The sequence below is a fragment of the Sturnus vulgaris genome, chromosome 10 (genome assembly GCF_052056855.1).
Source record: "Sturnus vulgaris isolate bStuVul1 chromosome 10, bStuVul1.hap1, whole genome shotgun sequence".
Lineage (NCBI taxonomy): Eukaryota > Metazoa > Chordata > Aves > Passeriformes > Sturnidae > Sturnus > Sturnus vulgaris.
Window position 1 is genome coordinate 5,301,412 of NC_142252.1, and position 142,789 is coordinate 5,444,200.

The window sequence follows — 142,789 nt, forward strand, 5'->3', positions numbered from 1 at the left end:
CTGGAAAGGCTGACCTGGAGCAGAGACCAGACAGAGCAAAAGGAATAAAATAGGAATTTATTGAAAGGATTCACCTTGGGCAGTGCAAGAGCCTGGCTGGGGCTGCACCCAGATCTAATCCAAGGAGGATCCTGGTCACGAGTCTTTACACTTTTATAAGTTTTGGTTCATCTTGGGGTCAATTATCCAAGCACAGCCCCAGGCTATGAAGTCTCAGCCCCTGCCTTGCCCCCTTTCCCTCACTGTTGTTTCTGGCTTTTGGGTACCAGTTGTCCTTGATTCTCTGGCTAGAAAGGGATCATTGTGTCCAACTCCCCTGTGAAGAGACCTTACTAACACCTAAGATGAAGTTTCAGAGTTACACACTAAGCAGCAGAGATTCTGAAAAATAGAAAACCTAAAACCCAAGGCATCAGGCCTAGCAAATCGCCTTTCCCTGGAACAAAGCCTGTTTTTCAGCCAGACTTTGCTGTGGAAACAGGTTTTCAACAAGGAAAAGCAGAAGATATTCCAGCAGGTCAGGAGCAAGAAAGGGAATGCTTTGCCTATGGCAGAGTTATATTTAATTTTTTCCAGTTTATTAATACAGCTGCTATTCCAGGCATATGGACAGGCCTTGGACCATTCACACAGACCTGCTCCAACCCTGCATGGGCAAATTTTCCATCCTGGCTTTCAGGGAGTTCTGGAGAACCCCTAAAAACATTTCTTCCAAGCTCAAGTGAGTGTAACCAGGCTCCCAGCTGACGTTTGTGATGCTTTTCATGCTCCATCACACCTAAATCCCCATGGCAGCACTTGGGGCAGATTTTCCTTGGATTTAGCCCTGTTTTTCTTTGGGAATGAGTTTTCTGGGAGGAAGCTCACCCCCCTGTGCCTGGCTATGTGACCCCAGCACAGACTGCAAACCCATCAGTGGGCAACTGGGTGGCTTGGACCCAGCTGGACCACCCTGGGCTACCTCTGGGCTAAACTGGGCTTTAAGCCTTGTCAGCAGATTTGGCAGGCAGAGCCCTCCTTCTCCCTTTCCCCAGCTCTCTGACATGGCTAATGGATTGCAGACCTGCTCTCCCCACACTGCTCTTTGCATCAGGAGGAGATTTTTTAGGGAGCACAGAAAGGTAATTTCCCCCTGTACAGTGGGTTCATGCTAAAGGAAGGGGGCAGAAGAACCAAATGCTCTCATTTTTCTTGTAAAAAGTGGTGGAAATTATTCCATGGCAGCAAATCTGTCCCTGTGGGTATCCTCTTTGATGTGCAAAGGATAGGAGTGTTTTAGCTGATCTCAATATTTTTAATTCTCTTGCTGATTTCAAAGCCCTCTTTAGCATGAGCTACCAAAGGCTTGGAGATTACCCTGCAAAAGCAATTTTGTTATTGTCTCTCTTAACCCCAGCTCGCCTGCAATTTCCTGCCATCATTTTTATTATGTCTTCTTTCAGCTGGGAATGAGCAAGCAGCTTTATTAGGAGAAAAGGGGAGAAATACAGGAGGAAAAGCCCCTCTGGATGAGGCCAGAGGCAGAGCCTGGCTGGGTCCAGGATGCTCTGTGAACACAGCACTGGGATCCACTGGTGCTCTCCCATCTGGAAGGAGCTGCAGGGTCTCTCCACCAGCACAGCTTTTATAGAATCATAGAATTGGGTTGAAAGGAACCTTAAAAATCATCCCTTTCCAGCCCCTGCCATGGGCAGGGACACCTTCCACTATCCCAGCCTGCTCCAAGCCCTGTCCAACCTGGCCTTGGACACTTCCAGGGATGGGGCAGCCACAGCTTCTCTGGGTGATTATCTAATGCATCAGATCTGATCAAAAGTGCTTTTTTTTGGCCTCTCCCATTAGGATGGAATATATTTGTTCATGAGAAACACAAGAAACTGGAAAGGGAAGGTGTCCAAGGCCAGGCTGGGCAGGGCTTGGAGCAGCCTGGGATAGTGGAAGGTGTCCCTGTCCATGGCAGGGGGGAGTGGAATGAGATGAGCTCTAAGTTCCATTTCAACCCAAATCATTCCACAATCTTATGATAAATTCTATCAAATTTCCTGTTAAATGACCCCCCTACTCCTTTATTCCCAAATTTTCCAGAAATATAATGAAATCTCTTTTACTAAGAATAAACTCAGGTTCTTAAAGCCTCCTCTTACTCCTCCCCAATTGTTAAACTCTGTTGTGCTGCTTCTGCATTTCCCACACAAAGCTCCAACATTATATTTCTGACACAAGGACCAGGCAAATGTCTCTCTGCAGTTTCAGAACACTAAAGATTTGATTTTTAAGTGGAAATAGTTAGCAAGGTTTACAATTAAGCAACCAAATTTCAGCACACATTTGCTCCTGACATTCAATATATTGTTCACATGCCGATTTTATGGAGTAAAGTAAAGAATCTTTATTCCTCTCATTCAAGGTTTCCCTGGCTTTCCTCTGCAAGGCTAAGCCTTTATTTGCACCAGGCTTGACTCTTGCTGATGCAGCCTGCTTACCCCGTGGATGGCTGTTCAGATAATTGTTCTGTTGCCATTAACACAAGTTCAAACATTGTTTAATTGTGGGAATATGCAGAATTGTTGCCTATCAGGGTCATTCGGGAGCTGAGCTGAATACTGATTGCAGGGGCTGTAAAGGCAGCACAGAGCCTCGCTTTTTCTCTTCACATTTGATTTTTTCATATCATTTGAAGAGCTTAAAATAGTCCCTGTCTAGGTAGGCTGAGCTTTGCAGAGGAAGATCGACTGGCAGATATCACCCCGTGCAAAGCCTCCGCTGTAACCAAGCAGAGGTTTGCAGGTAATAATAAAAGGGAAAACTACCGAGTCTCAAGATAAAGGATGTTCTCTGGGCTGTGGGTGTTCAAACAGAACACAACAACATTTCTATTCAGCACTCTTTAATTCTCAGTTAAAAGAGATGCTGGATAATTGTAGCTTAATCCTGCTTGAAAATGACAATTTTCATTTCAACCCCGAGTTTTATCGGAGAAATGTTTTCACTTGCCGAGCTGCTCCTCTTCAACATTTGGTTTGCTAAAATCAGCCAGCAACAATAACAAAAAAAAAAGAAACAAAAAACCACCTCTCAACCGCTGTAAAATGCATCTGGAATCTGACAAACAGGCTGGGGGTTGAGTGGAGAAGAAATCAGCAGCTTCCACCAGGTTTTTGTTTGCTCGAGGGCTTTGGCGGGAGGTGGCAGGTTTAATACAACAATTCCGAGCTGCTGTTTGCAGGGATTGCTTTTCCAACATGTAAGTCAACACGGTCTCCTGAGATCTGGAGCAAAGACAAAATAAATCTACTTTCATTTAAATTTTCAGCAGGATAACATTGCCTTTCCCTGCCTGTTTCCCCTCTGGATGCATGGGCTGGTTGCACCTGAAGGAAACCACCCCCCAATACAGCACAATCACAACCAGATTGGCTTCCAACACCAAGAAAGCATCCATGGCATTTTCCTGGCCTGGTTCATAACGGGAGGGCTCCGTGGAGATGATTTGGTTTCTCCTTTCATTTATCTTCTCCTGCTTTTGAGTTTCTCACCCAAACTCCTGGAGAGGCCCTTTTAGCTGTGGAGGAATATCCCAAACAAAAGCAGGAAGGTGCTGTCATCTCCTAGATTAATCTCAAGGGTGTGTAGAGTTACCATGAGGTGAAATGAAAACTCTTTTGGGACAGAGTCCAAAAAATCTGTATCTCATTTCCTAGGTTTGATCTGCCAACCTAAACTAGGGCTAGCATCAGACTGGAAACCTCTAAGCCATTGTGGAAATAAACTGGATTGGATATTAGGAAAAATTCCTTCATGGAAAGAGTGGTCAGGCATTGGAAAGGGCAGGGCAGTGGTGGAGTCCCTGTCCCTGGAGGAAGGGATTGAAAAGCCACGTGGATGTGGCACTTGGGGATGGGACTTAATGGTGGCCTTGGCAGTGCTGGGTGAATAGTTGTATTTCATGGTCATGGAGGTTTTTTCCAAGCTCAGTGATTGTCTGGCTCCAGCCCAGCTCAGATGGCATTTGTTCAGCTGGTGAAGAATTTGCTCCATGAAACTCCCAGAAGTTTTTCCCCGTTGGGAAAAATCCAGTTGGGGTTAGGGCCAAACCCATGTGCTTACAACTGAGCCTGGCCATGTTGGGAAGTTTGCATCTGGGTCCAGCATCTCTTTAAAGGTCTGGAGGAAGGAAGGAAGGGGGTGCCTGTCCCTGAGCAGGCTGTATTTGCATGGCCCAGCTGTGTCACTGCTCTGCCATGGGGGGACTGGCCTTGTCCCCTTGTGAGCGGCCCAGGACCACCTTTCTTCCCTTACTTCCATATCCTGAAGCCCTCAGGGAAAACGCTGCTTCATTCCTCCTGCAAATGCAGATTACCATCTTCAGAGCATAAAGAGCCTGCTTTGCAGGCTGCCACTTCCCTGGAATTGCCTCTCCTCCCTCCGTGCTGCACAAGGACATCAGCAGCTCTGTAATTGTTCAGCTCCCGCACCACCACATCTCTGCGGAGATGAAGGGCTTTGGAAGGAGCCATCCACCCCAATAACCCTTCCTGCACGGGAAGCCTGGTGCAGCACAGCCCCAAATCCCTGATCCCGACAGACTGGGCTCCCTCCTGTGCTCTTTGCCAGCCTTTTGGACTTCTGTGGCTCGCAGGGCTGTGGGAGGACCAGGAGCCACAGCAGCAGGGCCAGCACAGCCCTGGGCTCTGATCAATACCCATTCCCAGATCTCCCCACACTCACTGGCCCATGGCTGTGCAATGATTTGGAGACTGTAACTGGCTGAATGCTTGGCTTACCCCCTCACTATCCCTAAATGGCACAACAGCAGCTGCTTTCCAAAAACAGCACACGGAAAACTGCTGGAGTTGTCGCTGTGCTCTGCCCGTGGGGCTGTTCCCCATCTACACGGAGACTTGGAGCTGCACCTTTAGGCATCCCATTGTCTATTCTGACTGAAGAAAAACTCCACCTCACTTTCCACATCCCTGAAAGGTCCTTGGGATATGTTGGTGCTTCACCAGCAGAAGCATTGGGGTGATGTGAGGCAGCTTGGCACCTTCTTGCTCAGCTGGGATATCTTCCCACATTTGTGCCCAGCAGCTGAGCTGGGACAAGCCAAAGGACAAGAGGAAAGAGCCTCAAGTTGTGCCTAAAGGGAAGATTCAGGCTGGATGTTGGGAAAATTTCTTCATTGTTGTTAAGCCCTGGCACAGCTGCCCAAGGCAGGAGTGGAGTCGCCATTCCCAGAGGGATTTAAAAGCTGTGTGCATGTGGCACTTGGGGACATGGCTTAATGGTGGCCTTGGCAGTGCTGGGAGATAAATTTGACTTAACAACCTTAAAAGGGCTTTTCCCAGCTAAAGGATTCTGTGACTGCTGCTGTGCCTGGGGATGGTGTCACCACCGTGGTGCCAGCACCATGGGGCTGCCAGCAGCAGTTCGTGCTGGTCTTGGAATTCCAAGTGCTGGTAAAAAAACTGCTGGTCCTGGCTGGGGGAAGAGGGAATCTGTCAGCTCCTGCCATAGGGGAAGGTAAACAAACTGGAACCCCAGTGGATTGGGGAGTGCTGATTGGGTTTATCTGCACGAGGAAGGCAGGAACTTATTTCACAGTGCTAAGTGATACAGGTAATATTTCCAAAACAAAATCTCCCATTTGAAATCCAATTAGGGTTGCTAAGAAACAACATAGTTAACCAGCCAATATTTGCTAAATCCAGATTTTGCAAGCTAGGAAACAGCTTCGCCAAATTGCACTAACAATACATAAATACATTCATATTAAACCAAACAACTGCAATCCTGTTAACACCGGCTGTGAGGATTTTCCTTGTTATCTGGGGGATTTCAGGAGCTGCTGTAGTGCTTCCCACTTCCCTGGCCAGAGGGTCTGTCCAGAAACTGCAGTGTTGGTGGGACGGGGAAGGAATCTGTGTGTTTACTTTATTGATGAACATACATCTTATGTGCCTGAGTGGAGGGTCTGGAAAGTAATTTGGGTGAAAAATAGTTGCTGGAGAATGCTCTTTAATTGTCAACTGCTCCAGTATAACTGATTTCTCCCCAAAAGTTCCTGCAAGTTTTACTAAAGCAGGTTGTTTTTCACGCCTGTTCTCGGCAGACAGAATCATTGATCTCCAAATTCCCTGTTTGGCTCTGCTCAGAACAGCTCCCTGAGCCTCCTCTCCAAGGAGCTTCAAGGACTGTCCTCCCTGCCCATCCCCCTGCAGCACCAGGCATTCCAGGCTTGTCTGGGACATCTGTACATTGCAGCAGGGGCTTCCCCAGTGGGACCAGTGCTCCTGCTCCAGCACCACGGGTGGAGCTGCAGCATTGAACCCCAAGCCACCACCTCATGTCTCTGTGGCTGCACTGGCACAAGGCACAAGCCTGGGCTGAGCATGTGGGGTTTCATTTGGGCTCTAATTTCACATTTTAATCACTTTGTGGTCTTCCCTGCTTGGCAGGACTCCAGGCTGACCCAAAGGTTTAGGCGGGGTTTCTCAAAGGCTCTTCTCAGTTTCTGTCCTGATGAAAAACTGGATTTCTCCACAGCTGATCCAGAGCAGAGACCCATCTACAATGAGGAGCCTTTCTTGTCTCCCCCAGAGGGTTTAGGGCTTCAACTCTGGTCTCTTCTCAGTGTTGGGGGGAAATTCTGCACCAGGGGCTGCACCACTCCTCCACACCCTTTTAGGTGACTCAGCCAGGTGTCGAGTGCAGCCATCCCACATCCCATGCCCATGAAAGGGAAATGCTGAGTGTGATGGGCAGCTCAGCTCTCCCAGAACTGCTGCAGGGAGAGCAGAGTTTTCCTGGGATAAGCTTTCCATGCATGGCTTGTGTGGATACTTCAATGCCTGAGCCACACATAACAGCAGTCAAAGATCCTTGTCCAAGCTCTCCTTGCTCCGTGCTTCCCTCCTTCCTGGCTGCTGCTTTGCCCTGACTCCATAGACTCACAATCCTTGTGCCTTTCCGAGTCTCCTCTGGCTCCCCACAGGAGTGGGAATCCAAGGCAGTGGCCTTTGGCTGATGTGGAGGGCATGATAATGTGCCTGCTCCTTCAGTTCTGTGAAGGTTCATCCCAGCAAATTGCTCTGTCTCTGCTCAAGGATCCTTGTAAATATATGGACTAGAAGTGGCAGGAGTTGCAGACTACCAGGGTTTTTTCTCCCAAGGAAAGATTAGATTTCAAAACTTCCTCTTTTGTATTGAAGGAGAGCAGAAAATCTTTCTTACATCAACCTGTCTGGAAGTCGAGGTCCAACTCCGTTACCAGTTCCCTCCTGATTTGTGCAGTGCTGTGTGTTTGTTCTCTCCAGCAGCTTCCCAGCTGGAGGCAGGGCTTCTTAATTCCCTTTTGGAAAGGAATTTCCAGCTCCAGCACTAACTCACTGGAAAATGACCCCTTGGATAAGCAGAGCCCCAGACTGTGCTGCACCTCCAAGAGGAGGCTCCTGGTTTGGTTTGTCCCACTGCAGTGATTACTTTGTGGTGCTGAGCAGACCAGGAACTGCCTGCCCAAGATTTATTCCCAGGAAAAGGGCTAGGGAAAAATGGGAGAAGGTGCTTAAATGCATGGAGAGAAGCTGCTGAAAAATGCCTCAATTTCCAGCTCTCTCTCAGCTTTTATGGGGAGTGTTGGGAAGAGAGCCCCAACTTTATGACAGGAGCAAAGCATCACAAAATCCCAGAATGGTTTGGGTTGGAAAGGACAGTCTTGTTCTACCCACATGCCAGAGGCAGGGACACTTTCCAGGTTTTTCCAAGCACTGTCCATCCTGGCCTTGGCCACTTCCAGGGAGGTGGCAGCCACAGCTTCTCTGGGTAGAAGACATTGCTCCTGATCCAAGTAGCTCCTCTCAAGTTTTCCAGTCACTTTGGGAAGCTGGGCAGACAAGCCACTGGAATAGCTCTGAGCCAGGACTCCAGGCCAACCAGGGTACTCCAGCTTCTCTAGCTCATTCCTGTAGCCAGAGGATGCTTTCCAGAATATGAAACCTCTGCCCTTGGACTACTTACAGGTTCTATAAGGTTCTACTTCTAGGTACTACGGTCATGGTTTTATAAAATTCCAGAAGCTGAACTGACTCCTGGAAACTTCTCTGGTGGCAAACTCACTGTCCACATCCCACTGGCTCCACCCTTCAGTGAATTAAACCATTTCCATGCCAGAGAATGGGCATGGGTGGAACATCCCCGAGTGTGCCCAGTCCCAGCAGCACGAGTGTGGTCAGCTGTGATGGAGGATCCATGTCCTCCCTGGGAGGACATCCCTGGGATTTGCACAGGCAAAAGGCAGTGCCTGGGTGTCAGTGCTGTGACAGTGCCGGAGCTGGGACCCCAGGGATGGAGCACCAGGCTCTGGCCTGAGCCAGCAGCACTCCAGAGCTCGGAGCCAGCCAGCAGAGCCTGGATGTGATGGAAGTAATGAAGAGCAGAGCTCCAAATTAAAATGAAGCTAATGCAAAGGGCAGGGACCTCACCTGTCACTCTGCCGCGGCTCCGCAGAGCTGCTCGGACTCTGCTGAGCTCACAACTCTGGGTTCCCTGACCCTGGGGGGCCGAGCCTGCTGTGCCATTCTAATGATGCTCCCAAGGGGAGCAGGGTGAAGGGCTCGAGGAAGGAGGGCTCGAGGGCAGCCACCTTTATTTAATGCACCATGACAGTGCATAACTAACGCTCTTTATCTGCCCGCATTTTGCTGAGAGGTGGCAGTTCCAGCGCGGGGCTGATGAAGTCTGTCCCAATCTTCCCGATGACAATGCTTAACTTTTGTCTCCTTCCTGACTCTTCCTCGTGGCTACTTCTGTTTGGAGGTGAGTGTTTTGTCCTTAAACAAGAGAGTAAGCTGTGAGACATTGCTAATACTGGTCCTTTCCTCCTCCTTGACAAGGACAAGGAAATTTCTCCCACCTCTGAGGTATCCTGTCCTTCCACATATCACCTCTTCAAAAGTTAGGAGATTTTCATTATGGGAGAAGGAACGCAAATAGAAACTTCCTTTTGCTTCCCTTGGAGGTCTTCTCCAAGCAGAGCAGGAAAGTGGGGCAGGAGGCCAGTCCTACATCCAGGTCACCTTTTATAGCTGCAGCTTTGATTTGAAAATGCACTTGGAAAGCTGGGGAAGGAGTGTTTGTCAGGAGAGTGCTTTGGAGGAGGAGAGCTTTGTGTCTTGGAAGCCATAAAACCACTTCTGGGAGCTTTGTCTCACTCCTTGAGAGGTTTTGTGCCTAATTGAGGATTCAGTGAAGGCTCTTGCAGGTTGAGAAAACAGCTTGGACTAACTGAGTGTGCAGGGGGTGACGGAGGGGGAAGAAATCCTTTAAGGACCCCAAGTGTGAAAACTGTTGGGTTGTGACCCCAGGTATTTTCCTCCTCAGGAATGCCTGCCACGGTGCTGTGTCCTCTCCAAAGAGAAGAGGGAAAGTGTTAATTGTCCTTGCTGTTTGTTCAGATGGCAGTAATCCCTGTTAGGTTCTCCAGGCAGTCACTGGTGGGGAGCTCACTGGGCACATTTCCCCTTCCAGAGTGGAGGAAGGATGCAGCAAAGATGAGCTCACGTCACTGAAATGCTTCACCTTGAGCCTCCCTCTTGGCACGGAGATGTAGGAAGATTTAACTCCAGTGCCTGCATTTCCCACATGCATATCCCACTGCATGTGGCGTGGGGACACAATGCTGAGGGTGGAATCACTGCAGGGCTGGAGTGGGACTTGCTGGGGGAGCTGTGGGGTAGAGGGGCAGAGCTCCTGCCCCAGCTCAAAATGGGAATCCACTCAGAGCAGGAGGGCAGGTGCTATGGTGCCAAGGAATGCAGAGTTCAGGAATGCTGTCCTGACACCCCTTCCAGCCCTTCTCTCAGCCCAGCAGCTCTTGCAGGGCTCAGGTGTCCCTGTCCCTCGCTGTTCCTCTGGGCTTCACCCTCCCCTTCCCACATCTTTCCGAGGCAGGAGGGGAATTGGAACTCAGGGACCTGGCAAGTGGCACCTCGGAGGGCTCGGCATCAATCGATCCGTCAGGAACCTGAGCACAGGGCATCTGCTGACTGGGGGAAACAGCCCTGTGATAAATTGGATCAGAAAAACCACGGAATATTGGCACTTGGGGATGCAGGAGAGCAGGGACTGTGCTAAGGGAGAAGGGCTATAATAAATGGCTCCTTCTCCGAGGTGTGGAATGCTGGCTCTGCAGTTCGTGCTGTCCAGGCTGGACAGGGAGATGGGAAGGGTCTCTGGCCTGAGGTTTGGGCTGTGGCCTCTGGCTGGGCTCTGCAGGATGCCTGAACCTGGTGGCCCTTCCAGGGATGCTGCTGGTAAATGGGGCTGGCTCCTGCAGAGGACAAGGTGTAGAGTGGCATGATTGATAGGGGATTGGGAAATCTCAGGAAAATGAGCTGTCAGATGATTGCTCCCCCTTGCCTGGAGGAAGAGGGGAAAGAGAAAGCTTCTGAAACCATAGAATTTCTTCCATGGAATCATAGAATATGCTGAGCTGGAAGGGACCTACAGGATCATCCAGTCCAACTCCTGGCCCTGCCCAGGACACCCCAACAATCCCACCCTGTGCATCCATGGGAGCATTGTCCAAACACTCCTGGAGCTCTGGCAGCCTTGGGGCTGTGCCCATTCCCTGGGGAGCCTGGGCAGTGCCCAGCACCCTCTGGAGAAAGAACCTTGCCCTGATACCCAATCTAAACCTCACTGACACAGCTCCAGCTGTTCCCTGCTCCTAAGTCTGTGATCTTTGCCTCAGAGGACCTGCAATGCTGCAGGACCCAGTGAGGGACCTTGCTAGAGGTCAGGGCCAGGCTCAGGCTTTTCCTCCTAGAGGGGAGAGCTGAGAGGGAGGATCGAGTCATGCAACAGCGCCTAAGCTGCTTCCCAAATCCTTAAAGCACAGCTTAAGGCAGTGAAGCGATCCCAGCAGCACGGGGAGCAATCAGTGGCAAACAGGGAGGATCCAGGAGCTGGGGGAATGGCAAGGGGAGCACCTGGAGCCAGGTGGGCTCAATTTGCTGCTGCCTGAAAAAGAAGGATAGGGATGTGAGTGGGTGGGGAAGTCAGAAAGGATTAATGCATGTCCTGCTGTGGGAATGAGCCACACACACATTGCTGCCTCCACACAGTGATCCAGAGGAGCTGAGGATGGGATGTTCATCAGGAGACTCAATGGAGCTTAAATACCTCCTACACACTCAGGGGCTGCAGGAACTCTCAGCATCTGCCACTCTCTGCCAGAAAGGGATTTCCATGCCAGGTCCTGCTCCTCTGGAGACCCTGTCATTCCCTTCCAGTGTGGGAGAGGGCAGGGGAAGAGCTGCTGTTGGGACTCGTGTGCCACTGGGATGTGCTTGCAGAGGAGGATGGAGACAAATGGCATCACTAACAGCTTGTGTGACAGAGCAGCCAGAAAACCCAGGAGCAGCTGGTGCTGCAGAATGCCTTTGGAAGGCCTGGATCTATGGAGCTGTGTGGAAATAAACTACCAAGCTGTCAACAGTTCTCCCACCCTTCCCAAAGCATGGGAGAGGGGGAAATGGGTTCAACTCCTGTTCCTCCCAGAGGTGGGAAAAGGATTCTGAACTGGGGCTGGGGACGGTGGCTCCTGCAGCACTGATCACTTGGAACGTCTCAATTGTCACGGCTGCTTTGAAAGGAAATCTGGGACTGGAGGAGTACAGAGAACACCGAGACCAGGTTGGAACCATGAAATGCCTGGGGAGATCTGAAGGGAACAGCATGGCATTTAAATGTGTAACTCTATCCGGGAGAGTTGATTAAAATGTCACCAATTCCTAGGAAAAACCAGGCCTTTCTGCTGGCCCCTGATGGTAGGAACTGATTTGGGAAGGTGGGGCTTGCAAACAGGCACCTCGTGGAGAAACTCGGTGAGTAACTGGGTCATGAACTGGCTGGAAGGAGACTCCAAGGAGCAATAACTGCATCTCTGAGAAGCAGAGGGCTGGGGGGACAGTCAGGCTGGCTCCTGGCTGTCCCCACACACTGAGGATACGTGCTCAGGCCTCTCCCCATCTCCTGGGACCGCCCAAACCCCATTGCTGAGCTCCAAGAAGCCTTTCCTGCAGCACTGCTCTAACCATGCACAGGCTTTGTGGGTTCTCTGTGCCTTGAGTGTTGGAGCTTCCCACCAGCTTGGACTAACTTGGAACTGTATCCACGGAGCAAATTCCTCCCTGGCTGCTCAGCGTGCGAGTTGAGGGTCAGGAAAAAACTTGGTTGCAGCTTGAGGTTTGTGGTATAAAACTCTCTTTGGCAAAGGTTCAAAGCAAAGGTCGTTAAGATGCAAGACAACTTCCCCTGGAGAATGAGTTTGCTAATTAAAAATGCATTAATAAATCCAACGTTCCAGGCACAGACATGGTGAAGGAGCAGTCAGGAGTTATTAAGCAGAGTGAGGAGGCAGGACAAGATGAGTCCAAGTCCTGAGCCCTTGGCACAGGAAGTCACTGAGGTGGATTGTGCTGGTGGATGGGGAAGGGAGGAGATCACACACAGGCAGGGTTCTGTTTGTCCCCAGCCCTGTGGGCAGCCATGGCTAGGGATGTGAGCTGGGAAAGGTCCTGATGTGCCCCACAGCTGGAACCTGTGCCTGTCACCCTTGCTGGTGCCAGAATGACCAACCAGCCCTGAGTAACTGTGGGTTACCAGGTTATAACCAAAGGCTGTTCAGGTGGAGCTGCTCAGAGGTTCTCCTCAGCATGGCTGAGGCACCAAACCGTGGTACCAAACCTCGTTCCTCCTTCCCCCGTGTGGATTTTGGCATCCCAGCCTCGCCTTGTCCCTGGCAGGGCTCTGAGTACCCAGACACATCAGGCAGCGGGGGCAGGTTAATGGTGCTGCTGTCTCCTGGGTTAATGATGTCCCAGATGATGCCAGCAGAACATTATTTACTGAGGACACGGAGCAGACAATCACTCTCCAGGAGCAGGTGATAAATCTTGTTACATCCCAGCGATCCCATCACTGCTCCTCACAGCGGGAGCAGCGCCTGCTCCAGGGGCACAGGGATGGATTTTGCTGTCCTGAAAGCAGAAGGACACGTTGGCAAACCAAACACTGGGTTTTACTGGATCCTTTCAGGACTAAACCTCAGGGAGACTGACCATGGGGTGCTGGTGTCATCAATGGGGGGCTTCAGCCAGACCAGCTGGGTGGTCACCTCCTGGAGGTGTGGACAGACTTCCAAGGGAAACCTCAGTCCCACAAGGACACAGTTCCTCAGCTCACAGCCACATTTTCTGCCTGCACTGGTAGCTCTTTTCCTGGAAAGTCTGCAGGCTCTGGCTGGTCAGGAGACTCCCCCAGTTTCTTGCCCACTCCCAGTGATCCAGGTGTTCTTTGCATCCATGAATTATCAGTCAATCTCTCCTCAGTGTAAGAGTTGTTCTAAAAAGGCATTTTTCAGGTCCTATTGCTATCAGAGAGATTTGCCAGCAATTAATGCTTTTAAAATTGCCACATGCCAGGAGCAGAGAGGGACTTATTTATGGCAGTGGGCTGCCCTGCACCCTCTGCCCTGCATGGAGCACTGCTGGGGAGCTACATGGAATCATTAGGTTGGAAAAGCCCTCCAAGGTCATGGAGCCCATCCATTAACCCACACCCCCAAGCATCACATCTCTGCAGATGTGAGGGGATCATTCCCATGCTGGAATGTCACAGAGGGATGTGTTGAGGCTCCTTGAACTTAGTGACAGGAGCATTCACAGAGCAGAGGCCAAGGGTAAGGGGAAGTACAGGCTACATGACCCAAAGTTGTGCCAAAAAGTCACAATTGGTGTTCTGGGGCTGCTCTGTTCTTTTTGAAAATGTTGAAACTCTTCCCTCAGTCTGTCCCCATCTTCGTCTTTTGCAGGAAGATGTGACCTTGTCCTTCTTGGGAAGAGTCTTTGTGGCTGGTCAGGGAAGATATGTTCCTGTCTTGTCAACCTCCTCAAGCACTTCAGAGTGGGAATGGCCATCGATAAATGGATTTTTCTTGGCTCTCACCCTGCCTGGTTTAATTCTTGGATAATTTACTGTGCCATTTCCTGACATGCTGCTAAAATGTACAGCAGGGAACTGGCAAGAGAGGAGCCAGAGCTCCTCTGAGGAGATGGGGGTCAGGTCCTGGTGGAGGAGGGGATGTCCCAGAGTGTCACCGAGTGCCACCGACGTGGTGTCCAGAGAGGGTTGCTGTTAATTGAATTGAAGAAGACAAATGGCCCTTAGCTCCGTCTCCAAAGGACAATAACTGCACTGATAATGAAGCTGAACTCCCTAATCCTGATCTGGGGATCTGTGAAGTTATGTAACTGATGGGATATCATTAAGAAATAGGAAAATGTCCAAATACAGGTGGGGGGGGGGAGGGGGGAAGTTTACAGAATTTGCTGAGATGTGATGCTTACAGCCAAACTTCAGAGCCAGCTTTTCTGAAGCGTGGAGACCTTTGAGTCACATTTTTCATCCTCCTTCCCTGTTTTTTTTAAAGGCAAAATTACATTCCAGGCAATGATTGCAGTGACATTACGCTCAAGTGATCAAAACCTGTTTTGCTGCACCAATGTCAGCTGTTAAAGGGACAAGTGCCTGTGATGAATGTTTGATATCTGCCCATCTTCCCAGAGATGTATCCCAGGAGGAAGACAGGACACAATCGGATCAGCTCAGTGTTCCCCTGGCATTTCTGTGGCCTCTGGAGCCTCATTTCTCAAAGAGCTGCAGGCCAGCTTTGCAGGGGGGGATCACACCTGATGCTGCTTTGATAAGCAGCCTTTGGCTGTGGGGTGGAGGAGCTTTCCTGAGAGAAAACACCAATTTGTCATCACTGAACCTTTTTGCAGGTGCTGAACAGCCTCAGCTGGGGAAAAAGGCTCTGTTATCCAGGCTGGAACTAAAACTCTAAGCAAATCATGGTGGCATCCCATGCAGTGCCCTTTGGCCAGCAGTCCCAGATCCCCCCAGACCAAGGAGGGGGAACCAGGGGCATCTGGGAGCTGCAGAATGTTGATAAATTGAGAACCTGATAAATTGCTGGGTGTTGATGACACAGAATAATGTCATAGAATCCCTGGATGGTTTGGGGTGGAAGGGGGCTTTCACATCACCTCGTTCCAACCCCTGCCATGGGCAGGAACACCTTCCACTAGGCCAAGTTGCTCCAAGCCCCATCCAGCCTGACCTGGAATGCTTCCACCCTTCCACATTCCCTCTGCTCCTTCACCACCCAGTGTGGATCCTTGGGAGCATCTTCTGGAGCTCAGAGCTGCAGCAGGGAGCACAGGTTGGCCCAAGGAAAAGCATTCCTCCCCCTGCAGAGGATGCAGGCAGTGGGTGGAAGGCACAGGTAAATCTGCATCCCTGGAAGCAGGACCATGGCTGCTATTCCAGAAACCTTGTGCACAGTTTTCCATAACAACCCTGGCCTCATAACTGTGTGCTCCCCTCTAACACCACCTAAGTGATTTCCCCCTAGGCAGTAAGGTTAAGTCATAGGAAATAATTTCTATTTTTAATAACATTTTTGCTAAATATCCTGTCCCTGACTTTCCCCAGAGGCTCCGAATCCATCTGCAATAAGGGGGCTTTCAAAGGGCTTTAATAATAAATATAATACCACCATTCTTTTATGCTTGTAACTATTCATGCTTGACTGAATTCCCTGATCTTTTTATGGGGCTGTTGAAATATATTGTGTAAGTCAAGGGCAGGCCTGGTTTTAAGCTTCTTGTGCTCCCCTGCTTTAATTCCTTTTATCTCCAGGTAACAGTCTGGATAATGCTGTCCTGGAGATCCATGTTATCCATGCACAATAGGAACCACGTCCATATTCAACCCTGCTGTCCTCAGGGTGGGGAGAACCCTGTTTTCCATGAAAAATGCAAAATTCTGAATATCTTCTCAGCTCAGCTCCATTTATGTCTTGCTAATGTTCCCTCTACATTCTTTTTATTTACTCCCAGATACCACACCTCTTAGAGATCCTTTGCCTTTCCTCTCTGACACTGCTTTGGAGACCCCTCAGGAAGCAAAGCTCTCCCCTCCAAAGGGATGAGATGCCCTCACCTGGGACCCCCCCCCACATCCACCCATCCTCCACCCAGTGCCCCAGCAGCTCCAGTTAATTGCGTCTGAGCTGTGCTCAAGGAGTTCCTCCTCTCCCATCTGCTCTTCCAGGACCTCTGTAGCACCTTTCCTTGAACTTTTTTTCCTCTCGGAGCTGTTGGTTTCTCTCTGTCTGACCCCTTTCACCTCGGAGCTTTCTCCTGCTGCCCAGCCAGGCTTGTGCTGTGCCCTGGCTGTGTCTTTGCTCAGCTTTTCCTCACATCTGAGTGTTCCAGAGCCAGGGAAGCTCTTGGCTTGGCAGCAGAGCAGAGGGAGTTTGCCCCTGAGCATGACAAATAGAATGATGGGAACTTCTGAGTTAATTTGCTGTAAACAATGATCCATAATAGATCACTTGTCTCTTCAGCAACTCAGCAATTAAATCCATTAGAGCCACGGATGTAACTGGACTGCTGGCAATTAGCACAGGAGGAGCCAGAGGGCCTTTCCAGTGATTTCCATCCCACTGTTTTGGGGGTGTTTTGGTCTTTGGGCTGAGCTGTTTGAGCCCAGGATTCCCTGTGCCAAACCCAAGTGTCTTAGGTTGCAATGCAGGATGTGACCAGGGCTGTGTATTCTGTCACCAGCTGTTAAAACAGGTGTTGCAGTGTTCTTTATCTTTTCCCCAACCCATCCTTCCTCCAGGAGATCTCTCCTGTTAATGGCCATGGAGTCCCAGAGCATGGCTGATAAAATTCCATCATCCCATTGGGAGATGCTCCACCCAGGGGGAGGAGCCAAGCATTCCCTACCCAGATCAAAGCTGAGATTTGGAACATCAGAGCAGCCTTTTCCCACTGGATCCCAGAGGAAAACCAGACCCTTCTACATCATCACTGGAGCTTTGGAGGAAAACTGCACCTTCTCCAGGAGCACTGCTCCAACTGAACCACATCTGTCACTGCAGGAGGATGCAGCCACCATGGAATGGGACTGCACCAACACCCTGAGTGACTGATGGGGTGTCAGGTTGGATTCTGACTCTGTCAGTGCTTTGGGCTTGTTCTCTGTAATATTGTATTTCTATTTTAATTTTCCTAGCAAAGAACTGTTATTCCTATTCCCATATCTTTGCCTGAGAGCCCTTTAATTTCAAAATTATAATAATTTGGAGGGAGGGGATTTACATTCTCCATTTAAAAAAAAAACAAAAAAGGCTTCTGCCTTTCTTAGCAGACACCTCTGAAGGCCCCTAGGTGCAGAGAAGGCTCAGGGTGCCCTCCTGCTGGAGAATGTTCCTGCAGAAAGGGTGAGCCAGGGCTGACTCCCACTAATCCCTGGGGTCTGTCTGCTATGTTAAAGCAAAGCAGAGTGGGAATCTGCTTTGTCCTCCTAGCAGGGAAGAGCAGGTTTTTCTTGCCTTATTTCTTATGGAATAAGTAGACTTTCTTCCAGTAAAAGAGAAAGGAGAAACTTCTTGCAAAAAAAAAAAAAATCCCTCAGATTCCCAAAAGCTGGAACTAAGCAGCAAAAGAAGGTCTTGAATGAGACTGCTGCTGATCCTGGGTCAGGAAGCATGAAGGAGCTCTTGGATTTCAAACTGCAGAGCAGAAACTTTGCCAAGATCAGCCTTTGCCTGCAGAGTTTGGATCAGGGCCAGCCCTGGAGTCCTGCTGCCTCCTGGCTCAGGAGGCCTCCAGGGACAGATTGGGAGGATTTCAGGAGTGGCTGGTGATAACAGAGGGTCTGAGACAGCTCAAATCAGTCACCTTGAAAATCAGGGACTTTCATGTCATTTCCAGTTGGACCATTAAGTATCAAAGCCCATAAAACCATTCACCCTCTTCTACTGTGGCTTCCTCATCCAGCCTCCCCCTCTCTGTCAGGATAAACTGCTCCATCCCACAAGGATTGCCTCAGGTACCCTGGATTTCAGCCACATATATTATTTTTATCTCTCACACTATTTTGCTTGGCTTTTGAACATCCAGGATCACTCCTCTATCTGTAATTTTAACAGTGAGGACATGAAATAGGGTTTTTTTTTTTTTTCACTTGTGTGTCTCCATTCGCTGCTGGGAATTAAACCAGGCCTTGCTGGAGCACAACAATGGGAGTTCTTTGAATTCCCTGTTGAAATGTAGTAATCCCTTCACCTGTAGAACACTTCTGCAGCATTATCACAAGAATTCCCTAGCATCCCTTCCCTATCCCCGTTAATTATTTGGTGCTGCTGTTTCTATTCACCCCAGAAGGGTTGTTTTGCTGCAGACATTATTTTAGGAGAAAAGTTGATGTTATTAAGTTGAACAAACAATATTTTAAAGGATCAACCCACCCCAATCTGGCTTTCCATAGAAAGGTGATGTCAGCATGAGAGGAGCTGCCAGGACTTAAGCAGAGAAGCACAAAATTTCCTTTATCATTGAAAATCTTACATTCAGGGTAGCAAAAGTGTTTGCCATCAGTGGTGGACTGGTTTAAGGCCCTGTCTTTTCCCAACTCTCCTACCAAAATGAGCTCTACTGGAAAACAGATGAAAATGGAGAAATTCCAGGAATAGAAAATGCTGTGGTTTCAAATGAGGAAAACACTTTGGAGGTGCCTTGAATTTCTGATGGGAAATAAAGGCTTGGGTTTTTTTTTGAGGGGTGCAGGTGGAATGTCACATAGACATGGATTGGTGCAGGGCAAGCCTGAGCTTCCATCAGGACAGGAATTCAGCTCCTGGGCACTTCCAGCACTGTTCCAGGTGCAGGGTGGGATGGGGAGCAGCCAGGGACTCTGCAAGCCCTAAGGTGTGGGAAAAACCTCTTCCCCATCCCCCTGGAGCTCCTCTTCATCCTGGCTCTCCAGACACATGCCCAAAGGAGATGTAGGGACTATGGGATGTTTCTTCCAAGGCTGGCAGGGAATCCCAATGCCTGGATGAAGCTGGGGAAGAGAGATGTAGAGAGCAGAAATCAGAGACACTGATGTCAGCTCGTGATGAGACAGATAAAGACATAAGCTTGGAGCAATCCCAATTGCCCACGGGGGAAAAAAAAAAGGAATTTTGCAGCCCTTGCTCCATCCCATAAGGGAAGTTTCCAAAGGAACAAGGCAGGTGAGGAAGGAGCTCCCACTGTGTGGAAATTGGGCTGAGCAGAGGAGGCATCACAGCAGTGCCTTATGAAGCTGTCTGGCATGTGGTCATTAAAGGTGACTGCTGTCCCCTGGTGTCACCAGGACTGATGGAGCAGTGGAGCAGGAAGGCCCCAGGGTTTCCTGGCAGCCCTTCAAAGCATTGGCTCTGAGCTGTGCCCTCAGGCAGCCCTGGCAGGGGACAGGGACAGCAGATAAAGGAGCTGCTCTAATGCAGATCTGCACATCCTGCCTGGAATGAGGGCAGTGCAAGGAGCTGGGGGTGCACTCAGGTGATCCTGGATCCTTCTGCTGCTCCCTGGCCTGGTTGGAGCAGTTTCTGCCGTGGCCCTGCCTCCTGGGCATCCTTAACATCCCCTGTCCCCATCAGGAGCTGCTGCTGCTGCTTTAATCTGCTGGCACCACCATGGTCCTGAGCTCACTCCTGTAAGGAGCCTGGGAGCCATGAAATCACAGACTGGTTGGGGTTGGAAGGGACCTTAAAGGTCATCTTTCCTTGGCCAGGGACACTTTTCACTATCCCAGGGTGCTCCAAGCCCCATCCAGCCTGGCCTTGGACATTCCAGGGATCCAGGGGCAGCCACAGCTGCTCTGGGCACCCTGTGCCAGGCCTGTCCACCCTCTTTTGGGACTTCCTTCCCAAAATCCCATCTAACCCTGCCCTCGGGCTGTGGGAAGCCATTTCCTGTGTCCTGTCCCTCCATCCCTTGTCTCAAGTCCCTCTCCATCTCTCCTGGAGCCCCTTGAGGCACTGGAAGGGGCTCTGAGATCCACCTGGAGCTTTCTCTTCTACAGGCTGAGCACCCCCAGCTCTCCCAGCTTCTCCAGAGCAGAGGGGCTCCAGCCCTCAGAGCATCTTTGTGACTTGTTTGAGCAGGTCCAAGTCCTTCTTTTCCATGATGTCCTTTCATACTCAATCACTGCTGATAATTTTAAAAATAAGAAAAAATTATCTACACTTGTCCAACTACACCAGAGACAAAGTGTAAAGCAGAGAAGGGGTGGGGATGTCTGGGGTTGCAGCTTCCCTGCTGGAACCAGGGTGGTTTTTCCTGGGCTGCTGGTGGCCCTGGGTTTCCAGGATGATGTGATTGAAGGATTTGCTCCAGGTTGTCATGTGGGTCAGTCCATCCTGCTGGCAGCATTCTCCCACCCTTTCATCCACATCACCTTTGTACAAGCTAAGGAGGGGATGCTTTAAAAGCAAAGGAGTGGGATCAGTGTAGGGAGGAAATGTGGGAAATGCACAATTCCAACTGCAGCCTTGATCCCAGACTGGACTGGGAGGCTGGCAGTAAAACAGGGGCTGAGATCACCCAGTCATCCTTAAAAACCAGCTCAGGCAGCCCCTGCTTGGCACTGATGAGTATCAGAGTGAGCTGCAAAACTTGAAATGCAGCAGAAGGAAAAGAAATCTACAGGTGGGGGGGAAATTCTTTTCTCTGAAAAATAAAAACAAGCCAAAAAAAAAAATAAAAAAAGAGTGGCTGTTCTTTTTTTAGTCTATCTCTAGCCCAAGGTCTTGCCGAGGGGATGGAAAACCATTTCAAAAGGTGGAAGAAAAAGTATTCCTTTCATCAAGGATGGTAACAGAGCAGGCTGCAAACTCAGAGCATGTGTTTTATTTGATATTAAAGCACTTTTGGGGCAAAAGGGACTTTCCTGAGAGAATATGGAGCACTTTAATGAAGGAATGTTTGCCCCAGCAGGGAGGAGGTTCTCCCAGAGCTGCAGGATGTGGGCACTGGGACCTCCAGGGATGGGGCAGCCACAGCTTCTCTGGGCAGCCTGGGCCAAGGCCTTACCACCCTCCTAGAGAGGAATTTCTTCCCAATAACCCATCTAAACTGAGCCTCTTTCATCTCTTTTTAATTTAGTGTGTGGACTTAGAAAGCATCACCAAAATGGCACCAAAAAATCCCAAAGCAAAGAAGGGGACTAGTGCAGCACGCGATGATTATCTTTATTTATTTTTTCCTTTATTATTTTTTTTCTCAGCTTCTCTCCTTGATTTTCTGATTTGACTGGAGATATCTGAACTCTTGGGAGCAGCACTGTAATTTTTTTCCCCCTCTCTTTTTTCCCCTGAGGTGTTGCTTGTCTGTTTGCCCTGTGATGTTAATGGATTGCTCTCCACCCTTTGGATGCAGTGTGGAAGCTGTAGGAGCTCTTTGCAGGGATAATTTATTTCAAGGATAGCCCTGAACCCCAGAATGAGAAAATCTGAGCTCCAAAGTGATGGCCTGAGTAAAATTGCAGCTGTAATGCTGAGCTTGCTCTTCTCCCCACCCTCTCCACCCTGATAGATGTGCTGGGTCAATGGAATATTATCCCTTAAAAGATTCAGGCATTTCATGTGGCACCATTTTGAAATCTTTGGGGGGAAGGAATCAGGACACTCATTAGATTTGGCTCACCCTGGCCAAAATTACCGGGTAGCTGCTCTGGTATTTTAGAAAATCTTACCGTGGATGCTGGAAGAGGAGCCCATTGTCAAACAAGGCACGAGGCCTCTGCCATGGAGAATCTCTGCTCTCAACTAAGGCACAGAACTCCAGAATAAAAAGGAGCCATTAATATTAAAGTCAAGTGTCACCTGATGCTGTGGTCCCCACTGAATTCTAATGCTCTTGGAAAGCAGAAAATTAAGATGGATACTTATGGCAGCTAAAACAAGGAATGGCCCAGCTGGAGCAGGGATGAAACTGGAGAGAAAATGTCCTGGTGGTGCTGTCCCAAAGCCCATCCATCACAAACTGTGGCTTTGGAAAGAAACAAAGATACCAAAGGCATTTTGGTAATAATAGAATCATTCTCTATGAAAGAGAAGCCCTTTTTTGGGGGTAAGAAAAAAATCTCCAAATCTCAGCAGAGAAAATCTCAAAAAATGATTGAATGGCACTTTTCATGGCTCTCAGATTTGTTCCCAAGGAATCACAGAACCATTCAAGTTGGAAAAGCCCTCTAAGACCATCAAGTCCACGCACTGAACCATGTCCCCAAGTGCCCCATCCACAGGGCTGTTCAATCCCTCGAGGAGTGAGGACTCCACCAGTGCTGCCAGTGCCTGCCCACCCTTTCCAGGAAGAAATTTCCCCCAGTATCTGATCTAAACCTCCCCTGGCATCACTTGAGGCCGTTTCCTCCTGTCCTAGATCTGTCCTAAATCTCAGCCTTTCACCTCCAGGGCTGTTCCCAGCCCTGTCCTGCTGGCAATGCCAAGTTTTCCTTACTTCTGCTTCAGTTTCCCCACGAGAAAACTCCAAGCCATGGATCCCAGTTTAATCAGATGGAAGCCTCAGAGGTGGCAGCCACAGTGCTTTTTTGGCAGCTTCAACCTTACCAAGTGTCTGTTCTTGTGCTAATCTGCATAGAGGGGAAAGGTCACTCCAACTGTGTTATTTTTAGGCACGAGGATTATTATTGCAGTGGAAATGGAAAATAACCTGAAAAGTGGAGTTGAAAACACAACACAAATATTACCTGGATTTCAAGGAAAACATGGAATTGCTCAAGTCTTGACAGCATCCTTCCTTCCTCCTCCAAGGATGGATTTGATCCCAGGGTATTGTTAACAGTCACATCAAGGGATGACTCTGAGGAGGGTCTGCTGAGCAGAGCCTGCCTGGGATGCTGCTGGGTCACTTTGATTTCTGGTGGGTCAAGCTTTTAGATCAGTTTGGGATTTTCCACCTTTTCCTTCTCAAGAAGGATGTTGGAAATGTTTTCACAGCCAGGCCTAATGGGTATCAGCACAAACACTGCAGTGAGAGCCTTGTCCATGGAAACAAACTTATTTTTCCTTTTCTCAACTGGCTGTAGAATCATGGAATGGTTTGGTGGGAAGGGACCTTAAAGCACATCCAGTTTCACCCCTTGCCATGGGCAAGGACACCTTCCAGTATTCCAGGTTGCTCCAAATCCTGTCCAGCCTGGCCTTGGACACTTCCAGGGATCCAGGGGCAGCCACAGCTTCTCTGGGCATCCTGTGCCAGGGCCTCACCTCCCTCACAGGGAACAATTTCTTCCCCATAGCTAATGTAAAGCCATCTCACTGGAGACAAGTTTCATGTGATCTGGGAGGGTTTTGCTGTAGAACCACAAGTTGCTGATCTCCCCTGTGGACTCAAACCCAAGAAGGCAGGTACCACATCCACATCCTGAGGTGCTTCTGCCTTTTGGGGAGATGTTCTGAATTGAGCTTTCTGGAGACATTTCAATTTTAAATTGAACAGACATCTCGTATTTTGATTTTCTTGGGATAAACAAGATATTTTTTGGAAGGAGCCCGCTCTTGCCCATTCATGTCCTGGGAACAAAGAATGATGGAATCTGTTGGAAGGGACCCACAAGGATCATCCAGTCCAACCCCTGGCCCTGCACAGACACCCCAACAATCCCACCCTGTGCATCCCTGAGGGTGTTATCCAAACACTCCTGGAGCTCTGGCAGCCTTGGGGCTGTGCCCATTCCCTGGGGAGCCTGGGCAGTGCCCTGCCCCTGATATCCAACCTAAACCTCACTGACACAGCTCCAGCCTGTCCTGGGTCCTGTCCCAGGTCACAGAGAGCAGAGACCAGAGCTGCCCCCCTTGGGAGGAAACTGTGGGTTGGGATGAGCTCTGCCCTCAGTCTCTCCTTCTCCAGACTAAATCCCTTCAGCTGCTCCTTGTCTGGCCCTTCCACACCTCCCCCATCTCCGTGTCCCTCCTTTGGACACTCTCCAATGGCTTTAGATCCTTCTCACATTGTGCCACCCAAAACTGCCCCCACTGGATGGGCAGGAATGACCCTGACGGTGCCAGATCCAGGCTCTGAGTCCTGGATCCCTCCATTCCCTAAACCATAACTTTGCCAAAGGGAGTAATCCCACACTTCCTATGCCAGGCTGTTTATATGGAAGTGCTGCTGTCCAGACCTTCCCACCCCACTCTGGACATGGCAGAGGCACAAACTACTGAAGACACAGAGACACCTGGGGCTGGAATTAAATTTGTGGGAGTTTTGGAGATGTGGTTTTGCATCTCAAGTAATTTTTGATGCCAGTTATGCCATTCTGCTGCAGAATAGCTCCTCTCTGTGCCCAGGGAGCCTTGCACTTCCATGGATGAGTGTAAACCCTCCCCTGACTGGGAACGTATCTGGAGCTGTTCCTGGATTTCCTGCTGGAGGAAACCCCGCTGCCTACTGATGTGATTAATGGTGCTAAGTCCTGAATTTGAGGAACAGCTGTTGCCACGATCAGGCCTCCAAATGAGGTGCCAAAGAGCAACGAAGCAGGGAAGCCCCCAAATCCGGGGAGGACTGCAAACAGGGAGCAGTTCCTGTTGTGCTGCCCCAGGGTGTAAACCCAGAAAATCTCTGCATGAGAACAGCACAGGCCAGGAGTGGGGATTTTCCTGGTGAATGACCAGGACCCATCAGTGCCACAGCAGCTGTAGTTCCAAATTCCTCCCTGGCACAGCATTTCCTGGGAAGCTGTGCACAACCAAAGGTGTTTAGCAGAAAAACCCAGCTGCTGTTTCTGCTGCTGGATGGGAATGCTGTGAGCTGTCATCTTGGCTTTCTCTCTTTTATTATTTAAAAGACAGAGAACAAATAAGAGAAAATGAACTGCAAATAATGACTAACAGCACTTCCAGCCCAAATATTTGCTCGCATAATCATGCGAAAACTTTGAAGTCTTGCGGAGGATTCCGGCGCTGTTCCTGATCCAGCTCTGGCCCAAAGACAGTCAGGATGTTCCTCTCCCAATGTCATTGCTGGACACTGAGAGCTGTACTCAGGACTTCCCATCTCCTCCTGGTCCTCAGAGAGCTGGGGTGACAGAAAAGCAGTGGAAAGCCAAGATGTTGTAGTGGATCTCCTGTCTGGGATCTTCCAGCAGCCCCAGGAAGTTCTGTCCCTCTTGGACATATTTCCAGCATCTCTGCTGTCAAGCAGGGCTGCTTGGGTGTGGTTTTGGGCTTCAAGTCCGAGATTAAACCAACATTACCCAACCTATTCTTTCTTTTTTTTTTTTAAATTTTTTCCTTCCTAGTTTGAACCCTGGAAGCTGAACCCGGTTTTCTCCCAGCCATGCAGGATTGAGCAGAAACATTCTGGTCACTCGGCTTCTCCAGCAAAATAGCACAAAATCTCTGATGTCCTTGCAGGGTCCGGGTTCCAGAGCCCCCTGGAAGCAGAGGAGCTGTAGCCCATGGTGAGGGGAGGTCTCCAATCCAGATCCATAACCTAAGTCTGAGCTTTCCAACTGTTTGACCTTGGATTTCAGGAGACCAGAGAAGCCACCCAAGGTGTGGACTTTGACCTGGTGTTTTAAGCACTATAGAATTACAGAATATCCCAAGCTGGCCCCACAAGGACCATCAAATCCAACTCCTGACCCTGCACAGACATCCCACCAATCCCACCCTGTGGCTGAGAGCATTGTCCAAATATTCCTGCTCCAGTGCCCAACATCCTCCCAGGGTTCATTCTGAACTTCCAAGAGGGCCAAGCCTGAAGCAGAAGGGTTTGTGTCCCTTTCCACTGAATATAATTAATGATTTCACTCCTTGCAATTAAGGAAGGGCAATTAAGAGTGATACAAGAAGCAAACCAGCATTTGGCATTTCCAGAAAAACATAAACCTGCGATTTAGGCTTTAATTCCAGCAGTGGCCAGACCTTTTGTGGCCATTAAAATATCAGGAGATCCTGTCGAGTGCTGGGTGCTGGTGATTTATGATCAAATCTAACACGCAGGTAGCAGGTGGCATTTCCACACTTCCTGCAGGGAATATATCCCAAAACGTCAAATTAGATTATCCTTCTCCTTCCACTGGAGAAAAATGTGTGAGAAAAGCACTGGCGGAAGAGGAGGAAGGAGGGGGAGAATGTTTGCTCTATTTTAAAATTATTATTTCAGATTACAAATGTTGAGGTGGCTGCAAAAATTCAGAGGTGTTAAAATCCAGAGTAACAGGGAAATGTCACTTTCTCCTTGTTGGCACCATTTTCTCTCTGTCTCCCAGGTTTTGCCCATTGGAGAACACCCTTTGTAGACAAAATCCTTGAAACCTGTAAAACATTAGGAAGAATTTTTTTGTTTCTTTTTTTGTCCAAAATGTGGTTTCAGAATGAGAAAAATCCTGATACATTATTCCAAATTATTGCTTACAAAGGCTGAAATGCATCATGGTTGTGATTTTTTTTTCCCACTGATATTTCTCCTCGAAAGACATGAAGCCATTACCTGTCCTGACTTTACAGGTGTGGAAACCTCTCCTTCAGCTTTATTGCCAAATCCACTTGGAAACTGATGGGATGCAGAGTAAACCCAGCTATTCCCACTCCCCAAAAGGATAAACCCTGCTAGCTGGGATCCTAATGATGATGACTGATTGATTGATTGATTGATTGTTATTTATTATTATTGCACTGGTGCTGGTGGTACCCTTAAGTTGAGGAAAGCTTTTTCTTTTATTCCCCCATCAGTCCTAATAAATTATTTTCATTGCTGTGGGGTCATCCCAACATAGCAGTGCTGACATGCCATTGTCCTGGCCTTTGTCCAGCATTCCCAGGAGCCTTGTTGGTGTTTATATCTTCCTTAGCACCTCTGTTCCGTGGAGCAGAGGATGGTTTATCTCCTGTTTTAAAGGGTTTTGCCATATTCCAGCCCTTCCCTAAATCTCTAGTGCCTGTTGATGAGATTTCTTCTGTATTGCAGCTGAGCTGACAGGTGGGCAAGGACAGTGTCCTGGAGTTTGGGATAAGTGGAGTGGGGGAATAATTCTTGTGGGACTGTTTCTGATTGGTGAGCATTTTCAGAGCATCTCTAGAAGTGCCAGCCTCTTTTTCCTCTTGTTTTCCCCTTGTAAATCCTGCCTGAAGAGGGATTTCAGCTCAAACTCTCAGCTTCTTTTAACCTGAGTAGCTTGGGGCAAACCTGGGATCAAATCTGGGAAGTGAAAGGGGTTTATTACCTAGATAAATTTAATTGAGAGACAATACTTGGTGACAATAACCAAGTACTCTGCAAAGTGATTGTGCTGGAAAGCAGAGTGGCCCCAGCTGAATGTTTTGGTGATAAACCTGAGAAATATGGCTGGGTTTGACCACCAGGTCCCTCTCAGCTTGTGCCAGAGGTGGAACTGATCCACCCAGACTAGAAAATGCCAGAAAAAAAAAAATCAGCAAAGCAGCTCTGAGCTGTGCATCTCCCTTAAGGAGGGAGGGAGGTTTCCAAAGACTTCCCAAACTATTCCAGGTGAAGCCTCCCATCTTCAGACACTATTGAATCCTGTGACATCCAGAGGTGGTTTGGCTTCCAAGTCACCTTTGCCTTTGGTCACCCTGGCCCCAGAGGAGTTGTTTTCCTGAACTGCCCAGCACCATCCAGTTTAGTTTGGGTTTTGACAGCTGCCACTTGTCTGATTTAATCCAGCTCCCTGCTCTGCCATGCCTTGAGGATCATGGTGGGCTGTGAGTGGTGTGTCAGCTGGGACACATTCTATTTCCTAGGGACATCCCAGGAATGGGCTCATCCTGGCAAAAAGAGCAAGTAACCAAACCATCAGGAGCCTCATGACCAGTGGGGCTACACCTCAGGAGCCTGGGCATGAGTCAGGTGATCCCTCCCTTCTCCTCTTCCATCTTCCCATCTTCTCCTTTCCTCCCACCCCACGTCTCTTTATTCATCCCTTCCCCTCCATAGCTAATTCACACTTTTGCAGGGCCTTTTCATCACTGCCACTTTTTCTGCTCACCCCTGCTCCGTGTGAAGGAACGAGGATGTCACTTGTTGGGGACCCCGGTGGCAGATGGCAGCAGGGCTGAGCTGGGGCTCATCCATCACTGGGATAGCAGAGCAGGGCAGCTGCTGCCACTTCCCCAAGGATCGGCATTCCAAGGGTGAGCCCAGCCAGGTAATTGCTGGAGAACAGAAGGCATTTTTCATTTTTCACCACTGACACGGAGGAGGGGGACAGGGCTGGGCTGTGCTAATGCCACAGTGAAGGATGAATTCATCATGGGTTCTCCTTTTTTCCTTTTTTTTTAATCCATCCTGCTTTGATCAACTCTGAATTATTCCCAAATGCCAAGCATCTGGTGAGTCTACAGCAGAAACCTTTCCAGCAGCTGAGGCGCCGGAGAGCAGCCAGGCTGTGCCAAGATCCTGCTGCTCTTGTCATTGCCATCCTCATCACTGAAGTCAAAGAGTCACAAAATTCCCACCCTGCCTTCCAAGGGATCGTGGTTTGGGTTGTGGTGCTGCAGGGACATTCCCTTGTCCGAGATCCATCAGGTGCAAACAGAGATGTGGGAAGTGAGGAGCCCATTTCCCACTTTCCAATCCCTGCTTCCAGCAGGAGCAGACACCTGTGCCAGATCCCAGTGAAGAAGCCCCCCGAGGCTTTGTGGTTCAGGGACCTCATGTAGGTGACAATCCCACAGGATGGAATTGCAGTGACATCTCTCCCAGCTTGCTCCGAGGTTTTTTTGGTGCTCACACTGCTCTGGCTTACTCCAGTTTGTTGTGGTTGTGCTTGGATGCCACCCAGGGCTGTCACTTAGACAAAAATAAACCCAAAAATGTTTACCAGGCACAGGCTTGTGGGCTCGGTGTAAACTTAGAGGGGACCCCAATGTGAGGAGAGAGAAAAAGAGAGAAATTAATCAGGGAGGGCAAAAAAAAATCATCTGTTCCCCTCTATTTTTAGTTTTAGACATTTGCAGAATCCAGCCAGTTCTGAAGCTGATTTCTAAATTTATTCTGTCCCTTTTTAGAGAACTTTCTGCATTTTCTCCCCCTAATTTAAGTCTCTTTTCAAGTATTTTTAAAAGTGGCAGTCGAGGCCAGCTTTGCCTATTGAAGTTATCTCACATTTGTCTTTAGGAAAGAACGAGTAAATCAAGGCATTGTCATGGGAATTGGCAGGACTATCCAAATCTTTATGCAGCAAAATTCAGTCCTAGGTTTCAGCTGTGATTTGCAAACAAATCCTAAATGCTGCCATCCTCCCCAGAATGCATCCTCTGTTGGGAAACAATTCTTGGATGGTGTCGAGCAGGAATTAAAATACTTTAATTGCTCATATTCCCCTGGTCTGCCACAAGTCATTCCTAAAACATAGAGCCATTGAAAGGTTTAGAAGGGACCTTAAAGATCATCTTTTCCCAGCCCTGTTCCACAGTCATTCCTCTAATTTCAGCCATTCCAAAGGACTAAATTCACTAAAGTCAGTGGCTCCCTTGTATTGCAGAGGGACAGTGGCACCAGCAGCACTGGTTTCTGCTCCCACTTCGGTCAGGATGCTCCATTTCCTCACGACCACGTTTAGGGACACGCATGCCCTCAGTATTCATTCTCCCTCCTCATGTTTTCCAAGCAATCTCCTCTGTTTTCCTTTGCTCCCTGCCCCTGCAGTTCTCAGTTTACTCTGCCTGAATCCATTCTGGCCAAGGCAGGAGGAGCTATTCCCTTCTGTCAACACTGACGGAGCAGAACTGATTCCACTTGCTCCATTCCCACTCCTGCTTCTCCCAGGGTGTAAGTTATTCATTCACAGGGTAGAGAGACAACTGTATTCCTTCCTCTTCCTACTTATGGAATATTTTGACATTTCCCCATGTCTGTTTTGATTCAGTCCCATCTTTAAATAAATACCTGCCTTTCACATGGGAAGAATTCCAGGAGCATTCCCGGGATGCATCGTTCCAGCTGAGTTGTCTCTGTCAGGATATTGAGGAAACAGGGAGAGTTTTGGGAGGGATTTTTTGGGGGTTTAGGCAGGACCACACCAAGGCAGCATTCCAGAGGTTTGCACTCCCCATCCTCTGTGTTTGGTTATCTTCTCACCAAAGACTTTCAGTGTTCAAGCCAAAAAAGGAACAGTACAATTTTCCAAAGTGGGGACAGGGAGGAATTCCTGGGTTTAATGGAATACTCTGCTAGGAAACAACAATGGGAGGATTTTTCCAGCCACGAACAAAAAAGCAATTCCCGGATTTGGGGAAAGTGAGTTTTTCTGGCTGTCCTTCTCAGCAATGTGGTTTTGGAATTTGGGAATTTCTGGATATTGCTCATGAGGAGTTTGGATTCTACTGAGCAGGAGAGGGCTCTGCTTTTCCTTGAGCCCAGGTTTGGGCATCTCCTGGATACCTGGAGGGATTTCCAAGGTTTAAAGTACAGAGAGCAGACATGGGTCACTTAAAATCCATGGTCTCATCCAGGAGGTCCTGTAAAGCCAACCCAGCTGCCAGGTGGGAACCTGCTGGTGCTGTCTTCCCTTCCCATATTTCCAGGCCAGGTATCCTGCAGAGACCCAGAGCACCAACAGTGACAATTTGTGACAGGCTGTGATTTGTTGTAAAAAAAAAGCCAAATAAATGCCTCAAAAGGCTGGAACCCAGACGTCCTGTGGGATGTGGCCCTGTGGCAAGTGGGGCTCTCTGCTACTGGTGGTTACTGGTACAGGGCAAAGTCCAAGGGGGAGGTTAGGAATACCCAAAATTCCAGGTCTCAAGGGACATCCAGCTCCAGGTGGCACCTGCAGAGCCCAGTGGGATGTTCCCTCCCTCTCATTTATTCATTTCCCTGTCCTTGGCCACATGGGAAGTGCTGGTGCTGCCCTGCCGTGACAATTCCCACCTCCCCAGGAGCTGCTCTCACCTTCTCCTCACCTCATCAGCCAAGCCACGGGTGTGCTCCCCTCCCTGCAGGCCTGGGGGATGGATTCCCACTTCCCACGGGAAGGCTGGATCTGTGCTTTAAACCTGACTTAGACTGGTCTCAGCAGAGCCATAGGTCTGTGCCCCATCTGGGGAGCTTCCCAGAGTTCCAAATCCTTAAGAAAATGAAATTATCATTGAAATTATCTTTGCAGCACGTTATGGTCAGCAGCCCTGATGTGTATTTTGGATTGTCTATTAAATACCTGAATTTTAGCTAAAATTTCTACTTTAATTATGGTGAGGTTATCTCCCTGCTGTAAAGGTATTTGAGCTTTCCCTGAAGCATCTGGCTGGGACTGGGTGGAGTTTTCCAGGCTCTTTCCAACACCCATAGGGAGCACAGAGCAGAAAACAAATTGTTTTATGCATATTGACAAACAACCCTGTTATAAATTCATCTTGGTACTTCCTAGGTGTCAGCACTCCTTATATTAGAAGAAAAAGAGAAGAAAAAAAGAAGAAAAAAAGACATCCTTTCCCTCATTTTAATGTTATTTTAGCCCTATTTTCTTGCAAATTTTTATTTAAAGAAGGGTTGGATGGGTTTGAGGGAGCACATCTGGTTTGGGGTATCCACTCTGCTGAAGGATGCTCTTGGAGAAGTTTGGAGTAAGTTCACAAACCCAAAACCAAACCTTAGGATGGGTTAGTCCATGGCATTCCCAAGCCATTCCCAGCCCACACAGCTCATGGCTGCTTGCCCAAGCTGTGCAGGAGGACACAGGGGCCAGCTCATGCCTTTTCCTCCCCTTCCCTTGCTGGAAGGAGCAGATCTCCTGTGGAGAGGAAGGTCTGGACAAGGGGATGGGCACCTCTGCAGTGTGGAGGGTGTGAGATGCACTCAACCCCCTCTACCCAACCAGCAGTACCTTGGTACAGGCTCCAAATGGGGCCAAGAATTCCTTTAGGAAGCCCCCAAAGAGGGAGGAAGACCCAGAGAATATTGGTGCTTAAGAGCTTGGATCCCCAGTGCTGTGATAACACAGGAACAGCGGTGGCTTCTCCAAGATTCAGTTCTCAAGGAGCAAAGGACCCTGTGGGTTCAAGGAGTCTCATGCACACCCTTCCCACTGTGTCCCATCTGGCCACCAGCCAAACACTTCATCCCACAGTTTTGGCCATCTAGGTGAGCCCTCCTGGGCTCTGCTGGGCAGCATGGCCGGGATCTGCCCTGGACATGGGACATTCCTGTTTGCTCCTTGGGGCTGAGAGACATCTCTGCCAGTGACAGATCTTTGGGTGAGCCTAACTCCAGTCCTCTCCACTTTGCAGCTGACTCTCCCCTGGAGCTGGGATATCCCCCAAAGTTTGAGATTCTCTGCCTGGACTGAGAAATCCTTCCTTACCCCAGGCAGAGAGATTCTGTGCTCCCAGATCCGTGCTAAGCTGCTCATTGCAGGTGACTCAATACCACAGAAATCCACTGAGTTAATTCCTGTAGACCTAAACTGTTGCTGTCCAAGTCTGGAGCTAAGGTTGGGCTTAGCCATGTTTTAGCTCCATCAGGAGTTTAGAAAGCGAGAGGATGTTCTCTGAACCCCATGGCTCAGTGGGAGGATCTCTTTACCCTTTTGCATCTTCAGACTCCATGTGAATCATTTTGGCTCCATTCTACATCAGTTTTCCCTTGTATCCATGGAGCAGCTTTGTCATTGCACTTTGTTGTATTTTTATAAATTCATCTTAAAAGTATTTTTGCTAATGATGGCGATTCTTTGAGCAATCCTAAATCCCTCATTCACAACAGGGGGGGGGCTGGTCCCTCCCACTCCCACCCAAATAACCCAACCCAAACCAGCAGGAAGGAACAGCTTTAATTGGAAACATCCCCAGCTCTGCTGTGCTCAGCAGTGCCAGGGTCGCTAATTCCAGGGGAGCTTGTGCAGCAAATAACAGGTTCCTTCTTTTTTTTTTTCCTTTTTATCTGGAAACTTAGGAGCAACAGGTCGGTGTTTCTCCTCACATATGCCTCCCATCGTTGCCTTTTGTTGTTTTGGCTGCAGCTTTCCTCGCAGGGCCCCGCGAGCTCACCGAGCAGCAGATGGCCTCCTCCTTGCTTCATTTCCAGCCCTCACTTTTTCCCACACTAAACCAGACTTTTTCAGGCACTACTAATCCCCTGTGCCTGTCACTGCTGGAGAAAAGCATTAATAACTCCAGTTATCCTGGAAATATCTGTCACCCACATTTGTTTTGCGTTTCCCTTTGGGTAATCATGCTCCAGATCTAATTACTGCCGAAATTTCTTTTGCTCCGACGAGCAGCATTTTGGGTTCCCTCCCCAGAAGTTGAACTCTGCCGGTGGGGGGAGATCCGTGTTGATTTACACTGAAGAGCCCCTGCTCCACATCTTCATTCCGTGTGTGGTTTGGGGCTCTGGAGATGCTGGTGATGGATGGCTCCAAAAACCACGGGAGTTGTGCTCCTGCACAGCAGGCAAGTCCAGGAAAAGTAGGGACAGACTTCAGTTGGGATGGGTGAATTTAGGATGAGTTGCTGGGAGAGCAAAGAGAAAGGAAAAATTGTTTTCATCCTCTCCTGCAGGTGCAGAGAGCCGCCCCACCCCTGTGACAGCAGTGACACGGTGACACGGGCCGGGGGTGTCTCCCACTGTCACACACATCAGCGAGGGTGGCATTTGGGAGCCACCGTGACAAGGACAGAGCCAGAGCTGGCTGGGTTTTCCTCCTCCTCCTCCTCGGCTGAGTCACATCAGGGCTGAGCTTTGGGAATGCGCGGAGGAGCAGATGGCGAATCCCGAATCCCTGGGGGAAGGAGCGCCAGCTGCCCGGCGGCTCTCCCGCCTTCCCACAGGTTTCCATTCTGCTTTCATGGATCAGCAATGACCCAGCTCCTCCCACACCTGCCACCAACAGCCAGGGAGCATCCCGGTACCCACAGCACTGGGGGAACTGGTCAGACTGGGAGGATGAAACCTCCCACTAAACCTCTGCATGAAGGGTGGAAAGGGATCTCCTAGGATGGGGGTCACTGGGGCTGGGATAAGGGGAGCAGGGGGATCGAGCAGGGAAGGAGGGAGCAGGGCTGGGAAGGTGGCAGGGCAGGGTGGCTCTGGTTTAACCAAAATTCACTCACACGGCTGGGACCAGGAGCAGACCAAACAGGACTATTGGGAATGGCCATGGAAAAGCCCATGGCACCAGGTTATGGTTTCTAACAGAGGGAAGTGGGGCAAAGAGCATACACAAGAGCAAAAGCCCCCATTTATCCCACGGGGAGCAGGACTGGTGACATCGTGTGATCCTCAAAGGGACAGGACACCAACACTGGGGCTGTTCCAGCAACCTTAAATCAATGGATTTGGGATCTTCCCTGGCTTAGCTTTAGCAGCTGAGCCCATGGAAGAGAATTGATGTCCTGAACAAAGCTCAACCAACCACTCCACCTACAGAGAGGCAGAAAAAATTGATATGTTAACCACAAGAAGAAAGAGGGAAGGATTGGGTTTTGCTTGGTTTGTTCCTCAGCAGTATCCAGGACATGAATGGAGAGAAAGGGGCTGTTAAAAAATGCAAGGAATGGGGAAACAAAGGAGAGACAAGATGTCTTTTCTTTTTTTCCTTAATTAATCTTGGGAGGTGATGACAGCAGAGCATGAGGAATGGGAAGTAAATGCTCTGCTAACAGCCTTTCATAGAGATCCCAGCGTTTGACAAATGAGCTCAAAGCCACAGGCCTGGAACCAGAGCTCTGCCAGCACATCAGGGAGAATGCAGTGGTCAGAGGCTTGGAGCAAAGGCTTGGGAGGGAAAACCACTCAGATCCCTGCCTGCTTGGGACTCGCTCAAATATTTGCTTTGCTGGTGTTTTTGCTGCATGTTTGAGGGCCACCTCTGCTCCATCTGCCCCTCCTGTGCCACAGGAGGTGCCTTTAATTGGAATTTTAGCAGCTAGGGCCCATGGATCTGACCCAAAGTTCATTACTCCGCCACTAGTGCTGGATCCAGGATCTATCTTGCACCTTCCAGGTTTTTGTTTTATTGCTCTCAAAAATTTTCTTGATTTTTTTTGTACTTTTAGAGGCACAAAATTCCAGCCCACATCAGAGACAGATCCCAGGCTACATCAGAGAAATCTCATGAGAATAAACACAGTAAAGGCTGGGAATATGTTAAAGGTGGACAGCAGCAATTGCAACATTTTGTGGGACAAAATAAGAATGAAGAAATAGAAGAAGCAAGCAGAAGAATGAGAATAAAATCGAACAGAATGGAAGAAAAAAGAATTGAACAGAACAGAATAGAACAGGATATAAAATGAATAGAATAAGAATAGAATAAGAATAAGAATAAGAATAGAATAGAATAGAATAGAATAGAATAGAATAGAATAGAATAGAATAGAATAGAATAGAATAGAATAGAATAATTAGAGTAGAGTAAGAATAATTTTAAGGCTTTTTTAAACACAATAATCCTACATTTGGGAGGGATTGTATTTTAATTTGGTCATCGTTGTATTTCTGGCATTTTGATTTCAAGACCTGAACAGAATTTTGGGGGTTTTTTTGCTTGGATTCTGATTATTCCTCAGCAAATTTGGGCTGGGGCTGGCAGTGATCACCTGCAAGCAGCTGGAGACACGGAGCTGTCATTCCCTCGGGACAATCCCAGCTATAAACTTTATTGCCCTATAAAGAGGAACCTGCAACATCAGAGGCTTTTCAGGGATCAATAAAATCAACGTTAACTAAATTGTCAGCAGTCACTCTCCCCTCCCCCAGCCTGCTGGGCTGTTCTGTTCCAATTAGGCTAAACTGGGACTCTGGATTTTGGGTGGAAGCCAAACTGTCAATCCCATAATCGGTTATGAACAATGTAAGCAATGTCTGTCTAATCTGTAAACGACCAACTCGTCTGAGAGGCTCCTGTAATGATGCTAAAACAACCATTGGCTTGGGAATTATTCATGTCTGGAAAGAGGTGGGGGGGGAAAAATTCCCCTTTGGGAACTGTTGATTGTAAAATCTCAGCATGATTTGGGTTAGAAGAGACCTTAAATATTGTCTTGTTTCACCTCCTGCCGTGGCACCTTCCAGTGTGCCAGGTTGGTTCAAGCCCATCCAACCTGGTTCAGGCAGTTTAAGGGGCTTCAAAACCCACTGCAACCTCTTCCCTCAAGGGTAAATAGGAAGAAAATGTGGAGGGGGAAAGGGGGGAATTCAAGGTGGGATGAATTTCAGATATTTTTAGGGACTTAGGTTGGTGCCTTGTACTCTGTAAATGGGGTGGGGGCAGAGCTGGGGCACCCAGGGGCTGCTTGGCATCAGGTGTGGATGAAGAACTTGGGATAAATTCTTCATTCCTCACGAGGAATGTGTCGGCCACTCCAAACACCGGAATATTCAAGTAGAGGCAGCCAAAAATTCCCTGCAGGGAAGGAACTGCCGGATACACACAAATCAACCACAACCATCACTTACCAGGGGTGAGAAGAGGCTGTGAAATGCAAACATCTCCGAGGAATGAGAGCTCTGCTGGCAGGGGCAGAGGGAAACCAAGGAAATCCCACTGACCCCGAGGTGTCTCCATGGCAAGGCCGTGTGTCTGCAAACTGAGCAGCAAAACTGAGCCTGGTGGAAATCACAGGAGCTGCCTGGCACGAGGGCAGGGCCAGAAGCACAATTTTGGGGCATTTAAGAGGAAATCCCACAATGTGAGAGAGCTGAGCATCCACAGAGTCACTGGGAATGGGAGGGTGAGTTTTTGGGAAGAACACCCGATTTTTCCCTCACCCACTGCATGTGAAATTCCAGAAGGATTTCCCAAATCTTAAATCCATCATTTCCCCTGGAACACAGCTCAAAGGCTCTGGCTGCTCTAATGCCTTTCTTCATCTCCAGCAGCACAGGTAAGAATAGCAACGATAAAAAATTAAAAGCTACAATAAACATTATTGATGCCATCCCTAACGAGGCAGAGGGAGAGAAGGAAGAGGAGAGGATGCTGAGGTGATAAATATGGTGTGTCAGCCATAAATTACAGCCGTCATTAGGCTCCTACAGTGGGGCCTGACAAATTGTTTTGGGGAAGTACAAGCTGAGCTGCACCTTCCAGTCTCAGCTATTCCGAGGCTGCACCTTAAAAAAAAAAAAAAATCAATCCAATCGATTCTATATCAATCTGAGATACAGCTGGAATTGTGCTGGTATTGCTCCTGACCTGCTGGACTCCTTGGGAAGGATGAGGGCTGTTTGCAGTGGCACTTGGTTGGATTTGATGGAGTAAGGAAAGGGAAAAGCTGCAGGGCTCACTGCAGGTCCCCAGCTGGGTTTGCAGGCTGCCATCACCCTGCTCACTTCTGCCAGTTCTGGGATTTGTGCTTTTTTTTTTCCCCATCCTGTGGTTGGATGGGGACGATGCCCAGCTGAGCCCTTTCAGGAGAGTCTCAGCACCCAATCTCAGGGGTAGGAGCTGTCTCAGGTGGTGCTGTGGTGATGAAGGTGCAGCAGCTGGTCCTAGAATTCCCAATTCCAATGGCTGGATGTCTGTCTGGGACCCCCTGGTCCCCCAGCCATGGTGCAGGATGTGCACCCACCTCCTCCAGAGTTTTTGTGATTCCAGAGGATGCCAATCCCTTCTTCCCAACCTGATCCTGTCCCTGGCCTACAGCTGAACTCATGGTTAATAAAGAGGGGTTTGATGCCCACAGGGTGATCCCACCTCTCCCTGTGTACACAGATCACTGTGGATTTTCAGCTTCCAGCTCTCCATGCTCTCCTACCCCAGCTCGGAGTTTCATCCAGCCCCAACCCTTCCCACCCCTGCAGCTTCCAGGTGTTTTGTGTGGAGCAACCAAAAGCACCCCAGGATTGCCTCCACACCTCATAGACCTCAACTTGCAGGACAGCAGAGAAAAGGGGGGAAATCGGTGTGCTGGTGTGGTCTTTCCAAAAGCCATTCATCCCAGGGCTCTTCCCAACAGGCCCCGAATGAGATTCCTGCAGTGGATGATTTGTTTTGTCCTTCTCCTGCTGGCTCAGATTAATCTCTGCTCCTGAAGTAGTGGTGTCATTTCCCAGAGACGTATGGTGGCAGGAATCACGGAGCCCCATAAATTGGGGACAATTCCGGATCCATCCATCTTCCTTCCCACTCTCTGTCCCCACCTCTCTCCTCAGGGCAAGGGCAGGCCCTGCAGGCACTGGAGCAGCAGCTGCTTTGTGGACTAATAAATATTGAAAAAAAAAAAAAAAAAGGATGAGAGAGGTTGGAACAGAGGGATTCTGGTGCTCCAGAGTAATTTGCTTTCTGCTGCTTTCCTTCCTTGTGCTTGGCCTTAGGAGCAGGATCCTGATCCTTGGTAAAATGCCACATTCCTATTTTTTTTCTTTGTGGCAGGCTTTTTTGGGGAAAAAAAAACCAAACAAACAAATAAAACAAACCAGTTTTGAGTATCTTCTCATTGCAACAGCTGGACTGAAGGGCTGGGGCCTTGGAGAAGGAAGCAAATACAGGGTGATGGGATTTAATTGGGATGTGGGTGTGGATGTAGGGATGGAATGGGAGCAGAGGAGCTGGGATGCACTTGGTGCAAAACCACCCTGCACAAAGGTCTCAGACCTGTCCCCTCTGAGCCCATATATTGGTAATATAAACCTGAAATATCATATAATGAATGAGGCACGATAAATGAAACAGCATAAAATAATTAAGCTTGGAAAGGACCTCCAAGATCATCGAGCTTCAAATCTGTGTATATGTATATCCATGTCTGTCTTTATAGACACACACAAAATGTACATACAGAAATAGATAGACAGGCAGATATATTGCCCCTGGAAACAAAATGAAAGCTTGGAGGAGCCAGGAACACCACAATTTATTATTTATGGAGCCCAGGATGTGACAAGCCATGCACAGGCCTGGCAGCAACAGCAGCTTCTCCCTTCAGGACTTCAGGAGCTTGAGCTCAGGCACTGACAAAGTGGAGGGAGAGCCCAGAGGGCTGCAGGGAGCCACTTAAGGCTGGCTGGAGGAAGGGGATGAGGCTTTGGCACTCCCAAAAATCCAGCTGTTCCCTAAGTGCCCTGTCTGCACTCATCAGTGTAAGGCAGCATCACCCGTGGTGCCGCTCCATCATTCCCAGAGCTGCCAGATGCTGCTGTCACGGGACACCAGGAGGGTGACAGGACTCAGAGGAGGACATGTCCCCTGTGGAAAGCTGTCACCTGCATGTCCCCTCACTCAGACCAGGCAGCCACCCCCAAAAGGATAGCAAAGGGCACCATTTCTCTGGTATTAATTTTGAAAGCTGCCTGGGCTCAGCTCAGCGCCTGCCTGTCTCTGTCTGTTTGCCTCTGCTGAGAAGATTCATTACTTTGATGGATTTGTGTAATTTTTTTCAAGTGCTTCGGGTGACAAACAATAAAACACACTTCATGCTCAGCTGTGAGGGGCTGGGGGAGCGGGGGACACTGCAGAGGGGATTTCTCCCAGGAAAAGCTCATTCATCCCACAGTTTGGGCAGAACAACTCTCCAGGTGCCAGCAGGGAAAGCCCTGCAGGGCCATGGGAATTTGGGGGCTTTCCTGATGGGATGGAAAAGGCAAGGCCATGGGTGTGAGCAGAGCTGCTGAGCCTCCAAAATTCAGTCCAGCCCTCCATTTCTTGAGCAGAGCAAACAGATGTGGTGTTGGGATAAAGGGTTAGGATTGGGGTAAGGGCATGGCAGGGAAGGAGGAACATGGGAATGTAGGTATAGGGTGATGCTGGTGGCTTAGGGACACTGCTGAGTGTTTCCAAGAGGGAAGGATTTCATCCTGAGCATGGCTCCTGAGCAGATGATCTTCTCTGCCTGGATTTCCTGGGCTCAGGAATAAATTATTCCAGATAGAGCCAGACAAGCTCAATCACTCTTGGTGACAGAGGTCTAGGATTTATGGCCACAAGGATCACGGACAAGGGAGGGCAGAACAGCTTTGGAAACCTCTTATCTGTGAAGATACTGGACTCAGACCACAGAAACAGCCCAGTGCCATGGCACCTGTGCCAGGTGAGTGGAGTGGGGACAGGGAAAAGGTTGGTAGCCAAGACTGTCCATGATTGTGAAACCAAGACAAGGTGAAATTAAGCCAAGAGTTAAATCATGGGGCTCTGGCTGAGGTCACTTAAAAGACATTTTTGGGTCTTAAATGCTTCATGGTGCCCTGGAGAGGTGGAGGGGAAGGGGCTGGGAAGTGGCTTCCTGCAGCAGAGCCAAGAGCAAGCACATTCCTTGTGCTCCAGCCATGCCTCAATTCCAGCTGGGATCTTTGGCTGGGTTTCCAGCTCCTGGGGTTGGTGTGGTGAAAACAGGCTGGGATATTTGTCCAGCTTTGGCTTGCACCTTCCCAATTCCCCAGGCCTGGAATTAAACTTGCTATACAATGAACCTTGTGCCTAAGCAGCACATCTACATATCCATGTGCATTCCAAGACAAGATGGAGAGGTCAATATCTCCCAAAATCAGCCCAAGGGAAGCAGAAGATTAATGCAGCAGGAGACTGAAGGAGAAGATACTCCTAAAAGTTCTGCTGGGTGGGGAGTCACCACCACCTTCATGAGAAAGGAGTCTCCATCTCCACCTGAGCTGTAGGGTGTGCTCTGAATTCCCAGGGATTATTCAGCCTTTCCTGTGCCAGCTGCCTGGGCATTTGTATCCAGATCCTGGCACACAGAGGAACATCCAGGCACCAAAGCTGCTCAGGTACACAGCATCAGCCACAAGTTTGGGCAGTGCCTGTAAGCAGACAAGGACAAAGTCTGGAGAAGTGTTTGCTTGGGTCTCACCCTCATGAAATAAAATGCAATAACTAAGGAGAGTGGGAAGAAAAGGCACTAACAGCCTGGATTTATCCAGCTTTGGGAGAAAAATCTCTGCTGCTGACCTGTGGATGAAAGTGCAGATAACTGTTTTAGTTTTCACTGGGGAGAGCCTCAATTCTTGCCTGAAAAAACCCATTTCTGCTCTTTGGGGAATGAGCTGGGCCTTGATCTATAGCTCTGGCTCCCGAAGAGCAAATGAAACACTTTCTCTTTTCATCCACATCCCTAAAGGACTCACCACCATGAAAAATGGGAGCAACTCCCTCGGAGGGAGATTACCAGCACAATTTGCCATCAAATCACGGATTCTGGTCAGTGCTGCTGGCACAGACATGGTGCCTAAAGCTGCTCCTGCCTCCGAGAGCCTTCTCCATCAGGGTGGGGTGGGAATGGAGAGGCTGGGAAGGGCAAGGGGAGGAACAGACCCAGGGGGATGCAGGGAAGCAGAAAAGAAGGAGAAGGGGAAGGGAAAAAAGGGGAATGAGGAAAGAGGAAAGTGGAAAGGGGTAAAGAGAAAAGGGAAAGTGGTAAAGGGGTACAGGGAAAGTGGAAACGGGGAAACAGGAAATGGGAAACAGGAAAGGGGAAAGGGAGAAAGGGGAAGGGCACTGGGAAGAAGTAAAGGGGTAGGAGAAAAGGAGAAGGAGAAGGAGAAGGAGAAGGAGAAGGAGAAGGAGAAGGAGAAGGAGAAGGAGAAGGAGAAGGAGAAGGAGAAGGAGAAGGAGAAGGAGAAGGAGAAGGAGAAGGAGAAGGAGAAGGAGAAGGAGAAGGAGAAGGAGAAGGAGAAGGAGAAGGAGAAGGAGAAGGAGAAGGAGGGATGCCTTGGCACTTGCAAAAATCTCCCTTGTGCTCCTGAGAGCCCCCGACTCTTCCAGCAGTAACTGGGAAGTTGAGGAAAGGTGTTGGGAAACTTTCCACAGTGGCTTTGGGGTTTTGGTCCTTGAAACTGCAGCTGAAGAGTTTCCCTTTCCTCTGGGACATAGGGAGTCCTGCTCCAGGCTGGCCAAAACAAACAACTTTTTGGAGCTTTCCTCTTTGGATGGAAGAAACAGAGTTAACTGTTTGAGACAAATACCAAAATTAGCAGCAGCACCCACTCCAAACTCTTAAACCCCACCCTCTTTTGACCCCAGGATCCTCCAGCAGCACTGGTGCAGATTTCCAGGTTTTTCCCTCTGCCCTACACCACAATTTGCTGGGCTGGAACGCCTCAGTGGAAGATTGGTTTCACATCCCTTTATTCCCAGAAGTCAAGAAAAGCAATGACTGCACTGTTCCCAGTCCCCTTATTTTGAACTGCGTGAGTCTGAGGGATCAACTCCTAAAATTCCCAATTTATTGGTGCAGTTACAGGGCATGGCTTTGGCAGGAACTGAGCCCAGGCACGTGGAGGTTGCTCAGGAACAGGACATTGTCTTGAGCTGGGGCCAACACGTTTCGCTCTGGAAGATTTCTGGGAAAGGCATAATGGATTTGCTAATTATTGATATTATTTAAGCGACAAGAGTGAAAATTGAAGCGAAAACCTGCTTCCCAGCCCCAACAATAGCAGATATTTGTCATGGCTGTCAGCCATTCAGACCTGTGCAATTTCATAGGTTTCATAAGCCCTCGTTAATTTTCTTGTTTGGGAGGATTTGCTGTTTTAATGAAACCTATTTACACCAGCGACTGCTGAAAAATCATTCATTAGCGGACAAGAACTATTGATTATTTTCCTCCAGCTACTCAGCCATGTTCTAGCCAATTACTGTAACCAATAAATAAAGAAATATCAACCTTGCATTCCTGCCAGTCTCTCCAGCAGAACTTTATTCCCTTGGATAAGTCGTGGCGTGTCAGCCTCGGGGAATGCTGTGCTGGAGAAACCTCTTTTAACATTTATGTCACATTGCCATCCTCTGCAAGGGGGGAGAGGGAAAGCTTCCAGTCAGGCTTTCATGTATTTACTAAAGAAAATATTTACTGGGCACACAGCAAGATTTAGTGATGGAATAACGTGAAGCTTGAAGAAACTCCAGACCTTCAACTCAGAGTTTTTAATGCAAATATTTGGCCTGATTGGCACAAGTCCTAAACTCTGGAGAGGGGGATTCAGCTCACCTCAACACATAAGAAACCCAGGTTGTTCAGGGCCCCAAAACCACCCCAGCACTTCAGGCAGCCATGCAAATCTCAGCTTTAAGCTCAACACCTCATTTTATAAAAGCAAACCTTAAGCTTGGATTTGTCTGAGAGTTTTGCCTTGTGGCTTTGCTGGTTCTTAGCTTATTGGGGAAATGTTTTATTTAAATATTATATTACAAGAGGAGCCGTGGCTTTCAAACCTTGGCCATTCACACACGTTTTAATGGGCTTGGGGGGAAAAAAGAGAAATCTGTCTGCAGGTTTTTTGACAGAGTTGTAATTAAAGAGGGTTTTTCATCGAGAACATCTGTTTCTCTTGACAGATATATTCTTGTTGGGAGGAAAAGAAGTGCCTAAAAAAATAGTTTGTCAGTCTGCGCTTTTTATAGGTTTTCATCCAAGAATATTTATCTTGAGGGTTTTTTTGAGGGGGAATAAAAAAAAAAAGAGTTTCTATTTCCTGGAAAGAGAAGAATTCTGGTCCAGGCCAGGATTCCAGAAATGTTGCCAGAGTGGTGGCAAACCCAAGGCCTTTGCTGAGCTGCCTCTGCCTTTCCAGAGCTCCTGGATGTGGGAGAAGGGAAGCTCCTACCCTTCCCAGGCACCATGGAAACAAATCAAATAATTCATAAAAATCATTAAAATCAAATCAGAGAGACAAAGATGAACGACTGGGTGAAGGGGTCACACCCTCACATCCATATGCATGCAAATATCTCTATATCTGTATCTATATTCCTATATAAAGGGGGGTTTTTTTTATTTCTTTCCAAGCTGGGAGCACTGAAAATTTCTCCTCAATAATTTCCCTGTAGTCCTCGTTAATTCCTTAAGATTTTCCCCATCTCTTTTCAAAGCCTGAAGTTCAAAGACACAGGAAGGAGCTGCCTCAGCACTTTCTTTTCCTCTCCTTTGAAACTTTTTCAGCAAAGTCCAATCAGGCCAATTAACTCCTTCTTTCATTTTTTTCCCCCATTCCTTGAAGGGAAAATGGGATGTGGGGCTCAGCCAAGGCTGCCAGATGCAAACACCTGGGGAATTTGCTTGCTGCAGGAGATGCTCACCTCCTTGGCAGCCGTGTCCACACGGACATGTTGAACATCCCTAAATCCTGTCCCTGCTCCTGGAGTGGGGCTGACAGCCAGGAGGAGCAGGACAAGCCCAGGACAGGTCCCTGTGCAGCAGGATGAGCTCCCAGTGCTCTCCTGGGCGAGGCAGCACTAGGAGAAGACCTGTGGGTAAACACTCACATTCTCTTCCTCGTGCCTGCTGTTCTCCTTGATTTTTCCCTCGTGGAATTGCAAGAATCAAGCTGAAGACCCTTCCCTGCTGACACAGCAGGCTGTGCACAGCTCGGTGGTCCCATGGTGGCTTTTCCATCAGCTGTGGGCGCTGAGAGCTCGGGAAAGTCTCAGTCTCCCCACACAAGGCACAGCAATAAATCACAGGATGGGGAGGAATGATTCCCCATGGAAATTCCCCTCAGGATGGGGATCTCTTGGTGTCTGAACACTTCTTCCCTCCATCACCCCAGGCGTTAATGCAAAGTGCAGGCAGTAATTACAGCAGGCATTAAAGTTCAGTAATTATAGGGACCGTGTGTGTTTATAATGCAACAACACTCCAGGAGCCCTTGTGGGGTTTTTGTGTGTGTGGCTGGGAAAAGGCCCAGGGAATCCCCATAAAACATAAAATAAAATCTAAATACATAAAGGTCAGGGTAGTAAATATAAAAATAAGCATCACATCCTTTTAAATATTTATCATTAGTGACGTTTTCATTACAGGAGGGCTGGGATTTACTGACTCTGTAGCAATTGTGGGCATGGCAAGCCCAGAGTCTTGGCTCAAGGCCATGCAGGAAACGAAAAAAGGCTTGGAAATGAGATGGAAATACATTTAAAACGGGGATATGTGTGCTATAGGCATTGTTCTGGTGTTTTTGAAGCAGCTTTGGCTTAGAGGGGGTTCACTGAAGGTGCTCCCCACTGCCCAGGGTAACTCCTGGGGTGGCCAAGGGCTCTAAGGTATCCCAAAGGAAAAGGGATTTGGGGTCAGGGAATCCCTTCTCCTGTCCCTCGCTGGTCACTGCTCCCTTCACACAGTGGGACCTGACCTGAAAAATGAAATCAGAATCTGAAGAGTTTTGCAATGGTCAGAACAAAGCCACAACACTGACAAGGAAAGAAATGGGACTCAAAAACAAGATTAAAAGTGGCTAATGTGCAATTCCATTTGAATACCCCATGCACACTAAAAACCCCTCCTTATATGTGAAAGGAAAAGAGAAAGCCCCATCCTGGGAATGTCACCACCAAGAAAACCCCATTCCTATGGCAAACACCACTGTGTGAGGGACCCTGAGCTCCAGGGAAGGAAAAGCACTGGTCCCAGTGGTATTCTCTGAGAATACCCCCAGAGAAGGGACCCTCCCTTTTAGGGTGGCTCTTGAGAAGAGTTTATTATTTCTGAGCCCCTGTCTAAGTGCCAATTCATCAATGCACTTCATCTGCTGCTCCTGTCCGTGCCTTAATTAGCACATTTTCCTTGTAATGAGGTGCAGCAGGGAGATGGGAAGGTGATTGTGACAGTGCTTGATGGAGAGTTTCCTTTGCAGTTTTCAGACCAACCATGACACCAGATGTGGGTGATTCCCCTTCAGCAAATGCTGTCTCCCCCAGAGGAATAACTCATTCCACAGTCAAGGTGGGTCTCTGTGTGCACCAATCCCGTGGGGAAGAGCATCACTGGATGCTGGGAAGAGCAGGCTGTGGGGCAGGCAGCCCCCAGGGCTGCAGAGCAAGGGCAGCTGAGTGTACATAGATGCACACATCCCTAGATATTCCCCAGGCTTCCCTCTGGCACCACTCGTGGCTTCCCCGGGATAAACCCCAGCTCCTCTGGCAAGGGACCTGTATTTTGTTGCTCTTTTTTCTGGACAAATCTCAAGTATTGATCGGATTCACACTCCCGGGTCTCCTGTAAGAGGGAGGAGTGATGGAGGCAGAAATGTGCTTGCACAGGGCTCATTTCCAAACCAGCTCTTCGTGTTCTCCTGCAGCACAGCCTTGGCCTCTCCATCCCTTGTCCCACTCATCCCACCCTTTGCTTTGGGGGCTGGGAGCCAGGGAACCATCCAACCCTTCAACAGTCCTCAGAGGGAAATCCCAGTAAGCCCAGAGGCTCCCTTGGCTGCAGAACCTGCATTTCCACTCCCCTCTCCTCCTCTGTGTCCTTCTGGACTCTGACACCTCTGTCCTTTCACTGTCCTCTCTGGGGCCTCTGTGGAGGAGTCACAGACTGATTATGTCTGAGTGTGCAGAGCCCTCCCCCTCAGCACAAGTTATTAACCTCAATTCCTGCATTGTCCATGGCCCAGGGGGGTCCTGACCTTGGGCAGCACCCACAGAGATGTTCATCACCACAGCCAGGCACTGCTGTGTCCCAAAACACCATCCCACAGGGAAAAGAAAAGGGCAGCTTTGCCACATCACTGAATTTGAGGGCATCTGGAGCCAGCACATCCATGTGACAAGAAAGGGAGACCTGGTGGGACATTCCCACCCACCACAGGCAGAGCTGGATGGTGGCCAAGGCTGGAGGAGTCTGAGATGTGCCCAAAATCCTTGATTTTTCTGGTGGAAGGCATGGAGGGAAGGAATGAACAAGGGATCTGAATGGAAGAGGCTCACTGGCCTGCATGTCATCAGTCCCCCCCCTTCATCTTCAACAGAGCTGGGGAAGGGGCTGGAGCACCAGGAGAGGCTGAGGGAGCTGGGAAAGGGGCTGAGCCTGGAGAAAAGGAGGCTCAGGGGGAACCTTCTGGCTCTGCACAACTCCCTGACAGGAGGGGACAGCTGGGGCAGGAGGGGGATGTCTGCCTCTGCTCCCATGGGACAGGGAAAGGATGAAACAGCCTCAAGAGGTTTAGATTGGAAATTACAGAAAATTTCTTCATTGAAGGGGTTGTCAAGGACTGCAATGGGCTTGTCATGGGGCAGTGTTGGAGTCACCATCCCTGGCAGTGTCCAAGGCTGGGTTGGATGGGGCTTGGAGCAACCTGGGATGGTGGAAGGTGTCCCTGACCACGGCAGGGGGAGGGACTGGGTAGATTTGAAGGTCTCTTCCAACCCAAACCAGTCTGAGTTCCTATGAAAGAGCTGGGAACTGCCTGATGCCTCTACAGATGTTGCTGCAGGAAGTTTTCCTATTCCTGTGGCCCTGCACTGGTAGTGGTAAGGAAAGGGTTAACTCTACCTTGGGGAGAGCTAGGACACACGAGTCCAGGATCCCTTTCAGCCCTAATTTTTCCCAATTCATCTGATCACCTATGCAGCATCACTTTAGGATGGTCTAAGCCATCTCCTCCTTCTCTACCCATCACCTGGTGAGCCGAGGTAGGCAGGCCTGGAAATCCCCCTCACACTTTTTAGGAAGCTCATTCCTCAAAAAAAAAATAAAAGTGAAACCAATCTGGCCTAGAAACTTCAGCTGTGATTTAGTACCTTGCCCATAGCAAAGAGCTCTGCCCCCAGAGAGATTGGGGATCTTCCATTATTAACAGCAGGATGTGCCCGTGCCGGGAATCTGCGTGGCAGCAGCAGCAGGCACAGCTCAGGGCTGGCTCTGGAATTGCAATAATTGTGCTGGGGCCCTGAGAGCAGTGTTTGGTCTCCCTGTGTCCCCTCGCTGAGGTGACATCTGTAGCAGTGACCTCGGGATGTGACACAACTGGAATTGCTGAAGGAACGGGGGAAGTGTGCTGGGGGAGCTGCTGTGGGCACGGCTGGGCAGGCTTTGTCTGGAAAAGGGATGAGAAGCCAAAACAGCAGAATGCTGCAACAAATGATAAAGTCAGAAACTCGAGGAAAATGTGTTTGAGGTTTCAGCAGACACCAGGGTCTGCTGGAGAGGTGGCCATGGGCAGAGACATCATTGCCCAGAGAGGTTTTGGACTCTTCATCCTTGGAACTGTCCAAGGCCAGGCTGGATGGGGCTTGGAGCAACCGGGGATAGTGGAAGGTGTCCCTGCCCATGGCAGGGGTGGGACTGGATGATCTTTAAGGTCCCTTCCAGCCCAAACCAGTCTGGGATTCTACAATTCTGTGATTTTGTGGTTCAATGCCGTAGCAAAGATTTCAGGCCTCCCTGGGAGAGGCATTGTCCCAGCTTCAGCTGGGCTCTGGGACAAGCACTGAGCTCATCACAACCCATGGCAAAGGCTTCAGGAAGGCATGACACCAGGACACCAGGACATCAGGATATCAGGACACCAGGATACCAGGACACCAGGACATCAGGACATTTTTGCCCAGAGGTGCACGGCCCTCCCTTCCTCACACCTTTGTGCAACCTCCCTGTAAAGCTGCTGGTGACAGTGACACCACGTCCTCCCTGGGCTGTCTTAGATCCTGAAGGTCAGAGAAACTTCCCAAACCCTGCAGGATGAGCCCTGATCCCTTTCCCTGGATGCCTTTCCTGGTGAGCTGCTCTTCCTCGATGGACTTTTCCCCAGCAGCCGTATCAATGGTGGGCCAGCCCTCTCCCAGTCCAGCCCTGCTTTCCTGCTCTCCTGCTCCCCAAGCTCCCAGTGTCCTCTCCAGTTGGCTTTCCTTTCACCTCCTGCAAGACACCAGTACTCAGAGCACAGCACCATCCCTGCCTTCCTTTTCTCCCCTCCCCATCCCAATGCTGCGTTCCCTCCGTCCCCTTCTCTCCACAATTTCACTCCCAGCGTTATTTGGAGCTCTGCCTTCTCCTCCCTCCCTCTCAGTAAAATGTCTTAACAAGCTCAAGCCTTGCTTTGTATTAAATCAAAGCCTGAGCAGCGTGCGAGGGCTCAGCCAAACCCGATTTCAATGGTGCCGTGCCCATTCACATCAGACTGAGCCTATGGAGGTAATTTACTGCAGATAGGAACAGGGAGCAGAGGGCAGCTCATTAGTGGCTGGCATTATTATTATTATTATTGGACTAAAACAGAGCATCTCTTTCATTTATTTCTATTCCTGGCGAATGCAAATGGGAGATCCAAATCAGAAATCCCGCCCATACCAGTCCTTGTGGGTCACCATGGATTTCAGGAGGGAGGGAGAACTGCGGAACAGGAACACGCCACGAGCCTGAAACCCCACAGAGGCAACAATTTAAAGGATTTCAAAGGCTGTTTCCATAAGCCTTTGGGGACTCCAATGGAGCATATTGATTAAACTTCGGAAGCAGCTAAAAGCGGCTCCACCATGGCTAATTAATACAGCGATGCCCCGATGCCCCTGCTCTTGTTTTACCAAGCTGCAGCCTGTCAAATCAATTAATATTCACCACCCTGATGAAAGCAAAACCCTGCTCATCATTTGCTAAACGGATCGATACACTGACTCCCTCAATATCATGAAGTGCCCTGTCCTGTGGGGTTCAAAGGGGTGCTGCAGATGCTTTTGGGGTGACACCAGACAAGCAAACCCATCAAGCCCCTTGTTTTGGCTCTCCAATCCAAAGAAGGTTTCTGACTGATGTTTCCTGTGTAGCTGGTTCTCTGTGTATTCTTGGACAATGACAATTCAAGGTGATTATTCCCTGTTTCAATGGACCTGCCTGTGCTTATAGGATGGTATTTAGGATGTGGGATTGTTGGGGCACCTTGTGCAGGGCCAGGAGTCAGACTCAATCCTGATGGATCCCTTCCAGCTCAGGAAATTCTGAGATTTTATTATTCTACACCCACCGCATTTCCTACCCTGCACCAGGAGAATTATTTTTCACTTTTCCACCTTTTCCACCAGCTCGTGGCTGGTGCTGTCTGTCACTGGACACCACTTCAGAACTGGTTGAATGCTGCCAATGTGGGGACAGCAAAATAATCTAAAATGGGGTTTTTGGCATCCCAAGTCACCTTAAACTGAAGATCAAACCTGGTTTGATGACATCTTCTAAAGTTGCCCTCTTGAACCCACCCTGGAGAAGTCTCCACGAGACCATCTGGGGGTCTTTAGGCAGCCCTATATTTATGCACAGCTTCTTTTAGGGCTAAGGAGCCAGATTTGACCCTTCTGGCTCATCAGAGAAGGGAGATTCTTGGGAAAGGAGTGGCGGGACCATGCAGAGTGCAGATCACCTGGATGCTGTGCCAGGCAGGGTGACACCAGGAGCCTGTCCTTGCTGTGCCACCACGCACTATGGGGATTCTTTGGTAGCTCCCAGGATAATTTCTGGCTTCCAAAGGGATGTGCTTTGCTTTGCACGAGGCATCAACTTTGATTTCGAGCAAGTTTTTTGGCACCCCTCAATAAAGTGCCATGATCTGTTTACTGAATTTTAATTCAATGTGCCTCGGACAAAAAAAAAAAAAAAAAAAAAAAAAAAAAGAAAAAGGGGGAAACAGTCGAACAAAATAATTTCTGCACATCTGCAGCCTTTCTGGGATATTTCACCAAAGGCCTAGGGAGATCAAATATTTTCCTCTAATTAGAGCACTTTCCTTGGAGCAGCTCCCCTGGATACAAAAACATCTCCACACCCCCCTGGCTGCCCAGAGATCCTCCTGGGACCCTCTGCAGCACAGACAAACACCCAGCTCTCCTTTGGGGTATCCTCAGAGCAAATACACAGGGAAAAACTATTCCTCCCTTCATCACACCATGATTTCTCACTTTCCACCTGGTTTTAGAATCATGGAAAAATTGAGGTTGGAAAACCTTCAAGTCCAACCATCACCCCAGCACTGCCAAGGCCACCACTGACATGTGTCCCCTAGAGTCACATCCACATGGCTTTTAAACACTTCCAGGAATGGCAATGCCACCACTGCCCTGGGCAGCTGTGCCAGGACTGGACAACCCTTTCAGTGAAGAAATTTCCCCAATATCCAACCTGAACCTCCCCTGGCACAACTTGAGGTCTTGTCCTGCCCCTTGTTCCCTGTCATGTGTCTAACACGACACCAACCAAATTAGTTCATTGTTAGCATTAATTTTGTTATTAGCATTATTATAAAGCCTATAAGGACCAAAAAAACCCAAGAAGTTGACAGCTTTGGCCCAAAAATTGGGTGGTTATGTCAAGGAATGCTCCCAGGTGGAGCTGGGCATGTTTCATGCTGGAAAAGCAATGGGAAAAGTTCTTTGGGAATCTGCCATGTGTCCTGGCAGCTCTGCAAGTGTCCTTAGAGAGCAGGAATGCTGCAAATCCCAGCCCTTGGCTGCTGCTGAAGAGGGCTCCCACCACAGGCTGTGCTGCTGGGGGAAATAAGCTGGGGACATGGACCTGTGAGGGGCCTCAGAACCCTGCTGGGAAGATCTGTGGGATGGGCAGAACATCACAGGAAACCACCCCATTCCCTGTACCCCAATATGTGATGGGGCAAGCTTTACCTGGGAAGGGATTGGATTCTCCTCTCCACTTCCATCCCTTGTTTTTCCCATAACAAACCTCTTGGGAGGGAAAACACTAAAAACGATTTATTGTGTTGTATCAGAGAAAAAACCCCAAACCAACAGCATTTAGCTTTTGTGAAATCAATGCATTGCAGGAGGGAGGAATCACTCCTTCTTTAGCCTCTGGGTTAAGGCAACTAATTCAGATCTGATCCACATGGAAATCTGCAGCCCATTCCCATGGCCAGGGAAGGCAGGGAAGAGCTCTGAAATGATCCCAGTAGTGTGGGGATGATTTATGAGGCAGGTTGGAAAGAGCAAAGGAAGCCTGGGTTGTTAGTTCTGATATTTAGGGATGATAAACAGCAGGAAAGAGAGATTTTTTTTTTTCCTTTAATGTCTCTCCACAGATGTAGAAGAAGCACTGTGGGCCTGAGTTATGTGGGATATTGGGAAGAAAATCTGTACTCAGAGGGTGGAGAGGCCCTGGCACAGGGTGCCCAGAGAAGCTGTGGCTGTCCCTGGATCCCTGGCAGTGTCCAAAGCCAGGCTGGACAGGGCTTGGAGCACCCTGGGACAATGGAAGGTGTCCCTGCCATAGCAGGGGTGGGGCTTTAAGGTCCCACCCAACCCAACCCATTCTATGAAACTAAGAATAGAAAAATTTTGGCTTAATAATAGGGAAAACCTTCCTGGCAGAGACATCAGTTATTCTGATATCAGTCCCATCCAGGGCAAACACAAACTGCCTAATTACTGCTCCTGCTGCTAATTGCTGCTAACCAACATCTTCCTGTGATCTGCTTTGGAATTGGGGTGATGACAACAAGCTGGGAGGATGGATCCAAGGAGGATTATTTGCTTCCCCCACATTCTCCAGGAATCTTTAAGTACCACATCTGCAAAGGTAAAGTGTGTCCCTCCTTAGGGACCAATGTCTCCATGGGAGTGTGGAGATCCAAGGGAAGGGGGAGGTGTACCGTGGAGGGGATGGAAAACACATCCACATCCACATCCACATCCACATCCACATCCACATCCACATCCACATCCACATCCACATCCACAAGGATGTCCCCAGCCCAGCAGGTGGCTGGACAGGTTTACTGGGGGCCCAGAGGGTGGCTGGGGAAGCCAGAGGGCATCAGAGGTGACAATTCAGAGAGAAAAATGTAGGTTGAGGTGACAAAAAGCCTTTGCCAGAAGACTTGGTAAAAAATGCTGCTTCTCCCTGGGCACTTTAAAAGTCACCATCGACACTGGCATCGCCTGGAGAAAAAGTCACTCTTTAAAAAACGAGTGTGGCAGGAAGGGAGATATTTCAAAATACAGCTGGGAATTATTCCCACTGAAGATGGAGTAATAATTTTGGAAAAAAAAAATTAACAAACCCCAGAAAATAATTTCTCCTTTTGCACTTGAAACTGTTTTCATGGAAATGGTTTCCCTTTGCCAGATCCTGTCTGAACAGAGAAGCCCACAGCAACTCCTTGGAACTGCTGGACCTTTCCTGGTGCTGCCGTTGCTCCACTTCCTCTCCATCCCTTGAGGAAAGCCCTGTTTAAAGGAAGGAAGATGTATTTCCCAGCAGCACAACACAGGGAAGGAGCTGCATGCAACAGGATCTGGATAACCTCACCCTCAAGCTGTGGGATGCAGGTACTTAAGATCCCTTCTTCCCCACTTTTTTCCTATGATCCTCTAAATATTCAAGTTCTCAGCCCCTGACAATTTACTGATACTCTGTGAAGAGCAGAAGCAGGAATGCAGCTCCTTTTCCACCCCAAAATCCAGCCAAGGTGGGAGGAAGATGCTGGTACCTCTCACCAGGCAGGGAGGGGCTCTCCATGCCCTAAGGGTTTATATGAGGACCGTTTCCTAATTAATATGCACAGCTTTTGATTATTTTCTCACCTGCTGTTTCTTGCACATCCCATCCATAAAAAATTCCCCCAGTTTCCAAATAAATCCAAGGCCCACTTTTGAGCTCGAAGCTGTACATTAGTCAGACTCATTTGCCTGGGAACATGAAAGTCCCTTCCTATTTATCTCCTCATTTGAACTACATAAATAGCTCCCAGCACAAACTCCTCATCTTTCCAACATTATCCCAGCAAATAGCAGCCTTTGAAAAAGAAAAATTAGTGGTGGGTAATTATTTTTGCGGCAGATACCAAAATGATAATTTCTTAAACAATTACTTTGAAATATTAACAATTGTTCTCTAAATTCCAATTTAATTCCTGATATGAATTATAGTTTGTCAGATCTGGGCTTCGGAAACATTTGTTCTTTGCACAGAACATAAAAAATGCCAGTGTAACCTTTCGCCTCCACAGCCTCCGAGCAGAGCCAAATGCCTCCGCTCTTGTTTTATCAACACAAATAATTAAAACACAGGAGAATGTTTGGGATTTATACAGTTGTTTTTGGCATCTTATTCATATTTATTTGATCTGTAAGATATCATTTTAATTAAAAGCTCGCTCTCTCTTCCTCCCTTCTCTGCCCAGAGAATAAATTATTTATAATAGCCCTGCTGCCTCAGACACTGCTTGGAGTGTGGGATGCTGTGCTGGGATCCCACTGGAGTGCCAGGCACTGCCCTGGGCACAGCCCTGCCTGTCTCAGCGAGGGCAAAACTCCTGCAGTGGTGCCTGCACCCACCCAGGAACACGGGGGAGCCTTTGGCACTGTTTCCCCCTAGAAATAAAAAGGTGTTTTCTCCTGTGTGAGGGTTAAATTGGTTGAAAAGCCTCTCCCTGCTGCGGTGGTTTGGGGCAGGGGTTGGGATTATCCCCACGCCCCTGTGAGCAGAGGCAGCCCAGGAGGATCTGTGGGATCACACAAGACCCCAGCCAGCAGCTGGGAAGTCTCCTGCAGAAGCACATTTACTACAAAGACCTTTTCATCTCATTTTTCTCTTGCCTGCCTTTGCTCCCCACAGTCCAACCTTTACTCACTCCTTTTCTCTTCAGTCGGCTTCAGATGCAGCTCAGAGCAGTGGGTTAAAATTTTTAAAAATGGGATTTTTTTTTTTTTTTTCTCATTGCTTTTGAAGTCTGAGGGTTAAATCTAGAGAAGGAGCTTTCCCACTGAACACAACACTTATCAAAGGCATCCTGAAGCCTCTGGAGTTTAGCTGGAGCTTCCCAGGCATGCCTGGATAAAGAGCCAGGATCCTCTTTGCAAGCCAATATTTGGAGGTAACAGGGTCCTGCAGAGCCTTCAGCACATCCCAAGGGCCACAGGCCACAGCTTTCCTGGGCAGCATCACCCTGCTGCTAAATGGGCTTCCCTGGGATGTCTGCTGGTGAAAACGCAGCTCCCACTGGTTGTATTTAAGTTCAATTATCCTTGATTAGTGCTCGGATTGATGAGGAGCTGCAGTTTGGGCTGGGTCCCATCCCTTCCTTCTCCATGGCTGCTCCCACAGCAGCTCCATGGGCACTGCATGCCCTGGGCTCCCTCCAGAAGGAGTCTGATTTCCATAAATGAGGCCAAAATTCCTCACTGGTATAGGTCATCTAATTAAATCCCAGCACCTCGAATTATTTATGATCCTTTACAGCTATGCAAATTGAGCACTTGGAGAATTTTCAGGAGGATTTCTGAGTAACCAGGGGACCCCAACTTGGTTTTATCTAAAATTAGTCCCCGCCCATTGCTCCTGGGGCTTTTTGCCAAGCTGACCTTGCACTTTGGGAGATTTTTCAGGATGGATTTCTTTTTTCAGCACCAGGAGCTGGAGGTGGAATGGCCCTGGTTTAATGTAGCTACAGGATTAGCTGGACATGGACATGTTGTTGGTTTGGAGGCTATGGGAACCACGAGGGGATATTATGGTCATGGGTTTGGGGAGCTTTGCTCACCCCTCAAAGGCAGCATCAGCTGGGGCAGAGCTGGTCCTTGGGTTTGGATCCTTCCTGGTGTTCCCTCTGTGGTGCAGCCACCTCCTTCCAGAGGATGATCCCAGTGCAGAGGATAATGGGAGAGCAGGGTGCTCAAGGAAAAAAAAGAAAAATACCCCAGCAGGGTTAAATGAATGGGATGCTGCATTTCAAACCCTGAGCAGTGGGAGTGTGCAATGGCAGGGAGGGATTGGAATGCCCAGTGTCCAGAAGGCTGAGGAGGGATTCATATGAGTCCATGAGTTTCTGCCACTTCCCAGCCAGAATGAAACCCTACTAAATAAAGAAATAAAGAGGGAAAAAACAAACTAAATCCCTCTTGTAGTGGGTCTGAGGGAACTCCTTCAGGAGATGCAACTTGGGGAGTCACACTGATGTTGCCTCTGCTCCCTACAAGCTCTGGAGAAGTAGAGACCTCCCAGCACCTTCCAGGAGCTGAGCTGGCTACAGGGAGGACAGAGAGGGACTCTTTATCAGGATCTGTAGGGATTGGACAAGAAGCAATGGCTTCAAATAGAAACAGGGAAAATTTAAGTTAAATATATGGAAGGAATCTTTCCCTGTGAGGGTGGTGAGGCCCTGGCACAGCTGCCCAGAGGAGCTGTGGCTGCTCCATCCCTGGAAGTGTCCGAGGCCAGGTTGGACAGAGGGAACATTTCTCCTAGACAGGGAATTTCATCACAGCACCAAACCCACGTGGGTATTTCTCCAGATCAGTTTACATTTATTCTGTTAATTTCTTCAGTTCCCCAGCTCCTTTTTCCCTTTCTCACTAGCCTCAGTCTCCAGATATCTCCAAATTTTCTCAAGGAAAGAAGCTGCTTTCAAGCAGGACTAAAATAAACAAGGTCATTGGAAAAGATAAAAAATAATGAGTTCCTTTCTGTAGTACTCCTTGCTCTCCTCTCCCTCCCCTTCCCCCCTTTCATCTCACTCCAGAAAAAAGGAAAATAAATCTTTTCTAATCCCCTCAGAACCCTGCCTCCAGATCCGCCTGCGATGCTCGTCGGAGCCACGCTGGAAACGGCTGCATGGCCCCAGAATACATGAAAATCAATTTATTGCCCATTCCCCAAACCTCCCTCTTCCCCCCATGGCAGGAACATCCCATCCCACCCCTCCAGTCAGGCTCATTCCAGTCAGTGGCCTCCCTCTGTGCTCCTTTTCCTGATCTATTTGATTTTTTTCACAAAGTCTGAGAGATTTGGAAATTGATGGGAAGTCTCGGAGCTGGGTTTTAAATAGTTGATTAAAGAGCAGTCAGCAGAGTCGGAGAAAGTAGGAGAGAACTCTTGGGAATGAAAATGATTTTGGCCAACCTGTGCATCCAGCAAAATCAGCCCCACTGGGGTTTGGTCATATCCCTTCTCCAGGGGCTTAAAATCCCACTGGGTGGTCACCAAACATTCAAAAATCCCATATTCTTTTGCCATCAGAAAACACATTTGTTCCTACACCCATGCAGGGAAGAAAAGAAAGGTCTTAAAAGTTGAACTTCTTTGCTCTGGCACTTTTTAAAAAGGAATATTATTCCAGCTAATGTTCTGAAATGACATTTCATTCTGCAATTGAATAAAACATTTCATGGGATCTAAAATTAATCAGGGTGGGAAGGAGAAGGGTTTATTTTGGGTGGAGAAAAAAAAAATCAAAGGGTCTGTACTTTGCACTGATCCAAACCATTCCTTATTTGAATTTTTGGTGGAAGACTGGGCAGTGAGCTGAGAAGGTTTTCATTTGCCCAGCTCTAATTGGAAGCCCTGAACCGGTGAGGGCTTTACATTTGCAAAATGCAAAGTGTGGAGAATCCCAGTGGGAAGACTTTGGCCCTGCTCCTGCCTTCACTCTGTTGGTTTGATTGATGATTTTAGGCATGAGATGTTGGACATGTGGGGTGGGAGGGGGTGAACACATCAAAGAAAGGACTTGGTGACATCTTTTCCTCCTCAACATGCTGTAGAGGCTCCTCCTTCTCATCAGATTTCCTAAAAAATCTAAATATTCCCTGTAATTGTTAATGCCACATTGTGTCTTACCTGAATCATTATTAGTGCTAGCAACAGAGTTGGGAAACCCCTCTGGAATGGCTGGTCTGTGGTTTTGGGGATATCTTCCAGATTTGTTGATCCCCTGGGAAGAGGAGGTGGCTGGAGATCCCCAGCTCTGGATTAAAACTCTCAGTGTTGGTCCCAGGAAATAGGTTTTAAGTAAAATCGTGGAATCATGGAATGGCTTTGGTTGCATGGGACCTTAAAGCTCATCCCATCCCACCCCCTGCCATGGGCAGGGACACCTTCCACTAGCCCAGGATGCTCCAAGCCCTGTTCAACCTTTCCTTGGACACTTCCAGGGATCCAGGGGCAGCCACAGCTTCTCTGTGCCAGGGCCTGCCCACCCCCACAGGGAACAATTCCTTCCCAATATCCCATCTAAACAGGGTAAAAGAGTCCCTGGTAGCAGATCTCAGGCCTCAGCAGCTCAGCCTCGATGGGGCAGCCACGGTGGCCACTGTGCCAGGGCCATCCTGTGCCAAGGCAGCCTCTGTGCTCTGCCAACCCTGCCATGTGGGACACCCATCCAGCCAACAGCAACTGGCCCCAGGTTGGGTGGACCAGCTGAGCTGGGACTATTTTGGGCTCTGTTTTGATGGCTGGCCGTCTCCAAAGGACACCCCTGCCCTGCAGGCCATGTGTCACATCTCCAGCTGGACCCCAAGACAATCTCCTCCACCAGCTCTGGGCTGGAGCCCATCTAAGCCAGGTCTGACTGCACTGGACCTTTAGATCCTCCTCGTCCTCCCTGGTGCTCCCAGTCCCCACCACAGCGTGGGCTCGGCAGCCCCAGCCTGCTCTGGGCTGGGTGAGGCAGGCTGTCCCCTCGTGTGACCAGCTCCTGCCAGCCCAGGGGCTGCTGTGCCCTCCCTCCCGGCTGGCCTGCACTCAAAACCACAGATGGAGGCCAGAAACCAGGAAACCCAAGAAGCTTTACACAAAAATCACTCTGAAAAGCACTGCAGAGAGGAGGGGGAGGCAGGGGAGGGGGAGCAGAGAGCAGCTCCACAGCTGTTGTCTTTCATGTCCTTTAAAGCTCCTGTTATGTCGTTTTTTTAATTAAAATGTTTTTTAAGAGGCTGCTGGGATTTACTGCTCCTTGTCCTTGGTGGAGGTGAGCGGTGCCAGGCGGGTGCAGGGATGGGGAGGCAGAGCCCCCAGCCACGAGTCCAGGGCACAGACCCTGCCTGCTCCAACCTCACATCACAGGGAAGGGGAGATCCAGAAAAAAAAAAAAAAACAGGATGCTGCTCCAGACCCTCAGACAGGGCAGGAATAACTCCAAATCCCCGTGTCTGTGCTGTGCTCGGGCTCAGTTTTGATGGTTGTTGCTCTCCACCAACCTCGTGGCTCAGGCTGTGGCTGGGGGGTGAGCAGTGAGCTTGGGAAGGCGTAGATTCATGGAAAACAAATCCTTTCTCCCAGTAAAACATGCCCTGAAAGCCTTGCCTACAAAGGAAGGCTGAGCTTTAATCCCAGCCAGCCAGAATTTTCTGTGTATTTGTGAAATAAATGATCTCTCTGTGCTTAGCCAAAGCAGTTATTAATGTTTTCACACTAGAGGAGACACGCACTGCAATTGCAGGACCTGCGAGTGATGAATAATGAACACCTAAAAAAACCAGAGAAAACATCAGCATTTGTTTGTGGGCCATCAGCAATGAGAAGGCAGGGTTTGGCTCAACACTTCAGACCACTGTTTGACCCCAAGAAAGCTTCTCAGGGAGAAGGAGCCGCGGTCCCAGTCCCCTGTGACATGGTCTGGTGATAAGTGGGTAAATGATAGCAGGAGATAAGCTCGGCTCTGCTCCACGCCAGGCTTTGCACAATATCACGGTTCATTATCGAGGAACGCAGACACCCCGGCAGAATCCTAACCTAATGAAAGTCTTATTTTCCAGAGTAACAGTTCATTACTGGACTTGCTGTGCCGCCTAAACCCCTAAGGTGGAAAAAAAAAAAAAAAAAAAAAAAGCCCTGTGCAAGTCTGCTGAGCACGCAGTGAAATCCTGGTGGGCTGGGCATTTGCAATTCTGCTGCAGCTCTCTTTGAGGAGGGGAGATGCTGCTTGCTCTGAGTCAAAAGGGGTTTTGAGACTCTGTGGGGTTTTTAGGACTCTGTGGGAGGTTTTGGATATGGATCAGGTCCCCATGCTGTGCCAGCAGAGCTGCCCAGCCTGGTACTCGCCCAAGGCCAGCAGCCTCTCCCTGCTGGCACAAAAAGAGGCATCCAGAGGTGACAGATCTGACTGGCAGCTTGGAAGTCTGAATTCAAACACATTTACAAATGAGACAAGATGAGCTGGGAGAGCTGCTGAGCCCCAAATTCCTGACCTGCATCTCCTTATAGGAGGCTGTCCTGAGGGCAATGTTTGGGAGCAGGATGAGGGCATGGATTAGAATCATGGAATCATGGAATGATTTGGGCTGGGGGGACCTTAAAGCTCATCCAGTCCCACCCCTGCCATGGACAGGGACACCTTCCACTAGCCCAGGTTGCTCCAAGCCCTGTCCAGCCTGGCCTTGGACACTTCCAGGGATCCAGGGGCAGCCACAGCTGCTCTGAGCAGCTCTGTGCCATGGCCTGCCCACCCTCACAAGGAAGGATTTCTCCCCAGTATCCCACCTAATCCTTCCCTCTTTAGCTTAAAGACATTCCCCCTTGTCCTACCAAGGAACCCCTTGCTCCTTTACAGAGGAGACTTTCCAAATCCATGTTTGAAAGCAAGGGGAGGATGAGCTTTCCCTCCTCCTGTAGAGTCAGAGCCCTCCCAGTCCCCAGGAGCCCCATCACGGACTGTGGTCCATGGACAACCTGCCAGGAGCCTGCAGAGATGTGCCTGCTCAAACAAAACCACTCATCCTCACTTCCATCAGTAAAAGATAGCAAAATATTGCCATCTGAGCTTTTTCCCTGCTCATCTGTTCCCAAATAGAAAGGGAAAATAGCAAGACAGCCAACCGAGAGCCTCAGCAAGCACCTGCTGAAATCCCCAACCTGGAGAAGAGGCACCTCCCAGTAAGGGCTGCTTGCATCCCAGTGTGGTGGGAGCAGAGCCTGGGGCCAGCCCAAACCTGTGGCTGCTTCCACATCCAGCCCAGCTCCAGGCTCTGCAAGCTGCTCTTAATCCAGGGGCCTCAGGAGCTCATGTACAACACATTCACACTCTCCTCTGAATAAAAAGAAGGGGAAAAATAGGACAGGTAGCTGTGCAAAGCTGCAGTCAGGGATCAGGCAGATGGACAGGGAAAGGCTTCCCTAAAATCTGTTCCAGGAGAATCTGCCCTCCGTGTTTTCAGCCCACCCATGTTTGGCTCATGAATCTGTTTGCCTATATTATTTGAGGGCGTAGCAGAGAAAATCCCAGCGGTTTTTGGTAAGACTAAAGCTTTTCCATGGAAAATGTAAAGGTCTGCAATGCAGGACAGTGCAATTCCAGAGGTCTGGACCTTGCCTCTGGAGCCAAGGAGGGCCAGCAAGATGCAATGCTGCTGTCAGGCAGCCAGCAGCAGCTCCCTGCTGTTTCCTCACTCCACTTTCCAAGCACCACCCATCTCCTCCCAGAGCAGCAGCTCTTTCTGCCAGCTAGGGCTGTTGAAAAAAAATGAAGGCTCACTGTCAGAAATTTGGGGAAATTACAGTGATTTGTACTTTTTCCAGGCAGGAAGAGGGCTGGTCTCTGTTAACAGCCCAAACGAAAAATCAGGTATTTAGTCTCAAAGCTGCCTGTGTTTTCTCTTTTGTCACCAGGATGGCAAAATCTCTCCAGGACTCCTGATCCCATCCCTCATGGACACCCTTTGGGACAGGAAAAATGGTGAGAGGAATCCCAGCCCAAATGTTTGAACACATCAGTTTTTCCTTCTTGACATCCTTCCAATTATGAACATCCAAGTTCCTTCCTTCCTTCCTTCCTTCCTTCCTTCCTTCCTTCCTTCCTTCCTTCCTTCCTTCCTTCCTTCCTTCCTTCCAGAAGGAAGGAAGGAAGGAAGGAAGGAAGGAAGGAAGGGATCCTGTGTGAACCAGCAGAGCCTCTGAGCCCTCCCTCAGCAGTGTTTGGTCTCTTTTACACTTTTCTCCCCAAAATCTATCTCTGGAGAGCCAAAACGAAGGGCAGTGATCTTCTCCAGCCTCTGGAGGTGACAAGGACATCCATGCACACTTATTTCCTGATGTTCCCATTAAGCCAGCCCATCCTTCCCAGTTCTATCCAGCTCTAACTGGGATCTTTCTCCATCATGGATGGCAACACTCCCAGAAGAGCTCAAAAGGGCAAGGAAACGAGAATGAAACCACTCCTGGCTTTCAGAGGGCAGGCTGAGGATCAGCCTGGTGGTGATGGAAGAGAGGGATGGTTCACTCTTTTAAAAGAGAGCTCTGGTCTCCAGCTGAGGCTGGTGGGACCATTTGCTGTCACATCCAACAGCTGCACAGGAGGGACATGCTCTGACGTGGGCAAAGTCCTGCTGGGAATGAGGGCCATCCCCATCCTGGAATATTTCCCAAGTGCCAAGGTCCACACAAAGTCCAGAGAGAAATAAAACACTCAGGATCCAGTAGGGAATACCTACAGGAGCTGTCTGCAGGGGGATGGAAACGCTGCTCCACACACAGAGCTCAGGGTGGTGCCTGCTGGGCTCTGACTGCCCAAAGTCCAAATCAAACCCTATAAGAATAAAACCTCGATGTTCTCATCTCCAGCCCAGGCACAGACCTGAGGGATGATTCAAGTGATTGGCTTCTGCCTCAGTTTCTTCTTGTACAGACTGGAATTAACTACATGAAAACACCTCCACAAATCACATCAGGTTCTTTGAAGAACAGGGAACCTAAAATTGGTGGGTCTATTTATAAGAGTTGCAGGTAATGGAATGCTAATCCCATTCATTAACACTCAGACTCTGCTCATTAGTGTCGTTTTACTCTTCCTTTGCAAGGCCCAGGTTTCTATTTTGCACATAATCTGTTTTATTAAGCAGTTTCTTCGTAGCAAAAAAGTTTTCTCTTCCATGCATGTTTTTTTTATAAGTCCCCTCGAATTTAATTAGTCCCCAAAAGGTTCAAGGAAGTTTGGGTTTGTATCGAAACTTCAGGAAACTCACTTGGAACTTCACCTCCAAAGCTTTTAAGTTTTACTGATCATTGCTCTGTGTTCCACATTCTTCCTCCCTGTCACTCCATAATTATTCTGTTTTTCAAGCTTAGAGCTCTCCTGGGGAAGAAAAGAGCTTTTTTCATATCAAACATCTCCCAGTGGGTGAAACCCTGGCATCAGCCTGGGCAAGGTGCTCTGCCCACCCTTGGGAAATGTCCATTTCCCATCCCTTGGAAAGGGAGAGCAACTCAGCAGGGCTTCTAAAATCCTTCCCAGATTCTTTTCTGCACACAATTATTAAATCTCCTGAGTGATGGATTCTCCCCATGGGCTCAGTTCTCCTCATGGGATGCTGAGGTTGAACCCCAGGACTTCACCAGCAGCTGAGCTCTACTCCAGCCAGGAAAAAAAAGCACTGGAGAAAGGAAAGCACAGCCTGTTATTTGTGCATCCTGCTTGGCATTCCATATCATCTCCAAGCCATCAGTGGAAAACTCAGCCTGGGAGCAGCCTCACAGCAGACCCCACACCCTCACAGAATCATTTAGGATCAAGGAACTCTCTCAGACCATCGAGTCCAACTGTTCCCCACCACTGACCCATGTGCCCCAATGCCACATCCACACAGCTCTTAAATCCCTCCAGGGATGTTGTCACCACTCTGGGCAGCTGTGCCAGAGCTGGGCGACCCTTCCACTGAAGAAATTTTCCTAATATCCACCCTGGTGCAACCCAAGCCCATTTCTGACCATCACCTGATCCTGGATCACATCCCAGCCCCAGACTTTGTGTGGCAATTTTTTTGCCAGCAGCGTTTCTGAGAGAAACCATCCCAGGGAGGAGCAGAGATCCAGCTGCAAAGCTTCCAGATGTGTCCCTGCCAGCCAGAACACACCCCCAGCCCAGGATCTGGATCTTCACTGGTGTTCCCAGTGCTCTTTCCACCCTCGAGCTCCCTGACCCTGCAGAGGCACCACAGCAGGGGCAGCACCCCTTTGGAATCTGAGTGCTCATGGAGCTCATGGAGCCCTCGCAGTGTCTGGGATCTGACCCTGCCCTGCAGCCTCTTTTCCTGCAGCCAGCAGGGTTTGCATTCCCTGCTGCCTCCCCATCCACTCCCCTTCCTGCTGCTGAAACCCCCCCCCGCTCCCCACCACCAGGTAGAGGATTTTGGGAGCTGCCATTCCTCCTCATTAGCATAACCCAGTTAGCTCCATATTGCTCCAATTTAGGCACAAATTGCAATTTCAGCTGGAGCTTTAAACAAATGGGGAAATGTTCTAAACCACGGGCTGTTATTGAATTAAATATTAACATAAATACAGAGCTGAATGGAGCACTGGATTATTAATTTTAATATTTAATCCAATGAGAAACCTTATGGCTGTTTTTGGGTGGTTTATTTTTTTTAATCCAATTTCCCATCAGCACTAAAATTAAGTTTTCTTAATGAAGGAAGGTGATCAGCAAAGTGTCCTCTCGTGGTGCAGGATTCCAGAGCTGGTGGCTGCGAGCATCCAGACAATAAAAAGAGGAAGCAGCAGCAGTAATGATCCCTCTGTGCTGGCATGGGCAGGAATAAAAGGAACATAATTAATATGATGTGCAGCTCAGATGAATACGAGCCAGAGGAGATTAAAGAATGCAGGTGACCCTTAAGTGTTTATCACTCCCAGAGAAAACAGCACAGATGGCTGACTTTGAGGAGACAGCTTTAAACACCAGCTCACCCAAGAGAGAGTTTTGGGGTGCTGCCTCCAGCCCAGGTCTGTGCCCTGTCCCCAGGTCACTGTCACACCCAAGGCATGGGTGGGGACAGCAGGGGAGCTCTGCAGAGCCAGCCCTTGGATGATGGGCTCCTTCCAGCTCCATCTGGCACATCCATCAGCCTGTGAGGGATGCCGGGTGAGTGCTCTGGAGGAGGGGAATGGGGGGGCTGGCAAGGAGGACAGGTCAGCCTCATCCCTGGGAGGGCAGCACTGGCTCTGAATTGACTCCAGCTCTGATTTTCCTCAGCCCCTCTGCTGCTCCCCAGACGGGCTGCAAGGGACAAAGTGGGGCAGGACACATGGATTTTAGTGATGGCATTCGGAATTGGAGGAAGACAGGAAAAGAAAACCAATCCCATCAGGAAAAAAAATTTGGAAAAAGCTTTTTTCAGCAGCTGCAGCTTGTGTAAACCAGTCTGGTGCTTCTTTATTTACACCAGCTGGGGATTTGCTCCAGGAGCCTGGGAGGAGTCTCCCTCCTTCCAATGGGGCAGCATCCTTTCCTCTGCTTGTATTTCCATCCAGATTTCAGGCATGGTCAGCTCTCTGCCCTGATAACACAGTAAGGGGGCAGTTGTGTTTCCATAGGTTGTGGTGGGCAGGAAAAGCCCCTTTCCTGACTCCTGAGCTGTCTTTTGGCCTTCCCCTGGCTTCTTGCACCACTGATGCTTCCCACAGTGACTCTGAGGAGAGGGAGAGGTGGTCAAAGTTGGAGGAGACCAGCTAAGAGGGACCAAGCTGGAGGTGATGGATTGCAAGGCTTCACTGGGATCGGGGAGCATCCAAGTGAAAGAGCAGAGAGCCCTGATCACCAACACTGAACAGCAACAAAGCTTTCCTGGGCAAACCTGCAATTATTTTTCAGGCAGGTCCATCCAGCTGGAACCAGGCTGGGGATGGCAGTGCCTGGGTGGCTCCTCATGCACACACATTTCACCCTGCCCGTGATGCCCCCAACAACTCTGAACGTGCCCTGCAAGAGCAACTTCCCAAAATGCCTTGGGCACCCCAACAAAGACACAGATGGCAGCAGGGCAGAGGGAGAAGGCACAGAAAGGGCTGCTGGACAGATTGGATCAGTGGGTTTAGGATTGCACAACCCCACTGGAATCACAGAATCATCACAGAATGTCCTAAAACCTTAAAGATCATCCACTCCCACCCCTTGCTGTGGGCAGGGACACCTTCCACTACCCCAAGCTGCTCCAAGCCCTGTCCAGCCTGGCCTTGGACACTGCCAGGGATCCAGGGACAGCCACAGCTTCTCTGGGCACCCTGTGCCAGGGCCTGCCCATTCTCATAGGGAAGAATTCCGTCCCAATATCCCCTCTAACCCTGTCCTCTGGCAGTGGGAAGCCATTCCCCCTTGTCCTGTCACTCCAGGCTCTTGTCTGAAGTCCCTCACCAGCTTTCCCAAAGCTCTTCCCACTTGTTCCACCTCCCACAAAGCATTGAAATGCCTGGAAAGGCTGCTCAGCTTGTGGTAGCCAGACACAGGTGTTTTTCTGCCCAGGTTGATGCCAAGCAGAGCTGCAGACAGGAGAGGAGACAGCCCAGCCCCGCCAGCACATCCTTATGTTTCATTGTTTAAGCTCTTAAGCTCCTATTTGAATTTGAGCTGTAAAACATTGAACTCATTAAAAAAAAAAAAAAAAAAAAAAAAAAAAAAAAAAAAAAAAAAGCCTTCCTTAATCCGGAGAGCAGGGCTGGAGGAATGTTTCACACAGCTGTGACTTTGCTGAATGGAGGCAGCTTTTCGTATTTCCCAGGGCACAGGGATGGAGACCTGTCCCTTTCCCACAGCAGGAAAGCCAAAGCAGGGTCCTGCCAGGTCCCATGAGTCTCCTGCCTGGTGCCAGTGCTGGCAGAGGCAGGAAAGGCAGCAGGAAATATTTCTGTGCTGCTGTTTTTGGCTAGAGTGGCCTGCAGTGCAGTCCCTGGCTGATATTGGAGATTTCAGGTATTCCCTGTGACCACAGAGCCACAAAAGTCCCCTGACCTCCAGCACCTGCCTGTTGGGGGCTGGAGAGGAAAGGAGGCCAGTACAGAGCCAGCAAAGCCTGTCTTGGGAACAGTGACATGGTGATTGCTGATAATCACCATAATGATGGCCCAGGAGAGCTCTGTGGCCACAGGGGATCCAGTGATTGCCAGCCCCTCCTGGTCTGCCAGAAAGCAGTAAAGAGAAATGTCCTGAAATTCTGATTGTGTCCATCCCTTGGTCACAAACTGGACATCAGTGATGGCATCTCTTGGCCCACTGCTGGATCTCACCTTGTGCAGGAAAATAACCCAGACAGGGGCTGCTGAGGCTTTCTTTGGCAAGAGTTCAATTCATTTCCAGAGAATCGTGGAATGGTTTGGGTTGGGAGGGACCTTAAAACTCATCCCATTCCACCCCTTGCCATGGGCAGGGACACCTCCCACTGTCCCAAGCTGCTCCAAGCCCTGTCCAACCTGGCCTTGGACACTTCCAGGGATCCAGAGGCAGCCACAGCTGCTCTGTGCCAGGGCCTCACCTCCCTCATAGGCAGGAGTTTTTCCCAATATCCCATCTAAACCTACTCTCTGTCAATGGAAAACCATTCCTCCCCTGTCCTGACACTCCAGACCTTTGGAAATATTCTCTCTACATCTTTTCTTGTCAGAATCTTCAAAGACTGGAAGGCCACGATTAGATCACCCCAAAGCTTCTCCAGGCTGAACAATCCCAGCTCTCCCAGCCTTTCCTCCCAGCAGAGCTGCTCCATCCTCTGCTCATCCTGGTGCCTGCTCTGGACTCTCTCCAGCAGCTCCAGCTCCTTCCTGTGCAGGGCCCCAGGGCTGGGGCAGCTCTGCAGGTGGGGTCTCACCTCAGTGGGGCAGAGGGGCAGAATCCCAATCTTTTTGCTGGCACCCACTCTGGGGATCAGCCCAGGGCACAGAGGATTTCTGGAATGTCCAACTCCCCAGCCTGGCCCAGCCCCTGTGGTTCTGTGCCCTCCTGGCAGAAAGAGGTGTGATAAATATGGCAATCAGGTGGGAAATGGGATCTGTGAAGGGATGTGACTTCGGGGAGGGCAGCTGGAGGGATGAGAGCCAGCACTGCAGCTGCTCACAGCTGGAGAAAGCATGGGAAGAAAAAGGGATCCGTGGCAAAATGGGCTGGATCTGTGCTGGGCTCTGTGGAAAGGGTTCCCAAAGAAAGATGGGAGCATCAAAGCCAGGAAGAGTCAGGGCTGTGCCTGGGAAGGAATAGAGCCAGGACAATTAAACCTGCCTGATTCCTGAGCCAGGTTACCCCAGATCCCTGCAGATGCAGCCTCTCTGCAGCTGGGCTGGCAGAGCCACACGGGGCTGAGCTGAATCCCAGTGATTCCCAAAGGAATCTGCTGCCTCCCCACCACTCCTCCTGTTCAGCTGGGGCACTCCAGAGGGATGGATCCGTGCCTGACTGTGTCTGGCACCTTGGCAGACACCGGGCAACTTCGTGGAGCAGAAGGAAGCTGCAAAACAAAAGGATGCTCGAGCAGGTGAGGGATGGTCAGAGGTGCCTTTGCTTTCCAATGATGATTTATTTGCTTTGTACCTGGTGACAAACACGAATAAAACACGATTTCAGCAGTGCTTTTCACTCCTCTTTTTCTGCCAGGCAGAAGAAGAAAAAAAAATTGTGACAAAAATCCTCCACTTCAGGCGAGATTTTTCTCTGGGACAGATTTACTGCAGAACATCCCCAGGAGGGGCTTGCAGGGGCCCTTGGGATGCAGCAGAGGGATGAATCCTGTGCCATTCCCAGGAAAAACTGTGGCTGCTCCCCTCCAGTGTGTGCTGTGGACAAAAATCATCACTGTGGCTGTGTCACACGGGATCTGCAGGAGTTGTGGTGTGACACAGCACGGGAGGGAACAGGGGCTGGAATCACAGGCAGGATGGATGGAGAGCAGCCTGCTCTCCTCAGATATTCGAATGTTTCTTATCCTCCTCATTTATAGTCACAGAATCATTAAATTGTTTGGGCTGGAAGGGATCTTAAAACCCATCCAGTGCCACCCCCTGCCATGGGCAGGGACACCTTCTACTGTCCCAGTTTGCTCCAAGCCCTGTCCAACCTGGCCTTGGACACTTCCAGGGATGGAGCAGCCACAGCTTCTCGGGGCAACCTCTCCCAGTGCTGAACTCCTCTCTGAGTAAAGAACAATCCCCTCATTTACATCTAATTTACATTCAGATAAACCTTGAGTCAGGAATTCCTGCTGGGCACGTCTTCTCCTATTTTCTGATGGACTCTCTGCCTGTTGTCCCTGCCTGCGTCTGTTTCTTTGTCCTGCTCCAGCTTTTCCCTGTCTCGTTTTGCACAGACCGGTGCAGCACTGGGAGCCACATCCCTGGAAGGGCCTGGAAAATGCTGTGTGGGTGGGAGAGGGCTCAGCCCCACGGAGGCAGCAGGATGAGCCCTGCAAGTCTCTCCAGAGGGAGCAGATCCCAAAATCCAGGTCTCCTTTGGTAGCAGGGCTGGGAAGAATCCACGCAGCCAGCACAGCTCCCTGCTCTGGAAAGCTGGGACCAACCATCCCCTTCCCCGTGTCTCATTTTCCTCCTGTTTCCAGGGATGGGCTTGGAAAACTGAGTGTGGCCAGTGGCCCCCAGCTGCTCCCTTAGGGATGTGCACAGCAAGCCCGGGGGGTTTCTCTCGCGGAATCAGAGATGTTTTTGAACACAATCCCCGAATTCAGAAACTCCAGCCAAAGAGGTTTTCCCCTAAAATGCCCACCCTCTTCCAAGGTACCCCTTTCCCCTTCTTTTATTTTTTTTTCCCAGCTCTGAGGCTGCAAAGATGCCACAGACCACGAGAGGACACCCTCCTACCTCCGACTTCCCCGGCGCACCGCGGCTGGGGAAAAATATCCGTAATAATATTACAGGGAGCGACTGGAACACACACGTCGGAGAGGAGAGCGAGCGAGAAACAATATGTTTATCCTCCTGCTGTATCCAGCCATTTATTTAGGCAGCAAGCAGCCCTTTAAATATACAAATCCCAGGCAGATGAGGCTGGAATAGGCAGAGCAGGGATGCGGGGCTGCATTCCCGGTGCCTGCGTGTGCGAGGGGAGGGCTCCTGCGTGCCTCCCTATGTGTGTGTGTGTGTGTTGGGTGACTTTAAAATGGAATAAACCACATTTAGCAGCTAGGTAGCTATGGAAACATCACCAAAATTGTTCTCCCACCTTTCTGCCGCACTGCTTTCCGCAGCCCTGCAAATGCTGTCAGGGGAGGGCTGAACATTGTTTCTTATAAATAATAGAATGTAAAGAGCTACAGGAAGAATCATCGCGTTAGGATCTTGGAATGGGGATAGTTCAGGGGGAAAATCGTCCAGCACCTCTAATATTAGCTTCTGGTGATTTATCAATGATAAGGGACTTAATTTTCATTTTTTGACTGTGTTTTTTGCAGTATATGGAAGGTTGCAGGCTGAAGAGATGCATCGTGGTGTGAGTACCCATGGGGAGGTGTGTGTGTCTATGTACATAAATATACGTGCAAAACATCTTCCAAAAGGGTAAGCACAAACAGGAATATCACAACAGCAATTTTGGGGTTCAAAAGAGAAGGATTTCACCTGCTTCCCAGCTTTTCCTGCATGCCACAGCCACAAGCAGAGGCAATCCCAGCTCTGCTCTGCCCCAGCCGGGCTCCCCAGTTTCTCTCCTGACCTATGGATTTGCAGGTAATCCTGCCCATGGCCCTGCTGGAGCGCTGCCAATCTTGTTGAGGTATTTAGAGGCTGAGAAGACTGGTTATATATCACAGCTGATTTTAGAGAGGCTTTAAACTGGGGAATTAAATTCCAGCCTACCAGACTCAACCAGAAAATGCTCAGCTCTTTTCGCTGGGGTCAGAATCTAATCCTTAAGATTTTCCAGGGCTGAGGAGGGAGGCTGAGTCCATTTAAGTCTCCTAGGGCTGAAGTTTGTGCTCTGGTGCAGCCCAGGTGACAGAGTGATGTCCAATGGCACATTCCTGCTACCCCCGAGCAGGACTGGGAATGGCCAGGACAGGGAGCAGGGTGGGGCTTGCTGTCCTACAGTGGCGGGTGCTGCCACAGGTCCAAAGTGCCAAATGCAGGAGCCAAGTTTGGGGTCTCTATCCAGCATCAGCCCTGGCTGTAGCAGGGACCCATCCAGCTCCACATCTGCCTGCTCCAAGACACTTTCTTCCTATTTTCTGCCCCTTGAGACTCCCAAATCAAGGTCTCCTGTCTCCTGAGGTCCTGCTGCTACCACAGGTAGCTGTGCTTTCCTCACACCATTCCTGGAGCCTGAGACAGGGACACAGGACTGCTCACAGCACCCACTGCGTGCTCCAGGATGGATCTGTGGGATCACGACAGGCTCTGTTTGCTATTCCATTTCCCCCCTGTAACTCCTCACACTGCCCTTGCCTTTGTGCATATTCCTGCTGACATTCCCTGGAGTGTCCTGTGATGCCTCTCCAGTCTCCTCCCAGCTCGTTTGGAGCACACAGGTGCAGCTCCTGTTGGTTTTCTCCACGAGCAGGTGCCAACAATTAATCAGTTGGGCTCGAAGATTCCTGTGGGTCCCTTCCAGCTCAGGATATCCCGTGGTTCTACATCATCCCGAGCCCTCATTATGCTGCAGTTGCCTTTTGGTGGCCCTGCCCTGAGCAGTGCCATGTCCTGGCAAACTTTACTTTTGTGCCTGCTCCCCTTCCCACATTTTCTGTGCACAAGGCAGCAAAAGCCCTGCCACACATCCCTGGAGGGCCTTACCTGTAATTCCTGCCTCCAGTGCAGAGGGATCATTGCTTCTCAGACTCCACTGGAGAAGGTTCTTGGTTCACAACTTCACTCCTGGCAACTTTGAAAGTTTTTTTGGAGGGCTCAGAGAAGAGTTCAGTGCCCAAAGTGTTCTGAGCTTGTACAAATCCTGGTTCATGCCAGGACCATGAACAATCAACCCTCTCCTTCTCACCTTGACATGTTCTCATCTGTTTCCTATCCCTCTTTCCCCTCCGAGCCCAGCAAAGACACAAAGCCTTGCCTTGCCTTCACTTTTGGAGTCTGCTCCATTGGCTAAAGCTCCCTAGAGAAACAAGACTTAGATTTCACACCCCACTACAGCACAAGGGGGAGGAGGAAGCTTCTCCTACACCTGCCCTACATCTGTGACCCTCCAGTGTGACCCACAGACTCCCACTGGATGGAACCTGTGCCAGCACTGAGACTGCAGCTGGAAGGCACCTTGCTTTGGGCTTGCCCAGGACTCATCCCCCAGGAGTCCATAAAGTGCAGGAATCCCTGCAGCCCTCAGCAGGGCTGCTCAGCCTGCAGGGCTCTCCTGCAGGGAGCCAAAGGAGTTGGATGCTGAAGGACACACTGAGTGTTTTAGAGTCTGAGGCAAGATTTGCCTCTGTGCATTTTCCTGTCTATGTCCAAGAAAATTCCCCCGGAGCCCCACTGGAACATGTGCAGAGAGCTCCAGAGCCCTCTGGAGGCTGGCTGAACATTCCTTAGGCAGGGTGAGTGACCCTATAAAGTCCTGGTTTTCTCCTCTGCCCCCAGGAGAAGCCAGGCCAGCCACCTCAGCACAGGAACCAGCCTGAAAAGGTGATACCAGGAGAAAACTCCACAGAAATTGCAAACCCCTCCCTCCCAACCCTAAGGAGCCACTTCCACAGCTCACGACAAGGTGTCAGCTACACCCATGGATGCCTGAAGGTGTTTTCACACCCAGCTACAGGGACCAGAAGGCTGGCAGGTACTGTCTATTCTCCATCCCCATGGAAAGGACTGTCCATTCTCCATCCCCATGGCAGGCTGGGCAGCTGGACAACTTGGCTCCCAGCAGGGTCTCTTAGCAGGGATATCTCTGCCAGGCAGGGAGGAGAGGGGGTGAGGAAGGAGCACCTCTGGCAAGATCCAGAGTTAATCCTGCTGATGAACAGTGGCAGGGGCTTTGGAGGCAGCTGTGCTGCTCCAGCCCCACTGTCACTGACACTGTCACTGTCACTGTCCAGGCAGCCTGGCTCAGATATTGGATTTGCCATGCATGGAAGCAGCAGTGCCAGCTTTCTCCCCCTGCCCAGCCACATCACAGCACATTGAATCCTCCTGGATTCAGGGATTGGGAGCAGCTCCCTCTCCAGCCCAACGTGGTGTTGCTTTAACAATCAGAAGGATGGAAAAACAAAACTCTTTATTGTCTATTGTTAAATTTTACTATCTAATATTTTAATAAACAGTCAAGCTCTTCCTCCGATCATTAAATCTACAGTAAAGCAGGATGGAAACCGGTTTATGAGATTCTATCTGCATCACTAGCACACAAAGGGGAGGTCCTGGCAGCTGCAAACAGCTCCTCCCAGTTCCATGGCTGCCTGCCCGCTCTGAGGTCTGGATCTGCTGCAGGTTTGGGAGAGGTGCAGCTCATCCCTGCCCATGGGAGATGGGCAGAGTGAGACCTCGCCAGTCAATCCACTGAGCCCCACGTCAGTGCAGAGAAGACAGTGCTGAGATGATGTTCTTCTCCTGGAGAGGGCCAATGGGAATATCACCTTGAAACGGTTTCACACAGGTGAGCAGCTGACTCCTGAATTTTTGACAACTGGAAGCAGTTTTCCATGTTCAGTGGTCAGGGGCACGCTTTAAATCTGAAATTATTCCCTGTTGTACCCACGGAATCACAGAAGAACTGGAAAATTCACTTGGTGGGAACTAAACCAGCTACAGATATAGGCTTAAAAACAGAAATAATGAAATCCCTAGGGTTTGGGGTGACAGGGATGGGGAATGTCATCCCACAGGTGGGAGCCAGCCGAGGGTCACCCTGCAGCAGTGGCTTCAAAGCTGGGTCACTGCTCAAGTGCCTGGAGAAACTTAATCCCTTTGTTATCTCTGGGATGATCCCTGTTTGCTTGAAAGCATTAACACCCTTTAATCTTTGTTTTTCCAGGAATCCCCAGGCCCCAGCTGTTGGCCGTGTGGACCTGAACATGAGCAGTGCTGGTGGTCCCTCACACTCACTCTGAGCAGGATGAACTTCCAAACACCTTCCAAAAGTTCTTTACTGCTTTTGCTCTGAAAGAAACAATGCCCATCCCACCACCCGTCCCCACAGCAATTTTAATGGCTCACAGTTGTTGCAGCAGCTTTGATTGTCAGCAGTGAGGGTTCATCTCCTCGGGGGTGGCTCTGTCGGCAACAGATCCCAGATTTCCTGCTCACCACCATTTGTGGGCTGTTCCAACCGTTTGTCCAGTCGTAAAATCATCAGCACATTATCCCTGGGCAATGACTTGTAATTGTCTCTTTTTACTACTCTATAAACAGTTTGGAAACCCAGAGTGAGACTAGGAACTCACTCACTACTTACAGTGGTGCAAAGAGGTGAAGGGACACTGAAAGGTACCCAAAAAAAGCCCAGGAAGCAGAGCATTTTGTTAGATTTATTTTAGTAATTAATGGAAAATGTGGTGTGGGACACTTAGAGGGGAATGGGGAAAAAGAGGCACAACCTTGAGAAGTCCTGCAGGGGCAAGTTGCTGGAATAAATATCCTTGATAACAGCTCCAGCAGCTTACAGCCTAGTTTTCCATCCCTTGGTCCCAAATGTCAATATTCCCTTGTGAACACGCCTGGAGAGCCTCGGGAAAGAAAAATACAGCAGTTAGCTGGCACGGCACAGCTCCAGTCATTGCAGCTCTATTAGAGCCATATATTCCCAGCTGCAGCCATATATTCCCAGGCATTGCTGGGAAAAGGGGCTGTGATGGAGGAAGGAGATTGTTCCAAATGAAAAAGAGATGCAGTTTACAGAGAGCGAGAACTACTCCTAAATCTAAGCCTAATTGAATTATAAATAGCTTGGGTGCTTTCTTTCCATCCACAACCTCGTTAAATTTACAAATATATGGATACATAATCTCACGTTTTCTAAACATTTCTATTCAACTTTCAGCTCCAATGTGACGTCTTATATTTCAAAGTTGACCTATTTTGAGGAGGAAAAAAAACCAGCTGAGTTCCCCCAGTCAAAATGCTTCACTCTAGGATGAATGAAATGTTGGGAGGGATTTTTTTCCCCCTTTTTTCCAAAGGAATATATTCCTCACTGGGAACTACCAGAACGGATTTTATTCATTCATTTAAGCCCAGTTGAGCCATGGAGCAGAAAAAAAGCCCACCCTCCACCCGATTTGCACAGCAATGATATCCAACCTGCTTTCACATTTCAAATTAACTATCCAATCTATTCCATGGATTTGGGATATAGGAATTTGAGGGTAACTAGGGATTGATAAGTTGAGTAATGGGTTGTGTCTAAAACAAGGGTTTCTTGGGGAAATATCTCTGGCAAAAGAACAGACCAGAGCATGCTCTGTCCTATTGGACATGGATTTCTCCTGATTCCCATCACTGCAGCTCATTGTCAGCTCTGGAAATGAAAGGAGTGGAGATTTTGTCTTACACACTGGTCTGACAGGCCAATCTCCAGAAGAATTAGGTTTAAATTGGATATTGGGAAGAAACCCTTCCCTGTGAGGGTGCTGAGGCCCTGGCACAGGGTGCCCAGAGAAGCTGTGGCTGCCCCTGGATCCCTGGAAGTGTCCAAGGCCAGGTTGGACAGGGCTTGGAGCAACCTGGGGTAGTGCAAGGTGTCCCTGCCCCTGGCAGGGGCTGGAATGAGATGGGCTTTAAGGTCCCTCCCAACCCAAACCATCCTGGGATTCTGTGAATCCACTCCCAGCACTCCCAGCTGTGTCACTGGAAGGTCTGGGCAGGATGACACAGCAGGAGGTTTTCATGGGATCATTTTTCTTTTTCTTTTTAATCTTTCCTGATGCCATCCTTCTATTCTGCAACGGTGTTGGAGAGAACACTGTGAGAGCCCAACAGTGTTGGGCTGGAGAGGAAAAAAAAATCTCCATTTGGATTCTGATTTGCACTTGTCAGAGCTTTTGCTCCAGGCTGCCTGGAGGCTGTTGGACAACTGTGTGCTCTCACCAGGTTTCCTTGACAATGCCGACAGGATTTTGTTTCCAGAGCCAGACTGGGAAGCACAGATCCCTGAGCTGAAGAGTCAGTGCCCAGCACACAGGATGCAGCAGGATCTGTGCTGTTTGCAGGACGGGGAGCTCCCACCTTTCCCAAACTTTTCCCAAAGTGCTCTACAATCAGGGCACGATCAGGAGGGCAAAATTCCTGATAGCCTACAGCAATCACAGGGTCTGGGAATGCTGTGGGATCCCAGGGAAGATCAGCCAGGAGCACACAGGGTGACAAGGATATCTCCAAATGAGCAGGCACTCAGTTGGGACTAGAGCTAATTTGTCCCAAGGGAAGGCTGTTTGTTCACAGCCTCTTGAAGAGTTTCTGATAGAGCTGAAGGAAGGGTGGAAATTCCTCTGCACACCAACCCCCAGGATTATTCACTCCCCTCTGGAATGAAAACGAAAGTTTCTTGCAGGAGGGGGACAGGCAGCTGCACAGATGCTCCAGGTTCAAATCCCTGTTGCCTGAGGGAGACAGAGGTTCTCCAACTCTGGAGACCAGGAATGACACGTGGGATGTCCCAGGGTATTCTCCTAGGTGGCTGCCACTCCAGGTGGGCACTAAACCCTCAGGGATGCTGCATCACACCTGCAGCTCCCTCAGTACCTGTCACTGGTACCAACCAACACAGCCGGGTGCCTGCATTCCCACCCAAAAATACCAATTAAAGGGCATTTTACAAACAGAAAATCCTCTTACTCAGGCAATAGCGCTTCTCCTCACTCCACTACCACCCATATCCCTGGATTTGGAAGGCAGCTGTACCACTGGGGGCTTGCCAGACTGTTGGCTGGCCAATTCCCAAAACCAGAATATCATCAATAAGTAAATTTTACTTCTTTCCCTTTCCCAATCCTTTTTAAAATAGCCCTGTGGCACCACCAGCCTGAGACACACCTGGGCCCCACTCACCTGCAGGCATTTAATGTGTGTCCCATATTCTGCTGCCTTGGGAACAGGAGTCTCCTCTAAGCCTTTGGGGGCCTGCGGGCACAGAAGAGTTGGTCAAAAGGAGCAATTTCCCTAAAAAATCAAGGGCACGTGGTTTAGACAGGCAGCTTCAATCTGAACAGCCAGTTCTGGGAGGCTGTGGAAAGACAGAAGTTTGGGATTGGGAAGCAGAGTTATTTCCTCCTGGGAAGCCTGGTGGGTCACACTCCTCTCCCAAACCAGCCCAGGCAGAGCTGTGCATCCATTTTAATCCATTCTCAAATGTCCTGCAGGATGGAGAGAGTTTAACCCCTTAAAACCCCAGGTGAGGGGATCAGAGCCCTGCAGAAGGGAGGATGCTCCATGCAGGAATCACCACAGGAGCATCCAGCTCTGCTTCAGACACAGCACCTGACTCCAGCACAAGCTAAGACAAACCTGAGGCTCAGACAGAGCAGCAAAATAAATCAGTGACAGAATCTCCAAAAGAGACAAATGAAGTTGGAATTTGTCCTTGTTTATTTTAATGTTTGGAATGTTTTCCAGGTGATTTATGCCCACCTTTCAATGTGTTTCTTTCTCTTTGTCTCTCTCTTTCTCTGCTTCCACTTTTTTTTTTCTTCTTTAAAACATGAAAAAAAAAAATATTTGGGAGTTAATTGGTTTTCCAGGCTTGGCAGCCAGACACTGTAATTGATCTCCGAAGAGATGGATTTGTCGGTGGGCTGGGCGTGAATTTGACAGCCAGGCAGGAAAGGAAGAAATATTTCCCTCTGCACACCCAGCGAAAGGGGGGTCACCGTGGCAGAGCCACTGCCCTGGGGACAAGACCCCCTGTTCCCAGATTTCCAAGTTGAATAGTGCTTGGTGCTTTGGGCCCCTTCCAGTAAGAGGGACAGGAGATTTGAGCTGACTGGGAAAATCCCCTCGTTTAGAGCTACATCTCAGATGACATTTTTGGCTTTTCTTTTATCCCAGCTTTTTGAAGGTCCACATGGGAAAATGCCTGTTTGTCTTTAATGTGTGACACGGGACACTCCTTGCCTTTCCATTCTCTCTGCTGTTTTGTCCTGCCTTGGAAGTCTCTTATCCCTGGATACCTCAAGCACAACCCCTGTAGCTGCAGCTCCTGCCACCCCACACATCCCCAGCCAGAACTGGGGGATGAGCTCCTCACCCTAGAGCAGACCTCACCCCAAACCCACATCTCTCACCTCTACTCTCCCCAAAAGGCTGGTGCCACCCTAAACCTCTGGGAGTTTCTTATGGGATCAGAGCTGTTCACACTGGGAGGGAAGAGGAGCTGTGAGTTGTGGGGGACAGGGATGCCACCAACTCCCCACATCCACTTTGCCCCACCAAACCAAGTTCCCACTGTTGGGCAGGAGCCTCCTGGGCAGCACAACAAACCTGGACCATGCACAGAGGTTTTGCTCTGTTGGAGCAAAGAAATCCATGTTCTGGTCAGGCCAGAGGCCTGATCCTGCTGCTCCAGAGGGAGCTGTCCTGGAGGATGCTGTGCCTGTAGGCAGCTCCCTAGAGCTGCCAGGGTCCCCGTCCCCGCTCCCAGCCCGCGGCAGATGGCAAGCAGCCGTTCCCGACAGACGTTCCAGCAGTGCCCGCAGGGAATCCAGGCTCCCACTGATCTCCGCAGGTAAACCCACCTGGGAACTGGGTGCAAAAAGCACAGAACAAGGGATTTCCCAGAGAGAGCCCGGGGTTTAGCGTTATCTGTCTCCACAGGGGCTGAGCAAGGCGTTCCTGGGTTTGTGGCCACACTGCAGCAGGGCAAGTGCTGGTCCTGGGAAGAGAATCCTCCTCCTGTCACAGAGGGGCACCCACCCCTCTATCCTGGAGCTTCCTAAAGACTTGGGGTGTTTTGGAGGGTGCAGATCCCAGGAAAAAAACAGCCTGCAGAATTCCTCTCTTCAGCATAAGGCTCTTCCTGGCTCCTTTTGCTTTTTGCTGCACATTTATTCCAAACACCTGTCTGAAGATGCACTGGCTGAGCCTGGAAGGAGCCAGGAAAAACCAACCTCCCAGAGAGATCCCCTTTCCCCTCGTGGGCGACCCAGAGGAGGATATCACGTTCCTATACACCTGCCAACCTGCCTGGGAGATGAGGAGTTGCAGTCCTTTGATCCATCAGAGCCCTCTTGGAAAAGCCAAGCTCAAGCCAAGCCTGCTCTAGTTAAGCTGTGCTGCTCAGATCCCCCCTGCGGTGACCGAGGCAGCGATTCTGTGCTGCTGACACCCCCCTGGCACAGCCCTGCAGCAGGAAACCCGGGCTTTGCACAAGGCAGAATTAAAGCTAACTTCCACGGGAAGTTGTCGTGGCCAAGAATCCGTGACATTTCAGAGAGGAAGCAGCAATGTGCGTGGATAACAAGAATAGCCGGAGTTACGCCAGCTAAATACCAACATCTCTGCCGAAAGGGATATTAATATTGCAGGCCACCTCCAGCTCGAGGAGATGATGAGCAGATCTAACACGAGGCAGGTTTGCCTTCTGCTGCGCTTCCCTTTGCAGCACCCGCTCCTCGGGGAGGATACGGAGTTATGCAGATCCCATCCAGCTCCCGCAGTTCTTACCTTCCGCTGCTTTTTTTTCTAAAGCCTCTGTCAAAAAATACTAAACGGCCTTATTTTGCCGTTGTTTGCACCGGGTATAAAACTCTGTAATGGGAGATTTCTGGAATTGCAAAGCAGGTTTATGGCAGGAACGCTGCTCCGTGCAGGTGTAAGATATCACTCACTCCCGAGCACCGCAGCTACCACAGCCTGTGACAGGGAAGCAGCTCGCAAATGGTCACGCGAAGGAAAACATCTGTTCGGAACTAGCAGGTACACAGATCATCTGCAAATTGCACAGCTTGTGCCTGATTTTCCCCGGCTTTGTTTAGCGACTCGCAGCTCGGCGCCGCGGGAGGCGGCGCGGGCAGAAGGGACCTCCACGGAGAAAGGGAGCGCCAGGCACAGCATCCCACCGACCTGCACATGCTGTAGGACGGGCTGCCGACATTGTTTAATTCGGGACCGCTCCAGAAAGCCAGCTCAGGCTTTACAGCAGGCGTGGTGGCCTTTCCCCCGCAGAGCCAGCTCTCTCCTGCCCCAGGGGATCCCGTTTTCCCTTCTCACAGGTTGCTCGGGCACGCAGCGTTGCCTCCACCTCACATACAAAAGATTTCCTGATCCCTGCTAGACCTTTACATCTGCTTTATGTTATGGGGCTCAGATCAGGAAACAGGAGGATTGTGTTTCCAGCAGACAGGATCTCTGGTTGATCTCCAGCCAGCCCCGGGACTCGAGCACAGTTCCCAGCGCTGTGTGCCGTGGCTGGAAAGAAGGAGCACAGAGTCGTGAAATGGTTTGGGTTAAAGAGACCTTTAAAGGCCATCTAGTCCAAGGCCCCTGGCACGAGCAGGGACACCTTGCAGTGATCAGGCTGCTCAGAATCCTCCTGTGCTGCTCAGGATCACCCACTCTCTGCATTCCCACCTCTGTGAAAGGACTCAGACACCTCTGACTCAGACCACAGTACCAGCTGTGTCACAAATCCCTCTGCCTGATCAGGATTGTTTCAAGGAGCTAAGAGGACAATTTTACCTTGTTCTTTCTTGTTTTTTAAAAAAAATAACTATTTTAGTATGATCTTTATTCCTCGAGAGAAGCAAACACACCAGCAGAAGGGGGCCCATCCCTTCCACCACCTCCTCTGAGCTCCTGCTGCCCTCGGCTCTCCATCAGACACATCAACGCCCCGGGCACGGGATTTATCCTGTCAAGAGGAGTTCACCACTCCTGGCACTGAGCAACAAGATTTATTAAGTCCAGGACACACACCTCAGCAATCAATGAGAATTTCAACTGCGACTCCACTGAGAAAGGGATCAAGCCTTTTAAAATCCCATTCCTCAAACACAGCGATGTTGCAAGAAGCCCCATTAAACACCTGCCTTGGGTGGGCAAAGAGCTGCTGTACCCTGTCTGGTGACACTGCATGGGAGGCCCCGTGCAAGCCCTGTCACCCAAAACTGGGGTCAAGGCTGGTGGGCTCAGCCTGGAACTGCCTGCAAGGCTCATCAGAGTGAAGGTGGCCTTTTGCAAGAGGCAGCTGCTGGGAAAACCTGACTTGTTAGTATAAGAAAATGAAGGGGGAGAGGTGATAAAATTGTTCTCTTTCCATGTACCAGGAGGTTTAACATGAAGGAAGAGAAAGTGCTGCTCGAGGTGAAAGAACATCAGCAAAAGGTCAAAACTCAGTCATTAATAAATTTAGGTGGGAAACTAGAATAAGGTTTCTGGCTGTCCAAGGAATTAGGGGATAGACAATGCAATAGGAGTGGTTTTTCAGCTTTGGAGAGGGACAAGGTATTTCATCAGCTGCAGTAGAAGAGGGCAGGACCAGCCCAGCTCTGGTTGTTAAAGCAGCATCACTGCAGCCCAAGAATGCCAGAGCCAAGATGTATGGGAAAGACAGCTGATTTAATTGGGAAAAAAAAGTGACAAGTTTGAGGTCTGGGTCTGAGACAGAGCAGGAAAGCCAAGGGAAATATAAATCAAAAATTTCCAGTATTGCTCAGGAGGCAGCTGACCAGCCTTCCAGGGGAAGAGAGGGCGAAGCACGAGCAGATGTTGTCTGCTGACAAACCAGCCCTGCCTGTCCTGCAGCAGCCCACACGGAAATCCATATAGAAAATCATTAAACAATTACAACCTCCATTGAAAGGAGATCAGCTTTTGAAGACATTTCCCCAGAAACCTCCGCTCGCAGTTTTCAAATAACCCCCTGCCTCATCAGAATAATTGCCAGGAGTAAATGCTGTGGAGCTCAGCAAACACTCAGGACAAGGAAAGCAAAGAAAAAGGAGCCAAGGCAACCCTGCAGGTTCTGCTCTGTGCAAAGCCATGGCCCTCAGACCAAGCACCCCATGGAGATGTCACCGGCATCAACCCTTGCCAGCCTCAGTGGCCTCCAGGGAAATGGGCTGTTCCCAGCAGAGAAAGGGCTTTTTTCATAAAATAATCCCTCTGTGCCAGCTCAGCGCTTTGCCAGAGGAAAGGATTCACCTGAAAAAAAATCGCTCAGCCAAAAAAACGGAAGTTCTAATACACTGCCTGGTTTAACACACAATATTATCGCTCCCCACAGACAGAGGCTTCTCTTATTTTGAAGGTGCTTAAGCACCTGACTTCAGTTAGGCCGAAATATACTGCTCAAAAATCTGGCCTTTCATGCAGAACCAAGATAATCTTTGAAGACACAGCAACTCAACCAGCTTTGCTAAATCAATCTCCCCACTATTTTATTCAGCGCAAAAGAAGTTCCCAGGGATCGCATTTCTACCAGAACTTGTTAGCAATTTATAGCTATCACCTTAATCATTAAAAACAAACAATGGGAAAGAGAAAGAAATCATTAAATTAATCCCTGATGAGGAATCCCAGAAGAGAAAATGAATTCCTTTTCAAGACTGCCAGAATTAGGGGCCAGATCGTGTGAAAAGCCAGGGAGCAAACGTGGGAGCAGCATCTGAGCTGCCAAAGCAGGCTGCATTGCTCCAGAGCTCTTTGCAGTCATTCCCTATGGGATTGCCCACCATGGTGTGATCCAGCAAGGTGATGGTCAAGGCAGGATGAGCCTTTTGAGTTCTCAGAGTGATTTCTGACAGAGCATGGGCTGGGCACCTCAGCTCAGCAAGGGGAGCCAGGCCCTGCAGGACCAGCCTGAGGACCTGGAGCACAGCCTGGCACCCTTGGGCTGCTGGGGACAGCACATCCCTACTGCCTCGGGAGCTCTGCCTCAATTACAATCAGCATCCCTCCCACCTCTCTGTGTCTCTGACAGCCCAGGGGGCTCCTGAGCCCAGCCCAAATCCATAAATCCTGGAGGGAACATGAGGAGCTTTTATTAGCCCAGCTGATAGAGACAGGAACAAGGACACAGCTCAGAGCAGACGCTGCTCTCGTCTCACGAGAACCCAAGCCCACACATTTGTCGAGTTTGGGCTAGATTTTGAATGCACCTTTCCCCCACTATTTGGGCTAAAATAAAGGCACTAACTACCCTGTAAAAGCCAAAGCTCAGCACACTTACACCCACCCACTCCCCCAAATGCCTGTGTTAAATGCAGAATAAAAAGTGTAGGGGCAGCAGGGGGAAGGATCTTTCAGTGGGAAGGCAGTGGAAGACCTGGCCAGAAGATTCCCACCTCAATCCCAGCCCAAGGGAATGCCAACATTCCCTTCATGCCTGGCCTGTCATTGAGTAATTGAAGGTGATAATGGGAAGGGATGAATGGAGGCAGAAAACACACGTGGAGATGGCTGCACCCATTGCTGGATGTAGGGAATGGGTAAATGGAGAGAGAAAACAGACGCGGAGATGGCTGCATCCATTGCTCACTGCTGGATAGAAGGAAGGGATGAATGGAGGCAGAAAACACACGTGGAGATGGCTGCATCCATTGCACAATGTTAGGTGTGGGGAGTGGGTGAATGGAGGCAGAGAACACCCGTGTGTTCACCGCATGCACCGCACACCGCTGGATTTACGTCCAGTTTGGTGAGGCTTGGAAAAATTCAGGATTCCTTGCAGTTCCATCCTTCCCGGCAGAGCATTTTGCTGAGCGGGCTGGTCCCAACAGAGGGCACTGACACACTGACCACGGAGCAGCCTTCCCAGCGCCGCTGACCTGCCCGCTATCAGCGCTCCATCGCCGCCCCACCCTGCCCCGAGCAATGGGGCCGGCACGGGAAGCCAGCATCCCGGAGCTGGGCAGAGCCCAGCCATGGCCAGGAACGGGGCTGGAAAAAGCTGGGAGGGGGTGGGAAATGGGGGCCCTCGCTTTTTCAGGCTGTTAACTGTAATTAGCCTGGTTTCTGCGATGTAATTATCCCGCGATCTCAAAGCAAACACCCTGGAGGAAATTGCACAGTTAAAGACAGCGCGGCATTAAAAATAAATTATGAGAGTCCTGCTCGCTATTCCTGCGGATCTGTCAGCGTTTTCCCTCAAAAAAGCCCCGGCTTGGGGGAGCTGGAATCACCCAGCTGTGACTCTCCCTGCCAAGCTGTCTGCCTAGACAGAAGACACGTCAGAATTCCAAACACCCCCCTTGCCAGCCCGGGAGATGTTTGTCACAGCCCAATTACAGCATGGCTGCACTCTGGGGGAGGGGAGGCTGTTTTGTTTGGGGTTTTTTCCCAGAGGAATTAAATTCTGCCGGCTATTTAATCCAGCGCAGGAACAAAGCGTGCGAGGTGTTTGGAAACAAGTCAGCTCCTTACGGATCACAATATTCCTGCCTCTGGCACAGGGAGCCTCCTCTGCACTGCCCTTTCTGCTGCTGCCGGAGCGATTCCCGTGAGGAGGACTGCCCCTTATCCCAAATTTGGCTCCCTTCGCTTATCCCAATGGCTCATCCTTTGGTTGGGTCCCAAGCACAGAGCTCTGTGGCCACTGCTCTGAGCTGCGTGGCTGAATCACGGGGAAAGGAAGGAAGGAAGGGAGGGAGACTTGGGAAGCAGATCCAAGCTCTTCATACAGCTCTGTAGAATGTGATGAGGCCACCAGAGGAGACTCAAAGCTCTCTGTGGGTTTGCTTGTAATTTTGGAGTGTCTTTTCCACTCTTCCTCTAAGGCAGCACCAGCCCAACCTCAGCTATTCACTTAAAGCCACCCGAAGACTTCCCAATGTCATCCCAAAGTCCTTCCCTCATGGCAAGTCCCTTCACGTGAAGGAAACTTCAGATGACAAGAAGGTGTCCCTAAGGGAGGGTGTGCTGCTGTGTCACATCCCAGGAAGGAAGCAGTAAAGCAGTGCCTCAATGACTTTAAAAGCTGTTCATTCAAACAGTTTCTGAGCATCTGCAGAGAGCTGGGATGTGGCACCATCTCCAAGCCTTCATGTTCATCACTGAACACTACTTGGTTCATTCTGCCATAGCTGAGGGATCCCAGGAACGCTCTGAGCCCCTGGGAGGACACTTTCCCCATAAGAGATGACCCAGAAAAGACCAGCACAGTGCTTCTCATCAGAAAAACAGTTCCCTTCAGGAGTCCTGCAAACGGGCTTCTCCAGAGCAGAGCCTTGCCCTGGGCTGTGGGTAATTAGTGCATGCTCCTGGAGAACAGCCCCAACCTCCAGCAGCACCAAGCCCCACTTAGTTAAACCCCTAATACTGCTTAAAGAATGAATCAATCCCAGTGACTCTGCTCTCCGCGGATCCAGTCACTCACATGATGCAAAGAACACGTCTGGAGAGCCCATTAAAAGCCACTCGACTGGAAAATAGTTTCTGGCCTAATTCTAGCGCTGGGGTCTTGGTCGGGGGGAGAAATCTGACAGCGAGAGCGTGTCTGCAGGGAGGACGAGGCAGAGCTGTTAACTACTTCACCAATCTAATGGATAGCACTCTCCAACTGTAATTAATAATTAATATTCGTAGCCTGCTTAAATCTGTTGACTCTGTAAACCACAGCCTCTCACTTAAAGGCCTCTCATCGTGCTGAGACAAACTGGAGAACAAGCCCCACAGAGAGACTCAGCATAAACAAGAGCAGCAGCAATTCCCAGCTTCCCAGGCCCTCAATCCCTCTCCTTGTCCCATCTTTGTCTTGTGGAGTTCAGCATAATTCCTCAGCAGTGTCTCTGTCCTGGGTGAGCAGGGGACACTGATGTCACCAAGTCCAGCCTCCTGCAGAGGCTGTGCTCAGGTTTTCCTGTCTTGCCTGCCAGGGAATATTCAGGACAGCAGTGGAGGGTCTCCAAAAGCAGACAAAAATCCCCAGTGGTCCTGTCTCCTTTCGAGCACTGGAGGTTGATTTGAAGGGTAATAAATTCAATTAATATCCCCAGCCTGAGTCTGGTTTGCCCATGATGGCAATGGTGATGAGCTCTCCCTGTCCTTATCTCAACCCACAAGCCTTTCATTATATTTTCTCTCAGGAGGGCAGTGATAGTGGCCTTGGGAGCAGCCTGTTGTCCAGCCAGGGACACAAGTTCACCCCACCCCAGTCCAAGATAAATCTGATAATCTATAGAAGGATTTATTGAATTCAGGAGTTGGACTCCTTGCACCAAAGATCAATTTGAGCTTTCTGGAGACTCAAATGTTTGCACTGCAGTTTGCTGCCTTCCCTCCAACCAATCCTCCTTCCTATGGATGCACTGCAGTTATTACTCACAGCTTCCCTCTTCCCCACGTCCCATCCTTGTCACCACCCTAAGGAGAGTTTCAGCCACCAGGAGATCGCTGATGTGCTGCCCCATGGCCGTGGTGTCTGTGGGAGTTAATGGCACCCAGGGAGCCCAAATCCAGCTGGGAGATGTCAGAACCCACGTTAGGTCACACACAAGGGCAGGTGGGACAGGGCAGGACAGGTTTGCTGGATGGCAACCACAGCTCCCGAGAACAACGTCACAAACCTGAATAACTTGAAGGGCTGGACCAGGAATTTGTGGATCTGGCCTGTGGGATCACCCAAACCAACCTGATTTTGTGTCTGCAGCATCAGCTCCAGGGACAATGTGACGTCCACAGAAATCACCTTTTCTTTTGACTTTGCTCAGAAAGGAAAGACAGCCCTTAATAATTTTAAATCTCACGTTTTGGGGTAATTAGATATACACAGATGACTTTTTTGTAGCTAATTTGGGTCATTGATTCTATGTGTCTGTTACTGCCACTGCTGTATTCCAAGTTTGGGAGAACACAAGAAATTCCTTTTTCCTGATAAAGAACATTATTCTATCATCTGCATTACAAATTGTCTTTTATCATAGCTATGATTTAATCTGATAATAAACTTCTAAGACTCAGGCAATAGTTTCACTCACCAAGTCACATTTGATACCTTATTTCCCATGGAAACTTGAAATTCTGTTCAGTTCCTTTAATCAGTATTCAACAAATACAATCCCATTGAAATTTGTTTTTCTTTCCAAAGGGTAATGGAAAAAGGCCTCCTCACTAACATTCAGATATGAGCACACCTAAAAATACCTAATACCAGGAAACAATTATACTTCTTCACTTGAATTAATAATTTGCATTTAGAAAGGAGGAAAATATGCCCATAAATAATTTTTCCCCAGCTTCCTATAAAAAACAAGGACAATCAATGTGAATCTGTAGTTAAAAGTACCAGGAACGTGGTAGTCCTGCAAAGATGTAAATTGCTCTTAAACATTGAAAAGCCAGACCTTGGGAGAATGGGACACTTTTTGCACTGTGGTGCAAAACCCCAGTTTTTTGGGGAAAAAAAAACCAAACAAACCTTTTTTTCTGGTTTGTGTACATTCTTTTATATTCCAAACCAGTAAATCCTTCCCTCTGGAATCTCCTAGGGAACTGAAGAGTTATGGTTTCCCCAAGGTTTCCAAAAGCAGGAGGAAAATAGGAAAATAAAGAAATTCTTTTCTCTTATTTCCTTTTTCTTAAAAGGAAGAAAATAACCATTTTATATTTGAATGAAACCTAATACTCAGCTTAAGTAAAATTCTTTATTTGCTCCCTGAGTCTGTCATGACTTTGGTGAGATTTCCAGAGAAATGGATGTGGGATTTGAAATAGGAAGTTCAACATTTTCCTTAGTAAAGCTGAACAGAGGGTATTGAGGTAAAGCAGGATTTTTGAGACAGCACAGTCTCCTTCCCACATCCCACCCCTGAAATGAGGGAAATCTGAATGAATTTCCAAAGGCTTCAGTGTTGCCAAATGTTGGGAGAGAAGGCACATCAAAAATATCTTTACAGAAAAACATAACCTACCTATCTGTCTTTTGTTAATCAAGGGAGAGGTGGTGGTTCCAGAATTTCTGCTGGGGCTTCCAGCTGCTGCTGAGGTGGGCACCACCATGAGAATGAGAATGAGAGAGACCCAGTGGATCCAGAATTTCTGCCACCTGCTTCCCACCAGGGCTGCTCATCACTGAGCTCCCAGTAGCTGAGGGCTGCCAGCTGAATTCCAGCCTTTCCTCTTCATCCATGGATCCCCATCATCAGAGCAACAGCACCTCCTCAGGTCCAAGCCAGATGGATTGAAGGGAGAGGTCTCAGACTGTGCTGCCAGGGACAGAGCAAAGACACCTCAAACATGTGGGGAAATGGTGTTTTTCCTCAAATTTCTACCGATATTCCATGAGCAGCATCCCTGAGCACAGCACTCTGGTCCTGGCATGCCTCCAACCAATTCTTCCCCTCGTTATCTCTGTTCCCCCTTCTCCCCCTCAGCTTCAACCCTAATATCCCAACAATATGTAGGAAAGATGGAATGTGGGAGGTTGGAGAGCACAAGAGCAGCCCCAGCCCCGGCAGCTCTGGACGTTCTGCTAATGACTGGAATAATGATGGCATTCCTGTTAGGAGCTGTGGAGATGACATGACAAACACCACTCACAATTCCTGTAGAATGTGCAGAAGGTAACTTGGAAACAGAAATGTTTTGAATGTAGAGCGAGAACAAAAGAGCCCCTTGGCAGCTGGATCTCTCCTGCTGTGGTGTTCCAGGGCCCTCCTGGCATGTTGCAGTGTCTGGAGCTACATCCCAGGTGGTGATGCTCAAGTTGAACCTCCCTGTGTGCTGGGTCCTCTGCTTGCAGGAATTCTGGCCAAAACAAAATGACACACAGGCTCCTGAGGAGGGAAAGAAGAAGTTGATGCTCATGGAATCATTAAGTTTGGAAAAGACCCCCAAGATCTCCAATGTTCCTTCATTCAAGCCCAGAAATCGGGCACCCAAGTGTGGTGTTGGGAGTGGTTTTCCCTCCACCCTGTGCAGGTGCCATCCCACTATGCCAGCAGGATGCAAGTGTCCAGATCCCACATTCCTCAGGCCTGCTATTGGACAGGGCCAGCTCGTGGTGCTGGAATGAGGCTGGGATGAGGCTGGAATGATCCCCACGCACACAGGGAACACCTTCTCTCTTCCACACATCAGCATCCAAGGGGCAACGTGAGCCAGGGGCAGCAGCAGGAGATGGGAGGCAGGGAAAGACATCAAAGGCAGGAGGAGGAGGGGTCCAGGATGAGCAAAGGGGCTGAGGAAAGCCAAGGAAAAGAAGAGGGTGCCTGGGAGGCTCTCATTTGAAAGCTGAAGGCTCCCTGCCAAAGCAAACAGTTGGACATGGAGGGCTCTCCATGGCTCGGGTTCACTTGGACCATCTGGCATTTATTGAAATTGCCTCCCTTTGTGTTTGCTCCAATCAAGTGGGTTTGTATTCCTGCTTTCTCTCCCTCCTTTCTCCTCTCCCAGGCCAACACATAGCTTCTGTCCCGCTTTCATCTCACACATCCTCACAACAGCTATTGAACAAAGAGCCCCAGTGCAGGGAATGAATCCCAGGAGGAATCAGGGATGGGGAGAAAATGCCTGCATATGGACAGCCCCATGCATGGCCCTGCTAGCCCTTGTCTTACACACTTCCACTGCTTCCCTTGGCCCTCAGTCTGGGAAGGCAACAGACTGAGAGGAAAGATGGAAAGAGAAATCAGAGCAGAAGTTAAACGGGAGAACAGAAAAGCAGGGAGGAAAAAATCCTTCCAAAAGGTGCAATTGCAAAGTGATGACAGGCTGGTGGAAGGGAATTAGCAGAGAGGAGGGCTCTGCTCACCTCCTCCCCTGCCTGCTCTGCTGTGTGAGCAGATAGAAGCCAAAAGAGCCGTTTTGTTGGGAACTTTGGCATCCGCCGCTCTCCTGCAACAAGGGCGAGAGACTGAAATAATCAACATTTTCTGCAGCACAGAAATGCAAACACTCAAATTCACATCTCAACTGACAGTTTCAGTCAAAATACATCCCCCTGACGCTCTTCAGTTAGAAAAGATTCACAGACTCGTTTCACAGCAGAGCCTGCAGTCCCAGGCCACATTACACAGCCATGCTGCCAGAGTTTGGATTTCCTGTAAGTCAGCAAGAAGCCTCTGAGGCTCGGGATGCACTTCCAAGCCTATTGCATGGAGGAGCCTTTCCAGTGGTTTTTCAGGAAGCCTGTCCCAGTAGGAATAAAAACAAAAAAAAAAAGCAAAGAACACAATCACGAGGGTGGGGAGAGGTTTCCTTTGCCCTGCTCAGCCTCTGGATGCTCCAGAGCCAGGACATCATTCAGCACAAGAACCCATCCAGCAAATTCCCACCCCTGCCACTCCAGCTGGGAGGTCTGTGTGGACTCCAAGGACTGCAGAAAGGAGCTCGGTGGCTCTGCTGGCACAAATTAGTGGAGCTGAAACTTTAGATCAGTGACAGAGCCTTTTCCTCCTGGGAGCAGTAAATTGTGATGCCGGTCCCTAAAGACCCTCCTTGCCATTAAGTGATTAATGAATTCATTAACACCTCTAGGAACACGGGAAATATGACACGGACAGCCTGCCTAGGCTTTGCAAAGTATTTTTCCTAGGGAACAGCAGAGAAGAGTGGCTAATTAAGCTATATGGCCCATGGCAGCACTACTACATTTATCCAGAGGGGATGAGCAGAGGGATGAGATTCTGTCTCCTGCTCCTGACCAGCTTTTATTTGACCCATAACGAGATGCTAAAATCAAGGGTTTATTGCTATTATAAACCTTTCATTTGAAGGGGGGAGGGAGAAGGCTTTTTACTGTAATGGCTTTAATGACTTTCCCAGCGTTCCCAGTCCAGAGGTGGAATGGTCCCAGAGTATCTGCATTTAAGGAGAAGGGAAGAAATTGCACAATGGCCTCTTCGAATCCTACAGAGAGGCTTAATTCTTGCCCTAAAGCCACGGTCACATGCTCCAGCCCATTTCCCTGACAGTTTTATTTACCAACTGTAACATAACCAACAGACCAAACACTCGGGATGAAGTGTGAGCCAGGCTCAGGCTGTGACACCTGCACTAAATCAGGGCCCAGGATCACCTCCTGCCATACCTCAGCAGGACACTCCTGCTGCTCCCACGGCTCCAGCCAGGCAGCCAATCCTTCCCTGCCACAGGAATGACAATGCCACTGCCCCATGTGTGCTTTGGATCCGTGTCCCAGGTCTGGCTTCCCGTGAAGCCTGGCTGAAACCTTCCATCAGAGCCCCGGGGCAGCCAGGAAGGGATGGCCACATTCCCTGCTTTGGAGGGATAAATAGCTGCTACTTGCAGCTCATTTCCCTTCCTTCATCCTGGGCTTCTTTGTCCCTATGTCCCATATTTCACAGAATCCCAGAGTGGTTTGGGCTGGAAGGGACCTTAAAGCTCACCCCATTCCACCCCCTGAAATGTGCAGGGACACCTTCCACTCTCTCAGCTTGCTCCAAGCCCTGTCCAACCTGGCCTTGGGCACTTCCAGGGGAAGTGGGGCAGCCACAGCTTCCCTGGGCATTTGCTGTATTGCTACAGACAACGTTGGGTGCATCTCTGCAGCCAGGAATGACTGCAGGAATTCCTTCCCATAATCCAAGTGGGACAACTTTCCTTCAGCCCAGAATGGCACAGAGAGTTGAGACTGGCCTGTGCCTTTCCCAGTTCCTTGGGAGCACAAGCTTGGGCTTCTTCACTTCCAGAACAAGCTCAGGAAGATCCACAGCAATCCAAGGGGACCAGAGATGCTCTCTACAAAGCAATTTTACTACTTGAAGGCAGCAGAGGTGGCAGGGAGCCACCAGGATTTCCTGCAGGTGTGGGGGCTTCAGGAAATTTTAAAATTGGGGAGAATTAGGCTGGAAAGACAACTCCATTTTAAAGACAGTAAATTGGAGAGAGCTCAGAGAAAGCCCCTACGAAGATGAAAGGACAGCAGGTATTGATTTACGTAGGAAGATCAAAAGAGCTATATTTGTATATTGTAGTTTAGCTAAGTGATGACTAAGTGTTTAACGGGGAGGGTTTGAAGGACACAAACTCAGAGAGGGTTTGTGCAGTGAAGGAGATGAACAGGAGCAGTAGGGCTGGAGAAGAGAATGGGAAAAGCAGATCCCAGCTGCCTGCAGATGTTTTTTGGCAGGGGGATGTGAGCAGCCCTGCTGACACCCAGCCCCAAGACACACGTGGCAAACCAGTGTCCCAAAGCTTTCTAAACCCCATCCTGCACTTTACAAGTCCACTTCCAATCAGCTCAAGCCATGCCACAGCAACCAGGAGCACAGGGAAGGTCCTTGAGGGGCCCAGGGTGCCCTCACAGCCCACACAGAGGGTGACACCAAGGTGACACCAAGGTGATCAACCTCTGAGTACTGGGAGCCCTGTGATTGCCCTAACCCAACAATACCCCAGGACAGAAACAGAAACAACTCTATATCTCAGATCCACTTCTGAGGATCCTATTGTCCTTCTCCATCCACTCCAAGTCTAAGGAATTCATCCCCAGTCTTTGAACTTACTTAGATATGTCTGGAGCTATCGCTTCTTTCCTGGAAACAGTGTTCAAAAAGATTAACCTGAGTATGGCACAGGACCTAATCCACCTGCAGGCTCTGGTGACATCCTTGATTGCAGGGGATCTGCTCCATTCTGTTCCACCTCTGCTGGGTTACTCAGGATTTGCAGGGAGAGGGACGGTGATGCCTTGGGTTTGAGCTTTTCTATTTTTCAGAATCTCTGCTGCTTAGTGTGTAACTCTGAAACTTCATGTTAGGTGTTAGCAAGGTCTCTTCACAGGGGAGTTGGACACAATGATCCCTTTCTAGCCAGAGAATCAAGGACAACTGGTACCCAAAAGCCAGAAACAACAGCGAGGGAAAGGGGGCAAGCCAGGGGCTGAGACTTCATAGCCTGGGGTTGTGCTCGGATAATTGACCCCAAGATGAACCAAAACTTATAAAAGTGTAAAGACTCGTGACCAAGATCCACCTTGGATTAGATCTGGGTGTAGCCCCAGCCAGGCTCTTGCACTGCCCAAGGTGAATCCTTTCAATAAATTCCTATTTTATTCCTTTTGCTCTGTCTGGTCTCTGTTCCAGGTCAGCCTTTCCAGGCAACAATGGGACCACAGCCAGAATAGCAAAAAACTCTTCTGTTCCTCAAGGCCCAGGTGGGGAAAAACCAGTTAAAGTGAAAAAAAGCCACTAATGAGTGACACCCTCAGCCTCCCCCTGCGGGCCAGGGTTGGCACGTGTCTCTCCTGTGCTCCCAAGAGCAGAGCCAGGAGAATTTCAGAGGCTGACACCTTGGAAATCCTCCAAGGAGAAGAATCCTGAGTGCACAGGATAGGCAAGAAACACATGGTAACATCCTGGGTTGTGCAGGGCTGCACAGGGAAGGATCTGGGGGCCACAAGCTTCATTAAACAGCTGAATTTTTAAGTTACCTCACAGTCTGGAGTGTGCTTACTCTGCTAAAGGCTGAGCTGCTCACCTGAGCAAAGCCAATCCAGCCCTCTGGAGAGGAGATGGAGAAGGGAAAGGGGAAGACAAGCAGGACAGAGAGAATCTGATAAGAGAGCCTGATTGAATCACTCTGCCATTACCTGGGACACCCTGAAAACTTTATGGCCTCACTTCATAGCCTGAAAATACCCAGAGGAAAGCTTTTGCTTCAGAATCTGGAGGGACATCCAGGCAGTTTAGATCAATTCCAGTGCTCTGCTCTCTGTCCACATCATTCAGCATTTTATCCACCATTTGCTGGAGTGATTCTCTTTGCTGGGAATGTTTATAGACAGCAGAAAGGGAGGTCACGAGTAAGTAACGATGAGAACAGGGCAGGTCACAGTGTGGGTTAAATGAGCCCAGTACCAGGGGCAGGATTCACGGCCCCTTACTGAGCCACTAAATACATTTTTCTCACCTTTTCCTATCAAGTGTCAACAAGATCTACCCCAATCGAGGGCCCCTTGATCCGTGTGGCCAAGCAGGGATTCAGGAGGATAAACATCCACACGTGGTTGGAAAGGGTGACAACACACGGGGTGTTTTGCTCAGCCAGACACAGTCACTTGACCACGAGCTGCCCACCCCCTCTTCACTGCTGAGGTACATCACTGTGGAAAAATGTAGTCTGATGCAAGGCAGTGCAAGATAACACCTCTGGGAACCAGGAATGCAAATGACAGCTACTTCCAATGTGAGAGATTACCTCAGAAAGCACAGACTGCAGCAGGACTAAAGATGCTGTCCCTGGAGTAAGTGAATATTCATCTAAGCAGGGACAGGAACCAGCCTTTCACTGGACATTTGCATTTTTTTCTTCTCTTACCCTCCATTTTCCCCTATTTCACCCACATTTGCATGACTTTATATGAAAAAAAAACAACTCTCTCCAGCATTTTAGATGCTGTGAGAGCCCTTGTGCAGAGCATAGCACAGCTCTGGGTTTTCAGAGCTTTTCTAGGAGAGGTGAGGTGTCCACACAGGGAGGGGAGGCCTTGGAGAGCATTTAAAAGGATCCCCTACACACAGCTGAGAGCTGGAAAAATTCTGAACTCGGGTCAGCTTCCTCAGTTTGCCAAAGTGTTGCTTAAAAAAAACCCAAAACGTCTAGGCATCAACATGGAAATATCTTGGCTTGCAGGGGACTTCCCAGGATTTTGACAACAAGATGAGGAGATTCAATGCCTGGAAGCTCAGGTCAGATAAACCACAAAATATAGAGCAATTTCCCTGCAGGGAGGGACAGTGGAGGACCTCACGAGGGTGTGGGTCCTCCTCCTTGGACACTGCTGTAGTAGATAATTCCTTTACAGCCAGGCTTTCATCCAGCTCCTGGGAGACAGGAGCAGGGGCTGGATGGCTCAGGGCATCCCTCCGTGCCCCTGCTCCCTCCCTTGTCCCCTCAGCCCTGACAGGAACAGGAAATTCTGGGTAATCTGCTGCTCAGCCTTGCACTCCCGATGAAGCTGCAGTCCAGTCTCACTCCCCAAGACCTCAGGAAGGAATTGGTTGATTTGTTTTCCTCCCCCAGGCTCGTTCTGCCGGCAGATGTTGCTTGCTTGTTCTTTTTGTTATCTCCTCACCTTCCTCTGAATGGTCAGAGATGGGCTTGGCTGGAGCCAGCACAGCCAGGGTTTGTGGGTGTGCCAGGAGTGGGGGTCACCTTGTTCTGTGCCCTTTGGGACCAGCTGGTGCCACCTCACCCGGTCACACAGAGTCTCTGTGACATTCGGTGACACTGGTGGGCACCATAACCAGAGTTCATAACCTGGACAGCACATCCTTTAGTCTGTCAAGTGATCCCACTACTCAGAACCTTCCAGACCTGCCCAAATAAACATATGTAAGAGTTGAAAATCAATCTCTCCCCTGCCCTGTCCCCTGGAAAACTCTCTGATGGCTAAGCCCATTAGGGGAGGAGCAAATCTCCTGGAAATGTCACAGTTGATCTCTGCTGACCTTATCAAAGTGCAGGATCAATACACTGACCTGTTCGGAGCAGGAAACCTTAAGCAAAAGCCAAAGAGAAGCAATTAAAGCAGAATTTCAAGAATGGGAGTCGGGGGGGGGGGGGGGGAGGAAAAACCCCCTATTCTTGCTGGAGAGTGAAAAACAAATGAGCCAAAAGGAACCGTGATGCTGAGAATTATCATCTACATAATTAGTATTTGATAAAGCAGGAAATAAAACGTAACATCCATTCATCATGCTGACAGCTGCAGGACCGTGGTGCCAGCCTCTCAGGAGATGGGGGTTGTGCCTTTAGCAGTGTAGGTACCAATCCTCACCTCCAGCCTGCCCTGGGACATCCCAGGGCATGGTTTGGAACACGATCCTGTGCTCTGGACTGCCTGGATTTGAAGGGTGGAGAACCATCAGTCTTGGGGACAGCTCAGGAGCTTCCAGTGAGTCTGGGACCTCAGGCAGCCTAGAGAGATAAAGTGATTTTCCTGACACCTGGAACTCGACCAGCTTCCCCCTCATGGCTGCAGCAGTCCCTGCCTTGGCTTTGAACTGAACAAACATCAGCATTTTGAACACCTCATCCCGTGCTGGGAGGTGGCAAAGCCATTTCAAACAGCCTGGAGCCAGCCTGCCTTGCAGGACAAATATGGACAGGGGCAAGGAATGGGCCTGGGCACCCAAGGAGGTGCAACCAAAGGATTTCTGGTCAAACACAACCCATCTCAGGTCCTATAGACCAAAAAGCAACACTTCCCCTCTGGGGGTCCTCTGATTTTCCATAAGATGCAAGAGTAATTTCAGATAAATTTGTTATTAACCTTCCCATGAAAAGGGCAATCCACAGTGAAGAGGCTCCAGAGTGCAAAGAGGAGCTGTGGTTCCCACAGAGGACAATTTAAAGGAGCAGGTGACAGAAAGAACACTAAACAAAATCAAAGAGAGGGAGATTAAAAGGTAAATCACTTGTAGGACATCTAGAGCAGCTCTCTCTACAGGGCTTTGCCCAAAGGAGAGATATTTTCCTTTCTCTTTATAGCAATTTTTAAGATTTACCTTTCCTCACAAGGGTGAACACGAGGCATTTGAAGGCAACTCAGCAGAAGCCGACTTTGCCTCTCCTGACACAAAGAGCCAAGTCCCTGCTGGCAGCACCACACATCCACCCTGCTGTGCCCACTCGGGAGAGATCCCTGTCCATCGGCTGAGGCAGAGAATTTCACTGGAAAAACGATAAAAAATTCCCTTGAGTGCTGCAAGTGCCCCAATCCCCACGTGAATCATCTCACCATCAACCACAGCCTGCTGTGAGGAACAGGAAGAGCTCTGCTCCCAGCCCTTCCTCCTTCCCTCCCTTTTTATTTGCCATCCCCTCTAATTTCATCAACTTCTTTTGCTGCCTGCTTCTTTATAATCTCACCTCATTAACCCACGACAAGGCAGGATCTCAGCTCTCCAGCTGACCACCTTTTCCCAGCACAGACAGAGCCCTGTGAACAATGTCTTTGGGATGTGTTTCAAAAAAAAAAAACAAAAAACAACAATCAAAGCAAGTCTCTGCTGTCCTGGGGAATTCTCTGTGCACTGAGTGCCTCATCAAACCAGGGGAAAGAAAGCAACAGCAAATTTAACAGTGCCATCCCTAGCAGCCACAGATGGCTGTAGTTCCTAAATAAGAATTACATTAGTGCGAAGGAGAGGGGAAAAAAATTAAAGGAAGAAAGGAAAATATAACAGCTGTATCTTAAGCCTGGAGGCTGATGCTAAATCTACATTTGTAGATGCTTTCAGCACTGGCAATAAAAGTCAAGTTGCTTCCACATTAAAGGGGCACTGCTGAGTGTTTTATGCAGCATCCTCGACCTGCTGATCATTTGGTGGGAGCATCCTCCAGCTGTCCAGCAGGATGGGGACCTGGGAAAACAGAAGGAGATGTGTCCACAGAGGAAAGAAGTGGGGGAAAGCATTAATATTTAATGGAGTGTTTTACACTGCTCTGAATGGAGTGTTCTGCTACAAAAAACACCAACAAAAACCAAACAAAGACAAAAATCAATAGTGCACAATGGCCTTCAGTGCACTGACAGAAACATCATTCGCCCTCTCGTCACTGCTGTCATGTTAAAACCACAGCTCCAACAATTTCCCTAGCCTGGAATTCTGCTGGGTGGACAAAACAGAGGAAAAAGGATTAGGGGCATTGACTTGAAATCTTGACCCCTCCAAAGCAGAGGAAATCTCACTCAGGACACAGGAGCTCAGGTGGCGTTCATGGAATGAATTGGAGAATTCCAGAATGAATGGCAGGATCCCAGAAGTGTTTGGGTTGGGGGGGAGACCTTAAGGGTCATCTCATTCCACCCTCTGCCATGGGCAGGGACACCTTCCACTATCTCAGATTGCTGCAAGCCCCATCCAACCTGGCCTTGGACACTTCCAGGGGTCCAGGGGCAGCCACAGCTTCTCTGTGCCTCCCCACCCTCACAGGGAAGAATTTCTTCTGTATATCTAAGATAAATTTCCCCTCTTTCAGTTTGAAGCCGTTCCCCCTTGTCCTGTCACTCCATATGTTGTCCATAGTCCCTCTCCAGCTCTCCTGGAGCCCCTTTATGCATTGGAAGGAGCTGTGATGCCTCTCTGGAGCCTTCTCTTCTCCAGGTGAGCACCCCCAGCTCTCCCAGCCAGAGCAGAGGAGTCCAACCCTTGGAGCATCTCTCTGATCTCCTCTTGGCTCTCTCCAGCAGCTCCAACATCCTTCTGGTGCTTTGGATTCCCAATTCCTTTCCTGCTGCCCATGCTGGGGATCAGCCCAGACCAGGGGTTCTGGTCCCAGGGAGCACAGTTGGGTCACACCGAGCTCCTCATCCCCACACCCACAGGTCCTTCTGGAAAGCTCTGCTCCCAGCTGAGGGGATGCTGAGATTATTCCCCATGATCTGGGAAGGAAACCAGGAGTTTGCTGCCAGCAAGGAGCACAGGTGACACAAGTATTGGAGGAGCAGTACATGGTGACCTGCCTGGGCCTCCAGCATGGTCCTGAGTCACCTCCACATTCATGGCTGTGCCCAACCTGCAGCCAGTTCAGCACAGCATTTTCCTGAGGCAGATTCTCTCCGTGGAGGGGTGGGAATGCTGAGGATGAGCTGTGGGAGCAGAGCAGCCCAGGCTGATCCCCAGAGACACCTTCATAAACAGAGACAACCCAAACCCATCCCATCCCAAATCACGGAGCTCGAGTGACACACACGTGTGTGCTGTCAGGGATTAGGTCCCTTGCAATCTCACACATCTCTTTTCCCCCCTTTTTCTTTTTAAAGGTTTCATTTCTCTCATGTTTCCATCAGTCTATGACAAAATGCAAAATTACTTCCACCGTGTCCGAGCTGTGGAACCTTCTGCCTCCTCCTGACCTGTTCAGCATTTTTACCACATTCATTTATTTTTATTACACTTCATTAGAGCAATGATGTCCTCTAAGCTACTTGGGATCTTCAGCAACCCATGGCTACTCCCTCCCTCACAAACATTGCAGATAATTCCTGTTTTGCTGTCATATTCCCTCTCCATCCCTGAATTAGCTACGCCAATTAATTACCAGCCCCTGGGACTGCTCTTAGAGCACAAGCCCTGAGGCTGAGGAGTGAAAGGGATGTTATTACACAAATGAGCGAGGTTTGGCTGCTCTTACCTGGGCTCCCTTGGGATTTTCCATCAGAAGGTTGATTTCCTGCAAAAGGAACAACTCACCTGGGCATGTCAATGCCAACACATTCTTGTTTCTAAACAAAAAATTACTCGAGTGTTTTGACAACATCAAAACATCATGTTTCATTATTTTGAGGGCATGGAATACTTTGATATTAATTCTAAAACATCTTTTCACTTAGAAGTTTCTCTTATAATCCAATTGCTTTAAATGCCAAAATCAACTCAAAATATGTAAACAATTTTTAATGGTTTCACAGGGACATGTCAGGACAAAAAATACATTTAAATTAAACTCCATTATTTCTTCCCTGAAATGGGAAATGCGCTTCTTGCTCAGGTCTAGACATCAGTACAACATCTTGGTGGACTCAGATGTAACTGAGAGAACCCACCCAGGAGAGATGGACAATGGGGCTAACAGGGAATGCTGGAGGGCATGGAAAAATACAGACTGAGGCAGGAAAGAGGCAGAAGGATGAGCTGGGAAGAACAATGCTGGAGGCCAGGGAAACGTGAATTTGTGATGCCAGGTGCAGTATTTGCACCTGGGCCAGCTTTCAGGGAGTTTGGGATGGGAATGGAGAAGCTGCCAAAGGAGGACATTTCAGAGCACTCATTTCAAGGACAATCCACAGAATCCTTTGAAATCCCATCAATTAGTGAAAAGCCCACCCTGGAATTTCCTTCCCTCTCAAACAGACTCCCTACTGTGTCAGTGTATGGAGGGGAGATCTGGAAACACCAGGTCTGTCATTCCGAGCTGCTCTGAGCCCAGAGAAAGAGGATCAGTGCTGAGTGCCTGGCTGGGAGAAAAGCTGGAGCCATGCTCTGAAGCACATTAATTGCTTATTAATTACCCCATTCATCACGGTGACACCCTTGTCTGCATTCCCAGTGGCACCCTTGCTGTTGGCTGGGACTGTCACGCTGCTTTGGGTAAACTGAGACACTTCTGCTGCCTCACCTCAGACCCTCCTGCACCCCAAAGGGTGGAAAATAAACCAAAAAAACCCACACCTTCACCAGAATCCAAATGACAACATGGCAGGTTGGAAACTCACCCCTCAGTGGCAGCAGGGAAAGGCAGATGAGAGGGGACTTCCAGGACAAGGGTGCTCCTGGAAGCCTCGAAGTTGGGGATTCATGGTACAATTTGCAAAGTGTCATCTTGCAGAGCCCATCCAGGGCTGTGCTGCAGCTTCCCACAGGCAACTGCAAGTTCCCATTAAATCACAGAGAGCTGTAAACCAATCACCAGGGAAAATTTCTGTTCCATCACCGGTGCTTTTTCTTTATTTCATTATTTATAGCACTCTCTGATTTCCAGCAACTTTTTTATTATAAAAAAAAATTATTTTCTTTGTCTGAAAATTGATATAAAAAGAAATCCATCTCTCAGCCGTCATTTCTCTTAATGATGTTTACATCAGCAGATGGGGAAAAAATCACTTTTTAAACAGAATTTATTACCCGCTGACCCAAAGCTTTCCCATACATCACTGTGCTTTCACAAAGTTAGTTTCCACAGCAACATGATGTAACTCTCCAGCGTGTCTGGGAGCTGCTGATGTTAACTCTTCCATTCCTATCCGTATTTCTTTGTGAAGGGATACCTTGGCGACATGGACACCTCAAAACTGGATGATAGAAGCCATCTCCTGAGTTAGAAGGGACCCACAAGCCTTATCCAGCCCTCACTCCTGACCCTGCACTGACACCCCAACAACCCCATCCTGTCCCTGAGAGCTTTGTCCAAACGCTCCTGGAGCTCTGGCTCGGGAAGAACCCTGGCTCTTGGAAAGCTCAGGCTCAGGAGTGCTCTGCAGATAGGGAGGGGCATCTTTAAGTTGTTTTGTTTAATGAGACATCAGCTTCAAGCAAGAGGGAAAGGCTGCAGGTGTCCCAGGGAAAGAAACCAGCTGGGCAGGGATAGCACAGAAGGGAGGAGATGGATGTCTGGAGATGCTCATCCCAAAATCATGGAAAGGCTTGCATTAGAAAGGTCCTTAAACATCATCCAACTCCCAAGGGCAGGAGTGCCTTCCACTAGACCAGGGGAAGGGCTCAGCACAGCACCAAGAAACTCTCCAAGGATCTGGCTCCAGACTTACTCCAGCCCAGCTTCAGGCCTGGGTGGATTTAGTAGCAGATCTGGCCTCTCAGCAATCAAGGTTCAGCTCCAATAGAGACAGTTGCACCTATCACTGCATTTATTGATTGCCAGGATGTTGATAAACAATTGATTTTTTTTTTCTGCAAATGTCACCTGGAAGGAGTTTTATGCCTCTGTGTAGCGGGAGCGAGCGATAGCAGGAGCCTAACAAACAGAGAACACAAACTATCTCTGCTAGGGCAGATAATTCCTGCTAGCAAACAGCTGAGTAATAGAAAGAAGTTGCTTCTACTGGGATTTGGGCGTCGAACGTGGTGGGAGATGGGAAAAGCATTTGCTCAGTGCTTTGGCTGAGAAATCAGTGTGTCACTTTGGCACCTTATCAAAGGAATCCAATATCTGCAGCCCCTTGGCTGGAGCCAGTTACAGAGCAGTAAGGGATCCACCTGAGGAGAGATGGAAATCAGCTCTCAGCACAGCCCTGCCAGAGATCAGAGGCTAAAGAGATAAAGGCTGTGGGACCGTGGGAGGAGTGTGACAACCCCCAGAGACAAATTGTGCTGAGGGAAAAGCAGCCCCACGTGAGCCTTGTTAGGAGAATGTCACACAGAGAGCTCTGGAGTCAAAAAACAACCAGGCATTTCAAGGGGACAAGAGAAAGGCAGGTTCCCTGTGGCTCCCTGAGACCTGGTGCCATATATCAGATTAGAAACCAAAAATTTGGGAGGAAAATGTAATCCAGGCATTGGAGTCCTTTAGGAAAAGATGACCGTGGAATTAACATATCCCCAACTTGGGAAAACTTAAAGTAACATTCACAAGAGACAGCAAAGCAAAAGGGCACACTGGAAACCAGGCCCTGGCAGCTGTGATCTCCCCAGACATCCTTGGATGCTGCAGAGATCTGCTGTGAGAGTCCTCCAAGGAATTCCAAGTGTACTGTGGGTCTGTATTTAACTGTGGAAATCAGCCCTGTGTGTGGTATGCAACAGATCACTGACATAGCACTGCCAGGGTCTACAGAGGCAGAACTTCCTCCTAAACTTCCTTCTGCTCTCCCTTCAGCACTTCTAAAAACCCACTCAATGGCCAGAAAACATCTGCAAAAAAGAAAAAGGCACAGTATAAAAGACGCTTCAATATCTGTTCCCCACAGCCTGGAAGGATGGAAGGAATCCCTGTGCTAAACCACTTCTCACCTTTCCCAAAACACAGAGCTTCCCCAGCCTCACAGCTCCTTCAGTAGCACTAAAAAAAAAACGACAGTCCTTGTCCTGGCCTGCCTGAGAAAAAGGATTTGTGAAATTTAAAGGTGTTTTCTGAAATGGGTCTCCACCCATAACTGCACTTTGGCTGGTGTATCAGCTTCGTGCTCATCACCACAATAATTCATCAGCAAACACCAACAGCTTTGGGAAAGCTGACTCAGGAAACTGAGACCTTTAGCCAAAAACTCTTGCTCTGATTTTTTTCCTAAAAACAATTTAAGCTTCCTTTTCTGCATTCTGTGTGGCAGTTCTTGTACAAGTTAAAGCCTCCAGGAAAGCCACTCTCTGCTAAGAGGCATCAGTTCTGCCAAAAATTATCTGAGCCCCATTTGCAGTGATATGAGCACACATTGATGGGGTTACCATCATTATCAGAGATCAGACACAGGATTAGGATCATTATCAAATCAGCCTACCCATGCCATTTCCTCCACTTATCTTAAAATCCTCGAGTCTACCAGACGATGTTGACCTTTATATCAAAAAATGTCGAGCAGCCTATTTATTGGAAAGCTCCAAATTAGATGACCAAGAAGGAGAAAGCTTTTCCAGCAGCGGCTCCCATCCCCATCAGCAGGATCCAGGAGCTTCAAAATGCAGGGAAACTGGCTGCAGGCTCATCAAAGAAAAGTCTGTTTGATTGGAGATGTGCTGATGGATTGGGCAGCCAGTCAGGGGGTGTTGTCCAATTCCTCCCCAGGACTTGGGGGTCCATCCATCCATCCCCAGAGTCAGCTATGCTGGGTGGGAGCAGTATGTGCAGTGGGGCTTTAAATTCCTAGCCTTTCCAACAACCCTGGCCCATGAATGAGGGGATCTTGAGATGGAGCTGGCAATGGGAAGCCTCAACAAAACCATGCCCTGTGGAGGACCAGGGCACAGGGCTGGAAATGGGGCACAGCCCTTCTCCTGCTCAGGGATCCTGTAAGAGAAATGACGATGGGTGCAGGATTCTGGAGCAGGATGCGGATGGGTGTCCCACATCAAGGACAATCCTTTCCCAAAGCTTCCCATATCCACTGTGTGGGTCAGGCTAAAGCTCAGCTCCAGGTCCAACAGTATCATGAGACAGTGACCATGACTCTGTTGGGAAGGGAAAACCAGTGTGGAAAACCAGCCCAAGCAGGACACACAGCCCATGACCGTGACTGGAGCTCTGGCAGGTGAGCAGTAGGAACAGCCCCACACAGGCTCCCAAGGCTTTAGGATGCCAGCACCCAGCCACCACGGCATCCAGGCAGGATTTTCCCATGATCACCTGTCCATCCTCAGGCTCAGCATCTCATTTCCAGTGATCCTGAGGTCTTACACCTTACCCACACTGCCACAGAGCTGGGGCCACTCGAGACCTTGTCACCCACACTCTGCATCCCAGGCTGCTCCTGCTCCTTCCCAGCCTTTCCACCCGTATTTCTGCTGGAGCGATCAGCCTTTGAACTCGGCCCCAAAGCCCCTCCCTGCTCGTGCAGAAGTCCCCCTGGAGTCCAGAGGAACATAAACCAAACCCAGCTGCTCTCTGCTGTCACAGCCTAAGTGCATTAATGTCTTTTTATCTCCATGGGGGCACCGTGGCCGCCCCCTGTTTCTATGCAATTGGTGTTAATAAAATCTCTCTCTGCAGAAGTGACAAGGGAAGGATCCACTTCACTTGGCAGATTTTATCTGCATTGAAATTGAAGAGTAAGCCTTGTGTTCCATAAACCCCTCCGTTGATAGCTCTCATCTGCGACCCTCCTCCGAGACCAGCTTCGGGCTGATTATTCCCCAAGAAAACATCTCTATAAGGCAGCCCTCAGCTCTGGCTTGCAATCAGCAAGTCAGCTCTGAAACACTTCTTTCGGCCAGCTTAGGTAATTTTCACGGCAAAATTAAAAGGAAAAATTGTCCAGAGACAAAACATTACACAGAGCACATGGGAAATAAGATCCGGAATAGATCTGGAGTTGTGGCCAAAAACTGGTTTAGTTTGGATTGAGGTGGGAGCCCTTGGAGCTGTGAGGCAGCAGCTGAAAGGAGACCTGAGGAAATTAAAGCAGCTGTTACAGCCTGCTTTCCTCCTCAGCACATGGGAGTGAGGGAGGACAGGAGCTCTGAGCTGTAGCTGAGCCCAGATGTCCAAGCTCCATGGGAAGTCCTAAGAAAATAGGTGGGAAAGAAGAGAAGAACCAGGTGAGCAAGGAACACACCTGAGTGGAAAGCCAGCGAGGCTTTGTGCCCACCTCCAGAAGCAGGAGGTGGGAGGAGCAACTCCAGTCCTAAAGATCCTGAGATGTGCAGAAAACCAACAGCATGGAAGGCAGGAAAAGGGATGCTGAGGAGGGCCAGGTAGCAGCATCCTCTCAGGATGCCATAAAAATCAGTCTGTATTCCCTGCCATCCCAACAGGTATGGATCAAAGACGTGTGTGTGTCCATTGGGGTGCTGTACCCCACATGCCACCTTAGTTAAGCCTGGAAGGCCAAGTGAAGCCCTTAAGCCACCTGGAAATTCTCCTAGAGGTATTGCACCAGAGCCTTGAGGGTCTAAAGACTGAGGAAAGACACATTCCACTGGCTTCTCCCATCTCCCAACACCTTTACCTATCTACAGAAGAGCTGCACCATGCTCAGACTTTCCTCTGTGCTCTTGAAATCCCAGATTCATCTGGTGTGTCTTTGGTTTCACATGGCCTCTCCCCCATAAATCACTCATTCAGTTCTCGATTGATATTAACCATTCTGCCAGAAGCTCCTTATCTGCACAAGCTGCTGCTGAGCCCAACTGGATCTGTCCACACCAAATGGAGAGAAATTATGATTGTGCTTCATCAGTCAAGGCAGGGAAAGTGATAGCAGTGAGGAGAGACAGTAAATAAGGAAAGCATCCACTGAGTATTTCCAAAGTAAATCAAGTTACGGGAACAATTAGAGGAAATAGAGATTGTGTCTGCAATTACAGTCCAGTTGCTTCTCCCATCCACACAGACAGTTATGCAGCATCAAAATGAAGAACTGACTTGCATTTTTAAAGTTTCAGATTTTTTTTTTTCCCAGCTGGGAGAACAGGTTTGAATCTCGCTCTCCCCCCCCAGTCCCCCATTCAGCCAGCACTACTGAACTCAGCTGTAACTTGAATATTCGATTCAAAATCAGGGCATAATTGAGGGTACTGCTGAAACCCAGCCAAGATCCCCCCACCCACAGGTTCAGCAAAGCTTTTTGCAGGAGATTTTGGCCAGAGAGCAAATGAATGCTGCCCTAAAGCCCCGTGTGCTCAGCAAGCAAAGCACAACTGGAGGAATTCATTAACCATTTTCCTGGGGCATTTTTCGGAAGTCCAGGTTGTAGCAGGTGAGCCCAACTCTGCCCAGTCTGTGTTTGAGCAATGAAAATAATGATTTCTCCATATTGAAAAAGGATAAAACCTTAACTGGCCCCATCTAATTGGTCATGGAAGGCAAACGATTATAGACTGGGATCTAGAAGGCGGTGATTCATGGAAGTTTTACAATTAATCTAATTAATAATCTTCAATTAATTTACTGCCGCCTCTTAAGAGATAAAAAGGAGAGGTGTGACTGCTGTGGATGGAGACACAGCCCAGCAGCTCTGCCAGCCACAGGGTGACAGCTCGACTTTGCGAGTGGCACCGTTTCCCGGGAATTCTGCTTCCAACCCCAAGCCCTGCTGGAAGCACGGGGGGAAGGAGCAGCCCCAGCCCCGCAGATCAGAAGTGACAATAAGTGCCCGAGAGCCCTGCAGTGCAGGGACACGTGGGGACAGAAGGACACGTGGGGACAGAAGGACACGTGGGGACAGAAGGACACGTGGGGACAGAAGGACACGTCTCCCTGCGAGGCGCTGGAGCGCAGCAGCCCAGCGGGGTCCTGCCTTCAGCCAGGACAGTGTCCTTGGAATTCTCTCCTGCCTGTTCCAGTCTGGTCTGCTTCGAGCTGCCCGCAGCCCTTCCCATCCTGGCCAAAGTCACACCCTGGGCAGAGACGCACAAAGTGCAATGAGCATCAATTCTGCCCTCGGTGTGGAGTTTGTACAGGGTTCATTGGACCTTTCCAGCCCTGGGGATGGATTTTTCCACGCTGCAGACCTGAGATGGAGACTCCTCACCTAATCCAGCCTGCGGGAAGGGTTTGACTCCCCACGAGACCCCAGTCCTCACTCTCAGGGCAGGATTTGAAGGAGCAGGAATAAACTGAGTTTATTCCACTGCAGCCAGCGTGAAAGCAGTGACCTGCACAAGGTGGCACTGCCTGGACAGGATCCCAAACCCCGGTCCAGGTAAGACTTTCCTTCCTCAGCACCACGAGCTGTGCTCCCACCCTCCCCTTTCCTACCTGGCTACATCCTCCAGTCTCCCGTGCCTTGGTGCAATCCCAGTGGGATAACACAGGATCTCACACCTCTGCCTCGTTATCCTAATCATTCTAATCACCTCATTAGGCACCTCCAGCATGAGCTTGCTTGAGGACAGGGGTGAGGTTGCCTTTCCCATCATCAAGCCCATCTTGAGAGCAGGAGAGGGACAATCCTTCTGGATATGCAGAGAGCCTCGAGAAGGCAGAAAAAGTGGCTAAAAATCAGGGATATTGCAGTAAATAATGCAGGATTGGACACACATGGTAGTGCCAGCCTCTTCTCCATCAGAGCTTTCTTTCCTGATAAATGTGTCCAGTTAAAACAGGGGCTAAAATTAAAATAGAATTGCCTTCCTGCAAGAGGAGGGGAGAGCTTTTGTCTTTCCCTCTCAAAAGTCAGACAGAAGGTCAGCAATTCCTAAAATTTGTAAAACACACAGTAAAAAAATAAAAAAACAAACCAAACAAAAATAAAGAACACCCCCCCACACACACAAAAAAAAACCCCAAAAAACAACAATAGAGAAGAAATTTGTTCCAAGGATTGTGATGCTCCAATTCAAACCAGGGCAAATTTCAGCTCCTCTGAAAGTCCCACGCAGCAACTGGGGCTTCTAATTTGAAAAGAATGTTTTAAACAGCCCAAATTTGCTGCCTTTTTCTTTCTTCTTTTTTTTTTTTAATCAAATGAGAAAATTAATTTTTAAAAATCCTCCCTGGAAAAAAGCAGGTTTTCAGTGGAAAGCCGCTGAAATGAAAAATTCTTTTGCAGGTTTTCTCTGAAGAGGAAAAAGCATTTTTCACTGAAATGGATGGAATCTGTTCTCTTCCCTGATGAAAGGGAATGATGCTTCTGGACAAATCCCTGTAAAGGGGACAGTCCATGCCAGGGCACTGAGCATCTCCAGGCTTTTCCCCAAAACCAGCCCTGGCAGAAACCCTCCAGTGCTGCATTGGCTCCTCAGTGCAGGTTCCATTTTAAGCAAAGAATTCGACTCAACTCAAAACAAAGCTCTTCAATTTGGATTTTTCCCAGTGGTTTTGTTGTGATTTTGAAAGTGAAGCTAAAATCAACAATTACAGAAATTGCTATGCCTGTGTAACGAGCACAGCAGTGGAAAATTCCTACCCTGCTCTGGACTCGACTTCAGAGCAGATCCTGCTCACAGGATTGGCTTTGAAGAGCCAAATGAATTTTCCTCTGAGTTATCAGGAAGCACTGCTGAAATATCCCCTCCTGGAATGGAACCTACCCTGATAACTCCCAGCAAAATCCCAGCCTTAAAAGGGATCATGATCTGCCCTCCCAGACAAGGCAGTGGTGCCCTACCAGTCCCTGGAAGTGCTTCATTCCATATGCTTCAGAGGATAGAAGAGAAAAAAATAATTAAAAGGCCCTTAATGCATCTGGCCAATTAAATAAAGCTGTAAATGGCAAGGAAATAATTCCTTGCTGACCCCTGCAGCAATCAGCTGCTGACCTGCAGCATGAGAATTGATTAGCCCTATTTTAGCATGGCTTGTATAACTACAAATGTTATTATTGGCCATAAAATCAGCCAGCCCTTTATGCAGCCCATTGGTGGCATTTGGCTCCTTGACCTCCCCAGCCATGAATTTTTCCAGCTGGAAGGAACAGCCCTGGGCTGGGGAAAGCCTCTCTGTGCATCCCTGTGGAACTGGGAGGTGGTTTCCAATGGTGGGCAGCACTGTCCCAGTTAGCCCCAGTCCAGCCCTCAGTAAATTTAGTGCAAATTTGCAGTAAATTTGAGGGGTTAAGTGCCCAGAATAAGCTCAGCTTTACAGCACTGAGCTTCATCACCACACCTGGCCTTGGGGGCAGGGAGAGAGCCCAGGCTTCCCTCACCCCCTCTCACTCTGTTAATAACACAGCTGTCAGCACCAGGCTGAGCAAAATCCTTCCTTTTTCCTGAGAGACAGCAAAGCTGGGGTGGGATCTGCCCTTGTCTTCCTCCCTGAGAAAATCCCATTTTCCTGGCACAAGTGCTCACTCAGCACCTGCCCTGCAGCAGAGCCCCCCCGGCCAAAAGCTGCTTCCAAACACCTTTGGAGCGGATCAATAAGGAATTGCTGGCTCTCTCCCAGCTCAGAGCCGTCTCTCCAGCTGTCATCCCTCCTTCCTCTTCCTCCCTCGACCTTTTGTGCTGGGCTGGATGCACAGGAAAGCACAGTTGGTCCCCAGGAGCTCTGGGAAGCAAACTGGCAGGTGACATTAGGAATAAGGAACAATTTCTGTGTGGGCAGAGCTGGAGCTGTGTGATCTGGAGACCTGAGTTAGTGCTGACAGGACTGTGTGGCACATTCCAAAAAATCTGGATAAATCCAATTACTTTGGTACCTAAAAGGTGTGTCGGGTATCTCAGTAAAGTTGGAGCCCCAAATGTGAAATCTATGGTGAGTTTTTATCCAGTTCAGCCCCTCAGGACCATCAGGGAGTGGATGTTTCCTATGTCCCAGACAAACCCTGAAGACACAGGTGTCTGGAAAGGGGTTGCTCTGTGGCAGGACACAGAATCCCATCATCTCAACAATCACTACAGCCCTGGAATAAGGAGAAGCAGGGAATGTTAGGAGTGCTACCAAAACTGGGGATGCTCTGAGGACATATTTCCATTTGGACTGTGTTGAGAAGGGAGTCTGAAAAAGGAATAACCAGCCTTGGCCACTCCAGCAAAGCCCAGCCCGGGGCTAAAAACTTCCCAAAATGATACAAATGATCAATGCACAGGTTTGATGCCTCTGCGGACCAGTGGCAGTGGCCAAACTAAACCAACCCACCCTGTTTTGGGCACAGCACCAGAGACCATCTTCAAACGAGGAATGGAAGATTATGTGAAGGTGTTTTTTATGTCTCAGATTATGCTGAGAGAGAGACTGGAAGAGCTGGGAATTGCACCAGGTTTGCAGCCTTTCCTGCAGGGCTGGCTGTGGAGAGGAGATGCTCCATGCTGAGGAACATTCCCCTACACCAGTGTCACATTGTCCCCTCCAGCAGCACAGCCCTGCCCTGTGCCTCTCCAGAGCCCCTTGGAGTCTGGGAGACACCTCTGCTGCTCAGGGGAGCACGTTTGCATTCACAGCCTCAAAACAAAGCATTTCTTTCCGAAAGGAAAAGAAACAGAAGGGAGAGAAGCAAAAGGAAAGGCAGGAGGGGAAGAGGGACAAAAGGGAAGGGGCAGCTGTGCACTCCAGCCCCAGCCCTGCCTGAGCTCCACTCGCCTGGAAATTCCTTCCTTTTGATGACAGCCCCAATTAGCGTGGGCAGCAGGGAGCTGGTCCCTATGGAGAGCTGGGGAGGGAGGGAAGCTTTCACTCACCTGCATGGCTGGCAAAAGCCTGAGGTGCTGAAACCTCTTAGAAAGGCGCCTGTGTTTGTATTTAATGTGTTCACATGAGCAGAGCTGAGAAAAGTGGGTGTGAATGTCGGTGTGAATATGCAGCACCCCATCCCAGAAGGCTCCTGCTGCAGCTATTCCCTCACAGCCTGTGTGGCTCAGCTCCTGCACACAGAGGGGCTCGGGGGCACGATTCACACAAGCCATGGGATTGCTCCAAGCATCTCCCTGCAAAATCCAGGCAAGCCAAGAATACTCTCCAGAGCCTCACTTGTCCTCTTCACCTAAAGCAAGGGAAGGAGGAGATGAAAGTCCTAGCTGACAGTCATCCAGGTTGGCTATCAAAAGCCTGGAATAAAAAATAACCTGCGTTTTGTTGGCTGCATCTCTCCCACCCAGTGCCTGGGCAGGGACACTTCCCATGGTGGCTCCACAATAGGGGTGGCAGGTGCCAGGAACAGAGAAGGTAAAAGGAAAGGGAATAAAGACAGCAAAGGAATGGCAGTGAAGGGAGAGGAAGGAAAATAAAGAGGTGAGTGGGCACAAGAGCACAAGGCAGGGGGGTGCTGAGTGAATCCATCAGAGGAACAACTCAGCAGCTGCTCCTGCCTTCACCCCGAGCTTTGCTGGAGCTTTGGCTAAGTCCAACAACAAATACCCACTGTACCAGGGAGATTATCCACACTTAAACAAGCAGGAGGGAAGCAAGGCCTGAACAGAGGAACAAATGGCGTCCCTGAGGACTGAGCAGGGCGTCCCAGATGCTGGATGCTGGTGCTGGCTGCACATCCCATTGCTCAGCCCATCATGGGGAGCACCAGACCAAGGCTCTCCCCTCTCCCAAGTGTGCAGGTCAGAACAGGATAGTGCAGCCAAATGCAGTATCTGATGAAATGTTTTTAATCCTGTCCATGAGCTCTTTATTTCAGCTTGTTTTAACCACAAATTGCTGCACTTGTGAGAGCCTTAACATGTTGGCTGCTTTGGGGTGAAAAGGAGCAGAATGTTGGTTCACATACACACAGAATCCCTAGAAGGGGCTTTACAGTCATCCCATTCCACCCCCTGCCACGGTCAGGGACACCTTCCACTATCCCAGGCTGCTCCAAGCCCTGTCCAGCCTGGCCTTGGACTCTCCCAGGGATCCAGGGGCAGCCCCAGCTTCTCTGGGCACCCTGTGCCAGGGCCTCACCTCCCTTACATGGAAACAATTCCTTCCCAATATCCCACCTAAATCTACTCTCAGGAAGCCATTCCCCCTTGTCTTGTCACTTCAGACCCTTGTCCCAAGTCCCTCTCCAGCTCTCCTGGAGCCCCTTTATGCACTGGAATGGTCTGTCAGTTCTCCTTGGAGCCTTTTCTTCTCCAGGCTGAGCAACCCCAGCTGCCCCAGCCTGTCATGCCCAGATGGATGCACCAGAAATGCCTTTACCTGCCTAAAAGAGACCCTTGGAAGAGCAGTACATGTAGAAAGGCAGAAGATTCAGTAATGAGATGGTGCTGAAAACTCCCTGAACAAGTCAAGGCAACAAATGAGATGCTGCAGTCAGAGTTAAACATCATAAACAACCTTAACTCTGCCTTCCCTTTCCAGGCAAAAATCAAACCTCAAGACAAGCCTACAAGCACAGCGAGATGTTTGCAGGAAGATGCAGGTTTTGAAAAGTGGCATATGGATAACAGTGCCTTGAATAGAAAAGATTGAATTCCCCTTATTAAATCTCTGCCTGCAAAATCCATTGTGCAAAACACGAGGTCAGCTTTTCTTGTTCTGCCTCCCCTCAGCTTAAATGCATCATCCATACCGAGGAAAGGCTCCAGGATAGAGACTTCAAATAAATGTAAGGGTTTATGGAGTTTCCCAGCCAAGCAGCCTTCAGGATTCAAAATTGCAAACCAAGTTAGGAATATTTCCCAGAGATTCATTAAAATTCTTTACTAGACCCCTTAAAAATATGCACCTTAAAACAAAACAAGAACAAAAAACCCAAACAAAAAAAGAAGAAAAGGAAAGAAAAAATAGAAGGAAAAAAAAAGAAGAAAATACTGTGGCTGCATAAACAGGTACAACTGAAATGGATTAATTCCATTTACAGCATTCAATTACAGTAATTATTTAAAGTTCTGCTCGTGTTTCTGTGTCTCTTCATCCTCACTGATGCCATGAGAGCATCAAAGAACACAACTGACACATGTCATACATGGTACCTTCTCTTACCACCTCTGCCTCACACAGAGAAGGACGATTGTGCACTGCAGTGTTTTCTTTCAGTGTGATTTTGATTTAGAGGGGTTATTCTTCCACTTTCTACTCTTCTAATCTGACACTTGACTCAAAAGAGGGTATCCCACTCCTGCAGGAGGAAAAGCCAAAATGTAGCACTCTTGTGCTGAACACAGAGTTTTTTGCATGATGCCACCTTGAGTCATTTTCTTCTTGTCCTTTCAGTAAATACCCTGAAGGAATAAAAACACCTGAGGCTGAACAAAAGGGCTCCAAACTAACACATAACAACCTGCTTTTTTATGAGAGTTGTGTGAGCCCTTGAAAAAATCCAATAGTCTCTTGACTTAATGCTGGAATCCACTAGAGCATGTTTTTATCTACTTGTGCACGTTCCTGTCAGGAAGGTGAAAATACAAATACAGGCACAGGGAAGCACTCAGGCATCATGGATGGAATTGTCAATTCTGTCCCAGTGCCCCTTGTATGGGACACAAGGTACTGGCCCAGTTCAGGCTCTCACTGCTGGCCCAAATCTGCTCAGCCCACATCAGGACAGTTTTTATGTTGGGCTGACTCCTTTTCCTCAGCCAATATAAATTATTCCATGAGATCTGGATAATTCAGCAGAGGTGGAACAACATTCCAGCAGCTGATCTGAAGCCAGTGCTCATGACAGGGTTATCCAGAGATTCCCAAGTCATGAAACCACAGCTCTCAAAACCAAATCCTCCTGAGCCTTTACCCCTTGCACTTCGTTGGACTTTCAAGAGGTGAAGAGAATGAACAGCACATCGTGGAATTACTAAGTTTGGAAAAGTTCTCCAAGACCAGCCTGTGCCTGATCCCTACCTTGTCACCAGCCCAAAGCACTGAGTGCCACATCCAGGAGTTCCCTGGACACCTGCAGGGATGGGGACTCCAAACCTCCCTGCACAGCCCTTTGCAATGCCTGACCATCCTTTCTATAGAGAAATTCCTCTGATGTCCAACCTGAGTTTTCCCTGGCCCAGCCTGAGGCTGTTCCCTCTCCTCCTGTCCCCGTTCCCTGGGAGCAGAGCCCGACCCTCCCGAGCTGTCCCCTCCTGTCAGGGAGTTGTGCAGAGCCAGAAGGTTCCCCCTGAGCCTCCTTTTCTCCAGGCTGAGCCCCTTTCCCAGCTCCCTCAGCCTCTCCAGCCCTTCCCCAGCTCTGTTCCCTTCCCTGGACACACTCCAGCCCCTCGATGTCTCTCTTGCACTCAGGGGCCCAGAACTGGACACAGCTCTGCCCACCTGACCTCATCAGCCCATCTGAATTAAATAATCTGTGTAAACATTGTAAAACTGAGCAGTTTCAGGAGATTCCCCAGAGCAGGCCCAGCTTGGTGGCTCAGCTCTCCCATCCCAAAGTCACCAAAGATACACCAGGTCATTCTGGGCTGAACTCACAGAGCAGCACCTGGCACCACATCCAGACATTCTGGTGATGCTGCCATGGACCAGCACACAGCACATTTTCATTTCAACTCATTGCTTCTAAGCAGGAAGCATTTTTAATTTCCTCCAGCATTAGGGATAATGTTAGTCACTACAAACGAAATGAAAGACACCTCCCAAAATGCATTTTCAAATGCACCCTAAATAGCAAACACCCTTCAAGTCAGATGCAGCCAGGATTGTAATTGGAAGCTGCAGAGAGTGCTCTTTCAGGATTCATAATAACTGGCATTTTGCTGAAAAGGTTCGTGTAATAAAAATGTTCACAAGTAAGGGCCAGCTCCTCCAGAACATGCAGCTCTTTCAAGCAACACAAAGTACCCCAGAACTCTCCAGGTGAGCTATGTGGACGTGTGTCCAGCAGTGCAAAGCAGGAGGAATACAGCAGGAAAGGTTCCTGGAAGGACAGCAAGAACTTTATAAGGTCTGGAATGGCTTTTCCATGAAGAGCAATGCAATGGCTTGGGATGCTGGAGCCTAGAAAAGAGGCAGGGGAGGGGGATGCAAAAATCTTGAGTCACTGGAGGAGTGGGGGAGGATCACAGAATCCTTGATCATTGAGGTTGGAAAAGTCCTCGAAGACCATTGAATCCAAGCTGTGATGGATCCCCACCTTGTCACCAGCCCAGAGCTCCGAGTGCCAAGTCCAGGCATTCCTTGGACACCTCCAGGGATGGGGACTCCACCACCTCCCTGGGCAGCCCCTTCCAGTGTTTAACAACCTTTTCCATGAAGAAATTCCTCCTGTTGTCCAGCCTGGCGCAGCTCAAGGCCATTTCCTCTTTACCTGTCACTACCTGGGAGCAGAGCCTGACCTCACCTTGCCACAACCTCCCTTCAGGTGCACAATTGCTCCTCAATCACCTTGTCCAGCCCCAGAACGAGGAGCAGCAGAGGGAAGCAACCAAGGAGATCCACAGAAAATCAGGAAAGATGGTTATGAGGAAAGGGGATTGGAAAGTTTACATGCAGCTCAAAGCAGGGCTGGGCAAGTGCTTGGTCCAGCAAGGATTATTAGACAGATGAGTCTTCCCTGACAGAGAAAATATCCTAAGCTGAAAATAATTAGGGCCCAAGAGAGTATTCAAGGAAAGTATCAGAACTGTTTGCCTCTCCCTCCTGTTCTCCAGGAAAGCAATTATGGTCAGTGGGTCTGTGCAGAGGGTGGGGTTTTATCAGCTGCCTTTCCTCACTGCAGTGAGCAAAGGAACCTTCCCTGCTCTCCCGGGGCAGAGCAGAGCTGAGCAGAGAGAGAAGAACACAGGCAAAACTGAGGTGAGGGGACAAGAAATGGGAAAAGGGGGGCAGAGTAGGACAAACACCGATGGATGTGGTTCTACAGGCAGCCCTGAGGACTAATCCTGCTCTTACTGACTTCAAGGGAGAGGGAGGAGAGGCTGAGCTGCTGTAATGGGGCTGCGATGATTTTAGAAAAGGAAAGGAAAATTTCCAGGGAAAAGCAGCATCTCCAAGAAAAGCAGGTGCTCAGGTGGGGAGAAGAGTCAGCACTCAGGAAATGCAACCACTGGATCAAACCTGCTGTGGTGCATCCCAAAACTCACCTGTTTCCCTCCCACCCAACTACAGCACCCTGAAAGCAATGAAAGGTGCTCCTCTCCCTCCCAGGGGTGGCTCCCCGAGCTCACTAAGACAGATGAGCCCCAAATAAGGATCAATAACTGGGCTGTGAATAAGGCAAGATGGACGAGGGAGGGAATGGGCACTGAAAAGGGCAAGTTCCAGGCAGGATTAATGATGGAGAGGGAGTTGCACTGGAGCAGAGGAAGTCACACTGCTCAGCTCTTTGTGCCTTCAGGAGGGGAAGGGTTTGGAAGGAGTGTCCCAAGGAATCCAGATGCCTGTGAAAATTCACTGGCACCTCCAGAGTGCTTCTGTCTTGGTGTTCTGGGGTTTAGATGGCAGCAGGGACAGACCCAGGAACACGGGAAGGAGCTGGAAAGCCACAGGGAAGTCTCACAAAGACACAAGCTTGTGCTGATAACACCTCAATAAGAGATTGGGAAAAAAAACCTAAACCTGCTCATCTCAAAGCCCTTCTCTATCTGCCCTACAACATTCCACTCTTATTTCCTTTAGTTCTCATCTTCCAGGCCACAGCCCTGTGCCCAGCCAGGCTGCTGTCACAATCAAAACCATTCCTCCAGTCCTGTGTCTCCATCAGGATGTGGGGGGAGGCAATAAACACCCCTTCTCCAGCAGCAGCTGCACAGCTTGCTCCAGGCACGGGGTGCTGGGAGGAATGTTACCTCGGAGGAAATCGTTAAAGGAATCCGGCTAATTTTGTAATTCACACCTGGACTGCAAATGTTAAAGAGCCTGCAATAATCTCTAATGAAATATCACATTGTTTAAAGAGTTCCCAGTGAAATTCGCCCTAATTGATTTTTGATCTGTGAAAAAACACCATGGAGAGAGAGAGAAGGTATCAGTCAGACTCCTGTTTTATCCCTCCTGTGAGCGTTTTCCTGCCTTTGTTTCCTCTGTCCCCAAGGAATCAACACTACACTGAAGAAAGCAGCCTGGAAGACACTACAAAGCTAATAAATAACACTCGAGTGGGAATCCTGAACAGCACATCCTCTTAAATCATCCTGAAAAAGGTGAAGCAGTCTCCTAGGACAGCTCAAAAATCACAGAATGTGGATTCATAGCAAGAACCATCCCAGACAAATCCCGTGGGTTGGACCTTCTCCAACCATCAGGAACCTCCCCAGCAGGACTGAGGCTGATCCCTTGTGCAGAGACATATCTCATCTTGCCCTCAGGGTATCACAGGGAAGCTTAATCCACACATGAATGACACAGAGCAACGGCCAAAAATACTGACAGCAAAAACCTGGCAGAAAATTCCTGACAGCGGCAGCGTCCGGCTCAGGATGTGCCAGGGCAGATGCTGGAGTCAAGGAAGCAGGTCAGGATTAACTCACAAGATAATGCACTGCAAAGCTCTTCCAAAACCCAGCAGCAAACTGTCATCAAGCAAATGAGCAAACAGTAAAATATAGCTGGGAGAGATGAGAGGAAATGCATCTCTAAACATCACCGGAGACCCAAATAAACTGCTGAAGCAGGCGGCTGGAAAACACCAGGCATCAATAAGGCTTTAACTAACATTTACAGCTGCCACAGAGCCTGCTGCAAATAACCAAAGCTAAAAGGAAAATGGGGAAAAAATGAAGGAAAGGATGTGCAAAGGTTTTCTTAAGAGCTGCTGGAAGGAACCACATCCCAGGCTGGCCAACTAAACCAGCAGGGGAACACCTCCCATGGCAAAAAAATTGTGATGGGATTGGTGGCAGGGTGAAATCCAGGAGGCTGCCAAGGGAACGGAAAATCCCTGGACATGCTGAACATCTTCAATAATAAAGCCTTTGATAAAATAAAGAGACTATTAATTAAGGAATTAAGGGGAGAAGAACCCTCACAACTGCCGTGTTCACATCAGTGCTGCTCAGTAAAGGTTCATGTGGCTAAACCTGGGATAACGATGGATAACCTGGGACAACAGGAGATGCCTTTCCCTCAGTTACACAGCACTAATATCAGGTTTATAATATGGCCCTGGCACAGGGTCCCCATAGAAGCTGGGGCTGCCCCTGGACCCCTGGAAGTGTCCAAGGCCAGGCTGGACAGGGCTTGGAGCAGCCTGGGACAGTGGAAGGTGTCCCTGCCCATGGCAGGGGGTGGAATGGGCTGAGCTTTAAGGTTCCTTCCAGCCCAAACCATTCCATGATTTTATGATTCTATGGTTCTTATGGCAATGATCAGATCAATTTTGCTTATTGTAAAGCATGTGTTGGTTTATACCCCCAGCAAGGGTGGTGCTTTTCAGCTCCTGCTGGAGAACTTTCCTTATCATTCCATTCATTTGTCTCTGTGAGATCCAGTGAAATTTCTACCTCAGCTGAAATGGGGAGATCAGCCAGGTGGGAATTCCAATGGAGTGGTTCCCCTGTGACCATGAGTTTTATCCTCGAGCAGGACTCAGCTGGGACCAGTCTCTGCAGGACTGTCCAGGCAGAAGCACCGAGGGAAGCTCTGTGTGGAGTTCTCCATCCTTAGGACTTTTCTTTCCTGTACCAATCCAAGGAACTTCCTTCAGCATCTCTCCCTCGGCTGCCTTGTCTAGACTACCACGCTGAGCATCTGGGGCATTTCATAATCTTCTTAAGAATTGTGACCTTCAGTTCTGTGTTACAGTGACCTGAAAGTTTGTCCAAGAAAAACACGAGCTTCATTTTTAAAACACACAAATTCCCCCAGCTCAGCTGTTCCCAGGCAGGTCCAAACCATGCCACATTTTCTCACATCTGCAAAGAGCTGCTGTATGTGAAGTGAATTTCTTCCACGCCACTTCCTTGGGTATAATCATGCACAGTTAATTTTTAAAAACTCAACAACTCAATAATTTCTCCCCTTGTGTGTCTCTTTCACCTTTCTGGGGAAAAAAAAAAAACAAAACAAAATAGGCATAAAGCCAGCTCCAGACAATAGATCCCAGTGATAGCCCTGGAAGGTGGCAGGTGCCAGGACAGGCCATCCAGGAAACCTTCATCTGTGTCCTCTGGAGCTGGGCACATCTGCAGATGTTCAGAGCATCCTTTATGGGCAGTGCCTGCCATGCCCCACAGCACAGAAGCTGAGGCAAAGGACACACGGTGGCCTGGGCAAGGTCACAATGCCCAGTGGCCAGGACACACCTGGAAGCCACTCCCATATGCCAAGCCCCTGTTCCAACACTCTCCCTGGAGACTGAGACCCTTGGTTTGTTGTTTAAGGCACAATTTAGTGCACTCCTTACCTGCTTCCTTTGAATCTAATGATCCAGGCTCTCAATTTGATTTGTCTGCCTTGGAAGTCTGCTCCTCACTAATTCCCATTCATCCATCTAGTTTTCCTTGTTCCCTGCAAACTGTCATTTTTCTGACTGCAACGTATTCAACTCCATCATCCCAGGCATTTTATTTGTGTGGTTCTGCTCTAATGGTGAGCGTGGCTGTTTCAAATTATGCCTTGCTTTCAGTTTTGCTTGAGTGTAAAAATGTCGTGTAAAAATGAACTACCCTCTGATGAAGGCTTTCAGCCTCCCTATTTGAGGAACAGCAGGCAGCTTTTTGATTCTGGGAGCAATGGGAGAAGGAGCAATTCAGCTTTTGTTTTACAGATTGCTACAATAGATAGCTTCCCTGTAGGAAGTGCAGCACTATATTATGCTTATGTAAAGGGTAATGACTGGGAACTTGGAGAACTCTCCTCTTTGGAAGTGCCTGACGAGCGGGAACAGCAGGTGTGGAGGAAGAAGAAAGCTCCAATGCCTTTCTGTCCTGACTTTCTCTTCTTTCATGTTTGGAGACTGAACTCGGTGTCAGAAGCAAGTCGGCTCCTGCAGGTACATGAAAGTGGAAAGGTGTGAACGTGGCAAGGAAGAAACCCAAAGAAACAGGGGGAGGCACGGCTAGGGCTGAGCCCCAAAGCCTGGCCCTGAGCAGCAGCACTGAGAGGGGCTGTCTCAGCAATAAGAGGCTCTTTAGCTCACTGTGGGGAAACTGGGCAATTACCCGAGGGGCTGGATAAGGGAGAGAACAAAGCTCTGGAAAACGCTGCTGGGGAAAGCCTGTGTTGTGTTCCAGGAGCAGCACGGCACAGCACAGCAGCAGCAAGCTGAGGAAAACCCACTGACACTCTCCACAAAGACATTTCTGACCCACAGGAACATCAAATACTAAAGGTGCCCCTCTCTGACCCTGCAGACCTGAGGCAAAATGCTCCTTCCCTCTGTTAAACAGCACAATGAGCCACCACAGGGAGCACAGCTCCAAAAAGGGACCCTTTGCTTTGCCTGTTCCAGGCACTAAAGACACCAAAGCCCCAGGAAATGCCACCAAGAACAGGATCTGCTGAAGTCCGAGCTGAGCAAAGCTGGCTCAGGCAGCTGCTCAGGGAGAGCTCTCGAGGGTCCTATGTGAGAGCAAAGCTGGCACAGAGGGAGAAACAAAATGCAGGACACTGCTCCAGGCCAGGCCAGGAGCAGCTCTCTGGGATCAATCAGAAAACACAGCCTGCCTGCTTTGCCCCTGATTGAGAAAATCTCCCTCCTCTGGTCCAAAGCCTTCAGGCTGAGTCAGAGCTTTCACGGCGGCTTTTCCAATTTTGGGGGTCACATCCATTACCTACCCTGGTGTGTGTCCAGCTCCATGATGTCCAACTCCCTGGGTGGCCTTTGGGAACAACAGAAAAAAAACACAATTAAGTAAAAAGCAGCAGGAAATTCCCTGAATAGAGACTTGTATGAAAGAACTGAGGAAGGAAGAAACCCTTGTGTATTCCCCCAAACTCTGTAAGAATTGCTAAAAGCAGCTGAACAAAGGGACAAGAAGCTGCTGGGACAACACAGTAATGCACATTTACTGAGAACATGGATCAGAGCAGCCCAAGGATGTGATTTGCATCCCTTTCCAGGCTGAGTTTTAGGAAACCAGCAGCTCCCAAACAAGCAAGCAGAGGCATGGTGACACATAGCAGCCGTGATCGTGCTGGACAACAAAGACCTCCCTGATGCTCTTAGAGGAAGGAAACAAAGATGCAGCAAAATACAGAAAAATTAAAAGGACTCCACCAGTCACAACAGCACGACAACAATGGGAGTTCTAAGCTGTATGCCAGGGGAAAGCACAGACTGAAATACAAGTGGTACAGTCAGCACAGGAGATACTACACAAACCTAAAATAAAACTTCATTCATGGATCCATGGTGCAAAAGCTGCAGGAGATGAATATACAGCTGATACACGTAAGGAATTGAAAAAGGGAGTGACCTGCATGATCCCCACATTATCTCTGCCAGAGAAAACGTCAAATGGTGTTTAAGGAGTGGGATGCCTCTCAAACACACTGCAGCCAGCACTGGGTGAGAGGAGAGCAGTACAGCAATGTGTGACAGTAACAATATATACTGGGAATACACTGCAGGAAAAGGAAACCGTTCTGAGAGCAACAGACATCTCTGATCCAGAAATGTGCCCATCACAGGATGGGGTGCAAGGCAGGGGAGTGCAGCAATAAAATAAAACATTTGCCAGCACCGAGGGAATTCACCCCAGTCAGAGAGCGCACGTCCAAACACAGGGGAACGAGCAGACTCTGATTCCCTTGGGAAGAGGAAAATCAAGCAGCAAACTCCAGCTCTGGCAGCAGGACACACACAGAACACACTCTGGAGGCAGGGAAGCAGCAGCCTTACCGTGATCCCGATGCTGGCAGTCAGTGGTGATGGGATGGGAACGCTCCTTGGGATCCAGGCTGCAGAGCCACCAGCAGTCCCACAAACATCACCTCGAGCAGGGAGGATCCCCTGGAGGCTGTCAGGCTGTGGTTTCAGGTCTGGGATACAAGAATTAAGTCCTCTCTGGCTGCTACAGACAGGAGGGGAGCAGTAACTCCGAGATGAAGCAGATAAAGGATCACACACAAGTGATTTCCCATCTTCAGCTTCCAACCCCGTCCCACGGAGCCAGAGCAGCACAGCTGACAGCCACAGATCTGAGAGACACTCAGAGATTATTGGGACTTGGGAATGATCTAATAAAACCTCTTCCTAGTCCTGCTGTGCCCCAAGACAAACACACATTACAGCTGCATTAAGACAACACAGCTGCTCTGTAAAACAAGCAGCTCTTTCCAAAATGCCACGACGTGGAGGAAGGTGAAATCCAACCACACAATGGCAGGGAGCAGGGGCCTAAGTCATCCCATATGGAAAAGAAACAGCTATACCTGTGGTCACAGTAATCCCAGGAACAGGTCTGGCTTGCTGGGAGCCTGCTTACCAAAACAGATGCAATTTATGTTCAAAGTCAGGAAGGCTTCAAGAAGAAAACCTCAAATCACTACTGGGTGGATTTTTTTAAAGCCACAGCTTGCAGTCCAAAATATCTCCTGTGCCTCCCACTGAATGGGAAATCTCAGAGCATTGCCATGTGCTGCTGAAAGGAGGGCTGTCTCCAGGGATGCTTCTCTCCCAGTATCAGCTGGGAGTGCTGACCTTCCCCCCAAAATAAACACAGCAAACTGCCCAAAGACATGAAAAGCATCAAAACAAGTGAAACACTTGGCAAACTGCAAAGCCAGGCTTGGAGAGCTTCCAGGAACTCCAGGACCAAGCTCTCTTCTGCAGGAGCTCCCATCCATCATCCCAGTGCCAGTGCCAGTGCCAGGCTGCCCTCTCCATTCTGGGAAAGGCAGTGCCAGCTCAGCACCGGCACCGGGACACACAGCAGCCCTCTGGATCAGGTCAGGGCATTCCTGGAGGAGCTGGAGAGCTGTAAATCCATGAGAGATAGAGCAGGAGGGTGCTGACTTTCCTCCTGACCATTCCACCTGCAATATTCCCAAGAGTGCCTTTCCTGCAGGTTAAGCTGGGCAGGAGTAGGGATGCCAGAGGTCTGGCAAGTGCCTCTCTCACCTGGAGAAATGCTGATCAGGAGGAAGGAGGAGACATAAACGAAGCACATGCCACCCTTCAGAGACCTTACAGCAGAGTAGGAAGGAGCCTGGCATGGAGAACAATTTGTCATTAACCTCTCAGGGCCAGCCTCTCGGGGAAGTATCCAGCAGGGCTGTGGGAGGCACTCCAGGAAGCACAGGGAAGGCAGGTGCCAGTGGGTCGATCCCAGAATTCCAGTTGTGTTCACTCCCTGTGCTTTTGTACCTTTTCCCTGGGAGAGGGAACAGAGCCAGACAGCCAAGCACCAGCTACCACAGCAGCAAGGGCAGGACCAGGAACTCAAATAGCTCTGAACTGGCTACAGAAAAGCTGAAGGAAAGAACAGGGAAGCGAGGCACTGTCAGGGGGAGAAATGCCTGCTTGGGAAATGGAAGATGCCTTCATCCAGCATCTCCCATTCCTGTGTGACTCCAGCTGGTGGGAGCAAGAGATAAAGGGGTAATGGCCTTAAACAGAGGAGACAATAGATTTAGATTAGATAGGCAGGAGAAATCCTTCCCTGTGAGGATGGTGAGGCCCTGGCACAGGTGCCCAGAGAAGCTGTGGCTGCCCCATCCCTGGAAGTGTCCAAGGCCGGGTTGGACAGGGCTTGGAGCACCCTGGGACACTGGATAGTACCTCTGGAGATAGAACTGGATGGGCTTTACAGTCCCTCCCAACCCAAACCGTTCTAGGATTCCTTGAAGAAGACAACAAAGAGGTGAACTGGAATAAGTAACCTAAAAGACCCAGAATGATGGTCTGCCTGATCCCAGGAAAATCGACTGGGTTTTTTGGGACCAGCCATCCATAGGGAGCAAGCTTAGACTGAATACACACATCCCCACTCCTGAAATACCCCCAAACTCTTGTACATTCCCCTCCATGAGCTCAAGAAATGAGTAGAGGAAGCTGAAACCTGGAAGGGGAGAGTTGAGCAGAGGGAAAGAGGAAGAAGAATCTCCCACAGAGGCTGACAGAGACTCTCACCCTTGTCACAGCCAACCACTCTTGCATGAGGCAATTTTCTGTCCCCACACCAAAGATGCTCCTGTCCCAAAGCCCAGACTTTGATGTGAAGTTTGTGCCAGCAGTGGGAAGCCCAGCTCCTTCCAGAGAGCAGCAGGAATCAGGGGATGTCTCTACTCAGGGAGCTGTGGGTGCAAGGAGGGTGAAGGAGCCCCAGGACTGCTCCCCCTGCCCAGCTCCCTGAATGAAGCTGGAACATAATCCAACATTTCAAAGCCTGGATGTCCATTGCTGGGGCTGGGACAGTGGTGGGGACGATTGATGCCCTTTGCTGACAGCAGAGACACATGGAGTGAGCAGAGAGGGGCTGGAGTGGTTATTGATTTGCTACGTGACCTTGGCTAAGTCACTTAACCTCAGTTTCCTCATCTGGATATTGGGAATTATGGGACTTGCAGAGTGCCACAAATTCATCAGAGGGAGCTACTTAAGAGCTCTTTATGTCTTAATGGGATTTCCCACTTGAAAATTACTCCCATGGGGATTGAAGCAGTGGGACTGGGATATTCATAGACTGACTTCTACTGAAAGTGCACAGCTTTATTTATTTTTTAATAGTTTTTTTGTCCCTTAAACACCCATGTAAATCTTACAGCTCAGGAGCACACAGTCCAAGCAAGTCTAGCCTCAATTCTTTTTACAAACACTTTTTGAATCGACTGTGGCCATGATAACAAGCCCCTCTCCTTGTCTGATTGATATGGATTCGAACATTTAGAGTTGCAGACCCTGAGCTGGTGCAGAAAAATACTCAGTGGTGTGAAGCCTGCTCATATTCACCTGAAGACTGTCACACAATGGTTCCCTGGAAAATCCAGAGGATTAAAAGCTAAAAGTAGCAACAATGTCAGAGTTCCCCCAGGAAGGTCAGCTCAAGGCCCAGTTTCTCCTGTGGAATAAAACCATTGAATCTTGGAATCCTAGGAGAGCCTGGGCTGGAAGGGACCTGACACACCATCCAATTCCATCCATGGGCAGGGACACCTTCCACTGTCCCAGGTTTCTCCAAGCCCTGTCCAACTTGGCCTTGGACACTTCCAGAGATGGGGCAGCCACAGCTTCTCTGGGCACCTGTGCCAGGGCCTCAGCACCCTCAGAGGGAAGAATTCATTCTAATATTTAATCTAAACCTACTTTCTGCCAGTTTGAAGCCATTCCCCCTTGTCCTGTCACTCCAGGCCATAGGAAATATTCTCTCTCCATCCTTCTTGCACCTTTAGGCACTGGAATGTCACCATTAGGTCACCTGGAGCTTCTCCTCTCCAGGCTGAACAATCCCAGCTCTCCCAGCCTTTCCTCCCAGCAGAGCTGCTCCATCCTCTGCTCATCCTGGTGCCTGCTCTGGACTCTCTCCAGCAGCTCCAGCTCCTTCCTGTGCTGGGCCCCAGGGCTGGGGCAGCTCTGCAGGTGGGGTCTCACCTGAGTGGGGCAGAATCCCAATCCTTTTCCTAATGCCCATGCTGCTTTCAATCCATAGGAAGGTTTCAATCCCTGCATCCCCACACTCCAAGCCACTGGCAACACAAACCAGGCACTGATGTTTCCTAAGAACAACCAGTACTTCCAGTTGCAGAGCTGTTCTGAGCACCTTGAGACAATTCAGGCCAAGGGTTGAGAAGCTGAACACAAAATTCTTCTCCACAGTGAATGCTTTCCTAGGGAAGGGGAGATAAAAATACCCAGTGTTTGTGCCTCAGTACAACCAGTGCTTTATAAGCTCTCACAGACCCATACACAGCCCTGGCACTTGAGGATCACGGGACTAAATCCAAAGATCTTTCCTGTGCTAACTCACTCCTCCATGGGGAATTCAAACACTTACCAGACTGAGGAATATCTACTTCTGCCCTGTCACACTCCCTTGCTCCTTCCTCACCCTTCCCCTCATCACCCACACAGTCACTTGGTATTTATTCTGCTCTATTTTATTTGGATTTCCTTTAAGCAGGCTCATTAATCTTCCCTGCAGATGCACAGCTCTGACAGCCGGGGTCTTGACACCTCCAGAGCCAGCGAAGGACATTCTCATACTCCTCTCTTCTTTTTCCCTGCTCCTTTCTCCTTTTAAAGAAACCCTTCATACCTCACCAGGCACAGAGTTTTTGATGAGAAGGTCATGTGAACCAGAGACAAGGGGGCTGTGGGGGAGGAAGGCAGGGGAAGAGGATGCAACTCCCACAAGGAACTCCCAAAGTCCCACTGAAAAGGTCAGGATGCTTTTGAGTCCTCTGCACTGCTCCCCGACACAAAAAATATACTCAGCCCAGAGCAGAGATACTTGATAAAGAGTCTAATGAAGTGGAAAGAGTGTTGTAGGGGAAGAATAGTCCTCTCTCATCTCAACATCCCATGATGCTCCATCCAGTTGCTATGGAGACTTTAAAAGAGAAGGGGTTTTGTTGTCTTGAAGGGCCTTCTCCCTTCCCAGTAACCTTGACCTTTTCCAGGTTTGTGTGTTTGTGTGTGCGTGTGTATGTATTTGTAAAAAAGAGATAAGGAATTCCATTTCTTCTTATCTGGTCATGGCTCACTGGCTGGCACTGATGCATGTGGGGGGCCGTCAGCTCTGCTCAGCACGGAGATTTGGAGAGGATAAGAGCAGGGAAATACAGAGGGGAGCAGTTAATTAAGGCTGATATTGCAAAGGACATTGTTTGCTGGATAATGAATTCCATCCGCTCCAGAAACACAAGTGCAATTAAAGGTGTGAGAGATGAAGGGCAGGAGGGAGCAGGGGGTCACTGTCACTGTACAAAGTGACCCCAGGGGCCCTCCAAAGCTGGGGTTTCACACAAGAAAACCACCACCAGAGATTATTTCTCATAAACAAGGCAGAGGAGCTGCTGCCTTGTTTTCCCCCCAGGTGAGGAAGGGCTCCCTGTGGTGTCAGTCCTTAAAGGGATGTTAGAGTCACTCAGGTTGAAAATGGGTTGATTTAGGAGGTCCTCAAAGCAAGAGGAATATGGAGTTAAACAGACAGGCTCGGGCACAGTAATGCTGCCCACAAGTTCATGTTCATTCCCCCTCCTTACCAGGAATTTACTGGAAATTACTTAGCAGGAATTTGCTTCTCATTTTTAGCCAGCCCAACAGAGATGCTCAGGTGTCACTAGGAGCTCACTGTTTTCATCCTCCACCAGCCCTCACAATGCCCAGCCCACATCCACACCCCCTGTCCTTCCCAAAGGAGAGAAGGAACCTTGGTGCTGGAATCTGTGCTCCAGCTCGGGTCCCCTCGAGGCTCAGAGGCCCCCACAGCCCCTCTGCTCATTCTCCATAGGAGGGCATAAACCTCTGTGTGCCCACGGCACAGACAAACAAGAGAGGAAAGACGATGGAAAATCATCTTTTTTGTGGGATAGGAGCAGCAAAGAGAGCTGAAGAGAGCTCTTGGCTTGGGGAATGATGGCATGGAGAGGAAGGAAGGCATGGGATGTGCCTGCCATATCCTCCACACCACCAGAAACCCAGGCAGCCCATTCTAGCCAAGAGCACAGCAACATCCAGGAGCCAGGCCTGGATTTGGATGGAGCATTGCACAACCCCATTTTTAATTACTGAGGATTTTTCATGTTAGATAAACAACCTGACACCGTTTGGCACCTGGTTTGCTCCCGCTGTAGGTTAATGAGGGTCTGATGTCTGGGACATCTTTGAACTCCTCTCAATTACCAGCAGCAGAAGCATCCCAGGGTCAGATTCCTAAGCCCTTTAGGGATTTAGTTTCCCTGTCCCTAAAGAGATCACAGGTAAAGTTTATGGTCACCACTAACCCTGTGTCTGTGCACTCTCTAAATTAACACAGCACTGACCCAGGCAAGATAAGGAATTAATCGAAATGAACTCCCTGAGCAGTGGCCTTGGCAGGTCTCTGCTCTCCTCCCTCCAAGCCTGGCTAAGCTTCCTCAGATCCTGACTGGCTTAAAGCAACCCTACTCCACTAGCTGGTCCTGACAGCTTTCCATAGCACATTCCAAGTGTGAGAGAGTACAGAAAGAAAAAATATCATACAAGTTTTATTGGAAAATATTTCTCTTTTAGCCAAGCCTGCTGTTGATACAATCACTTTTCCATTTTCTGCAGGAGTTTGAGTGTGAGCCTCTCCCTCAGCCCACCTCTCAAGCTTATGATCTGAATTTGTTTGTCCATTCCCAGCCTGCCAAACCATTTTCAATAATAAGATCCATCTCCTCCTGCTCAAGGCTGCATTGTCTTCATATCCTTGGAGATCAGATGTCTGTTCTCCCTTTTATCACTTGAGCTGCACGTGTTTTGATTGTAAACACCCTGATAACACTCCAGTTAGCCCCTCACAAGTGAAATAATAAAGGAGAGATAACATTTCTAGACGTGACACTTAGACTGTCATCCTACCCTGAGATAACAAGGAGCAGACAGCCCAGGAGTCTGTCTTATCCCGATAAAGATCTTGTCACCATAGATACAAAAGAGATAAACTTTCTAAAATAATATCGCTGTTCATGTCACTTTGCTCAAGTTGGAGAAGTGCAACTCCTCTCCCTCCTGGCTCCAGGTGTGTTTATAATTCCTGCCATGCCCATCCCCGTGGAACAAGCCCTTGGCATGGTACAAGACAGGGATTTGTGTTTCTCACCCAGGAGGAGCAGCTGACAGGGACCATCTCCCAGGATCAGGTTTTGGGCACCACCAGCCCTGGCAGAGCAGAGAATTCACCAAACACTTCTTGGAGAGGGTGACACCCACCACAGCCCAAACAGCCCCCAGTTATCCCCACTGCACCTCCCTGCTCCCGAAAAATCCCCCACATCCCTGGCTGTGGGGTCCATCACAGCAGGATGCTGCTCCCTGCAGCAGGTGCCAGCATTCTGAGCTGCCTTTCTCCATGCTGACTACAAGAGATGCTTGACATTTCTGAGTCGAGGCATTTCAGAAGTGACAAACGGGCTTGCAATCAGAATGAAAACGTGTGCAGAAACATCTCTGATCGGGCTGGGAGTTGCCAGGCTTAGAAGCTGAAAACCGAGTATTTCTCTAATAAAACAAAATAAAATGCAATAAAACTACATCATTTATTCAAGAAATACATCTGGCAATCCAAAACTACTGCGACCCTTGGGAGTTGCTTTTATTGTTTGGTTGGTTTTTATGAAAGTACTTTAAAATACTTCATAAAGTGTTTTGAAGGACAAAAACATCCAAAGGGAATGTTCCTAAGTTGACATTTTCTCTAAAGAAACAAGGTGAAGTACCTGCTGGAAGTCTACCATATTTAGTTGTCCCACTGAAGCAACTACCAACACCAATGTGTTTTGGTGACACCAATGTGTGTGGCCTTGCCATTGTAGAAAATGCAAGAATTTATTCTCCTCCTGGTGAGTATTGACCCTGGCTTTGCTTCACTGCATATTTGCCTCTCGGGTCAATAAATCATCATGTTCATCTCAATGGAAGTCAGTATCTGCTTATTATTATATTAACCTTTCCTGAGCAGATAACAGTTGGTTTTCCCCTCTAATAAGATATTGCACAAATTGAATAACCAAGAAAGATTCCTTTGTGATCGGAGTTTTTCACTACCAGCATTCTTGCTCAGTTTGAGGCATGTGAAACAACACCCATTTAATGCACCACATGGAGCTGTCTTTCTCCTACAAGCAGCTTTCAGAGCACACACACTGAGCCCCAGGAAAAGCCCTGGGATATCTGGGAGATACACATCCATGGAGTCTGTCCTCTGGCCAACAATGCAAAAGAAATGCTGCATCATTTGGTCCTGCAAGAGGTCAGGTTTTCATCCCGGCCAGGTACTAGCACGAGCCTTCACAAAGCACCCAGCACAAAGACAGGGAGGCTCAGCCAAAATTTGGGAAGGAAAAGATATGTGAATTCGTGAGGAAGGATGGCTAGGCAGAAGGACAGATGGAAAGCATGAGGATGAAGGCAGAAGGAAAGAAGCCTGGCACAGAGGGATAAAAAGTGACTCTTCATTATGGAGAGAAAAGGGCACGTGCTGAAGTGGAGCCCAGCCCCGGTTCCCCCACACGGGGCACAGAGAACAGGAGATACCTGGTGGGGCTGTGCCTGCTGCCCTCCTGTCACCAGCCTTTGGGGATTACAGACAGCATGGCACTTCTTCAAAAGTGCAGAAGACAGCCTTGACATCCTGGCAAATCCCTGCCTTCAATAAAAAGCAATGACTTGCAAGGCTGCGTGTGAGATATGGCGACACATATGGCTGGCACAGTGTCCTACATACTGCCTGAGCTGCCACCAGCCACCTCACTGCCTGCAAAGCTCCTCAGCTATTAAAGTCACACCATAAAATGTAATTTGCCTTTATATCTTAAGCTCAAAAGCACCTTTAAATTTGATATATGCACTCCTTCCCTGAAATCTAGATTTTTAACGGTGCTTCTTTCACATGCAAGTGCTGCCCACAGGTGCCAGCCAGACTTTCTGTATAGGGGAAACAGAATGCTAGTAAAACTTAGGATAAAACATTGATCATGTTTCATTAGACTAGACTAGAACAGAATGAAATATGTGCCATTAATCTGTTAGTCTGTGTTTATCTGCCCAGTGAGGGGTGGTTTGCCTTGGGTACCTGCTAGGAGTGACCAGAGAGAGCTGAAGAGGAGGGGAAAGCTTGAGCTTGAGACTGAACGAAAAGGATACTGGGCCAGAGGACAGGGAAGAAACAGCACAAAGTCATCCCCATAATCTGTATAAACTACCCCTGGAGCCTGCTGCTGGATCCAAATATGGTCCCAAACATCCCTCTGTTTATAAACACTCACTTCCAAAAGCTTCTGAGCTGCTGAACAAAAACAAACACCAGCCATGATATGAGATAAAGAGGAAACGAGCCAGAGTAAACCCTGCAGTGGGAACAAAGCCTGGGAGAGCAAATACAGAGCCCCAGGGGACAGGGGCTCTGGAAAGCACAGGGAAAGGATGCTCACAGGCATGGCAGGAGCACCTGTGGCCCCACCAAGGAGGAAGAGCTCCACCAGGTTTTCCAGCATCATGGAGAACCAGCATGAGCTTTACAGCTTGGCAGAAACCCCCCTGAAAGACTCTGGGCTTTTCACCTCCAAAATCCACCAGAACTGTAATGCCAGGCACTTAGGCTAAATGGCTGCTGCCCACCATGAAATCCACATTAATCCAGGCAGATGCTGAAGCCCTGGCAGCAAATGGCTGAGCAGTAAATGTTCCTCCTTTCCCATGCTGGAAAAAAGCTTTGAGACATCCCACTTCACCCAAGGTACCCAACTTCTGTAGCCAGGAAAACCCTTCCAGATTCCAGGGTGCCTGGCTCCCTTCACCAGGGGAAGGATGGGCCACAGCCAGCTGAGATCACCTGGGAACAACAGGGTGGAGAAGGCAGCATCAGACACCACAAGAAGCCACAGCGAGGGAAAAGGTGCCACCACCTTGTGCCAGCCCAGGCTTGCTCCTTGGAAAAAGTGTTGCTAGACATGCCCAGGGACACGAAGAATTCCCACATAAGGAATAGAAACATCATTTCACCAGCTGCCAGCCTTTGAAATGCACCCGTCTTACCTCCCAAATCCAGGCTGGAACAGGTCAGAGGATGAAGGACAGCTGTGATCCAGGGCACATTTCATCATGGTGAGGAGGAACCCAAGCTCCCATCCCTTGGACAGGAGGATTCTCCCTGCAAAGGGAAGGAAGTGGCAGCCCATGCTCTGTGGCACAAACACCGCATGGGATGACGGGCGCACATCCAGCCCAAAAACTTTTGGCTTTTTTTGTCTTGTTTTCCACGTGATGGAATTGAAGGGTTTCCTGCTGTGCTCTGAAAAGGGCAGAAACAATAACCTTTGCAATTAGCACTTGGCAGAACAAGCTTCTGTCCATAATAAATTAACGGAACCAATTAGGGAGGAGGGAAAGTCATCAGATGCCATAAGGTAAATCCTGGCTCTGCCAGAGTACAAGCAGAGGCTGTTCTGGAGCACAGCCACTCTGGGACATCCTGCTGGCTCCGAGGAGGGACAGACAAAGGCTTCCTCCCTGTGCCCAAGCTTTGTCCCAGCCAAGGGAGGGGTGGAAAGCCAAGCCACACTTCTATTGGAGACCGGTCATTTGAAATTTGTTGCCGTGTTCTCACCATGCTGGTGGTAACCACATCCCAAAGGGGCCTCTCAAGGCAAGGGGGATCACAGACCAGTCCCTCAAGGAGTGAAATTCTCAGCTGGGATATGATGGGTGGATGAACTGTGGTAGAACTTTTCCTCTTAGCTTTGTTTGCTCCAAGACCTTCAGTTCCTCCTTGTTGTAGCTTGTATCTGTAGGACACAGAGGTTCCGTGCCTGCCACTCCCTGCAAGGGGGACACTGAGGAGCAGGGCTGGTGTCCCTGTCAAACCTCACCAGCTGCTTGTGGCCAAGAGCTGCAGCCATTGCCCCTGCTGAGAGCAGAGACCACCAGGATGGGAACACGTGCCAGAGAGGATTCCCAAGGCTAAGCCATCCTCAACAACAAACGTGGCCTGAAATAATCAGAGCACTGATTTTTCAGCCCCTACCTGGCCCAACATGCTCCATTCTTCCATCCAACTGAAGCAGAAAACTGTATTTCAGCTTTAGAAATGCATTTGAGCCAGCATCCCAGGAAAGATCACTCTGCTGCTCTGTTCAAATTGACTTGGACATGAGAAAAGGCGTGTGCTTCAGGAAGGGAGAAAGGAACCATAAAGCAGGCAAAGTGACAAACAGCAGCATGTCAGGAAGAGGAGATGTGCCTGGTGGGCTCAGCAGAGATCACTCCCAGACCCATCTGTTGTCACCTCTTCATTAACGAGCTGGAAAAAGAAGTAAAGAGCAAATAACAGAATTGGCAGAGCCCGCTATATTAGGAGGTGATGCCATCCTGCAGTGAAGGACAGGGACATAAAACAAATGAGAAGACAGGTTAGAAATCAAGATAGGAAATAAAGAACAGTGAGAAAAATGTCTCTACACACAGATTTACAGAGGGGATCAAAAACATTCAGGCAACCAGAAATTTCCCTCTGCAAAGGTTTCTGGTATTCCAGATTTTTAGGTGATGTTAAACAAAAGCCAAAACCATCCCCAGAAGAAAGGGAGTGTCCCTGGTTCCATGAATCAGACAATTATTTACTGTTTCCTGGGGATTTTTCTCTCTGAGAGGAAGTTCATGAGTATTTCAGAGAGCAGGGACATGAAGATCTGCCCCCATGGACATCTCCACAGTCACCCCGTGGGAATTCAGTCCCATCACTCACTATCCAAAAAGCCTGGGTCTGATTTCATAACCTCAGAGTACATCCAACTTCAGCTCCCAGGCTTTTCTTCTTCCTTTCTCCTCAGAATCCCTTTTTGCTTTAATAGGAGTTAGATAAACACTCAGCTCCCAGCAGCACTGCTGTAGGGAAACAGGAATACTCACTTGAGCCTCCAGCATCCCTCTCCAGCCAGCAAAGCTCAAAGGACCCAAGCAATGAATTCACACATCCAGAAAAACTCAGAAAATTCTTAAGGAGACTCCATTGCCTGCATGCAAAAGAAAACCCCAATGAGGAGTGATTGGGAGTGTTGTTTTGTGGATCTCCTGCAATTCACCTGGATGTGGACACAAGAACGAGACTTAGACAGATGCACACACAAACAGCCAAGAGGGGTAGGAGGGCTGAATAAACACACAGCTCTGGGATTTCAGTGGCTATATACAGATCTCTCTCTCTTTTTTTAAAAGTATATATACAATATTATGTGGATGCAGAGATGCTCAGAAATCATTGAAGATGACCTGCTGAGGTCTCAGTGTGAAAAATCACCCTTCCCAGAATTGTTTTCCTCTTCTTCCTTGCTTTCTCCTCTTGGATTAGAGAGCCAGCACACTGGACTATAAATGAACACTCAGCAACACTGGCCTTCTCCCAAGCCTTAAATTGTTTATAGCTCATTCGATCTGCACTTACAGCCTTGGATCTGCTAATCTAATTGCATCTTCTTTCTATGGCTGTGCTTTTTTTCCTTTTAAACACCATCTTATCTAATCAGCACCATTTGCATTGTGTGAAGTCTATACATGCTCCAGGAACCCAGTCAATCAGATTTAATACATCAAAGAGCTTTTTTTTCCTAAAGCTCGGCGATTTATTTTTTATTATTTAAGCATGAATATGTGTGCTCAAAGCAGGGATTTATGAAGATTCTGCAAGACTGTGTTTTCTTCTTATTTTTAGGCAAAACTATGGTGCTGAAGCGTGGCTGGAGTTTCTGTGCTCCTGCACCACATCTTCCTCTCCCCTTCCCAACACCCAGAGCGGAGATGCTGCTGTGACCTTTGTCCATATGATTACCTGGGGTAGGCACAGTTTGTCTGGGGGCACAACAGCAGCTCTGAGCAAGGAGAGGGATCACAGCTGCAGCAGGACTCTGAACAGACACTGGGACACAAGGGTGGCACGGTGGGAATGCCAGGAAAGCTCTGCACATTCCCCGAACCCACATTCCCTAAACGGCTGGTGCAGAGTGATGGGAGCAGTCCCAGGGAGTGACAAGTGATCACTGACCACTCAGCTGATCTCCTCACTTCCCCTCTGGCTTCTGCTGCCCTCAGCCACTTGGATTTCCTGAGAGGCCAAAGGCACATCATCCCATAGGTCACTGGAAGGAGGAAGACGTCCAGGCTGCTGCAACTTGCTAGTTCCTGATTTCTAAGCACTCTTCCACTTCCAGTGCTGATTCATGCAGCAGAGAATGTTCTTTCTCCCCTCTGTGCAATTACTGAGCACAAACATTGGCTTTTAATTACAAGAATTAAGTTCCCATTAAAGATGAAATTCTTAGAAGCTTAATAACCAAAGTTTTTAGGAAGGGACTGTGATCCTATTTGCAAAGACCGACCACACAGATGCCTTTAACTTGGCATATCAAACGGGACACACATTTGCTCTCGTTCTCCAGAGTCCTGAAAATCCTCCATGCCTGCAATTTCTGCTCAGAATTGCTCTCTGGTTTCCCTAGACTTCAGTCACTGCTGCAGAAATGCAGCTGAAGTCTATAGGTTTTTTTCCAGCCCACTTCTGAAACCTGGTGGGAAAGCAGCCATGTCACCTCAGCTCCTTCTGCCACTTCCCAGCTATGGTAGACATCAAAAGAGGGGCTTTGTCCAACACTGACACAGAATCCTTTGAAAAATTCACCCAAATCTGGGTGGAAAAGTAAATTTCTGTTGTTTAGTCATGGCATGACCAGCCCAGGGCTCACTTCTGTTCCTTATCCTGAAGGGTTTGATTTAAGAGCAGTGGCACCACAGCTTTTGCCTCTTGGATCCACCCTGAATGGAGAATCCCAGCTGCCCCCTGCTACGAGACTCTGAGTGGGATCAAATTCGAGTCAGGATGAGGCCAGAGCACTGATCTGGGGCTGTTGGGTGTCATTTTTCCTCTATCAACAAACAAAAATAAGGAGAAAACACCCACATCTATGATTTATCCACCAACTCGTTCACTCCTCCTCTACCACAGTTAAAGTAACAACATCCCAAAGACATCCCAACCCCACTGCTAAAATAACAACACCCCAAAGACATCCCAACCCCACTGCTGAAATAACAACATCCCAAAGACTTCACAGCCTTCTCCTGCCAGACCAGCTGAGTCCCACCCTGGTGAGGGGCAGGTGTCCTCCTTTTCCTGGGAGAGCTGATTCTGAGCTTCAATTAAAATGGATTTTAATAGACTGGAATCCAACAGGCTTCCAAATTATTCCCTTTTTCTTTCTGGGTGTATTTGGTCACCAAGTGTTCTTTCTCTCCACAGGGAAGTCACTAACTAAACCTGCCTGCTTATTTAAACCTCAGCAGCCTCAGTCCACTGCCATTTTGCCACCTGTGACCAAAAACCTGGAGTCCCAGAGTCATTGAAAGGAAGATGCAATTAGCACCAATTCTGCCTGGCTCACTCCCTCTTATTCCATGCCCATGTCTGAAGCTCCTTCCTTTGTGAGCTCTAATGCATGTTTAATGTGCAACTTAATTATTTGATTACAACAGCATAATTGTGTAATTGTAATGTATTGTGCAAGTTGGCTGGAAGGAGAGGGGAGACATTTGCTGAGTGACGTGGAATCCACAGAACAACAACAGCACCGAGGAAGCAGAAGAAATCCAACGAGACGATAATTTGGAGGAATAGTTAAGAAAATGGGCACTTTGGAAAATGAAAATTAGTTGGGTTGTTTTTTTTTAATGTTTATAATTAATTTATTCTTCCCTCTTGTTGTGTTGTGATCAGTGAGACATTCCCTGCTCATTTCCAAAGCACGAGCGAGCGTGGCTCTGCTGGAAGCGTGGGGCTGGGCAGCCTGTCCTGTCACTGCCACATTCCCCCAGGGAAAACTCCAGATGTGCCCAAATTGTTCTGAGCTGGCCCTTGAGAAATGGTAGCAGAGCAAACACACAGAGGTTTTACTGGATCAAAGGCACCCAGAGCTCGGCCACGACCACAGCGAGCCAACAGAGCCAAACAAGCTCCTCTGGAATAGCCTTGCCATGGAAATAGGAAGAGATGCACAGAGGGGCTCGTGGCAATTAATCACACAGTAGTAATTCAAGTACCTGAATGAGCCCTCTGGGCCATCTCAGCGCAATGCAATTGCTCTCCAACATCTGGACTTTGGATCAGAACGCTCCTGTCCATGGACTGAACCCAAAAATGAGGGGAAAAACCCTGGAAGACTGTGAGCAAGGTAAGCAACAGACACAGGAGCTCCCTGAAAGGACTGCAAACCACATCTTGGAGATCAATTCTGAGCCCAGCTCCATCAGCTCTCCAGTTTCTCCTGCTCTCCTTCAAGACTTTAATGATTCCCTGTCCTCCAGCAGCAAGGAGAGCCACATTCCCAAGAACACCACATCAATAAATAAGAGGAACAGCAGCTGAGACAGCCAGCTCAGCCTCCTCATCCCACATCTGGTGAGGCACAGTCTGCCTGCACCATCCCCAGTTTCTGTGGGAGACACAAGCCCTCAGGAATTATTTCAGAGATCACTGAACCTGTTTCTCATCAGCAATTGATGGATAACTGGTGAGGGCTCATACCAGTAACACTTTGCACAGTGAGGGTTTCTCGAGCCCCCAATGACACATCTGTACCCAAATCCTGGCAGCTGCACACACACTGCCACAGGCTGCCCTACAGGTGACATTCCCACACAACTGGGGTTACACTCGTGGCCATTTCAGCCAAGTTTCTCCCTTGTGGAACAGCCATCCCAAGCCAAGCTTTGGAAAACGAACTCTGGGATCTCCCAACCCGTTTCAAAGCCTCTGATGTGAGCACAAACTCTGGAGTAAGGAGCACTGAGACTCTTCTGGGGTCAGCCACACAGAGAGAGGCAGTGACAGCCTGTCCATCTGCCAGCAATCCAAACAGGATTAAGGGGCAAACTCCAGGATGTGGAAGTGTCTCTCTGCCAGTAACAGCGAGCTCTTGTAGCAATGCCAGCCAGGGAGGGATAATGAATGGAACCAAATAATTGCAGTTATGCCCAGACTACACTGGCCACAATTTTAATTCATACTCTTAGATGAGACCCGATTTCAGTCCAAAGGGACTGTTTTTCCTTGGGGTCTTTCACTGTGTTCACACCAGGGTTAACAGCACACCACAATTCCAATGTAAAGCTTCCCTCCCCAGTTTGCCCATGGAAAGAGCTGCAGGAATACCAGGAGGCTCCACCCTTTCCCAGAAACAGACATTTCGGGATTTGAATCATGCACCACAACCCTCAAAAATTCTACCATCTCCCAGCTTGCAGCGAGGCAAGGAAATATTTTCTACCAAAACAAGAAGTCAGCACTCAGAGATGATGCTTCAGGATAAAAGTATTTGTTTGGTGGAGTTTACTTTTTAAAGAATGTCATCTGAAGCCAGAGTAAAAACATTTCTGGTTTACAATTAGAGAAAATAAAGATTTGTATGCACACTCAGCTTAAAATAAAAAGAAAGAAAAAAGAGGGTTTAATGGAATCCTAACAGAGCAGATCTGGCATATCCCACACATTCCATTGCTTTAGAATAAAAATGACAAGCAAACTTTCTGTGCTGAAGCTTTCTGGCTGTTTGGCTGACTGCAAGGCAAAAAGAGGCTGCAGATTGGCCTGGGCCATCAAGGATTTCCAGAGCACCTCTCTCAGAAGCAATCAGGGCTATCAGCTTTAAAACCCACCGCTGATTCCTCTGCCATTGCAGAGGAATTCATTAACATTTTGCTCCCCGACAGCAGAGAAGAGGCTTTCTCCCGTGGATGTGGGCAGCTGCTGGGCCCCCCAGCAGCATCCATCAGCCAGCATGTGAGGTCTGGGATTCCTGCCGGTGCACCAGAGTGTTTGTGTGCATTTCTGAGTGCCTGAGAGTTATGATGTTGTGCCAAGGCTTGTCTGACTCTTCGGGGAGGTCACTCAGACATGCTGTAATTCAACAGACGTGCAAGAAACACAATTTAGCACCATCTTCCCACCTTCCAACTACTCTCGCTCCAAGGAAAAGGGAAACAAAACAAAATGTTCATAATGCATCGGTGGCAGGTTCCTGATCTCACAGCACAGCTGCCACCCGTGCTGCCCAAAACACAGACAAAATCTGGGATGGGAGGAGATTTGGAGTTGCTTTTCCAGAGGAGTGAGCCTCAGGCTCATCCACGGGTGTGATCCCTCACAGCTTCCCTGCAGTGAGAGCTGGAAACCTCTGTCAGGGAAGGAAATCTGGATTAATGTTGCTAATTAAAAGGGAAAGAGGACATGCTGGGCAGGACCAAACATCTTGTCTTTAGTGGAGGAGATGCATACAGGATGTCAGAGAATCATGGAATGGCCTGGGTTGGAAGGGACCTTAACATTCATCCAGTCCCACACCTTCCAGTATCCCAGGCTGTTCCAAACCCCATCCAACCTGGCCTTGGACACTTCCAGGGATGGGGCAGCCACAGCTGCTCTGGGAAACCTGTGCCAGGGCCTCCCTCACAGGGAAGAATTCCTTCCCAACATCCATCCCAACCTACTCTCTGGCAGTGGAAAGCCATTCCCCATGTCCTGGTACTCCAGACTCTTGTAAACAATCTCTCTCCATTTTTCATGTCAGCCTCTTCAGGTACTGGAATGTCCCAGTAATCTAAGATCAGATAACTCAGTGTGAGCTACAGCCTAAAACTGTGTGTGGACACTTGGCAATGCTCTGTACCTCCATCATATCTCTTCACATCCTTCATCATTGCCAAAAAACTGCTAAAATTGGCACAGAGCCTGTCCCAGATTTTGGACCAGATCTTTTTCACATGAGCACAGGCAATACTGGAAGTATGACTCCCTGCTCTCCTATCATCCTCCAAGAGAAGCTGGGGTTTTGGATTTTCTGTTGGTTCTTTGAAGCTTAGACTCATCAGACCTCTGTTCTCAGAAGAAACCCCCCTGTCTCTTCTGCTTATAGACTCCAATCCCTCTGTCTTATCCTGTGCATGGAAATTTTCCCACTTCTCTAGGAATGTCCTGACCAGCTGCATCCCACCCTCTTCTCTCTCCTTCCCCATTGTTGTTGAGTCCCTTGGCCTCTCCTCTGCCCACCCCACAGGTGTTTAATTGAAAAAAAAATTACAACCCAACACTGTTCTTTATAGAAAAGCAGCTTTCCGTGTAGGCATTAAATATCAATTACACAAGAAGCCATGCAGTGCTTTAATTACACTCATGAAAAATCATCCCATTAATCAAATTTCTAATCAGCTAATTTCTCATAAAAAGGTGGAAACTGTTATTTTATCGATTAACTCTTAACAGTCACCCAGATAAATCAATTCTACTTTTTTTTTTTTTTCATATATCCCATTTTACAACTGGAAAAATTCTTCCTTTTTCAGGGACTTGCCTGAGTGTGAAATGAGTTCCTTGCTTCCTGTTTCTGGCAGTGCTGTGCTTCCCTCTGGGGCTGGTGGTTGGAATGTGGGCTCCTTGCTCTCACACCCCCATCCCAGCATCCAACATCTCCATGGAAAGGGCTCTGTCATCTTTCAAAGCTCTGATTTGGGAGACTGGGTCCACTCCAGATCAAAAAGACCTGCAAAAATCGAGGGTGATACAAGAAACAGCTTTGCCTTTTGAGGGGAGATGAAAAGAGCTCGGCTCACTTAGTCCAGCAAAACAAAAGCCAAGAAGGGACATGGCTGGGGTCTGGAAATACATGGAGGGCTGGAGATGGAAAAAGGGAGGGAAGAAAATGGGAGGAAAAAGAACCATTCCAGTCGACGAACAAAGCAGCTGAGAATGAATATGAGCTGGAGTTTAGAAACACATGCTGAGACTTTCTAACAGGCTTCCCTTGGGAGTTGCTGGGCAAAACCTAAAAAAGGGATTTTGCATAACTCAGGCTCCTGCAAGGCATTTGCAATGGTTGGGAAGGAACATCAGGCTCCACGGAGCCTGTCGTGTCTTCACAGAGCCTTTTCTGGGATCCACAGCCAGCCCAGACAAGAAGCCACTTGATTAATTATTGCTTCTGCTGACTTCTCCCACCTACTGCTCCGTTCAACCCCAATTATTCAGGATCAGCTCCTAACAATCTATTGAAGAGGTACAGCTTTTCATTTGCATAAGCAGTTTCAGCCAACACAGTCTGTTGAGACAGAAAATATACACTGAATATTTAGCAAGTCTGATGGCATTTCAAGAGCATGTGACGGCACACAATTGATGACATCATGCATTTCTTCTGTTTCCTGAATGTGGCCCAGAACTTCACCCAAAACTGATTGGCTCGGGCTTAAAAAAATAATTAAAAAGAAATGTATGCAGAGTGTTTTTACAGAGTGTTTCTAGATTTAGATGCAGCTCCCAGAGAACACCATCCAGCAATATCAAATTTTATACAGAACTGAAAAATTAGATGCAAAGCCCTGGAGTAGGAATAGAGATTATAGACAAGTGCTTCTCTCCTTCATCTGGGAGAGGTGCAACAAGCTGCTCTGCTGAGGTCCCAGGAGGGTTTGAGCCACAAACCCACTGTCAGATCATGGAAACCCCAGGCTGCCATTCCAGCCTGGCAGGTGGCTGGGCCCAGCTGTAGGAGCAAGCCCAGGTTTTGGAGAGATCAGCTCCTTGCTGGGATTGGCTCCTGAGCACTGATGACCAGAGATGTTCCCAGAGCAAGGCTTTTTTTTTTTTTGCTGTTGTGACCTCTCCTCCAATACCTGAATATCCCTCAGCTGGGGTGGATCAGTATCAGTGTAAGTCTCCACGTGTCCTTTCCCCTGTCCCAGGGCTCTTTTCCTGGCTCTGTTCCATCCATTCTAGAGCACTTGGAGCAATCACCAGTCCATCAAAGGATGCTGCAGGGGGCCTGGCTGGTCTCTAGGAAGGGCAGCCAGCAATCCCTGTGCAGCTCCCAAATTATAGAATTTGAGAGTGGTTTGGGTTGGAAGGAACCTTAAGGACCTTCAGCTATCCCAGGTTGCTCCACACCTGATCCAACCTGGCCTTGGACACTTCCATGGATCCAGGGGCAGCCCCAGCTTCTCTGGGCACCCTGTGCCAGGGCCTTCCCATCCACACAGGGAAGAATTCCTTGCCAATATCCCATCCAAACCTGCCCTTTTCAGCATTAAGCCATCCCTGCTTGACCTGTCACTTCACATCCTTGCCAAAAGTCCCCCTCCAGCTCTCTTGGACAAATCTCCCAATCCTGTTTATTCCTCCGATGCATTTGGTGCTACAGTAACACTGTGTATGACCCCAGCATTAGCAGGAACACCCTGGGAAGCTGCAGACACACAAATTCCCATTTGCCTCCATTCCATAGGGAGTGGCCACCCCTCCCTCCTGCTCTGGCTCCCACCCAACAGCTACGGAAGGAGCATTTAAAGCATGAGCAGCACACAGCAGCATGGCATGGGATAGTGAGGACAGCCCAGAAGCTGGGAATGCAGCTGGCATGGGGAACTGCCAGTGGGAAGGGTGCAGGATGCAGAGAGCCTCACACCCCTCCAGCTGCTCTGAGACTGATGTCATGAAGAGGTGGCACCTGCACTGAATGCTCACTTCCAACTGGCCTTGGGAAAATCCAGCTGGCAAAGGATTAACACCTGCACTGGCCCTGCTGGCAGCTTATTCCACACTTTCTCAGGCACTGTGTGAGGAATGCTGGGCACTGATGAGCTCTGCTGGGGGTAAAATAGTGAACAACAGAGGCTGAGAAACACAACAAATCCCTAAGGGAGCCTCCAGCATCCCAGGCTGTTCCCCATACCCTCAGATCCACCCTCTCTCCTCTCTAGTTGGGTCAGGAAAATGTTTTGTTCCTTGTTGGGAGGACCAGTGCTGTCAGAAGTCCTGTCTGCACTGAAAAAAGCATCTCCACACCACTTGGTGCCCAGGACAACAGCTCTGGCTGCTGATTTCAACTGATACACAAAAGGAAATATTTCCTTACCAATACCTGTTGGCTCTGAGGGAAAAAGGACCATAAATCTACACCTGCTTTCTCCAAAGATCATCCCCCACACACACACACACATCCCCACTCTGTGCTCACAGCATCTCTCAATACCGCAGCACTGGAAGGAAATCCACAAAACCATCGCAGAGAAACCTTCCCCCAAAGAGTGCAGTGCCCGAATCTGTAAAGAATAATAAATTCTCCCGCTGCCCAGCCTGCCTGGGGAAGCCTTGCAGAGCCCGGGGAATGCTCTCACTTGTGTGGCCGGGACAGCATCCCCCGGCAGGGAGCTGGACGGGGGCAGCTCTGCAGGCTGCCCGCAATAGGCAGGCAGGGAAGGGGAAGAGCCGGGAATGCTGCGCGCTTTGCCAGGGATAAAGGACGGGAACGAGCCGGCTCAAAGCGCCAGCGCAGCCAGAGCCGCCTGATTTATTCTCCGCCGCTGCAATTATTTATTCATAAATTAAACAGAAAGGGGAGCGGGGCCGGATGCCTGCTCAGAGGTGGCATTTGTGGGAGGAAGGAAGGTACAAGGACCGCACCCAGGGACGGCGGTCTGACACTTCTCCTTCCCCAGCCGCAATCATAACCTCTGATTTCATTATCTTAATGGGAACGGGGGAAAAAAAAAAAAAAAAAAAAAAAGCAGAAGACAGGCGCAGACTTTTTTTTTCTCAGTCAAAGGCTTCTCCTGATTCCCAGCAGCGGTCTCAGGCTCACTGTGCCTGCACCCTGGACATCTCCTTATCCCACATCCCTCGGGGAAAAGCCACTTTAAAGACTTACAGTCCCACTCTTCTTCTCCTGTCAGCACAAAGTGCTCTGTGGAACACTGCCCACAGGGTGGATAGGGGGATGCTCCTCTCCTCATGCCCTTCCCAGAGATGTTCCCCAGCCACATCCAGCCAGGAGACCCCACCTGGGGATACTCTGACCAGCAAGGACAGGCTTTCGTTTCAGGGAAGGAGTGAAAATTCCCAGGGAAACAAAGAGAGAACAATTAAATGAAACAGCTCGCTGCCACGAGATCAATGCCATTGAATAAGAGATTTTCAGGCCAAGCCTTGTGGGTCTCAGAGACAGCCTGAACAAGTAAGGAAGAATTTGGATAGATGATCAGAACCAATGAACCCAAGCACAGCTTCCCAAGTGCCAGGTTTTGCTCTGGGGTCTGAAGACAGCACACTTTGGGGAGGGGTATTTGCCTGCTGGCTCTTTGCCTCTCAGAAATCTCATTTTCCAGGATGTCAACAAGGCCAGGAGGGCCAGAACTGTGCATTTGCCTTTTAGTGACAGCTGAACTACACGGAATCTGGCTCTGGGGCTCTTGGAAAGCACAATAAATACTGTTAAGACTTGCAATAAAACTGCTCTGCTTGGCAACAGGAGGCTTTTCTTATCCACCACCCTTCCGTGCTCCTTCATCTTGGCTCACCAGGAGCCAGGGTTTGGAGCCCAGCCTTCCCCCAGCACCTCACAAGTGAGCAAATCAGCTCCCTGCCCTGGGAAAAGGAGAGAACAAGGTTCAAATGAGCCCCAGGCAGCTTGGCCATGCCAGGCATGGGCAGAGGAGCCCCTCTCTGCAAGGTCTTCTCAACCCTCTGGCACCACACAGCTGAGAAGGGGATTCATCCCAAACTTGTGTGATCCCAACCCCAGCAGGCACTAGCTGGCTCCATGCTGTTATACAAACAGGCCTGTCAGTCATAAGTGGATTTTATCTTCTCAGAGCAGGGGAATAAAGAAGGGAAAGAGACCTTGTAGGTCAGCAGTCCCTGCAAGTGACACCCACTGCAGCTCCATAGGGATCCTAAATAAATGCCACCCCAGAGCCAGCCTTGTTCCAGCTGGAACAGCTCAGAGGACAGACTCCTGCAATTCCCAGTGGCAAGGAGGAGGCTGACCCATCCCAGCACCAACAGGACAATTAAACCATCATGTTCTCCCACTCTTGTCAGTGCTGCCCCAGGCTCA

At 49.2% G+C, this 142,789-nt stretch overlaps 1 protein-coding gene and 1 long non-coding RNA gene across 2 annotated transcripts; both read right to left on the reverse strand.

Annotated features, from left to right (window-relative positions):
• Positions 1-29,397: 29,397 nt before the first annotated feature.
• Positions 29,398-32,658, reverse strand: LOC148222554 (uncharacterized). The gene is made up of 3 exons (XR_015805640.1): positions 32,251-32,658; positions 30,854-31,017; positions 29,398-30,485 (listed from the first exon to the last, which is right to left on the reverse strand). It is a non-coding gene; the product is annotated as an uncharacterized LOC148222554 (long non-coding RNA).
• A 39,598-nt stretch (positions 32,659-72,256) lies between these two features.
• LOC148222555 (uncharacterized) lies at positions 72,257-120,680 on the reverse strand. Its single transcript, XM_088170614.1, has 9 exons — positions 120,614-120,680; positions 120,081-120,252; positions 119,015-119,058; positions 94,650-94,789; positions 88,659-88,741; positions 87,446-87,652; positions 86,818-87,106; positions 76,025-76,096; positions 72,257-73,704 (listed from the first exon to the last, which is right to left on the reverse strand). Exons 4-7 carry the CDS (start codon positions 94,735-94,737, stop codon positions 86,975-86,977), a joined length of 510 nt encoding a protein of 169 aa, XP_088026740.1. The 5' UTR covers positions 94,738-94,789; positions 119,015-119,058; positions 120,081-120,252; positions 120,614-120,680; the 3' UTR covers positions 72,257-73,704; positions 76,025-76,096; positions 86,818-86,974.
• Positions 120,681-142,789: the final 22,109 nt, after the last annotated feature.

What these genes read in the sequence shown, in the direction of transcription:
- LOC148222555 (XM_088170614.1), bottom strand. Translation starts at nt 94,737, where the DNA reads ATGGTTCTCCACCCTTCAAATCCAGGCAGTCCAGAGCACAGGATCGTG. An exon ending in CAGAGCAGGCAGGGGAGGAG is followed by an intron (nt 87,653 to 88,658) that starts GTGAGCAGAGCC and finishes TGTTTTGGCCAG; the next exon opens with AATTCCTGCAAGCAGAGGAC. An exon ending in CTGCACATTCTACAGGAATT is followed by an intron (nt 87,107 to 87,445) that starts GTGAGTGGTGTT and finishes CTGGCAGCACAG; the next exon opens with TCTGAGACCTCTCCCTTCAA.